The 144,179-nt window shown below is 42.0% G+C and overlaps 8 protein-coding genes across 8 annotated transcripts; 6 read left to right on the plus strand and 2 right to left on the minus strand.

Annotated features, from left to right (window-relative positions):
- Window positions 1-21,613: 21,613 nt before the first annotated feature.
- Window positions 21,614-76,766, minus strand: tbc1d32 (TBC1 domain family, member 32; the record flags this gene model as incomplete). Its single annotated transcript, XM_080831792.1, has 34 exons — window positions 76,651-76,766; window positions 76,012-76,201; window positions 75,413-75,574; window positions 74,838-75,015; window positions 73,884-73,955; window positions 73,125-73,250; window positions 72,154-72,232; window positions 71,770-71,873; window positions 71,464-71,525; window positions 70,843-71,032; window positions 70,326-70,385; window positions 67,318-67,420; window positions 65,206-65,343; window positions 64,124-64,213; window positions 63,247-63,389; window positions 61,901-62,028; window positions 61,163-61,364; window positions 58,736-58,815; window positions 58,504-58,642; window positions 57,255-57,342; window positions 55,933-56,051; window positions 54,214-54,333; window positions 53,285-53,373; window positions 47,889-48,011; window positions 46,941-47,049; window positions 44,499-44,592; window positions 43,755-43,880; window positions 41,749-41,832; window positions 39,027-39,099; window positions 37,249-37,367; window positions 36,677-36,834; window positions 34,358-34,498; window positions 30,621-30,809; window positions 21,614-21,733 (listed from the first exon to the last, which is right to left on the minus strand). The coding sequence occupies exons 2-34, from the start codon at window positions 76,164-76,166 to the stop codon at window positions 21,614-21,616; spliced, it is 3,963 nt and encodes a 1,320-aa protein (XP_080687918.1). The 5' UTR covers window positions 76,167-76,201; window positions 76,651-76,766.
- A 736-nt stretch (window positions 76,767-77,502) lies between these two features.
- hsdl1 (hydroxysteroid dehydrogenase like 1) lies at window positions 77,503-80,081 on the plus strand (the record flags this gene model as incomplete). Its single annotated transcript, XM_080832332.1, has 4 exons — window positions 77,503-77,722; window positions 77,832-78,277; window positions 78,837-79,064; window positions 79,274-80,081. The coding sequence occupies 4 exons, from the start codon at window positions 77,503-77,505 to the stop codon at window positions 79,343-79,345; spliced, it is 966 nt and encodes a 321-aa protein (XP_080688458.1). The 3' UTR covers window positions 79,346-80,081.
- Window positions 80,082-80,261: 180 nt separating this feature from the next.
- On the plus strand, window positions 80,262-82,225 carry gja11 (gap junction protein, alpha 11; the record flags this gene model as incomplete). The annotated part of the gene is given in 3 exon segments (XM_080831770.1): window positions 80,262-80,276; window positions 80,278-80,404; window positions 81,306-82,225. Coding segments are annotated over 3 exon segments (1,062 nt in total).
- A 1,325-nt stretch (window positions 82,226-83,550) lies between these two features.
- gja13.1 (gap junction protein alpha 13.1) lies at window positions 83,551-84,399 on the plus strand (the record flags this gene model as incomplete). Its single annotated transcript, XM_080859084.1, has 1 exon — window positions 83,551-84,399. One exon carries the CDS (start codon window positions 83,551-83,553, stop codon window positions 84,397-84,399), a length of 849 nt encoding a protein of 282 aa, XP_080715210.1.
- A 2,187-nt stretch (window positions 84,400-86,586) lies between these two features.
- Window positions 86,587-87,324, plus strand: LOC308360303 (gap junction Cx32.2 protein-like; the record flags this gene model as incomplete). Its single annotated transcript, XM_080832128.1, has 1 exon — window positions 86,587-87,324. The coding sequence occupies one exon, from the start codon at window positions 86,587-86,589 to the stop codon at window positions 87,322-87,324; it is 738 nt and encodes a 245-aa protein (XP_080688254.1).
- Window positions 87,325-96,345: 9,021 nt separating this feature from the next.
- LOC308381508 (gap junction Cx32.2 protein-like) lies at window positions 96,346-97,719 on the plus strand (the record flags this gene model as incomplete). Its single annotated transcript, XM_080859095.1, has 2 exons — window positions 96,346-96,415; window positions 96,885-97,719. The coding sequence occupies exon 2, from the start codon at window positions 96,901-96,903 to the stop codon at window positions 97,717-97,719; it is 819 nt and encodes a 272-aa protein (XP_080715221.1). The 5' UTR covers window positions 96,346-96,415; window positions 96,885-96,900.
- A 2,885-nt stretch (window positions 97,720-100,604) lies between these two features.
- Window positions 100,605-101,386, minus strand: LOC308381517 (uncharacterized protein; the record flags this gene model as incomplete). The annotated part of the gene is made up of 3 exons (XM_080859109.1): window positions 100,605-100,750; window positions 100,899-100,976; window positions 101,329-101,386. 3 exons carry the CDS (start codon window positions 101,384-101,386, stop codon window positions 100,605-100,607), a joined length of 282 nt encoding a protein of 93 aa, XP_080715235.1.
- A 31,935-nt stretch (window positions 101,387-133,321) lies between these two features.
- On the plus strand, window positions 133,322-134,026 carry LOC308381527 (gap junction Cx32.2 protein-like; the record flags this gene model as incomplete). The annotated part of the gene is made up of 1 exon (XM_080859119.1): window positions 133,322-134,026. One exon carries the CDS (start codon window positions 133,322-133,324, stop codon window positions 134,024-134,026), a length of 705 nt encoding a protein of 234 aa, XP_080715245.1.
- Window positions 134,027-144,179: the final 10,153 nt, after the last annotated feature.

Consider the following 144,179-nt stretch of genomic DNA (forward strand, 5'->3'; position numbering starts at 1 on the left):
CCTTGTGTGTCAAAATTTGGAATAAAGATGGACAATATGATCCCTTCACCACAGCAGATCATCCAGAGATGATTAAAAATGACAAAAGTCTGTGAGGCTTCCCGGATCTCTGCATTATCGTAAACCAGGTTGGGGACTAGGCTCTACTATTGCCTCAGACAACCTAATCATGTCTATAATTGTAGGCATGCTCTTCATTTCTGTTCAAGGATTTACGAATCTTACTCTTCAAAATAATGTGACTGTAATGTTAAACAGTGCTTTTCAGATCACAGATACACCAGTCAGTCAGTACGAAAAGCAGTGGCTGCCAAATCCAAGTATCATTGCCTTTTATGTACCCTGAGGCAATAAAGAGGATTTTAGATTATGGTGATATATTAAACTGGAACATATTACAGTACTAAATGTACTCACTTACTAAAGGGAAAACGTTTCCACTTCACTTTTTTTGTTTTTATTCAGTTGCAAAACACCATTAGCGATGATTGCTTCAAGGCACTCTGTAAAAAAACAGTGTCTGTACCTTGAGAGCAAGTCTGAGGTGACAGTGGCAAGGAGTCCCTCCCTCCCCTTAGCAAAAACAAGTCCTGCCATACAACTCAATCTCAGTTTTAGTCACTTCAAAAAGAAAAGGGATCATAAGAGCCCCCAAGTGAAATTAATTTAAAATTGCCATAGAAACATAGAATATGATCATCATCTTTACCTCAGAGGGTATTGAGGGTATGAAAGTCCAAAACTACAGCCTGGCTTCTTTTCACTGTAGCTTTGTTGGGCTACTACAGCCGTCACTAAATGATAGAGACAACACACACACACACTCTTCCTCTCTCTCTCTCTCTTTTGATAGCCATGGCACAGCAATGCTTTAAGGAAAAGCATCCCAACTCAGTGGACTCGACATCAATCATGCATCAGGAATACAATAAATGACTCATATAGTTTTCTATTGTTTTATGGGGTCTAACTTTATTGGCGCAAACACATTTATCGCATACAAATTACTGACTCATTGCTTTTAAAGACAAAACCACACAATATGAAGTAAGCCCTTATGTTAGATACTAGGCATGTCTGTCATACAAGTGAGAAAAGCTTCAGTTATAATGGGTCTGCTTTGCTCTCCCCATCTGTAATTACACAACATTGTGTGAATGCAAGTTTTTCAAATCAGATGGAAGTGGCAAGTGTCTAATCAAGAGAGTGTATCTGCTCTGATGTTCACTGAAGCCTCTCAATAGAAGAGGAAGAGTATATCTAGCTCTCTTTGATTTTAATTTTTAAAGAAAATGACAAAAGGGGGTTAAGCTTGATAAATGGTTGTACGATTCTCTTGACATGATGACCATGTGCTTGAGCGTAATTGAGGACAAATGGAATCCACTAATTGCCCATGGCTTCCTGTATATCAGCTGGCAAAGCAAAACTCTAACAAGGCCAAGGTCTTGTGTTCGACACCTAAGGGAAACACAGTGAAATAAATGTTCATCTGCAATACAAAAGCATCCGCTAAATGAAATATGTAAACACAGGACGGTTCAATAATATCTGTGAATGTAGGCATGTAGAGACTTTCAACATGGACGCCCTCCGCATGGACTTCTTTCATTGTTGCTGTCTTTTCTTTATGTACAGTGCTCTCCCCAAATATTGGCACCCCTAGTGAATATGAGCTAAACAGGCTATAAAAAAATATGTCTTTGCTGTTAATCCTCTTGGTTTTTCACTCAAAATATTCACAAAAATCTTACCTTTTTATTGAAGTAAAATTATTGAAAGAAAAAAAACTGTTGACATTTAAATAAACATTTTTCCCCAAAACATGTGTGCCACAATTATTGGCACCCCTAGAAAAATCTTTAATTAAAATCTAACTGAAGTATATTTCCAGTCATATTTTACATTTTTAAGTTCACCTGTTTGATAAGGAACTCTTACCTCAACCATGACTTCCAGTTCCACTGGCGTACAAATATGAGGTCACACAGGCCAAATACCATTAGTCATTCATCACTATGGGAAAGACCCAAATAACACAGTGACGATGTGCGACGAAAAGTTGTTGAGCTGCACAAATCAAGAAATGAACACAAGAAAATCTATAAACAGTTGAAAATACCCATTTCCACCATCATGGAAATAATTAAGAAGTTTAAAGCCACAGGAGATGTAAAGAATCAGCCTGGAAGAGGACGTGTCTGTACATTGACCCCACGCACCGTGAGGGGGATGGTTCTACTGGCAAAATAATCTCCAAGGATCACAGCTGGAGAATTGTAGAGGTTAGTTGAGTCTTTGAGTTGAGTCAGAAAGTCTCCAAAACTACCATCAGACGCCACCTACATCACCACAAGTTGTTTTGTACTGCATGTAGGAATGGTCTCAGATCCGTGCCACGGTTCACTAACCTCATCACGCATTATAGGAGAATACTCATAGCTATTATCTTGGCAAATGGAGGCTGCACAAAACATTACATTAAGGGGTGCCAATGTGGCACACATGTTTTGGGGAAAAATATTTATTTAATGTCAATGTTTTTTTTTCTTTTAATAATTTTACTTCAATGAAAAGGTAAGCTTTTTGTGTATATTTCAAGTGAAAGACTGAGAGGTTAAACAGCAGAGACATATTTTTGTATAGCCTGTTTAGCTCATATTCACTAGGGGTGCCAATATTTGTGGAGGGCATTGTATGTTGTTGAGTATGGTGCATGGAAACACTCCACTGAGGAGCATAATGAAGGCATTTATAATATATTACCTCACATTCATTATAAATACTGACACCTGCACAGTAGAGTCATCACTTCTCATGCCCTTAATGATTCATGATGAGTCCTACATAATATTATTGAAGCTGTGAATGTGCTTTGCATTATAGGAATTGTAAATATCGCTGCAGGGGGTTATTAGCATCATAGATAATAATAGCAGGCATAATTCCTCATGATGATCTGGAGACAAAGGTGTGATATGCATTATGTATATAGCCCCGGAGACAGTCATTACGACTTGGTATGGTTTTGTTCCTGGGAAAGTAGTAGTAAAGATTTTCTTGGAACCAAGACATATATATATATATATATATATATATATATATATAGTGTCCACTGCTGTTCCTGGAAATAGATTCCTCCTTGGAGCGTTGTGTGTGTGTGTGTGTGTGTGTGTGTACTGTACCGTTGATTTAGAGGCTGGTCACTCAGTCCGCCGAAGCTGAGGGCATCTCGTTAATTAGAGCTGAATAATCAGCTGAGCTGTGGTCAGCTCTGTAAGCACTTCCCCAAACAGCACACTGCCACACAAATGCAGCTAATTGACATGTTTTATTCAGTTGTATGATACGGAGCCAACTGAACTGATTCATGTGAATAACAAAACCTAATTTAACCAAAACATTATGTGTACAAAATGGTTGGGATGTAGATGGATTTTATGTGACCTAACAGTGTCAATATATGGCCAGTAGGTAGCTTCCTTTAGGGGAGTGTGTGTACATTCTACTGCTGATACCAAATGATAGGTATTATGCATCAAAATAACAGCCATAAACAAACAAAATATCAAACAAACACTAATGTATACCCACTAAATGTATTCGTTTAATGTTCCCAGACCTGAATAAAAATAAGCAACTTAAGAAATAAGGTGGATAAAGTCCACATTCCGGATACTGAGAAACACTTTGTTCTGGCTTCAAAATAACATTATTGTCACAAAAGTGACAAAGTCTTACAATTTTTTGTAAACAACATTAAGCCTGTAATAAGAATGCATCACAGATCACTCACCTTTTTAAGTTTCCCTTCCTGGCAGCCTGATATTCATAAAGCAGGGTTCCTTAGAGCGTAGTTAAAGTTCCTGTGAATCGTGGGCATCTCCCTCTCTCCAAAGCCTTATCAAGGCTGATTACACCCGGTGGAACTATATTTAAAGGAGAGCTGTGAATTTGCCATGTCTCACTTAATTAAAGTGCAGCCACAGATGTGAATGGCAATTACACCGAACCAAGACATGGATGCTCCAGAGGAGGCAAGTCTACCTTCCATAAATAATCAGCATCTGCTACTGCATTCAGACCCATCCATTTTAGATCAGGCATGGCTATGAATTCCATATCTGAGATGGATTCGATATAAACAGCGTGATAATCGTTATGGAGTAGCATTCTGGTACAGAGATATCTGATCAGGTTAGCGTTCTTGCTTGAGTCATCTTGGAAAATTCCTTGAAAGCTCCAGTTAGTGTTTATGCTTAGTTAAACCTACTGGAGGCTGCATTAAAGTCTACACATGTCAAATCAAATAAGAAAAACCTTAATAAAGGCCAATTCAGGGACCTGAACTGACTTAGATGTCTAGAAATAAATGTAAAAATAAACAGCACATGCGCCCATGCAGTGGACAAATGGGCTCTACTATATTTTGAATGTATATGCAGCCACAAAGCTTCAGAATAAAACCTCTATTTGGCCATTTATGATTTTTTCAATACTTTGGAATACTTAAAGAGAAATGCTATATAGAAACCAGATAACAGACTTCAAGCTCCTTCCCTGCTCCTGTTTAAAGTAACAGCCCCCTCGCTGTCTTAGAGCAGGGTGTGAAAAATGCCTATTTCATTAGATGATCTTTACATGGCAGCATATGCTGGCAGACTTCTATGTTCAACAGCCCATGTCCTTTCCCAGTGATAGAGTGGTAAGGAGAGGTCAAGGCCCTCATTCCTCCCCAGTGCTGATCTCTTAACCCTGACCCGGGGGATGACATGGCCACCGATCACAAAGGCCAGGATGGATGTAATGAGCAGACACCTCCATCTCAGTTTAGGTTATTATATAGCCACAGTCCTTCCATCCTGGCCCTTGTGATCGGTGGCCATGCCCTTTCTTTGCCACTCTCATTATCACACTTATGCATCCCCTCCTTCCACACATACAAACTCACACACACTTAACCGGGCTATGATATGATGAGACAGCATCTATGGCTCCTGTTGGGGGGAGCTAGGGATGGTCATTAGAAGAGCATGAATGTTATCAGCTGGACTGTTTAATGTTCCACTTCTGCTGGGTTTCAGACTGGCCACGGACATCAAGTTTCACCCCCCAGCCCCCTCCCCACCTGCTCCACCCTGTGCGAGGTGCCTACATTTAGAGTGAGTGGTATGTATGTCCATCGGGGCATGTCACTGTCAGCATGCGTGATTAGTATGACTGCTGTTTCATGTTCCTTTTTCTCTTTCCTTGTCTCCATCTCCATCTCTTCCTCTCTTAATCCCCCCTACCAAATTCTCAGCTTTTGTCTGTGCTGCTCACATACCGTTACATACCGTTACCGATTAATTCTGGTACACCGACAGTCCCACAGAAGTTGCCAGCCGAATCCTTAGAGGGGCGTATTGATAAATGAGGAGGGCCAAGTGAGGTTTGTTTGAGCTGTTAACTTCGAGAGTGCTGGATGGCCACTTCGCCAGTGTCATTTGTCACTGATGCAGTGTGTTTGGCACTTTCAAAAGAGAGGGCTTTCACCCTCAGACTGTCTGGTTTAGGGAATAAAAACTGCTGAGTTACTGTTGTTGAGATAAACTAAAAATGCTGAGTCATTGCAATTAAGGGGAGGAGCAAAGAACAAAGCCATGCCATTCAATTATCGTTCGTCAATATTGGTGAATGCCATCACACCTGCTACCGGAAGACAATTATTTAAAAACAACCTGAAATAATCGTCTACAGATACAATTCTATTTTTTTAAATCTTTTTTGAAACAAGGTTATGTTGGAAAAGAGAGTGGTTTAGTGGAGAGAGTAAAACCAGTAGACAGGGAACTGCCAAATGCCAAATGAGTTTAATTACAAAGAGAATTCAGAATCTCAGGCTTGGAGCCAATGCAGGAGTAGAGCCACTGCAGCTTACCTGGGCAGGTCTTTGAGTAGGGCTAACAAAAAAGGTGCAATCAATCTCCACGTCCAAATCAATCACACTACCAAATGCCTTTTTCCTCAGGAAGGGACCAGAGTCAGAGCTCTCTCCTTGTGGGTCCAGGAAGCAGTCACCAGATGGGGCATTCATTCAAGAGAGACATTTCAGTTGTTTAGCTTTATATGGAAAAAAGGGATGTATAGGCAAATTCCTTTCCTTCTCTATATTTTGAGCAGATGTTACAGTCTTACTGTGGCAAGCCCATGCCCCTTCATACAGATCCCCTCTCAGAGAACCCTTATAAAGAAACACTTAAACACAAAACAGAAATATAGATTGTGACAAGATGATGTGAGGTATGGATTCAGTATAGACAGCATGTTAAAAGATTGAAAAATCAGAGTCAAAGCAGCAATTACTCCAACTCCCTTGAGTGTACGCGACACAGACAGGATTATGGACAGACTGATTACAAAAACTCTGTACACCCTCTGTATAGGCAGACTATCCAAATAAAGTGTTACCAACAATTCCCTTGCAAACTTTGACAACAGTTCCATTCTAATATTGAATGAAAGCAGAACAACATTCGCCCATGACCTTTCAAACAGCTCACCGGATCGTTAGCAGTGGCAGTGGCCGTTGTCGAACGGGTCAGCCCATGGCGTGTCTGCATCTCTTGAGCTCTGGCATTCAGACGAACAGTGAGCAGCCGGTGCTCCTGACATTTCCGTTCCCCTTTCTCTTTTCACATACACGCACACGCGCACACACACACACACACACACACACACACACGCACACGCACACACACACACACATACAGAGCAAGTCTCTCCCTCTAGAGATATGGCTTCCACTGGGCCCCATGCAGAGCAGATGGTGTTGTGTTTTTACACATTGGCCAGTCGCTCAAGGTTCAGTGCTGTGATTCGGAGTTATTAAAGGTCAACTGCACCTTTCCTCTTGGTGGGTCTGTGTGGGGAGTGCTTCCGATGGCAAATCATCCAGATAACCAGACACAGACGTTTTTTTGTATGGCAACTTGCCTGTCTTTCAGAGCAGAAGTGCTAGCTGTAATACGTTACAGAAGTAAAAAAAAAATGAGTTCAGGCCATCAAACAAGCGCCATTTTTGGCGATTCATAGGAACAGGACATTCCTCACACAGTGTTTCCCCTAGGTTTACAGCTTGGGGGGGAGGGGGACGGCGGCAGGGGCGCGGCGCGCGTTAAATCGCTGCGTTGTCTATGGTTAGGTCAGAGTGTAGACTACTGCGCCGCTAAAGCATCTACATACAAGTGCCTACTAGCTCACTGATCTCTTTTTGAGATCAGTGCTACTAGCTGGCTAGCCTGCTAACTAGCTCGCTAGTCCTGTCAGCACTATTTCCACACGCTACACCACGCCCGCTAGCAATGTATTAATTTCCATAAACGAACTAACAGTTTATGGAAATTAAACGGTGGTCACTTAAACATATTTATCACAGTGTGAGACAGAAAAAAAAAAGGTTTTACATTTACGTTACGTTCTAATATGTGACCGTTAGCACACCATTCATTCAACTCCATTGGTAGCTAACGTTACCACTTATTAGCCAGCTGTGCTGTAATCTGCTGTTGCTCTGATTTTGGGAGTTGGTCTACCTGTTGCTTTGATCGCTAACTTGCTACTGTAACTCAATCCCTGGAATGCTTTGAGTAGTAAAACACGAACAATGTCCTATGTTTCCATCGTGCACTTTATTCGCAAATGTTATTTTCTTGCTTTCGTTCAAATGATCGGAACTTCTTGCTTTGTTAGGGCTGAATCTCGTAGCCTAGACTTGAGGGGATAACCCCACCCCCCGGATTGCTCCACAGCCAGGGCTCCTGTTTATTGGTTTAACATCGTATTTTCGCATTACACACATTTAGCTGATGTTTTTAAACTCAACCGGACGAACCGGTTCACACACACACACACACTCTTCAGTGAGGAGGAAGAAACAATCACACGCTCTGATGATTTACCACTGCAGCTAGGGGCTTTGAGCACCCAGTCCACACACACGCACGCACACCCACACACACACAACCAGTCGTTGTCTCCAGCAACTGACCTTTTCTTATCGGCGCGTGAAGAGTGGTGTATCTTTGGAGGACTGGAGTTGTACACTCCTGGACACTCCAGCTCAGGTGTTCAGGCTCAGTTCTACTGTTGCAGTCCTCCATAGGGTAGCCTCTTCATCAGATCAACTGTTGCAGTCCTCAATAGGGCAGCCTTCATCTGTTTGGAGAACACCAGCTCTGGCCGTGTGCAACTACAAAACAATTACTAAATGCAACCTCTGCAATGAAACAGTAAACTTGGTAAAAACCCGTGTACTGAAGTGCAGCTGCCTTCTGAACACCCTTTTCAGAACGCCAATTTAGACTGTCAGGGCCTTTTACCTACATTTGCGACGGCAGCGTAAAGGCATTTTTATACTTCTACGATTCTCTCCGATTTGGTCGTAGAGGGACACTTTGGCACGCCTTGGCACGCCTTGGTAACACCTTCACCCAGGTGTTGCCGCCCATCCGACCCGTCGGAGAGCTGGTCGGAGACAAACGCTTTTTTCTAACTTTTCTTAAAGAGACGGAGAGAGTCGGAGACCCCCTTGGCTGTGATTGGCCAGTTTACGACATAATTTCCAAACAACATCATTTCCGGATTCGCACATGTCAGGACCTCACATTTCCTGTTTTCTGTCAAAATGTTTTAGTACGACTTTGGTAAACTACAAAGCTGCACAACATGCAGCATTAGGCTACCGTATTTTATATAAACCCTCGAAAAGTACATTTCTCCCGACCACTGTTGGTCTCTTGGCTGGTGGCTCGGTGTTGAAAGTGCCTTCTCCAACCAGCTGACATCTAACGTAATTTGCTACGGAGTAATGCTGGCAGCATAATTACTTTGCATCTATTAAATAGGAAATGTATTTCATGTATGTGTAGAACCTATTTAGAATGACTGACTTTACATAAAATGGCAGTGAAAGACATTTGAGTCAAACATTACTTTTGCCTCAATGAGGGTGGCGTGTGAGAGCATAATCGGCACGACAACGTTGTACTTATTAGCAGCGAGGCTAGCTACATTAGTAGTACACTTTTGAGAGTTATTGTGAATACGCTAACGCTTGATTTAGCGGAAAATCTAGAAAACGTACGTACCACCTGTCTCCTGTTCTGTTGTTGTTGTAGTTGTCGCTCAAATCGCTACAAGCACGTCCTCTGCTTATAACTCAAACTAGTCCAGCTCCACCATCAACCATTGTCTGTTAGTTGCCATCATTCGCTGTTGTGAGAATTCCCGGGAGGAGGAATTTATACAATAAACGACTACCACACACACAACGATTTCTCTAAGATCGTCTTCTTGAAAATTGGGCATTAAAGGTGTCCAGGCAGAGGATAATAAGTGAGTGTGCTCCTGTATATGTTTTTCATCATATTCATGGTTGAAAAGGCAGTCTCACAACTGTATGTTGAGGTATCAGAATCAGAATAATGTTTATTGGCATGTATGTGTATGCATTCTCTTGTTGTGTTTCTGATATAACTATAACACTGCATGTGGATTGGTATGAAGACTGCAGTGGGTTTAATTTTCTGCCCCTTACTTCATAGTTCTACGGGTATTTCTGTTTGAAGTGTGCATGCTTTGTTTTATAGTGACGTTTCACGCTAACACTTTTGACAAGGGCAACCGTCTCGTTGCAGATTAAACACATCGGTTTTGTCCTGCTCACAAGCAGCACAAATGCATAGCCTACTTGTCAGTCCACTCTGTCTTAAATTCAAGCGTTTTGGAATCAACTTTTCGTGTGTGAGAGCCTGGCAGAGGATCATTAGTAAGTGTGCTAATGTATGTGTTTTTCAACATATTCATGGTTGAAATCGCAGTCCCACAACTGTATGTTGAGGTATGCATGTTCTTGCTGTGTGTCTGATATAACTATAACACTGCATGATGTATGATGTATGATGAATACCGTGGGTTTATTTTTCTGGCCCTGTCCTCAGAGTTTGGGGGGTAATTTTGTTCGAAGTGTGCATGCTTTGTTTCATAGTGACACATTCACGTTACCACTTTTTGACAAGGGCAACCGTCTCGTGGCCAATGAGTGCATTGTCATAGCGTTGTAGTTATTCAAAGGTTACCCAGCGATCATTGCAGTATGAATGTGACAAAAATACCAAAGAAAATAAGAACGTATTCATTTTATTGGATCGTTTTATAATAGTTTCTGTATTGTATGTAAGATAAGCATATCGTTTTGTTATAAATCGTAATGTTTCTCACAAAAAAATGACCACCACGATGGAGATACATTTGCCTACTCAAGTGAATATATAGCATTAGACATGCTAGTGTTGACTGAGCTACATGTCTCCAAGGCCCATGTGACGGCACCTGCCCGACAGGTCCTGAAGCAGCATCCGTGTCATGTCAATGACAGTTGGGAGGAAAAACAATCAATGACTTCCAATAAAGAGGTTATGTGGTAGCTACGGGCTCGACAAACAGTCGTTACCCCACCCAGCGGTCCGGCGTTGAATAGGTTGAATAGGCTTTAGGACGCATAGCCGTCGGAGTAGTATACAAGGCCGACCAGTACGTTCAATTTTTTCTGAATCAACCGCCTGCCCCCGCCCGCCCATTTTTTTTTCGAGGACGGAGAGGGATGCAGAAGTATAAATTAGGCTTAAGCCCTGTCTACATTAACCAAGGTAAATACCATTAACCATCTTTGAAGAGTTCGTCCAACAAACTCTGGTTTCTGAACAGGTGGGGGGTGTAAAGGGGGGGGGGGGGGGGGTATCCCTCTGTTCAAAGTATGAATGGTCTGGTAGCCCGCTGTGAACTTAAATGGACAAATTACAGCATTATTATATGCCTATATTAAATGATATATCAAATATAAACATTTAAATGTAGCCTGTAAGACTCGTTGTTTGAGGGCTGTTTCGAGGTTTCTCTTATCTTTCTCACTCTCTACTTCGGTTACGTCATTATTAGGGGCTGGGACTGGGCAGTGATTAAGACGGGCATATATACAGATACCTGGGGTCCTTAGCCAGGTAGCTCTTCCATGCTGTTAGCTCCATCCCTATGTTCCATTTTCCCTACCTACCGTACCTACCGTACCTATACTTATACGCAGTACACAGTACACACTCACTAGGTACGCAGATTCTCAGCAGGTGAGTGCTGTTCCAAATCTAATACTCCGTGATGCACTTACCGGAAATAACGATCGCGACAAGCCCCACGTTCGTCTTTTTCGAGCTGAGCGGCTCTGCCTCTTCCGCTACGTTGACAAGATGGCGGCCGTTGAGAATGGACAGTGTACCCTGCTTCCACACTCAGCGTTTTGACCGTTATGAGTACAGATACGGGTCCTTTGGGTATACTTCTTTTCGACGCGGAAATGGGAAATCGGAAAACGGAACACCCTACATACTCACACTAAGGATGGTAGGTACGGTAGGTAGGGAAAATGGAACAGAGCGCGGGTGTTTGTGTGAGGCAGCGTTGTCATTACCGGATGGTAGTCCTCTACCGGATGGTAGTCACGCACATCGCGCATGCTCAAACATAAACGGTAAACAGCAGAAGGCTCAACATCAACATATAAGGCTTGTTTTAACGCATAATGTGGGCTTATTTAACGTTATATTGAATAATGTTGTAAACCGTTTATAGCATAAGGCTCAACGTCAACATATGGGGGCTGTCTTAACGCATAATGTGGGAATATTTAATGTAATATTTAATGATGTTGTAAACGGTTTACAGCATAAAGCTCAATGTCAACATATTGGGGTTGTCCTCAAGCATTATGTGGGTACATTTAATGTAATATTTAATTATGCAGTCAACAGTGACATATGCGCGATGTGCGGGACTACCATCGGGTAGCGATTGATCGGGTAGTGCCATGCGCGCCTACCATCCAGTAGAGGACTACCATCCGGTAGTGACAAGCGTTGTGGGTGCCATGTCTCATTGTAAGTTTGGGAGCCAACGCAGATGTGGCCGTGAATTGTGGTCCCAAGGGACGATCTGATCAGCCGTGAGCTAGTCAGACAGCACGAATATTGCACAGGTATGTTGAACCACGCAGATGGTTAAGTTTGCACATTAACACTTTTGTGTCCTTGCGGCACTGTATGTTTTAACTAAAGGGATAGATGCAATGTATCATGTTTATTTATTACATCATAACGGAAGTTGTGCAATATATTGTATGTTTATTTATTAAAGCATAACAGGATGAGTGCAAAGGTTTATTATGGAAGGCGAAACTTTTACTGTGTTTGTTTGTTTTAAGATCGACGCAGCTTCACGGTTTGCTAACTGCTGTTCTTTTGAGATTGTTTGCGCGTGTGTGAGAGTTTGCTACTCTGAGTGACTTGGTTTGATTTTCCCTCTAGCCTGGGGACTGTTTATATGTCCTGGTGAACGTGTGGTGAGTCCAAGGTTAGAGGGGGTTGTTCTTCTTTAGTTTTGTCCCTTGTCTTCCCCATAGTCAGCCCTGGTACTGGTCAAACCATCACACCACATAGGCCCAGGGAAGCCGGTCTCCAGCGTTGCAATGCTGTGTGGTCCTTAACTTATCTGAGTGGTTCATCAGAACTTAAGTTTGTAGTGGGTTGCCCAAAGGGTTGTGTGCACCTATTTACGTGTGGTATGAGAACCAAGCTTCCACTAGCTTTCCCTCCTCTCAGTGGCTTGACTGATGGCGGCTGTTACTAGTCCCTTATGTATTCATTGACCACACTGTACAGCCTCTTTCATTGAAATTAAATAGAGAATATACTTTTCTATTTTTCTAAAACGTACCAGTGTCTGTACACTAATTGGGGCAGAGTTCCCCTTGCTCTGACACTTTCACAACAGTTAGTTCAAGGGGTGGCGTAGTCAGCTGTACTGTAGGGGGCGCTACATAAACAAATAACATTTCTGTTGTATTTTCACCTGTATCCCCACCAAAAATCGTATTTTTTTTCATTTAGCAGCTGTTATGTCATGCTAAAACACCTGTTTCTTTACACATGGAACAGACCTGCTTTTAAGAGGCAAAGAATTGTCACGCAAATTAGAGACGTGTTTTCGTCAGGCTGTTTTTGTAAATATCACGGAATACACAATGAGGCGCACTTTACAAATCTCCCATGTTTTTGCAGTGAACCCCCACTTTCTACCCATTTATGCATATGTATAAGACAGGAAGCGCAACTTGCCTCTATCCGCTTCAGCAGCGGGGAATCTGCGATTTTGCAAAAAGCCAGAGAACACCAGACGTCTCTGTTACTGTTTCTCTGCCGGCTCTGTCAGGTAGGTTTCAACACTCATGTCACATCATTCCCATGGTATAAGCCTATAGTAGGCCTACGTTTAACAAAATATACATTTTAGACAATTCTATTGATTTAAAAATAGTGAAGCATCAGTCATAGGCAAGAATAGAAGTAGTTCTACAATTAAATCACCATCATTATCCTTTATGCATATGTGTCGTGAAGTGCCAACACTATGTACTTCCACCTCCCCCTATCCTTTGCTAGTAGATCTATCTCTTCTATGGACTTCCCTAATTATTTTTCTTCTTTCAATATAGTCCTTCTCTATGTTTCCTAAGGCTAACCCCTTTGTCTCTTGCCACTGTCGTGAGTCCTCCTTGCTGATATTGCAGTGATGCTATTCGGATGTTTCCTTAAGACAACTACAATTAAATATTTACCTCAATACCTCAGCTACTTATGGGGGAAGGGAGAAGGGTGCAGGCTTCAGTACCCAGCCCCACCCAGACAATTGACTGTTACAGCTGATGACTGTGGTCAGGCCCATTCCTGAAAACCACCATTTAACACCTGTATTTGGACATTTGGGGAGTCTGTATAATAAAGTTCTGTGGGTATCTGAATACCTCCAGCAAACAGTAGGTTTGGCAGAGGCTTTGTGTGGATATTCCCAGAAACACCACTATTTATGCGGTGAAAAGAGTCTGACTGTGTGCGTATGTATTTACAGAGTGTGTGTTTTAACGTGTACTTTTATCTTTGGGTGCATTTGAGTGAGAGTGTGAAACTTAATTGAGGTGTGTACGTACATGTGTTTCAGTGAACGTGTGTCCTCATGTCGGTGTATGTTTGAGTGTGTGTGTGTATGGATATGCACTAGTGTGGGTGTATTTGTGTGAATGCGCCTCTGTATGGTATGCTGTCATGTCAGTGTGATTGACAGGTGGAGAGCTGCTGTGACACGTGTTGCCCTTCAGTGCTGTTATACAGACAGAGCTGAGTCTGCTGCCTACCCTCAAAGCTTAACTAATGAGGATCAAACCATGACAACACTGACCTCTATTCACTCACCTTTACTCTTTTCCTTCTCTCTCTCTCTCTCTCTCTCTCTCTCTCTCTCTCTCTCTCTCTCTCTTTTCAGCCTGTTTCTTTCCACTGGATAAATATAAACCCATGATGAGCAACTTGACATTTGTGTGCTTTGGGAATGGGCAAGATGAGAAAAACTGATTATTTTGTATTTGCTTTGCAGAGATGAAACCCAGTGATGCTTATCTGACTGTTTTGTATTCCATTATGACAATGTCTAGCCACTGCACTGATTCTAAACACCAAGTAGTAACCAGTCTTTATTCAAACATATATAAACATATAAATTGTATTTCAGCTATGCATGGCTAAAACACTCCATTCCTTAACAACAGAACACTGTTTTCTGTGTTTAAAAACAGTTGTTAAGAAAAACCACCTCATATGGAAGAGAAAAAGTGAGGTGTGCATGTTAGTGTTACCCCATTACAAGTGTAAATAGAGTTCATTAGAGTTAATAACACTCCCTAACATCTGCGGAAAAAAAATCACACCTATAGTCCACACCTGTTAATGCTTCACTTAACAGGATACAAACAAACACATACCAAGTTTGGTGTCAATATATCAAACCTTTGCTGAGTCATGATCTTTCTACCTCAACTCAATTTGGTTGACATGACAAGTTGCCATGTCGGCCTGTCTCAGTGTTTCCTCATTGATTTCCTATGAAAAAAAGGATGAAAAAGTGAGAAAAACAAAACAACGACTGGAGGGATTGTATATATTTTTTACACAAGCACTGCAAGGGATGAGGATGGATATGTCAGAATTGGAGCGGTCAAAAGCACTAGGAGCAGAAGATGTGCCATAAAATGTGTGGAAAAAATAACTCAAGTAAAAGAGAACTTCAGCAGAACAGTAGTGGGATTACGTCATGCTAACACAATCAGACTAAAAAGCACATATTACAGAACTACATGATATTTTTTTCATTTGTATACAAGGCCTCACTCAGAATTTACCTTTCCCATTTGGTCCTGCCCAAAACGTGCCAAGCGCACCGAAGATGGTTGGTTGTTCTCTGAGTCAATCTGCCCAACACCAGCACCAGAAAGTCAAAACATGACCAGCAAATTAGGCTGTGCCAAAAACACCATCAGGCATTAAAAATGACTGTAGCACCTATACTTGCTTTACTGTAACAGACTTCAGCTGCTACTTCAATGCTGTCACTGACTTCTCTAAAATGCCAGTAAATATTACACACGCACAATTAAAGTCTATTTGTTAATTAAATTTTTTTCTTGTAATATGCTGACTCATGTTGCTCTGCATGTTTGAAGAGAAAAAGAGAGCGCGCTTAGCCTTGATGTTCCACCTCTGTCCCCTCCCGACATTACAGCGGCCCTTACTGTCCACTCCTGCTGCTGCAAACGGAGCCCCTGGAGAGTCTGTGTGGAGAAGCCAGCTCTCTCCAGCTCTGCCCTTCTTTCTTCCTGCAAATCAGCAAGTCCTACAGTCCAGGCAAAGGCAGGGGGGATTAGGCTCGTGCATTTTAATTGAGCTGAAATCCATTTGAAATTAAAAGAGAGATGCAGCAAAGAACAGGAGGATGAGCCTTCCAATTTGCCCCCATCTTTACTCTCCTCCGCCCATTTTCAATTCTATTACTTGGTACAGTTCAGGATCGATACAGAGAGCTGCTATTGCAACTCGAAGACAGAGAAGAGGCCTCTGGCAGGATAGTTGCTCAATGGGACATTGTGTCAATCAAAAGCCCTCCCCTTGCCACTGTAGATCTTTCAAATAATTGGTTTTGAGGAAGTTTACGGCAACGATGCTGCAATTATTTTTGAGAGTGGGCACACCAGGAAATGCTTGAAGCATCTGAAAATGAGAGGTAATTCTGCCATAGGGGTGTCACAGATCCTTTGTAACTGGGTGGCGAAAGAAAGAGGATGTATTTGACAGCAGCATTCAAGTGGAGCGAGGCCAGGGAGAGGTGGAATCTGATTAGTGTTTAATTATATCAATTATGATGAATTAGCCACCTCAAATTACTTCCCATAATTTAAGCGCCATTATTCAGATGAACTGTAAAATTGATCATCTCTATAAAAAGGTTACCATTGTCACCTTCGGAGCAGTCTTCAAACATGCAATTTATCGCAGATAATGAGTTTTCTCTGTTCCCAACAACGCTAATGTAAACAGCTCATTAGGTACGGTATTAATAGGTCAATTGATTTCATCATATTGATGCATTAGGTTATGCTAAGAAGGAGCGGAAGAAAGAGAACCACTCAGTCAAACAAGAAAAGAAAACCCACCAACATTCCTAAAATCCAAACAAGAAAACAACAGTGTCCCCGTAAACATAAATTCATTGAACATTTAGCGATGCCTGAGATGAGAAGCCAGTGTTATGCATCTACTAGGGGTTCATTATGACATCAACTGCACGCTGGCAGGTGGTCAAATAGTGTTTTGGTCAAACATTTCTTCATCTTCTGACGCTTTTTTCACAAAATTTTAGTTGACGATATCATATTGTTAGACTTCACCTATCCACATGAAACTTAGTATGGTCGTAGCCCCACATTGTTAATAGAAGAATAGAAGGTTTGTGTCCCTGAGCGCTCGGTCGCTTTGTGCTAGTGCACCCTGAAGTGGGGTTGGCTCAAAGCACTTTTGGGGCAATAGCTTTATTTATGAAAATTTGATGGCAAGCTTTCCTTTAGGAGGTCATTACCCTAGCTCATTCCAACTCATTTATTGAGCGGTGCCATCTACTGAATAATGTTTGAGGCAATAATCTAGAATTTAAAGGTTCAAAATTCATACAATTTGACTCCCTTCATCATTACCACACTCTTTGGATGCACACCAATTTTTGTGGAATTTCATCCCTAGGGAGTGCTGCAACTGGCACATTTAACATCTCAAGAACTGCTAAAAGGCACCCAGTGCAACTTTCGAGGCAAAAATAAACATTCAATTTCTAGTCTTTTTTACACGTAGTAAGTTTCAATAACTCCATACCATTACATATCGACATTCAAGGGGCAAAGATGAGACGTCGTTGTGTGGTGAGAACTGATAGAAAATCGTAAACAACAACAATCTTTATTTATTGGTGCCACCAATAAATAAAGCAGGATTCCTGTCCTCCTACTCCAGAGGATATATTATAGGCTAATATTAGCTAAAAGTAGGTTACATTATTAACATTATAAGCATTATACTTTCAAATTCAGTTTTTTTTCTATGCACATGTGCACAATGATGACCATGTGTCTACTGCAAATAACCTAATAGACTATTTAAAAAAAATCAACCATGAAAAATGGAAAACCAATGTAGAACTGATTGTGGCAGTAATATATAATAATGTTGCATGCCCTGTCTGGGGTTACCCCGAGCATTCCTATGGTCATCTCAACCCGAGTTCTAGTTCTGTGGTGGGACACATTGAACCGCTGCTGGGGCCCTGACCCTGGCCCAGGGTCAGGATAAGGATATTTGTGCCAAGCTTTACTTACTATGCGCAAATCTGAAGCTCAGGGTACACTCGCAATACATTTGTTAGTCATGCACAGAGCCAGGCCACTTGGCTTCAACATTTGTGATCAAGTCTGCTGCATCACATATGATCTTGATAGTGTAAAGAATGAGCGATATTAGTTGCAGTATATTGTGATGTATAGTCTTTGTAAGGCAGTTATCAATGTACCTGCACATTAATGCTATGGAAAGACCTCCTATTCACATCATCCTTTATTAGCTGAAGGAGCTGTGTGCCGTCGATGCAGCCTTTCACATTAGGAAACCCTGTGAACAAATGACTGATCTCAGTGTTAGGTCATAGCAGAATGGCCTGAACAGAATATAATTTAAAGTAAAAAAATCATTAACTTCAACTGAATGATTTCTACATCAGTCACCTGCAATCCTGTGGAGTTCCTCTTTGATGGTCCTTACAGGGAACATTAAGAAAAAGTGTGAAAAAAAACCTGAGAGCACATCCACAGTTTGAAATATTGATGTAAGAGATGTTACGCCGGATAATGTTGAGATAAATAATGGTCTATTAGGTAAAGTGATAACTCTGATTAGCTATATCTAAACCTGCTATCTGGAATACCCTCCTGATGACTAGTGTGTCCATGTGTGTGTGTGAGAGAGAGAGACAGAGAGAATATGAGCCTTACAAATGAGAAAGACAAAGTGTAAAACATAAATATAGGGCCCAATATTACAGATATCTTTCACAGAGAGAAAAAGGTACCTTGTGCTTATGCTTTTATTATGCTATATAATCCAAATGGCAGTGGACATATATAAAGCAATCTTAATGGCCTTTACACAGCAGGTAGGACAGAAGTCCCTAACGTCAAAGCAAAATGTAGCTAGCTTACTTTAAATTCTTTCTTCAAAATCGACAAACCAGACTCCACATCTTTCCAGCCACTTGCGAGTCCATATATGCCAGCTGTGTTTCAGTGCAATGGCAAGTTACTTCTCTTCTTGGATACACGTTAGCACACTGAAGACTAAACTGACACAGCACTTTTTGGTTTTTGAGATGCTGTATGTGCTGGTGTGCCTGCATACAAAAATAAACTAAGGCCGTGTTTGTATATACAGTACATCAGCGCTGGCTGGCGGTTGAACCAGAGTATGGAATAAAGTTGTGAACCTAAGAAAGCTAGGGGGGGTCCAGGCCGGGGCATGCAAAAAAAACAGCCCTTAAATCAGGGGTCTCAAACTCCCGGCCCGCAGGCCAAATCCGGCCCACCAAGCGATTTAATTCGGCCCGCCGGCTTTTCAGAACGTTGCAAAAAGTTACATTGCTTTGAATGGGCCACCCCAACATTCACCACTGCCATTGGCAATGGGTTTTGGGCTTCTAATTCAATCTTTCATATCATTCCGCAATTAGTCCAGTCACTTAAAGGCACACTATGCAACAATTATGCTTCAGGATTAGGGTTAGGATAAGCAGTTTAACCTTAAAATAACATCTTAAAAAAAATTGGGGCGCTACAATGACTTTTAATATGGAGAATTGCGTCCGTGCCAATGGCATAGCAGGGTCGATAGGCATATAACTGCCTTCTGTAGTTTTGCCTGCCGATGCCCGCCGACCTGACTTTGATTATCTTCTGCCGATCTAGTAAGTAGCTTATTTGCCGTCTTGCTTAGTCTTGTGTTGCACATGATTGATGTTTGACTGTGGAAGGACAGTCGTTGAGTAATTAGTTTGTCATAATGTCAAATTCAGCACATTTCAAGAGATTTTGTTAGTTTTAGCTGCTAGCATACCTTTAGCGAATAGCTATTAATCCTTAATGCACCTTTAACATAACGGAAACTTAGTTGAAGTCAGCAAGTAATGGGTTGCTATGCAACACCTTAACATTTTTCTATTTCTATGCTGTGAAGAACAATTTTTTCTTAGCGGAAGTCACGAAATGGCAACAAAATTGTTAAAAAGAGGCATTTTGGGGGAAAGTCTTTTATCGTTTTGACAAGGAAGCAAATAATAATCAATATAATGTATAGTCGGAGGTCATTTGGAAAAATAAATCTAGCTGTGGGTCACAGGCAAAAGTTTCAGTTCGTATTCTGTGGCTCTGGACGAGAGCACTGACATAAATGATTATAAACAGCTCGCAATTTGTTTTCCGCTGTGTTAACAACCAGTTTGAAATGACAGAGGAAAAACGTTGTGTAAAAACAATGCAAGCCCGTACTACAGCTAAGGATGTATTGTAGCAACTGTGTGTCATGGAAGTTGCTCTGAAAAATAACAGCAGACGTTGCACTTATGATCAGCATCTCAGTAAACTATTCATTTTAGATCACTATAGATGGATATATTTATTAAAAATACATTTATTTTATAAAATAAAACAATTCTGATTTTTGCTTAAACTTTATTCAGTTTTTTGCTTTGTTTTGTTTGTTTCCAGCCTTGTTACCAACTATACAAAAGTGGTGCAGTACAGCATTTGCTTTGAAATGTATGAAGGAAAAATAAAGATGTAGTTGTGGGGATGAAGACATTATCCCACTATTACTGCTGTATATGTAAGTCATGGGCTATCAATGAGACAAAGTGATGCATAAATGCAACTTTAACAAACACTATAACTATATGCAACTATAACAAACTGCCTTAAATGGTGCCTTTTTTGGGGGCGTCCCTGTTGTTCTCCCTTCTGTCTGTGCATTACCACAGTGGGAGGGCTGCCCGGAAAGCAAACCAAACTTAGTGACATGTTCTGTCTGTTGATTTCAGTAGGCCTTTAATCACAGCGTGGCACCTCCACACATCAAAAATTGCTGCTACTGCTGTGCTGCAGCTATTATCAATATCCTGTTGATTAGCAGACATTACTTAGCTGACTGACCTACTGGTTTGAAGAATTTCATCAATTTTTCTGAGGTTCAAATCGCAGTAACACTAGTTCCTGTGATATGCACAAAACTCCACACTGTTCAGACATCACTACATGAGCACAGTGATTGTCTTCTCTCTTTTTTTAAATCAGATTTAAAATTCATTCAAAATAAACAAACAAGCGATTTTCAAATAATTTCAATTTCAAATAAAACAATGGACGAACATATATTAAGTATTACACAAAATGTATTTACAGATTTTGATAGCGACAAAGGAGGTGCCGGATCCCATCAAATAGGTGCTGCTTCCAGATCCGGTTCCTGCATAAAAGGCTTAATGAATGTTTGCGTGGGTTGCTGTTGTGAAGGTACCATGAAGCAATAACCATTAATCAAGGCAGTGAACAATGTAGTCTTCAATCAGCAGAATTGTATTTGCAAAAAGCCACAGCATAGTGCTATCAATTGTTATATGCACAACACGGACAGCTAACGACTACAAATAAACTATAGAGGCAATAAATACAGTGGGATCTTTTTACGATAGTGTTCTATTACCAAAACATGCCTTCACTAAGCATACTACCAAGTGTTAAAACACACCTACACGTGTATGCAAATAGTCTCAATCAAACACACTCATACCACTTAAAGTAAATGATATACACACACAAAATCAGATGCAATGGTAAGTGGCTCGCCTGTTGTGACATGGAAGTTCTGTCTGGTAGTTCTAGTGGACTGGACTGTTCAGTATCAAAAGGCTCTGAGTGGTTTTGAAACAAGAGGTTCCAAATTAGGATGTTCAAAGTGTGTTCAGTACACAGACATTTCTGGAGACTCTGAAAGGTTCTGCATCCAGAGTTGATAAGACGCTCGTCTCAAAAGGGTTCCAGAAGATTTTCCAATCATCCATTAGCATGCAGGATACTCTTCATGTCCGTGAGGACCATGGCTCTGTAGCGGCGCTCCAGTCCCTCCATGAACTCCAGGTAGTTACTCACCTTGAAGCCTGAAATGGGCTCCTCCTAGTGGACAGGCAGGAACAACAGGTTACACACACCCTCTGAGCAGGACACACCCACACCCAGACCCAGACCCAGACCCACACCCACACTCACACTCACACTCACACTCACACTCACACTCACACTCACACTCACACTCACACTCACACACACACACACACACACACACACACACAAATATGTAATACATTTCTTGTAGGGGTATGCAAAAAAATCGATTCACATTCGTATCGCGATTCAAGTGCTTCCGATTCAGAATCGATTCATAGAATTCCAAAAATCGATTCATATTGGAATTATTATTATTTTTTTTTTAATTAACGTTGTTTTTGGCTTTGCAAACTGTGTAGTAGGCTAACGTTACGGTTTGAGTGATGGTGAGCGCGATACGGCGAAAAGGTTGATAAAAAGCTTCTAAATAGAAAGTTTACCTTTAAAAGTTGTGATGTGCAAAAGAAGCGAGCTTCACTGTTGTCTGAAAATGTCAACAGGCAGCTGGCTGAAAGCACAGAAGTAGTAGGCTTACCTTTTATTGGTAACCTAACTTGAAAAAAAGAAAATATTAAGCCATGGTTTAACTGCACTATAGGCTGAGTCTGAAATGTGCACTTTATAATTTTATTTTGTACCGCCCTGTTTGGCAATGTTGTTTTTCAAAAAAATAAAACATTGCATAAAGCAAGCCAATTCACTTTTCCATGAAAAGAGCATTAAAATAAAATATTAAAATATATTAATTAATTTGCGATATATCACGATTCATTTTGAGTTAACTATGACAAATGCAATTAATCACGATCGTTTGACAGCACTAACATTTACATACTGTGAATCAATTTTTTTCAGTCGAGAATCGTTTTTGAATCGAAAATCAATTTTGAATCGAATCATGAGCCTAAAAATCGGTATCGAATCGAATCGTGCCATTTTCTGAATCGTGCACCCCTAATTTCTTGTACTTAATCATAACTGGCTTCTCCAGTATTTTGTACAACAGCAAGTCATTTTTCCTTTAAAATGTCCTATCGGGGGGGGGGGGGGGGGGGAATATCTGCTTGTGTTATTCCCCCCTTTTCCCCATTTATCCAGTACCATATAGACAACATGGGTTGCCAGATCAAAATACGAACACTGCATGCGACTGCAATCAAAGTAAGCAAACAAACTGGACCAACAGAAATAATATTTGATTCTACCTGACAAAAAAGCCTTAGCATCCTAACATAGTAAAATGCGGGTCAATACCGGAGATGCATTTGAAAGATGGAGAGCCCAGAGGCCGAGTTGGCTTATTGTCTCCTGAACAGGTAAGCATTGAGCTTCAGCTAATGTTAGCTAACCATATCACGGCTTCTAGTAGGGATGGGCAAGTCTCACCAATTCTAAGCATTTCTCATGTCTAGCGTACGACACTGAATCTCAGGGATCTCACTAGATCTCACATATTTTCATGTCCGACTATAGTCAACAAACCATTATATTCAATATTCAGCATCAATGAACAATTTATCTTGAACCCAACCAGACCTTTTTACAAAATCCAAATGTAACAATATGCATGCACTTGTTGTCTTTTGTTTGTATGTGTGGACGGTGGGGATGGTTCAGGGATGTTCACGGATTTCAATCATGTTAACTGGATGCAGGACCTGTACTCTCTCTGTTGCTCTTCCTCTAGATCCTCTGCCTATTGTCAGTGGCGCAAAAAGTGGGTATGCGCTGTATGCGGCGCATAGAGGCGCCGCACCATGGGAGCGCCAAAGCGATGGTAAAAAAAAAAAAAACATGTTTGGGGTATTTTCTATATGTAGCTGCTGTTGTGCGTTTCTAAATCATTTCTGCATTTCCTTAATTTTATAACATTTAAGAGGACTAAACAGGCTAGAGTAGGCGCCTTATCTCTTAAGATTCCATAATAGAATTTTGACATAGAAGAGGGAGCGTGAGGCCGTGACCGCTAAACACACAAGCAGTTCGAACTAAGCTACGAGTAGTGAGTTGGTTGGATGGAAGATGGATAAAGCAAAAAAACTGTTGGGAGCTTTGGGAACAGAAAAAGAAAGAGGGAAAAGGAGAAGACATGTCAGGGGATGCGACAGCAATTAAATAAGTGGATGGTGAAAGGCAACAGGTAGGTTTTAAGGCAGTGGTGGTCCGTCAGGGCCTTCAAGGCCTTCTCTGCTGGCCTAAACATCATCAGAAAATAAATGTAATAAATACATTTAATTTTAATATTTTCTTTTCATAAATATGTATTCAATTATTCCTCATAGTCCATTATCTTCATTTCATAGCTTCCAGCGTTGTTAATTTATGTTAGAGCTTTCATCCAATCATATTTCAGCTATCATGTGTTTCCACGCTCCGAGAAACCTTCCCCGAGAACAGAATTCTTCCCTGAGGCCTTCAGAATTCACATTGAAGGCCCGTGTACATCTGATTGGTTTTCACAACTGACTGTTTCAGTTCATTTAAGTTGAATGAACTGAAACAGACAGTTGTGACAACCAATCAGATTTCGAGTTGGCGACACTGGGCCTTCTAGAAGGCCCGGAATATTTCTTTCCTCGCGTTGAACGTGACACGTAAACGTCCTTTGATTGGATACTGAGGCAGACCGGTGCAGCGCTTCAGTGATTAGCTGGCTAATGCGAAAACGGAAAACGCCGTACATCGGTTTCAATGTTTATTATGCTAGTTGTTTCAATTGGTAAGACTAAATATAATTACATTAACCAACTCAAATAAACTAGTTTACACCAACTTGATAATTCCAGTTTTTGATACAATTACAACGCCATTTTCAAGACGGAACTTTCAAGAAAAACTGGATATCGTGAGGATGGGAAGTTAAATGAAACTGCTTTGCAGGTGGGACAATGCGATGTTTAGTGGACAAACTTGTTTAAGCTCTCATAGGCTACTTTCGGTAGACTCAATAAAACTTTGTAGACTAATCCCTGAAAATCGCCTTTTATTTTTAAGTTGTGACAGTAATATCCAAGCGATCATATAACTGAGAGTTTACTACTCTCAATGTATTGTTAATACGGGTGTATTGATTTTAAATGCTCCGGAAATATTAATAAAGTCTGTTGTACTCGACTATGTTAAGGTGATGCAATGCTCACTTATACTGCCTTTCTGTATAAATATAATGGTTCGAGAGCCATGGCGTCATAATGATAGTATTAGGAGGTGGATTCACTCAGTTTAACATCGTAGGACATCGCTGAAGGCCCAGTCGTGAAATGCACGGACCGCCACTGTTTTAAGGTGACTTTACGTTGAAGTGTATGGTGAAAGGCAACAGGTAGGTTTTAAGGTGACTTTGTGCTTGGAGGCTTGCAAATAATGTTAACAGACTAGCTAGCAGGCTAGCTAGCGTTTGCTAACATAGAAATGTAGCAGCCAAATGAGGGTTTATGGCTAGCTTAAGCTTCATCAGTTAGGCTGATGATATATTTAGATTTTGGTTAAACCCCTACTGTACCAATCCCATGTATGACACATCTCAATTTTATTAAGACAAAAATAACAACTGGTAAATATAAGGTGGCAGACGGGCTCTGGTCGCATTCACAGTAACTAACAAGAAGCTGGAAACGTAACTCTGTTTACCATGGTTACCATTAGCTGTTCATGTTAGCTGTGCTGTCAAACATACAGGCTATCTATTGGCATGATGCAATACTAGATGAATGGGCAAGTGCAAAGGCACGGCGTGTTATTATTTAGTAGCAACTAAAGAGCACTCTAGAATATTTTGGTAGCAGCATTGTTACACATCATCACCTTTAAAGATCTTTATTTGCAGGCTTACTCTTGCGTTTTAAGGCATTATGTTGCAATGGTTATCATTATAATGTTAATGTTTGCAACTGTTCATTATTTACTAATATATATTTGTGTGTGTGTGTGTGTACAGTATATACTGTATGCACCATAGCGTACCATTACCATTATGGTAGGCATGCAGTGACCTGATATACTTTAAAATAACCCTTTATTATTTAAAGCCCATACATGATGATGTCTGGCACACTTATTTATTTATTTATTTAAGAAAAGAAACGTGTGGGGGGGGGGGGGGGGGGGGCGCAAAATTGTTGCTGCATACCCCCCTGACACTGGGCAGTTGCACCCCTGCCTATTGTACCACTAGGACCTGCACTCTCTTCCCCTCCTCCTCTCTCTAGCTCATCCACTCCCTCTGCCCCTCATATCAGTGGCACCTGACCAGCCCTCACTGGCTTCATTTGACACTGGTGAGGACATTTTATAACTGAGATCTGCATCAGGCTGCAACAAGAAAGAACAGTAGGCTACTACAAAATGTGGAATTATTTATACGTTATCTGTTAAATTTAGCAATATGTTATCATTATCTGGGCCTAGAAAGACTTAACTCCAACTCCAGTGTGTAGCCTATTTTCGGAGCAGTGGGCTAGTTTTCTGGATAACATACATAGCCAGCCATGCATCAAGCCAACACAGACAGAGTATAAAAAATTCATATGAGCTGTTTTATCATTTGCAAACAATACAAACACTGTAAAAGTATACTGATCTACGTATGGTGTAGGACTCGTCTTCGCTTGCAATTATTGAAGTTTAATGTGGAGCTTGTCTTGCGCTCCTTTGTGTAGGTTCAGTGTCCTCAACCTGGCAACCAGTGTGAGCTTTGAGTCTGGGGAGGAGGTAGACAATGCTCTCCAATATTTTTTATTTGCAATGCAGTACCAATTGTGAATGCTTCTTGTCTGGACTTCAGATAGCTATTTAGATTTTAGCTGAATTACTGACATGGTATGTGCTCTCTTCAAGAAAACCTAATAAATCAACTTTTATTCTGCAGATTCCGCAAGTCAGTACTGGATCAATGAGGACTGTTGCATTCATTGAGAATTTTTTGTTTTTAAATGAGTAGAAGGGGATATTAAGGTTTAAGGAAGTATATTACAATATAAAAATATTTAAATAAAAAATCATAGACAAAAGGCCTTGAATGCCACACAACATAAATACCAGTTATGAAAACAACAGGTAACACATCCGTCAATCATTTACTATTGTGAATAAATAGCTTATATCAGCTTTCCCTCCTTCAGTGGGTGTTTTGACTGTTTGTCAGTCTGTCTAAGGCAATCACTTTGGGGTTAAAGGACACATCTGGAAACAACCTGTTGTGGAGGTGGGCGGTGGTGAAAAACTGCATTACCAAGGTTATGCCTGCGAGGTTCCCTACTCAGACCCGTCTTTCCAAGGCAACCCAGCACCATGAATCATCATCCATACTTTGAGATCTGCCAAATCAGTCTTCAAAAAGTCTTGTTTCATCATTTACACACACATTTCAGCCAGTTCTCTAAGACCACTTCCTGTCATTAACATGCATCAGGCCTTGGAAGGCTTACCATTTATGTTACAAGTTGAAGAAAAGAAGTCAAGGCTTGAAGAAAAAAACAACATATTAAAAAAAAAAAGTTGTTTTGCAACTAATGAGGCAACTGATATAGCATACAGGGCCTTTAATTGGCTGAAACCAACCAGTAAACAGGATTCCGTTGTGAGCGTGTCGATGGAAAACATAAGGTCACCATGCACCTTGGCAGCGTTTCAAGCATTTCTCATCTAACATCCGCAGCAGCATCAAGACAATCAGGCTGTGCCGTTTGCCTCTCAGAGCAGTCAGGCTCCTGTTGCATATACTTGAGTGGCTCTCTCACTCTCTCTCACACACACACACACACACACACACACACACACACACACACACACACACACACACACACACACACACACACACACACACACACACACACACACACACACACACACACACCCACTCTATCGCTCTCTCTTTCTCTCCCCCTCCCTCCCTCTGTCTATTCTTTAAGCCAATGTAGAGAGGATGCAAACAATATGAAACCGAGCTGGCACAGAGAGCACTGTCAAGTAGAGGATAGCTGTTGCTTGTGAACGTAAGAGGGCTAGTAATAGTAAAGTAGTAGAGTGTGACATCTATGGTGTATCTTGGGTTACTGTTATTATGGGCAGTCTTACATAACAGTGGGCTGTCCACTGAATAGGCTTACAGTGCCCTCCACAATTATTAGGATACATGGTATCATGGACTCCATCAAAAACCAGCAGATATTAAATTAAAACCTAAAAGCCCCCTCCAGTAAACTTAAAATGGGCTCAAAAATGGTTCACCGACCGCAGAATAAAGGTTTTGCCATGGCCTTTATAGTCCCTCGACCTAAACCCCATAAAAAATATGTGGGATGAGCTGAAGCCGAGTCTACAAACATTGACCTCAGAATCTAAAGGATCTGAAGACATACTGTACTGTATGTAGGAATGGTCTCAGATGTGTTCACCAACCACCAATCACGCATTATAGGAGAAGACTCAGAGCAGTTATCTTGGCAAAGGGAGGCTGCACAAAACATTAAATTAAGGGGTGCCAATAATTGTGGCACACATGTTTTGGGGGAAAATATGTATTTAATGTCAACAATTTTTTTTTCTTTCAATAATCTTACTTCAATGAAAAGGTAATATTTTTGTGAACATGTTTGAGTGAAAGACCAAGAGGATAAACAGCAAAGACATATTTTAGCCTGTTTTGCTCATATTCACTAAGGGTGCCAATAATTGTGGAGGGCACTGTAGATGCCATTCCAAGATCCTCAGACTGAGAAACCCTGGATAAAGTATACATAATTGAGAGAAAAACGAATGTGATGTAACAGAGGAAGAAGGAGAAGAAGAAGAAGAAGAACCTTTTTTTGAAGCTGCAGATGGAATTTCAACACTTACATAAAGGGAAAACATTTTCACATTAATAAGCAAAGGTAGAGACTATTAGGCAGAGGTTTAGCAAAAACAATCCCTGATGAAAAAACCCACTAAAGACACAGACAAGGCGAAGGGAGGGGGCTTGCTTTGAAAGGCTTTTTAAATGTGATGCCTTTGTACAGGCCTTTGAATGTGCAAAGTTGGCCGCAAAACCTACGGTAGGTAAGTATTGTGCGGTGACAAGCAATTACGTCTGAGTTGTATGGACCAAAGACAGGGGCTGCGATTCAACTTGTTTTATTTCATGTCTGGCAGAACGGGGACAAAAGGGACTCGCATAATGTCTTTTCTTTCTTCAGAGCCGCCTCAGAAACGGCGATAACATGCATTTTCCATTTCAGTCTTTAATTTAGATGAAATATAGATAAGAGTTTTAATCTTGGATGTGCTAAAAGAACAACAACATAATGCTTTCAGACAACCTGCCCACAACAATGAAAACTTCATGGTTATCAGTGGCACTGCCTGAAAGCGCATGCCTCAAACTTTCAGAGCTGAGGCAAGAACAGGGAAGTGATAATGGTAGAACACTCTGTAGAACGCACACAGACACCAGGCTTGCTGTGTTGCCCCCGCAGGGCAGTCAAATAGTCTTTGTTTGTGTGTTTGTTTTTACTCTTTCTCTATAACAATATCATATACTATCACCGATCCACATGGAACCTGGCATGATTGTAGCCCCACATGGCTGGCATGGAATATATGGTTTGTGGCCCAAGGTGGGTGTATCCCTCTGTGCTAGCGCCCCCTCGTATTATGCACCGCTATGCTTTAGATATTTATAGACCTTGAGCATGGGGTCATCTGTACCCTACTGTGGGCCTGACACAGACACACACACACCCACACCCACACCCACACACACACCCACACACACACACACACACACACACACACACACACACACACACACACACACTAACACAGATCTAATATCTGGAAGTCTCACAACAGTACATAAATGGGTATTGCGTTGGGTTGTTTTTATTTGTCCTCTGTGTGTGTAAACTGTGTCTGTGGGACATCCAGCGAGGCAGAATACCAGCAGGCCCCAGCACTGAATGTGCAGGTATGAATGATTTATGTGAGTGCATTAGTGGGTGTTTGCACAGTAAAGTATGCACATTTTCTGTGTGACCTCATCTTGGGGAACAACTGAAGTTCTTTATCATGAGTGGATGCATCCAAATGTTAGCCTGACGATGTCATACTCATAATTCTAGTCAGAATATGAGTCTGATACTGAACAATTGGGCTGTGATTATGGGGCGTGTTTCAACGAACCAGGGGGAAAAAATGCCTCTTCGCTCAATTGGATACCTAGAACCAATCAGAGCAACGTAGTATGACCATCTGATACATTAAAACTTTAACCTGATCCTGTAGGAGGGACGGTAAAAACATCTCTTCGATAGACAAAAGCCTTGATCGCGTTTCTCTGTTCCTCTTTTAAAATGAATACGCTGTCAATATCTGTTGAGATATGCCTGCTCACGTTACTAATTAGCAACAAGACTATAGCAAGCTACCATGTATTTTAATGTATTTTTGGTTTACGCGTTAGCAATGACCTAACAATAATGGTCTAGAGCGCTTCAGTTAAGACATACAATCCTCGGCAACATTCGTGTTGCACATATACAACTAACCGAGTCAATGTAGGCATAAAAGAGTCGTGTAGATAGCATAATTTACATAAAATATATCCCACTTACAAGCCGGATACGCCGCCATCTTTTGGAGGATTTCGAATTTACCGCTTGATAATCTGTCCATCATCCTATAAAGCCCGCCCTGACAATTTGATTGGTCCGGCTTTATCTGTCCGATGAAACTCTCTCCCAACTAGCTCAGAGCCAGACCAAATCTCCCTGACCAAAATGTTTGTGGGCGGGGTTTGGGCTGGTATCCAGGCTATCCAAATGTATGACCATGTGTGCAAATTTAGGAACGAGTGTGTTTGTGTTTATGCATGTGTGTGTGTGTGTGTGTGTGTGTGTGTGTTTGTCTATGTGCTTACCTTTAGAAAGACCTGTAGGTCCTGTGTCTGTGCGTGGAGCAGGATGTCTGGCTGCAGGTGTTTGAGGACGGCAATACACATGTACACCTGGTAGTCTGGCCCCAGTACGACACAGGTGCACACGTAGTGACAGATCTCAGGCCAGTCCAGGTAGTTCCAAAAACACTGACCCAACCACTGCACACACATCTGAAACACAGAGAGTGAGTGAGCATGTGAGAGACATAGAAAGTGAGAAAAAACCTTCCTTAGTCTGACCTATGCATTTTTTTAAATAAATTCAGCATTAGATGACAGAGAGAAATCCCTAAAGCTTCCTCGAATGCCCCAGTGCATTAGCATGTGATTGGTCACCTCAATCAGCCCACGGCTCAGTTAACACAAGAGCACCTCATCACACGGAGCAGCCTTATTATCAGCAGTGGCCTTCAGGAGCACGGACGCACCGTGAATCTAAACAGGGTTGCTGCCTAAATACCAATTCTCCATGGGTTCTGTCATATACCCTACAAGGATGACCAGATCTAGATCCAATAAAGCACTCACAAAAGGGTTATAAAATGAAATGGTCCTGGTGAAAGAAGGGGGATAGAACATCACAAGAAATCCTAATAAAATCTGATAATGAGGATAGATCCACCGGTGATCTTCTCTCTCAACGTCTGAATTACAACCCTGGCCATCCATCAGTGTGCATCCATTGCTCCTGAGTCAGATGAATGTAAACCTGCTTTTCAGACACCTTCCTTTGATTAGAACCATCCTTTCCTGTCACACTCCTTTTAACTGATATAGGACACATTTCTCTGAAAGCCAATGAAGGCCAATTGAATGCTATGAAGGTCACCACATGAATGGAAGCCCACAACCATTGGTGAAGAGGATTTAAAGTAAGCAACCTGAGAGTGAAGTCATAAACTTTTCAGAGATTCAGCTTCAGAAAATGGCTAAATGTCACAGGTCTCTGAATGCTTATACAGTTTCAAACTGGATTTAGACCCCAATCACAGGCAAGTCTGATAGCACACCCCCACCAAGGCCAAACCAAAGGTGAAAAGCAAGACAGATAATAATAATAATAATAATAATAATAATAATAATAATAAGACTGAACGCTAATACTACTACTATTATTTGTGGTTATCAAGCCAAGTCAAGTCACATTTATTTACATAGCCCATTTAGTTGTACCAGAGTGCTTTACTCTCAATGTGGATCAATTAACATCAAAACTAAACAAGAATAAAAGAACAGAATAAGATATTAAAGAGACTTAAATATATAAAATATACCAACAAAAAAAGATCATAAACAAGCTAAATCTAAAAGTAATTTAAATAATGATATACTTTTTAAGTCTATATACTAATCCAATAAATGTACAACATTGAAAGTTCACTCATTTGCTGTAAATAAATGGAGTTAGATGAATGTCTATATATAGCAGTAGAAACAAGTTCTGACATATCAGTGTTTCTGATATTCAAACTAAAAAAGAACATTCAATGCAGAACATATTTTATGGCGAGATTCACTCATGAAAAGGATGGGCTTTAAAATTCTAAAAGCCATATCATTACAAGGACTGCTTACACACCCATAATTACATTGATGTGCTTGAAGGGAGAATAATAAGCCAATTTATAAATTAATTTGTTAAACATGTGCCTGAAGTAAAAAATACATTAAATTATTTTCTAGCTTACACAGCTCAGAGCTTCAGGGTCTTTGAAACACAGATACATTTTAACAATTCATACCTAAAACTGAAAGGACTAAAATTTATGATGCAATATTCGTGATATACAGTATTTTATACATCACCCGTGGACTCAGATCTAAATCTTACTGACATTAACAGTAGTAGCAGTAGTTTGGCTCTATTACATATTTAATTTACTGCTGATGTACCTGTGATTTAGGAACAACTTGTGAACAATCTTCCCCTGTGAATCTAAGTACCTCATAAAATGTACATTGTGGATCTGGGTTTCTTCTCACCTGGAGAGGAAAACCCCTTTAGGCTGTTTTGAAGTTTTGAAAGAAAACAAACAGCAACATATTAATATGTGCTGTTAATGTGCGCTGTGCTGGAGATTGTATTAATTTCACATGCCCCTCTTTATTGCAATACTGCCTTGTGCAAGTAAAAAAAATAACAATAGTGTAAAAAAAAAAAAAAAACATTCAAATGAAATATAAAACAATAACAATATATGTGAATTGATAAATACATTTATGAATAAATACAAGTTTACTTATTGGTAAAGAGAGGGAAAGGAAAGGAAACCTTATTTGAACATCAGGACCATGGACAGTACCAGAAAAGAGGGCCTGCTTCAACCATAATGAGTACCATGGACAGTTCCCACACAAAGGAGCAGAGACACTTAGGGCCTGATTTACTAACATGCGACCGCTGCTTAATCTGCGCTCGCACATTAACGCACGGTGTTTTTGCGCATTTTACTTGGTTTTATCAAACCAGATCGCGCTGGGCAATCTGTGTTTACTCCGCCCTATATAGGGCCTGATTTACTAACACTGCGACCGCTGCTTAAACTGCTGTCGCACATTAACGCACTGTGTTTTTGCGCATTTTCCGTGGTATTTATTTAGGAAGAGAAAATGAAGGTTCAGCGAGGTGGAGATAGATATATATTGGTTCACGTTCGCTCAATCACTGAACCTGATTCAATGTGTGCGCTGCTATATTGTTGTTCTGCCCGCCATCACCTACAGCGAGATGTTTAAAAGAACACGATTATAAAGAATATGCTATTGGTGGCATTAATGCATAAACTGTCTATTATAACAATATAGATGTGTACATGGCGAGATTAATAATTTCTACAAGGGACAAGGGTTCACTACAATATATATGGACGTGGGTGCAATCAATGGTTCCGATTACGTTCGGAAAGTTTGCGATTTCAAAGTCCACAATTACGTTCAGAGCCGAACTCGCGGCATTGTATGGGTAGCTAGCGATAGTCATGGCTCTGTGTGTGTGTGGGTGTGTGTGTGTGCGCAAGTTCAATGCCTCTCTCTCTCTCTCCTGCGGGCAACGAGAGTGAAGTGTCTTTCTCCCGTGTCTGCGGGGCAACGTGAGTTATAAGTCAATGTTAATGTTGACGGTGGAAAGGGGAATTCACTTTTCCACAAACTGGTTGAAATTATCCGGAGGCCAATATTTGCAAATTAGTTTTAACAACAGATGGAATGGAATGTGATCGCTGGGTGGAGGGTTGGATGTCTCTCTGATCTGGTCCAGTAATTGAAGTATTGCGTGGCTGGTTAACCTGTACCGTCTAATAATTTGTGGTTCGCTTAACTGAAAATGTGTTATACGAGTTGAAAAAAATATTTCTGTGCGCTGTCATGCGCTGTTTAGTTGATATTTTAAGACAGAGAGGTTATGATTAACAATCCTTGAAGAGTTACCATCAGGAGAGCGAATGTGATTGTTATCTGGTGGATTGTAATCATGATCCATGGATCATACCACAGCAAGTAAGACTACAGGAATGATATTTGGAACAGAAGCTTCACTGGGGTATAAGGTAAACAAACAAACACACACACACACACACACACACACACACACACACACATACACAGGTTGTGTACCTGTGAGGAAGTTGACACACACACACACACACACACACACACACACACACACACACACACACACGCAGACGCACACACACACACACAGACACACACAGGTTGTGTACCTGTGAGGGGGTGAAACCAGACATGCGGAATGCGGAGCTGACCAGCGGCACCTCAGCCTTCAGCAGTAGCTCCACATAGTGTGCTGTGCACCAGTACACAGCAGGGATGCCTGACTGAGCCAGCTCTACCGGGAGGTGCACCTGAAATACACGCACCATTACACACACATAAACACACACACACACACACACACACACACACACAAAAACACGTCAGCATTAACTTTTCATGTCAGAACAGAAATGCATATTCCGATGTTCTGATGGGGGAAAAAACCTGCAGGAGATCCTACGGATTATTTGCTTGCATATGCTAAAGCCCCAACTGACTGTGAAATACATTTGCCTACATACTCTAGCCAACTAAAGCACTCTTTTGCATTTCAACAGAATGCCTTACCCCTTTTTTTCCACCTCCCTAAAATGCTTCATCTACGCATCTGAAATAACTAAGAGGCAGAGCATTTGAACTCACGAAAGGGCAGAAAGAAACAGTGCGTGAAAAGGAATGAGCTGGCATCATCAAGAGCTACTCTGATAAGACTCTACTGCGTGTGCTTATTCGACAGCAAATATAAAGAAAAAAAAATGCTTCTCTGGCCAATGCTATCCTGTACTGTGTGTGTGTGTGTGTGTGTGGGGGGGGTGTATGAGACGAGATGAAAAAGACCAACACAAAAACACACACCCACACAAAAACTCGCCCACTTATGTTTATACTCTCATCGTCATCAAAGAGGGATTTTTGGAGCTACATATTCAAATGGCGTAACAGACTGAGAGGCACTTAAGGCTCCCAAACCAGGCAAACCCATATGCTCACACCACACACACACACACACACACACACACACACACACTCCTACATAGTTTGTCATTGCAATGTGAAAGTTGTTGACAAAGTGGACCATGGTAAATTCACAGGGGATTACTTACAGTGCATGAAGGGGAACGTACTCTCTTCAACCACATCACCAATACCACATTACCACTCTCCCATCCTCTCTTTCTCTCTCTCTCTTTCTCTCTCTTTCCCTCCCTCCCTATTTCATCCTCTCACTTTTGCCGTTATCCATTTGAATCTGCATTCTTATAAGCTTTCTTTCTTTTTTTTTCAACCTTGTTCTGTCCTTTTCTCTTCATCCTTCTCTGCCTTTTGTCTGATGTGAATGACACAACATTTCTGTCAGCTCTGCATCACACAGTGATTTGTATTCACCGAGACAGACTCATACTTGTGGCACGGCCCGGTTCCCTTCAACAAATCCACATTCCACCCGGCAAAAAATGGCTGCACATTCACAGCACTGCTAACAGAATTTTAAAAAGAGGACAAAAAGAGAGACTGACAGAGAGAGGGGGGGGGGGGGGGGGGGGGGCGGGGTGGACAGATAACCATTTCCAAACATTGTGGGAACAAAGATAATGACTATGGGACAAGTAATCTCATCATATTTAACATTTCTATCAAGCAAACATGCAACGTTGGGAGTTTTACTGTTCAGCCGGGCAAATGGAGATTTGACTGATAGCCCAAGACAAATGTGAGAACAATCCAAATAGGAGAGAGCGAGAGAGCGAAAGAGATGAAGAGAGAGATTTCACGAATGAGCAGAACAACACATTAAGTCCAGAAGCATAGCCGAGCTGTCAGTAAAAATCCAATCAGGTGGGGAGGAGTAAGGGGTTGGGGTGAGGGGTGGGTGTGTGTGTGTCTGTGTATGTGAAGTGAGCTGCTCTGGCAAAAGTGTCTCACTCTCTCTCTTCCTTACTTCTCTCATTGCTCTGAGTAGAATGCGGCAGAGTTGGAGGCGAGTGAGACACAAAGAGGCAGAAGAGCAGTGGAAGGCCGATGGAGAGAGAGAGAGCGAGAAAGAGAGAGAGAGAGAAAGGAAGGAGAGACAGTGAAAGCAAGGCAAACAAGGGAAATGACAGAGGGAAAGAGAATGCTCCACCCTTATTGTGTGGTCCTGTATATTAAATCACAGGTTTTGTCTGAAGGACAGTCACAACAATGTAAGCCCATATGAAATTGCAAAGAAAGTGACAATCACTGAAGTATAGCTCTGAAAGTGTAGAGCATTATATGTGTAGGTATGTGTGTGCGTGACTGCATTTGTGTTAGTGTGTGCTTGTGTGTGTGCATTAGTGTGTGAGTTTGTGTGGATGCGAGTTTGTGTGTGTGTGTGTGTATGTGTGTGTGTGTGTGTGTGTGTGTTAGGAGGTGAATGTACGTGTGTGAGTATATGTGCACACACGTGTGTGTGAGTTGCATGCATGTTCATCGTTAGCATGTTAGCTTGTGGGGCGGACACATACGGAGGCGTGCAGTCTCCGGGGCCAGAGAAAGGCGGACACGAGCAGGCGGGAGAGGCGCAGCAGGAGGGCCAGCGCCCGGGAGCCGTCACCCGCCGTCATCAGGAACACGCTCGAGCAGAGCCAGTCGTGAGGTGGCAGAGAGCTCGCCTGCAGAGAGTCTGAGCACACTTCAGTCAAGGAGACATACTGATAGGGAGAGACACAGAGACTGTTTGTTTGTGTGTCTTTGTGTGTGTGTGTGTGTGTGTGTGTGTGAGAAAGATATAGAGACAGACAGAGAGAATAACAGAAAGACAGAGAGACTGACTGAAAGAGAATTATAGAAAAAAGATAGTTGTTTCTTGAGGGGAAATCTGTATACACCGTTCAGATTCACAAAATCCTTGCAATGAACTCCCATGTTACCTGCCGATAAGAGCTTGCTTTGGCTCAGAGTGGGCCTATCTCTGGCAGAGATAGAAGTGTTCACCACCACACACTGAGAGCTACACTAGTGGAAGTCCCTGAGCGCTTGGTACAGTGAGGGTAAAGTGTTGGGAGCCGGCGGGGGGTTTGGTTTGAGTCAAGGATACATAGAGTTTCAGAGTCGGTTTTCACACGCTGCTGGGACAAGAAGTCCTTACAGCGGCGTAGAAGGAGGTCGATATCCACCTCTGCGTCATCCTTCAGGAGCTTCAGAAACGTTCCATACCTGGAAACGAGAAAAAAAACTAAATAAAGAACACTCCCTGGACTATTCATAAGCCAACCAGCGGACCAACAAATAAACAAAACAAACAAAAAAAACATACAAATCAGTCTCTGGACTACCCCTGCAGTGGGTGATTTGGTCTCCTGCTTAAAACTTGCGTTAAGGTGAAGACAAACAAAGGACTGCAAACTTAAACGAGGCGACGACTGCTTAACAGCATCTTAAGTGAGACCCTCCTATGGTTTATCTGCTCTTCTCAGGCGTGACGTTTATCAGCAGTAAGCTGGCTGGCTGGCTAGCTGGTGAGGATGGGTGCAGGTTAATCAGAGCTGTTGTGATCAGGAATGTGCCTGGCGTTGTCGCACCGAAGCGTGCCTGGCCTTGATAAGCTGTCCTTTCCTGGGTGCGCTCGTGGGCACAGTCTAATTGGGTTCACAGTGGGGGCTTAGCCATTGTCTTTGGTGTGCTGAACAGCAAGAGGCAGTAGAGGATTATGAAGTGCCTTTCTGATGTGTTGGTTAATTTGGTGTTATCGTAGAGAGGCTGCTGAGATGTCACGTTAGGAGGACGATGACACAGAGGTTCTGTCAGAGGAAGAACAGTGTTCTGTTTGGCTAATGGGAAGTTCCTGTACTCGCAAGGTTCTATATACTTTAAGTTTTATCTTGTTATTTTATAGAAATGGACACAGAGACCTTTCTACTCAACATCTTTGTTAGTGAATAAAGCCTCCAAACTTTGAAATTGTTCAAGTGTTAATTGATTCCTAGGATCTTACAGACTACTGAAGACTGAAGCATGTGGCATACTGTAAAGAACCAACTTTCACTTTTGCAAAGTTAAATGTTTGCTTGTTTCTCAGCTGCCTATGTGGACTCATTTAAGGACATCTCATGGCACAGGGGTAGATCTCATTGACCGCAAACAAGATCAATCCGTATCTACGGTGCATGGTGTGAGAAGAACATGGTTGTAGAAACATGGTTTTGTAAAGTAATGTTCAGCAGGATGCGGTTACACTTCAGTCAAGCAATAACGCTCTAAGAGAGAACTAGAGGGCTGTTGACAACATCATATGAGAACCAGATGCCACTGAAGCCAACCGGGTGCTGCCCACCAGACGGACATTTTGTTGCTGCCAGTGTGATTGCTGCCTTACAGCCAATACCCAGCTCTCACAAAAACAATATTGCAGGTACATCTTTCTCTTCTATTATAAAATCCCTTTAAACAAGACTACACAAGGAATTGAAGTGTCATGCTGGAGGCAGGCAATTAAACTCTTCCCACACCACAACACTCCCTCCAAAACGATCCTACAGATAATCCCTTTCTGTAAGAGAGGACACAGAATTGAAATGTCTGTCTTTCTTGAGGCAGGAGAAGCTTGTTTTTGAGTGGAACAGACTTTAGTAGCAGTAGCAGCAGCAGGATAAAACTGAGCGTCTGTGAGTCTCATCAAGTGTCTCTGATCGTCTCGGAGTGCCTGTGACCATCTGATTGTCTGAGAGTCTGTGAGGGTCTCTCAGCGTCTGTGTCTCTGAGTGTCTGTTAGTGTGTGTGCGAGTGTCTGTGAGCGTCACTGTGTGGCTGGTCTGAGAGTCTGAGCGTCTGTGAGAGTGTCTGAGCGTCTGTGAGCAAATAGAAAGGATGCTGCACCTGAGGGCTGTTCTCATCCCCAGCTCTTCCACAGGAGACAGGTCACAGCTCACGTCACCACTGCCCTCCAGCCCTGCAGGAAAGCCAGGAGCAGAGGAGGACAACAAGGAGGACAGGGAGAGGTGGAGAAATGGAGGGTGTGAAACAGAGGAAGGAGAGGTCCAGTAGTGTTAATGTTAACCAGAGACTTTTTCCACAAACTCCCTGCCAGTCTGCATGGCTGCCATTGGTGGTCAGTGTGATCCTGCAGCTGCTGCTGAAACTCCTGTGAAGCTTCCAGGCTCCCAGTGCTGCCTGCTGAACTGGAGCTCGTAATGGAGACCAGACGGCCATCTGTGCCCATCAGGCTGCCATCGCCCGCCTTAATGGAGAAAACGTCCTTGATCGACTAAGGCGGAGGGTGTGTGTGTGTGTGTGTGTGTGTGTGTGTGTGTGTGTGTGTGTGTGTGTGTGTGTGTGTGTGTGTGTGTGACGGTTATCACACAGCCAATTCTGACTACATTAATATTGGGATAATGTCATGACGGCAATTATAATGTAATTTAGACAAATGGGCTCTCATTCTCACACCACCCTTCTCTCTGTTTACCTCCCTGTATCTCACAATCTCATTCTCTTGACAGGTAAGAGAGTGTGTGTGTGTGTGTGTGTGTGTGTGTGTGTGTGTGGAAGCAGAGGGTTAGACGTGATAAATGGCCAGGTAAGGAACGGGAATCACTTTGAACCTGGGGTTAATGCCCATCAGCAGAAAGAGAGAAAGGAGAGAGAGACAGAGTGATGGAGAGCGAAATAGAGAGAACAAGAGAGAGTAAAGGTTTGAATTTAAGTGAGTGTGGGGGGGGGGGGGGGGAGAGGGAGCTAGAGAGCTAAAAAGTCAGAGACAATCAGAGAAATGGAGAGAATGTGGAGAGTGAGAGACGTTTAACCCTTATTTATAAGACCTTGGTCTAAGTTTCTTAAATAATTACACTAATAAAACACATTCAAAGTTAGGAAGCTAAATTAACAAGGCTTACACCATCACATTAACGATAACGAAAGTCTTCAAACCCCTACCATTTCTGCCCATTACACTTCAAAAATAATCCCACGGCACCCTCCCGACACTTGAAAAAGACATAACATCCTTTACCAAGATATAATATGCTTATCAAATCTTATTGTGACCCTATCCCCTTAAAAAACCTCTACAGGATATACTGAGCCCACCCCAAAGATTTTGTTTTTCCAAATGGCTGACTTAGTTGACTTAGTTATTATACTGTATTAAACAGACCTCACACTTAATTTTCCACCAAATTCTCAGGGGCACCTAAAACAATGGAGCAAGACATTTTCCCCTGGTTCCCAAAACCAGACAGAGAGACCAGACCAGAGAGTTGAAGAGAGAGAGGGTGGTGGAGAGGGAGAGGTGGAGAGAGACAGAGAGAGAGAGAGAGGTGTAGAGAGAGAGGTGGAGAGTACAATAGCTCTGGCCCTGACGCCTTCTTAAATATGTCCAGGAGAGAATCACACACCTTCAGGGGGAGACACATTAGGAGAGATGGGTATGGCTATATGACTCACAAACCCAAACCAACATTTAAAAGAAAACTAATGTGTGTGTGTGAGTGTGTATGTGTGTGTGTGTGTGTGTGTGTGTGTGTGTGTCTGTGCCTATGAATCATACATTATTGATCAAGGTATCAGGAGAGCCCAAACCCCCCTGGAGCACAGAGTCTCCCTGCTGGCTAGCCTGTCCATCACTCTCCACAGCTGCTTAGCTTGCCCTGGACATGGCAACACAGGCCTTTTTTTTGTCCGTGGGGGCATGTAGAGAGAAAAAACACGCAGGCCTTGAGATGAATAACTTCATTTGAACAACATGTAAACAGTTGGAGTTCAGTTTGGTGTGTGCTAGGGCCGGTTTTTCACACACACTGTGGTGTTGTGGTGTGAGTTGTAGTGCACATGTGCACATTAACATGTGTGTGTGAATGTGTATGTGTGTGTGTGTGTGTTTGTACATAGATGTGTTTCAGGGTGTGTACGGTTAGATAAAAGAGCACAAAAGACAGGAGAATTCAATGAAGCCCAAGGGGAAGATCAATGGAATCTAGAAATGAAGCCCAAAAAATTGAAGTGTTTACCGATTCCCACTTGTATAAAAACATAAACAGTCAATAGTGCCAAACAGTGTCTGGTTTGGGCTTCCTGGAAGTTTAACAGACACAACGGCAAGCTTTCCATGTCGCAAGAGAGAATCGGTGCTGTGGTGATCGAACAACTTTCGAGGATGGAATTAACTCAAAAACTATCCTGATATGTGTTGGGTACATATTTGAGGACAGCATGGAGACAGCACATCCCAAGTTTATGTCTGAACCAACCTGCAGCTGGATATGAAGAAATAAGTCTTGAGTGAAGTTTACTTTATGATTACTCAACACAAATCCTGAGTGTCCTGTACAACTTTTGACGGTGATTTAAATAAGGTAGGCCCACTGAACACTTAAGGTAGGTTAGCAAATAGGGAATGAATGGAGCAAACGAAGACTCAGTTCCGTGCCGGACGAAAACAGTATAGTCTTAACCTTAAGTTACCCTTAAGATGACTTTGCCGCAGCCACAGCTTCTGAACGGAGAGCTACATCTCAACTTAAATGTCAGCCATCCAAAGTATCATCAGGATTGTTAGTGACAGGGGAATGAGTGCGGTAAGTGAAGTTGAGGTCATACTGACCGCTCGGCTCCGCAGCGGGGAAGAAGCATTCAGCAGGCGAGGAGGAGAGATGCAGCACAGCTTTCTCCAGCAGGTCACACAGAACTGAGGATGAAACCACAAGGGGAAGAGGTTATGTGAAGGTCTCTTTCTTTCTCTCAGTAACCACACACACACACAGAGGGAGAGAGAAAGAGAGAAAGAGAGAGAGAGAGAGAGAGAGAGAGAGAGAGAGAGAGAGAGAGAGAGAGAGACACACACACACATAAACCTCAGCCATCAGCAGATTAAGGGTAATCAGCCATACTATTCACATAAAGAAAAGAGCGACTTAGCTTAAAGAGTGAGCCCCTGATTTAAAAAGGCACTATTTTAATCAACTAACCTCTTTGATGCATTTACAAAATAACATCTGGAAAAAATGAAATAGAATATGGAAATCTCAATCGCTTATGCCTGAGCAACATAAAGCCCTTTGACAAGCCATATAGTTAACTGATGGGCTTGGATTAATTAAATGGATCATTGACGGAGGGATGGGTATGCGAACACCTCATGGCTTCCCCACTGTAAATGAATAGCAGCTAATTATCTATGGTTGTACAAAAAAAAAAAAGAGAAGAAGAGGTCTTTAACAGAGATACCTTCAGTCACACAAGGAGACAGGCAAAGACTTGTGATTTCTTTGAATGTCATTTCAATATGTGATCATATTTCCTTGCTGGTGAAAAGCTGGTGTCACAGCAGAGACGAGGCTCTTTATGCATGAATATTATCACTGTGAAAGCCAGGTGAGTTCTCATTAGGTTGTAAAACGTTGACTTTATAAAATGTTCTTATCCCCACATCTTTGAAAGAGCTGTGCGGACAACTACATTTTTGGTTAACCTTTTAAAATCTCCCAAGAGATCAAAAACTAGTGTCAACATTAAGACATGCTGGGTAAAGACGTCTCTTTCAAATAATTCTCAGCTTGGTGTCAATTTCAGTGATGAATAGCTGGCATCTGAGCTAAGATAAAACAGCTAAAATGTATTATTTTCAGTATGTGAAGGGCACATTGTAAATGTATTCCTTTCAGTATGTGTAGGGCACATTGTAAATGTCAGTGATGAAAAGCTGGTGCCGATGCTGAGCTCTAGCGGGTGAAAATCTGCCCTCTTCCCCTGGTGTGAACAGGCTGCCTGTGGGCACACAGAGAGACCCCTGCCTCCTCTATTGTTGGAGGGAAGCGTCACACCCTGTGTGGGGCCTGTCATTTCATCTGCTGAGAAATGGATCAGACCATTTGTTCCCGGGGAGTTCAGACACAGAATGTACATTAGCCATGAATCTGACACACACTTAATGGGCTTTGAAATGTCACAGAAGCGACACAAAAATGTGTTGTCATCCAAGTTTGTAGGAACGTACAGTAGGCACATACATCTATCTATGTCTCATTTCCCCAGTCTCTGTAATTAATTCAACTGTTGACATTAAAACCGAAATGTGAATGATAGCAGAGCTATACTTCATACACGCAGGTGGTCCTATTAGTTCCCGCTTCCACTTAGCTTCACACACACAGACGCGTGCAAGCACACACACACAGACACACCCACACCCACACAATGTTATTCCATTACAAAGTGACATGTTTCTAATGAACTGGAATAACAGCACATACATATCTCCCACTAACATTCCACACTCACTGTTTGAGTCTAAATTAAGGAGTCTAAATCACAACTAATTATACTGAAATATATATAAAAAAAACTCAACAATAAATATACTTCAGTGAGGGTAGAGAGAAAGTTCAGTGAGTTATTTTCTGCAACGGAGACAGACAAAGCCCTACCGATTCCAGTAATGACACAGTGACAGACACAGACACATAGCATTACCGTTTCCAGTGATGACGCAGTGACAGACACACAGACATAGCATTACCGTTTCCAGTGATGACGCAGTGACAGACACAGAGACATAGCCTTACCGTTTCCAGTGATGACGCAGTGACAGACACAAAGACATAGCCTTACCGTTTCCAGTGATGACGCTGGCCTTGGTTGTCATTACTTTGCAGTAGAGTCTCCTGCAGCTGTCCATCCAGCTGACATCAAGCTGGGCATCCTTCGAGGAGGCCAGGAAGGCACTAAGCTCAGATTCTGCACGTGTACACACACACACACACACACACACACACACACACACACACACACACACACACACACACACACACACACACACACACACACACACACACACACACACACACACACACACTCACATTTATTACAGACATTATGTTTTACTAGATTAAATGCCGTGCAGCGGGGCAAGATCCCAGACATAAATATGGTCTTAGTGTAAATAAATGACTGGGATGTGGGTTCCCTGGTGTACACAGACAAAGCAAATGAATAAGTAAATAACGCTGACTTAACCAAGTCCTTTCTGAGCAGTTCCATATGGAGCATTCCTCACAAAGGATGCCTCAAGCAAGACAAAATCCAGGACTTTTGCCAACTTGTAAATACAATCATTTGAAAGCATAGCCCAAGGGATACACTAAGATTAAAAGGTCTAAACAATCCTTGCCTCTCAACATTCATTTATGGACTACAGTATGAGATTCAGTACACCGACAAAATGTTCATTTGAATGACATATCATAGTTATTTGAGGACTAGGCTATCACAGATACTCCCAGATATCAATCAAACCAAGGAATATTATTCAAAATTTCAGACATCAGTTTGATTTTCACTTTGTTCCTTCCTTACCCTGCCTGCCTCTGGAGGTCTTTGGTCCGTCGAGGATGTAATGCCTGGGCACGGGGTAGTAGCAGAACATGGGCCAAGGATACGGATCATTCCCCTGCAACAACAAGGGCAATGAGTCACCTGAATGTGGTTAGAAAAACATCTAAATGCCAATAAATGTCATAGATGGATAGAGATGGACAGAAATTCCCCCCAAAACAGACTAGACATTAGCAATTTAAATCATTGCCCTCAGCATATCTCTGTTTTAAGGGTTGCAGCCTGGCCAAAGCTTTCCGTGAATAATACTGTATATATCATCTACATTTCACTGGCAGCAAGTACAGAATATGTTGCCAGGATAAGTCTGGGATGAATGTTGAGGGTGAAGACTCATATAGAAACATACACACACACCACACACACACACACACACACACACACACACACACACACACGTCATTGTCGAATCAGGTAACAGTCATTCAGTCAGCCTAAGCCGTGCTTCAAATGGCCGCGCCCCTTCTGGCCGATTTGGGGCAAAATGAAATTCGCCCCAGACCTCTCTCATTGATTCCCATGTTACATTTTTTTTTTTTTCACAAAACAGAGCTCTCAATGCATTCTCTATGGCTTCCGGGAGGGCTCGCCCCTCCATGTCGTGTCATAAGTAATGGACGTAAAAGCGTATAAGTATGTCATACAGCTTTGACCAAGGCATATTCTGTCGACATGAATGCTAGTGCTCATTGCAACAACTCAATTCTCGGTTGGCGTACTTATGACGAAAAATTGGCAACAATACAATTAGGTCCTCATAGACCAAAATATGCCAATTAAAATGTTATCTACAAAGAAGTCCTACACCGGAGTATTTTCAAAGAATTGGTACCAAAGAAAATCGTGGCTAGCAGGCTGTGAAGTGGATAGCGCAGTCTTTTGCTATCCCAGACTTCTTTTCCACCGCAAAGGCACCATGCCAGACAGCACTGCATGGACAACTACAGGAGTTAAGGACATGCATCATCGAAAAGGTAAAGAAACATGAGCAGGCGATGTAACACATGGACAGCCGTCTGAAGTTCTATGGTTTTGGGAGGGTGAACATTGCCACTCAACTGGATGAGGGATACAGGCTGTCTTTGAGATTGTTCACTCCATGCCTCCACCTCACTTTTTCTTTTGAAGGCTCCTGCCACTTTCTTCCATAGAGTTCCACCTGTAATTTATGTAGCTAGAGGGGAAATCTTTCTATTGTGTGCGGCCATCTACTGGACCCAAAGGTATAGTTGTATGAGTTAATTAGCTCACATCAAATAGATAGATTGTCTTGCTTTATGTACCTACTGAATGGGTCGCCTAAATCATTATCCAAAAAATTGCCCCCCCTGAGAATTTTTGCAGGAGCCGCCACTGCCAAGAGGCAACACACACACACACACACACACACACACACACACACACACACACACACACACACACACACACACACACTAATATGAATAACCAAAGCTTGAGCATGACACCAGAACAGCTAACCCTATACCAATTTCTCTGTTTACAATGATTGCAGGGTACCATAAGTATTTGCATTACAAAAAAAATTCAAAATAAACACCACTAACAAAAACAACACAATAATCAGGATTAAGAGTGAAGAACTCCATAAACAATTATGCACGTCAGTCATTAGTTCACAGTTCTCCACTTCGTCAACTCTCATCTTGTCTATGTGATGACCTGGAAAATGCACTGTGCACTGATACAGGCGCTTGATGAAGATGTAAGGGGACAGAGGATATGACAGGGGGACCTGAGCTGTGAGCTGACTCCTTCCCCCAGTAGACAGCATGAGATGTGAAAGGAACCTTTTCTCTTTAGTGTGGGTTGGCCCCTCTGCCACAGACACAATGTCTAATCAGACACTGTGTTAAGAGGCAGGAGAGCGTGTCTACTGATCTGTGATCAGTGGTGTGTCACAGAGCTGCCTGGGCTCTCCAGAGGACAGGCTGGGAATACCACAGATGCACAAAGGTACAGTATACACACACACAGGCAATCTCCTTCTGTTTTTTTATCCCCCTTTCTCTGTCTTTATCTCTCTCTCTCTCTCTTTCAAACACACACACACAGACACACACACACAGACAAGCACATACACACACTCACAAACGCACACAAACACACACACTCACAAAACAATCACACAAGAAAATTTGCACAATAACATGTGCACTGAAGCAAAAAGCCCACACAAGCAGGCTCTTCCAGGTAAACAGAGACACTACGTGATGTACACATAGAGAAGTGAGTAAGCTAATGCAGACATTAACCTGAGTGAGTGACCACAAACACAAGTGCGCACGCACACACACGCACACACACACACGCACACACACGCACAGACACACACACACACACACACAAACACCCCCCCCCCCCCCCCCCCCCACACACACACACCTTCAGAAGGGCCCGGGGTGGTAATCTCCGTTCTGAAGGACCCCCGATCACACTCATCCTCACCAGGGCGTGGTTCCGCTCCACAGACAGCCCGTCGATGATGAACTCCCTGAATGAAGACACAAGACACAGGACAAGGCCTCAGACAGAGCTCAGACCTCACCCACACACAGACGAGTGGCTGCAGTACAGGGAGTCAAACATAGTAATAGCAAGGCGTAACCACTGCTGTCCATGTTTAGAGATTATCTAAATAACACCTGATTAAAGTTCTAAAACCTATGCTCAAATGGAAACGCTCTCTCACACACACACACACACACACACACACACACACACAGACATTGAGTTACCCCCGACTCTAAACTGAATCCCATCCATCCCCTCACTGACAGGCTGTCTAAATAACATCACTAGTCGGCACTTCAATACACCTGAAGATTAATTTCTTGTCACGGCAGACACTGTAGCTGATAATCAGAGATGCAATGCTTTTAACTCTCCTTCTCTCACTCTCCCTCTTTCACCCTGTACCTATAACATCTCACTGCCAAAGAGACACTCTAAAATGATGACATGCAAACGAGACAGCGGGGGGGGGGAGAAGGAAAGAAGTCACATGAGGAGAGGAAGAAGATGGAGAGGTGAAAACAGACACATGCGGAGCCAGACAGAGAGAGAAGGCAACAGAAAAACAATGACTGAGACAGGAAACACAGCAGACAGACAGTCAGACAAAGAGACAGACAGACAAGCAGAGAGACAGTATAGAACAGCCATGAGGGAACAAAAGAAGGTAGTGAGACAGAGGAATAGGATTAAGTACTTAAGTAGGGAAGGTGTGCGTGTGTTAGAAAGAGAGAGGGTGAGGGAGATGCCGGGGACAGGGAGACGGAGAGTGAGAGAGAGAGAGAGAGAAAGAGTGTGTGCGTGTGTGCTGTGACTCACCCCTCCCCAGTAGTGGGGTCTGTCACGTTGTCCCTCTGGCTCTGCAGCAGCATGTCACTCAGCCGGTACTGAGCCTCCAGCAGCAGCAGTGTGTCCAGGCTACAACACATCACACTTAGCAGCCTAGCAGAACACACACACACACACACACACACACACACACACACACACACACACACACACACACACACACACACACGGGAGAAGAGAAGACAGCCTCAGGCAAGAGCATCCAGTGCCAATTGCTTTTGGGTCCAGTCAATATTGGGACCACTACTTTCCAGTCAAAAGGTAGCATTCACCTGTCCATGTGCATAGCTGAACAGGCTTTTCTCTGAGTAGGAGAAGTAAATATAAGTATCTACTGAGGCTTTTTTCAGACCATGACATTTGAATCTATCACCACAGCACAGATGTTAACAAAAACAGGAAAGCTCTGAATCACAATGTGAAATTTAATCACTGATTTTTGAGTGGACAGATGGTTGACTTGATCAATTGCTTTTCCATTTCTTTACCAGGCTCACGTTGTTCATTTATGCACACAAAACCACTTTTGCAGTCAGAACAAGGAAACCATCTGGTGCAACTTTGACATTTAATTATCTGTTTGCAGACACAGTTGAATTCTTAGTTTTGTTAGACAATGCTTTCAGAACTTGAACTAGATGAATAATGAGAAATGATTGTCATGATTTCATTATCTTTCTTTTTGGTCTGTGCCATCAGTATCACTGATGTCAAATGTTAATTTTATACTACATCCACTTTTCTTTCAGTATATACTTTTTCCTTGGAGGAAGACACCTTTCAACCAAGAGAATTAGGATTATTATTTCCAAATTAAAGTAATTTGTAACTAATCCTTGAGCATTCAGGTACCAGAGGCCTACTAACTAACCTGCCTGCCTCAGACACTCAGAAGGCACTACAAACTGACAGCTGTGACATGCCAAGAGCTCCAAACTGCTGTCAACCATCTCCTACTTGATTAAAACGGCTGAATGATGGGGACGCGTTTCAGGACTCGATGCAGCGCCAGGGCATCATAATGGTACTTACTGCAGCCAGGCAGTTTCAACTTAACACAATGAACACATGGCAGTGGCAGACAGCCTCAAGGTGGAGCTGCGCACTGAGGACTAAAATTACTGCAGACTGATCCATTTTGACAGGACACAGAAGCTCTGGAGGTGGCTATGTGCTCAGCACTAAGCTGTTTTTAGTGTGGAGTACCGAAGAGCGCAGAGAGGCCACCACGGTGGAGCTGCACCGTGACGACCACTACAGTTACATTTGAAACGGATCATTACAAGACGCAAGAACAGCCACGGGCACAGAGCAGGCGTGTAGAGGGGCCGAGGTGATCTGCTACAATAGCTATAGAAACAGTGACTTCCAGACCTCACTCTTTAATGGGTCAGAAGAACAGACTTCACCACTGTGTGACAGCAAGGATTTGTTTGTCTAGTGGACGAGAGAGAGAGAGAGCGCATGCAAGAGAGAGAAAGAGAGAGAGAGAGAGGGAGAGAGCGCGTGCGTGCGGGAGAGAGAGACATAGAGTGAGAAAAAAGATGTATGCAATTCACAAGAGGATGCTCTTGCCAGACCTGTACTGTACACAAGCGATGCAGAGCTAATCCACTTTAACTGTGGCCCGCAGTTCTTGCCTGTGACCGAGGTAATTTGAAAACGCCGACAACCAGTGAGACAGCACCACTTTCATTTCCACAAGAGGAGGCCACAGGCACACACTTCACACACAAACACTGTAAACACAGCCAATGCTGAGGCGAGAGAGAGGCAAAGAAATATCAAGGCAGCCCAAGATGGATGAGGTGAAGAGCTGTGATGTTTAAATAACAACAACAATTTCAGGGAATGATGAGACAGGCGTTGTTCAATCATTGGTACTACTGTCTTCCCGATACATGTATGTGTGTGTGTGTGTGTGTGAATGTGTGTGTATGTGTGTGTGTGTGTGTGTGTGTGTGTGTGTGTGTGTGTGTGTGTGTGTGTGTGTGTGTGTGTGTGTGTGTGAGGAAAATGCGTAGCTGTCCCAGTAGGTTACTAAACAATAAGAGTGCTTGCTAAATGACATGGATTACTATTCGAACTCCTTTCTTTGATGATGCATCTGATTGATCAGGCCTGCAGTGAAAACATTTCCCCAGCGTGTTACTGCCTTTTACCACCACCTTACAGTCAATGAAGTATCAACTGTACAGAATAAGAAGGTGGCACAGCATAGTGTTAATGATGACAACACCAGGCATCTCAAGTCAGTGAACAATTCTGACGGAGGTAGCAGGCTTGGTAGGTGGCAGGTGTGTGAGGGGTGGGTTGTTTGGTGATGACCATAAATTACCGGTATGCATGAGTGTTTTTTTTGTGCATGGAGCCCTTTTTTCACAACAAGACTTTCTAATGGATCCATTTAGCATACTGTGGTGGCGTGAGTCTCTCCCAGAGGGGCTCTTTTATCTGCCTACTGCTGCTGCTGCTGCCACACACACACACACACACACACACAACAGCAGACTTCAAACATGCATTCACCACCAGTAACCATTTCTGTCATCATCCCCACGCATGCACCCCCACCAACACACACACACACACACACACACACACACACACACACACATGAAAAACATAACAGAAACACCACACTAGCGCACCCATACAAACCAGCCCTGCTCTACACAAAAAACGACAACACATACCCTACCCCCAGCAAACACATGCCATACCATCAGACAGAGACAAACACACTCCACACCAGGCCTGGCTTCAGTCAGCACCTCCAGCACCTTCTTTCTCATCTCTCACCTCCTGTGTCTGTCTGTGTGTCTGATGGAGTTGACCTCTGTTTGGCCCAGCGCTGAAGGAGTGACTGGAAGCACAAACTCTACCCATCTGTCTCAACAAGCAGGATGTACAAACACTGACAATATCTGACAGAACATACAGTTGTATGCTAACCTGCAGCACACGGTGCACCATTTTATTTCATCACCAACCCAGGCTAGGCCTAGAATGTGTGTGTGTATGTGTATGTGTGTGTGTGTGAGTGTGTGAGTGTGTGAGTGAGTGTGTGAGTGAGAGAGTGTGTGTGTGTCTCTCCACCCAGGGTACAGGCTCGCTGTTGTTGCTGACGCTCCCTGGTTTGACAGGCACCTGCTGTCAGCGGAACGACACGTGTGAGCAATGAACGGCTTTCGACTCACGACCTTTACAAAGCCGGCTTCTCCTACTCCATCATCCTCATCCTCAGGGACACCCCCCCACCCCACTCCGACCTCCACAGTCCCCTCTCTTATCATCCACGGCTGAGCATGCTCACTGCGCTTCATTGTTATGCGGTTGCATCAGGAGAGAGAGCGTGATGAGGAGGAGAGGGGGGGGGGATAACAATGAACAGGTGCAACGAGAACAACAGAGGAATGCTAAAACATTACTCTACTTAGAGTGCCTGTAAGTGTCTGTGTCAGTCTCTCTCTGTCTCTCTCTCTCTCTAATTACATTATTGATAGAGATGCACTGTTTACAGAGAGAGAGAGAGAAAAGAGAGAGAGAAGTGAATGAGAATGGTAGGAGACAGATTGAAGATTAATCAATGTGTTATTCTTTAAGCACTGTTTCCTCATACATACAATGATTATGAGAAAGAGAGACAGAGAGAGAGAAAAGAGAAGATTGAGAAGAAGTTGAGAGCCAGTGTGAGTTCTGTCCAATCACAAGGGCAGTCATAGCACTGGGTGGAAAGTCACACAAACACACACTCACACTTATACACCCATGAGCTGCATGGGGATTGACTGTGCTGTAAAACCATTAAAAAGTGTTAACAGTCAGTGTCAGTGAGTCACACGTATAAGTGTGTGTGTGTGTGTGTGTGTGTGTGTATGTGTTTTAAATAATGCAAAGACATGTATAGCAGCAGACAGAAAGGGGACAAGCCTAAGTTCTGTGCCTTCATTACAAATAGCTACACTACTCACTGTCTTCCCAGAACATGATGCATCACAACACATCAGTGTGTTTATTCAACCCGCTGATGAACAAATGACAGTTCCTTCCCAGCTGAGCTGTAAAGAGGGGCAACGCTAACAAGAGACCGGAGAGCAAGCTGTAAAAAGCAGGGACACGAGAGGGTCATAAAACCCCCTTTGTTGTAAACCCCCCACCAAACCATCATGATTGAGTTAAGGATCTCAAGCGCACCTTACAACCTCTGCAAATCACTGCGATTTTGTAGTGCATTCTTCTTTCCATTCTTACACCTCGTGACCAGCAGCCAGCATCTCACTCTTATTTCCCCTTCATCCCTGCTCCTCCAGCACCCGACCACCCACCTCCCCCACCCCATCATCAACCTCACCGGGGATAAATGAACCAAGCAGCAGGCGGATGAACCCATATAAAAGACAGACTGCCTGGTCTTGCCTGTTTACATGGCTGTTAGTGCGGAGTTGCTACATTACACCTGCAATAATAAAGAGGGGGGATGCTGATGCAGTGCTCATTAATAATGATTAGCTCTGAGGCTAGCAGTGACCACAGTACCAGAGCAGGCCTATGTAAGTAGACAGCAGCGAGAGCTAAGGAGTGGAGTTAAATCCCATACCTTTAAATACTATAAATGAGAAAAAAAGACTGCCCTGGGACTGAGTACATTAGGAATGGGGATATGGTGTTGGTGGTGGTGTGTGTGTGTGTGTGTGTGTGTGTGTGTGTGTGTTACAGTATCTGGGGTCCCATTTTTACATCCCCTCTGTCTGAGGGCCACACATTTTTACAGGTGGAGGAATTATTGCATGAAGGAGGTCGATTTCAAGAGAAAGGGAAAGAGACAAAGAGATACAAAAAAAACAGAGGCAAGAAAGAAGGGAGTGGTTAAGAGAGAAAAAAAGAAAGGAAGAGACAGAAAATGAATCAGTTCGCTATTGATCTGTGGATGAGGAAGAGGATAAGGAGGAGAAAGGGGGCTAATGAGACGGTAAATCAGAGAGAAAGAGAGAGAGCATTCTTCATGCACTTCATAACACAAGGGGGATTGAGAGAGAAAGAGAGATAAACAGAGAGATTCCCTCCTCCTCCTCCTCCCTCTATCGTATGAGAAAAGCGAAAGGGACGGGAGGCACCGTGCTGAGAGTGTGATGGAATAAAGATACACAGAAACACATAAAGGAAAGCGAGGTCAGTGACAGTGTTTGAGAGAGAGAGGGGGTTGGAAGATTGAAGATGCGATGAAGACAAACACATAAATGTAGGCGAGATCATTGACAGGGTCTTTATTTTATGTGTGACAAGACAGTGAGAGAGAGGGAACAGCAGACTGATAGCAAGAAAGAAAAAGAAAAAAAAAAGAAAGATAGAAAGACTGATCCTACCTCAGGCCAAATGTGTGTGACTGCTCATAGCTGAAAAGCGAGTGAATCTTGGCCTCCGAGTTAACAGCAATGAGCCTGTCAATCAAATCCTAGAGGAGGGGGATATGAGTGGCATACAGAAACAGAGGGAGAGAGAAAGCGAGAGCACAGGACAAGAATATCAACACATGACTTAGGCTTAATAAAACCCTGCAGACTTCATAGTTGACGGAGGACGTCATGACTCAAATGCTTTGTACATATAATCAAAGGGAATAATTTAAGTCTAGCTTAACACTGTGCTGTCCATATCACTTTCCACATGAACTGTGATCCCACTATAGATCTCATCATTGAGTGAGAGCACAGAAAATCCCTTTACATATGTATGCAGTGAGTCAAGGCAAAGCTGACACTGCAACACAAAACACACAAAGTCCTTGCTAACAACACAGGTCATGTACACTCACTTGACTCCCATTCACTGGATGGAGTTTGCCCCCTACAGGTCAGCTACCTGAACTACAACGTCCAACGATGAAATGTGTTCAGTAGTTCTATTTGAGGTAGCAGTCCTTCTTTCTGCTAGAGTGTTGATAAATAGCAACAAAGCCCCAAAAAGTGCCAGGGGTAAAGATAAGGCATAATTATGTGAGTGTGTGTGTGCACTGTCTGTGTACAGTATATAGGAAAGAAAAGAGAGAGAAACGAGATGGGGGAAAGAAGAGAGAGACAGAGAGAGAGAGGGAGAGAGAGAGGGAGAGAAAGAGAGAGAGAGAGAGAGACTCAGCTGGACTTTGCATGACTCATAGGAAACAGCTGGGGGCAGTAGAGAAGTTTGTGAGTGTACATCTGTGTGTGTGTGTGTGTGTGTGTGCTTGTCTGTTGAGTGTATGTGTGGGTTTTTTGTGTACATGTGTGTGTGTGTGGAGGGGGGGGGGGGGACTCACGATGATAGAAGTGGGCATCTCCCTGAGGTTGTAGCTGCTCTTGTTGGGCAACGCTTGGCCTCCCAGCAGCTCCCATGTGGCGTGTGGGGAGGAGAGCAGGTTCACCAGAGTCAGGAACGACTGCAGGGAACACACAACACACAGCAGGGGAGGGAGAGAGAGAGGGAGACAGGGAGAGGGAGAGAGATAGAGATATAGAAAGAGGGAGAGAGAGGGAGAAAGAGAGAGAGGAGTTGAGAGAGGAGTTGAAGAGAATGATTAAGGGCGGGAGGTGGGAGGGGGAGGAGGACTGTGAGATTTGCGCAAAATTAAAACGAAAAGTTCAAAACTAGTTCAACTCCTAGTCACTTTTATTTACATGGCCCTGAGCAACAGGAGAGAGTGCTGTGTGAGACGGTGGGTTTAGTACCCCAGCAAAGACACCCGCCTGCAGTAATCCACAGGCAGACCCTCTGTGATCAGTCCATCTCAAAAGGCACTCTGTCTTTTTAGAGCGCAGTAATACACATGAAAACACCCCTTTGGCGCTTGGGATGATTGCAGTGAAGCTTCTGTTTGGCAGTAAAATAGAGGAGACAGATTTTGACGATTTATCTCTGTTGAGCTTCTTCTAAAAATAAAAAAAATGGAAAAAGAAAAGGATCAAACTTACTTGAACAGAAAGTGAGTGCACAACTCAGAGTCTGGGCCTAGGAAAATAAATGTATGTATTCCTCTGAGAAGAAATTTATATTTGAAACCGCATCAGAGAATAATCTGCAAAACACTACGACGAACTTGGAGCGAACCTACAAACAGATATCACTATCTGACTGAGTGACAGGAGGCATTTCTGAAGTGATCTAAAGTTGTCTGAGCATGAACAACAGGAACACACTGGAACAGGAAGTTCCCTACAGAAATGTACCCAAATGTCTGAGCATAGATGAGGGAAAAAAAGATGTCCCCAACAACTCTGAACCTCTCAGTAAATCTGCCATCTGTGCTTCATACGGTATAAAGCAACATGAAAGGGTATGGATATCCATTTTTGTCTCCTCTGTGTCTGTCTCGATACGACACACACACACACACACACACACACACACACACACACACACACACACACACACACACACACACACACACACACACACACACACACACACACACACACACACACACACACACACACACACACACACACACACACACACACACACAGAGACTTGTTTTAGTACAGGAGGCGTCAATCAGGGCGCTTCCTCCTGACAAGCGTCTGATGGGGCTCCGCGCGTGGCTGCCGCAGCGGCTCGACAGGTTGGCTGAGACGCCTCACTCCTGACACTACAGCCCCGCTGGGCACAGAGCAAAAGAGCAGGTCTACAGCACAGCAGTAAAGAGAGGGAGCAGTGTGGTGCTGCAGTGTACATGACCACCTCACAGTTTGATATATATATTTGTTATATGTGTATAAATTCCTGTGGCTCAACTGGAACACCAACATCACGCAAGGAACCCCCCTTCTGTACAGTCCGTCGCTTTGGATAAAAGTGTACAAAATGTAAATGTGCATTTATTATCTTTCACTTATTAAAAAAATCTTTCATCTTTTTCTTGATAGGGTCTTTAGAGGGGTGATTTATGGACAGGGCACTATGAGCAACCAACGGATCTGATCCAAAGATAAGCTTGGCGCCCTGCGTGTGTTGCAAGGATCTGCAAGTGTTGTGGCTGTACCTTCAAGCAGCTCCTGTCAATGGGGTCCATGGGGGTGGATTTAGGGTGAACCACCCGGACATCCTCTCGGCCACACTCTAACGTGGACCACAGCTCAACCACGATGGCCTGGACAAAGCCTACGGAGACACAAAAGCAAACAAAAACAAACAAACAAATGAACACACCATAGTTAGTGTAATGATAGGTCCCACATATGGAATCAGATCAATGCCATAAATATTTTGTATCTGTAATATAGATTTTGTATCTGTAATATAGATTTTGTATCTGTGAAACCATCTACATTTTCAAAACCTATTTACAGATACAGATTTCAAATACGAAATGTATTTACACTTTCAAAAACTAACAGATACCAAATCAATATTACAGTTACAAAATATTTATGGCATTGATCTGATTCCATACCCACACATTGAACATAGGTCACAAATTCACGTCTAGTCAATATTTTGTTTACCTCTACTGCTGTGTGCAGGAATGAAACAGTGGAGGAGAACCACAGAGAGAGAGAGAGAGAGAGAGAGACAGACTGATAGGAGGGGGCAGGGAGAGAGGGGTTGCATAGGACTTTCAAATAGACGACAAAACCAATTCACTTCATCAAGCTGAACTTGGCCAGACTCCACTCTGCACCACTACAACACATCTCAAGTTAGGCCACCCACCACGTGCAGGCCAAATTAATTTGGGAAAGTACAGTCATTGAACAAATCCGTATAGGGTGCAGAGCAGGTGTTTCTGCACCGAGCAACAAATTAAACCACGTTCCTGCAATGCCATTATCAACTCACCAGCCTGTCCACTGTGTGTGTGAGTGAGTGTGATTGTGTGTGATTGTGTGTGTGTGTGTGTGTGTGTGTGTGTGTGTGTGTGTGAGTATGTTTGTGTGTGTGTGTGTACGTGTGTGTGTGTACGTGTGTGTGTACGTGTGTGTACGTGTCCACTGATTTGATGATGGAGATGATTTACTTGATGAGATTTCATCATTCTGGTGATTCTTTGGTCTGACCATGTGGGAGTAATGTGGATGTGAACTAAACCTTCCCACTGACACAGGCAATACTGGGAATCAAAACAGGTGGAACGATGAGCTAATGGTCAAAGGGTCACCAACATCACTCTGACCCACCTCTGACCCAGGAAGGCTCATTTATGGGTTTATGGGTTTATGGGTTTCCTGTCTTCCTGTCTACCTATCTGTTTGTCCACCTATCTGTCTGTCTGACTGAGTGTATGCATGAGTGTATTTATATTTATTTGCATGGCAGTCTTGAGCACTGTATTTTTTATTTGATCCATGTGAATCACTTTCTTACCGGAGCTGTGGAGGGCAACCATCCCGGGGGCTGTGGCCGCCACCTGAGTCACCATCACGCCATAGCCAAACTTCTCACATCGGCTCACCTGCATGTAACAGATCGCACAAGCAATTGGGACTTCAACAACAAGAACAACAACAACAAAAAATTGGGATGTCAACAACAAGAACAACAACAAACAACTGGGATGTCAACAACGAGAACAAGAAATGAACAAGAAATGTTAGATATCATCACTGGCGGCCTGATGTGTGTGTGTGGCGAAAGCAGAGCTGTGTCACCAAGGGTCGAGGTTGAGTTCTCCTCCCAGTGAACCATGTAGACACAAAAGCCTTTTGATGGTTAAAGTTTCCTGTTAATAACCGTATTAGACATAAACAAAATCTCTCCAGAATGAAATATATCATGTGAACGTATGTACAGTAGGTGAAAGGTGGGGGACGGGGCACGTTGCAGATACGAACAGCTTTGGCACTGAAGAGATAATATGAGTTATATTCAGTGAGTTCTTTGGAGACGTAAATTAGGTGGGTGATCTATACCCCTTTGGGAGAGGAGCTGCAGCTGGGCCCCCCCTCCCCCTTCACTGACAGGAGATTAAAAGCACGATTAGCCAGCGTGGGAAGAGAGAGTGACGATCGACATCCGTATGCGTCATCCGGAGAGCTTACTTAACAGGTGAAAGCCAGAGCGCCACTTAGAAGAGAGACAGATGAAACATGCTGTATGTGTAAGAGAGGTGCTTTTAGGATGACAGTGATACTAAAGCAAACTGTTGAGGATGCGTCGTGACACATCACTTTGAGCCGCGGAGCTAAATGGACCAGGGAATTGTAAGAGCTGAAGAGACTGAAGGGCTCTACTGCTGCAGAAATCTCCCAAAAAGCCAAGCTAGCATGCCGTACTTAGCCCCAAAGTCTATTATGTTGTATTCTAATCTATTCTATTAAAGTGCAATTCATAAATGTATTGTAGCAGAAACTACATAACCAATCGATAGTTCCAAATGCCAATCCTGATGTCTGTCCTATCCAGCAGTATTTTTTGAGTTTAAACAAGAATGAACGAGTTACAGTGAATGTTCTCTTCCCTCATCACGGGATTGAGAAAAAAAGAATGAATGGACACTTTCACTTCCCTTTCTCTTTTGTCAGGTCAGCTTAAGGGCAGGGGGTGGCCTTGGGGGGGGGGGGGGGGGAGAACAGTAGGAGGATGCTAGGGGTGGAGTTGGGTGGTGGTAAGGCACCTGAAGTTTCTTGGTGAAGCGTGAGAACATGTAGGTGACGCACTCATTGATGGCGCCCGTCTGCTGGAGCAGCAGCAGGCCCTGCGGCGTGGCGGCGAAGTTCAGCAGGTTGTCCAGCAGCGTCTCCTCCCACGCCAGCCTGCAGCACGCCATCATCATCAACAACTCAACAATCCATGTAAACAGAAGGGGGAGAGGCAGAGGGAGAGGGAGAGAAAGAGAGATGACTCACATGTTTGGGGGTTCCTGAGAGGAGGCTGTGTTGGGGGATCCAGGCACAGGGGTGGGGACTCGCTCCGACTGTGCACTCATCTACAACGCAAACATAAACACACACACACACTTACACAACAAAAAAATGAACTTTCTCTCTCCCAGCCAAGCGCCTACCCACCAACACCCTCCGTCCAGACCCCCAACTCTTCCCACCGCCTCTTCCAGCACAGTAATGAGAAGACGCATCAGGCAAGCGGGAGCTTCTCCCTACTCTCCGCATGAAGACGCCACAACGAGACACAAACAAAATTAACCACCTGCCTGGAGAGAAAAAACACAGTGAAGACAAAAGATCCAAAGAAGCCGTTCACTGTGCTTTCATCCCTCTCTTCCTCCTCCCCTCCATCAAATACAGAAGGTTTCATTGCAGACAGAGTAAGAGACTGAATCTCGCTATTGCTTTTCGCTGTGGGTTTGCCCGAATCCCTGTAGCCGCCACGACTGCTTTTCGCTGACGGCTTAGATAAGACCTTGAGATTTCGGACGAAACGTCAACATTTTCACAATTTTTGTTTGTTGTTGTTTGGGTTCTTGGAAGGCGAGGGATTCATTATTCTCAGAGGAGGGCTGTGAGGGCTCTGGGCCTTTTCCATGAGTTGAGAAGGTTTTTAAGGGCCGATGAGCACTTATTAAGACCTGGAGAATGGATCTGGCTACATGCAAGGCCAATGGCCTGACTGATTTGGACTGAATTTGGCAACTGATAATTAGCATGGTTGTCTCCTGATGGCTTGCGTGAGCTGAGAAGACGATATAGGGACTTTAAGATGTCAAGGTTTCCAGACTTTAACCACGTGTGCTTATTGGTTCAAACAGATACAACATGCAGAACACTCTGAAGTTACCATGACAGCAGAGGAGGGGGGGAGGCGCCACAAACAAACAAAAAAGTGCTGATTCACCCGGATTCACTTCTTGCAGCATTCGTGTCACACCGCAGACAAGTCCCGAGCAAAACCCTGCCCCACGACTCACTGTGAAAACATTCCTGCTGACACACACACACACACTCCCTTCTCAGTTTAATGTTTCACACTGTCAATCTGGTGTGGTACGGAGTTAGGGAGGTCAGGTACATACACTCACTAACGAGGAGAGGGGAGGACCGAAACTTCTGATCTAAAGGCAAGGCGGACGTGTTCTTCCCACAGATAGCGACATGCTGTCTAAGCAAAATAAGTGATAAAACTATGTAATACCTTATCCACAGAGGAGCCCCTCCCTTGGGAGGCCCACGCCCATGTCTCTGTGGATGAACTTGAGACTGCTGCTCTTATGCAATGCTTAACGCTGTGGATCACAGTTCACAGACTCTCCTGTGCTCTCAAAGGATGAGACTGGGATATGACTGAGCGCTTTTGCTGTGATGCATTCTGTTAATGGCTGACATCTCTGTTAGGTAAAATAAGTGCTGTAAAAAAGATAACATTCTGAAAGGCCATTCCCAACCCAAAGCAACTCAATATAATAATCTCTTATTGAGCCGTTTAAAAGATAACAGTTAGTCCTGGAATGAAAGAGGCATAACAGTATGAATGTGATGCCTTTAGAGTATCTTGACTAGTAACTTTTATCACCAAGGGAATATTGCATTAAATTGTGAAATATGTCTAAATGTGCAAATAAAATATTTCACAACTATAAAGAGGAAACCATTGAAAGAGGATGTCTCCCCTTAAAAACCTAAATGTTACGTTGTAAGACGGAAAAACGAGGACAAATCATTAATAGAGTGAATGACACAATCTCGGGAAGAAAAAGATTCCATCTGTTGAATAATACATCAGTCTGACAGCCTTTGTTAGATTACCAGGATTTAGGAACATTTGTCGATTCTGTTACGGTTATTTATCAATAACTAAGTATAAAACTAATTCCTGGAATATTGCAGTTGTCTCAAAAAACTGATTTCATGAGCTTTCTTTTCCTGCAGTAAAATAGATTTACTTTGCTACTGTTTGTAGTTGTCTTTTGATCAGAAGTCATTGTGAATCACAAGAAAGAGAACTAAATGTTCTGGAGACATATCAAAGATACATTAAGGCAATTTTTTGGAGTTTTGGTCTGAAACTAGCAGACTAAAAGGCATACAAAAACCTTGCAAACGCCACCAAGACCTCAGCTGGCACTGATAAAAGCTAACTAACATGCTAATTGGTGTCTTTGGGAGATTTTGGGGAATTGGCGTCTAGTGAGAAAGAGAGGTGTGTTCATCTTTCTTTCACGTGACAATATACCAAAATAATAAATGTGAAGATGATACCAAACGTAGTTGCCTATAAAGGCACACATTTAAAGTGGCAAATTGTTGCTTGGTCTTGCCTTTACATAAAAAAACTTGATAAAATAAATCTCTGGCAATCTCTAGGCCCGGTGCGGTTACCTTCCTCCAGATGGCAGCGATGCTCTCGTGAAGCCTGTAAGGCCTGAGCGCCTGCAGGCCCTCGCAGGTGTTGTACATCTGCCGGCACACGAAGATGAAGGCCCCACACACGGCCATGTGGGAATCGAGGCCGGCCAGCGCAGGCAGGTCTCTGGCCAGCAGCCTCTGGGTGAACGGCACAATGACATGGGCTGCAGAGATGCTGGGGGATGGAGGGGGAGAGAGGGAGACAGAGCAGTTATGAGTTAGTGATGAACACACTACCATGAATACACAGATCAGGCTGGTGATCAGATCAGTTTCACAGGTCAGTGGACAGTTTGCACTGTACTTAATGACTAAAGTTAGAGCATGAAAATAATTTAAGAGCTCTGTAGTATACTTAATCATTATTCATTTACCCTATTCATGAAATACTATAATACACAATCATGTCTTTACTTCTGCTATGGCAAGTGAGTATGCTGGATTAGTTTGATTCAGTGCATTTAGAGTTAGGTAATTCTATCTGTAGGGCCCCCATATCATCAGGGAAAGTTTCTTGTAGAAAATAAACACAATTTTAGGGAGTCTGACATTGCAAATTGTGGCTCCGGTTCACTCACCACTTGTTCAAATCACCGGTCACCTCATCACAGTTATCACGGTCTAATTATCATCAACACTATCTTGCATCGTACACACACGGAAGCCAATGAAGACTCTTAATACCCCACAGACCGACAGAGATGCACCTACCTCTCCCCATCAGCGGAGAGCAGGTTCTTGTCATAGAGGAAGAGAGATAGCCCCCTCTCTGTGGTGGCAATGCGGGCCAGCGTGTCGGCCACGTGCGTCAGTGTGCTCTCCAGTGACTTCAGTTTGGCCTGGGGCGGGGGTGGGGGGTTAGATTGGAAAAAGGATGAAGGTGAAATTGAGCAGCTAAGATGCGATGCACATCGAACAGCAGTAAAAGGGACGCATTTAGACAACTGAAATAGGTGAACATGGATCGCTGTGGGGTTATTTTGTTTGTTTATTTGTTTATTTGATTGTTTATTTGTTTATGTATCAAAACAGGAGGGGTAGGACTAGGCCTCACTTTTGAGAGTGCATTTGTTGTGAACGACTGGTGATTTTTGGACTGCTAAAATAGGTTACTGAGAAGTTTATAAGGCATCTGTATAGATAATTCAAAATATAAATCAACCGATCAGTCAGGTGATGGATCTATCAATCAATCACTCACATTGAGTTGATACATTTTCGACCCTTAACACTGCAGCCTTAAAATAGGTTAATTTAAACAAATCTCAGTGTTTTTTTATTTGCGAAAGTTTAGACAGATATGTTTTCTACTAAAGACACAAAGGGCAAGTCTGAGCTACTATGACTCATTGACTTAAATAGCCAATTACATAGTTGGCAACGGCATCACTGACATTTCACCTCACATGAACCTTCTGTTTATTTCTACTGTTACCATAGCAAAAGCCAACCTGCAAAATTTGGGGCATGTGCAAGTCAACCCAAAGAATAAAGTATTTTTTGGAGAAAAGGTTGGTTGGAGAAAGGTTGGAGAAAAACATGCTGTATTCAATGACTTCAATAGTCTGTTCGACCATCCTATGTGGAGTTACAGATCTCTGCCCATTCATTAAGGTAGAGGCCTGATCTTTTTGGCCCAAAATATGTGCCCAGAGGCCTTGCCAAGATGGCTGCAAGGATATGAGGATTTTGGTGACAATGACAAGAAATAAGGTCTATCTAAAACATTTGCATGACTTAAACCCTGACCTCAGCCACTGGTGTGACATAGGTTGGGCAGAAACTGTAAAATCCTTTCATGAGATAAATATACTCTGTGCCCTATTTTATTGATTTTTTTCTTACCACATGTCAAATATATCAGCACTGTTTTACACCTCCTAAAATTGTATAATGGCTATGGTTTTACAGTATGCCAGATTACATGGAATTGACTGGGAAGGGAGTGGCTTGAGTCCCTTCTTTGTGTTGCCCTCTGCATTGAATGTTGGCGTGAGGGTAGGCGGGATGTGGTGCGGTGTGGTGTGGACAGGTAGAGGGCAGGTGATGCGTCACACCTGTCTCCCCTTCAGCAGGGTGATGATGGGGACCAAGAGGACCTCCAGCACGGGTGGCTGGTAGAGGCAGTCCACCGCACACTCCACACGCTCACACAGTGTTCGCAGAACCTCCATCACCAGAGCCGTTGGTGAGAGAGAGTCTGCCAGAGGAGGCAAATTCACAGAGACACACACGCATGCAGGGAGAGATGTGGAGATGAATCAAAGATAGCAGAAGCCAATCACACATAGAAAGTACACACACAGAGAATCACCCAAACAAATTCAACTTCATACATAAACGCCAAAGTGACAAGTCATACTTTCTGGGAGTTTCTGTTGTTCTAAGGTGAAGACTTAGGCCCCCGTAAACTGATAGTGTACCCCATAAATATGTCATATGCCAGTGTCAAAGCCTTGCCTTAGGTTGAAATCCTAACTAAAGGTTAGGGAGTGCAACCGATCTTTTCTGAAACAGAATGGCCATGCTTCTTCTTCTTAAAACTGAGGGCATAAGAAAGTCCTTACACTGGACATTTGCTGTTTCCAGCACATCATTCATGACTCAACGAAACGGAATGAAATAATCTGCCTTAAATCAGCTGGAGATCTAAAAAACATCGTATCAGTGACTGTACCGGATAACACAGACCAGGCCTTGAGGGTGAGGATATCTGCTATGACACTTCCAGAGAAGGAACCACCATAAACTGACAAAAGATTACCTATTACTCATTGGCCTTTTCACCAGAACTAATTAGTATTTTTAATGGTCATGACGGGTGGTAACTCCCGGGGGGTCAAGGGGTGGGGGCCACTTTTTTATAGGCAAGGTCCTTTAGGTGAACCAGGGTTGGTGTGTGTGTGTGTAGGGGTTGACACCCAAAAGACACACCTGTGAGAGTGGCATCATCAAAGGCCCATTTAGGGTGTTGGTACATTATTTTGATGAATGTCACCACCAGGTCAGTCAGCGTAACAGGATCTGAAACAAGAAGATTGTGATCCTGCAGTCAACTATCTGTGCTCCACACACAGGTCACAGTCATTAACATGTCTTCTTATTGGTACCATGGCGCTACAACGCCACAGTATTTAACATCTTCAATGGTTTTTAAAATATGAAATAAATACAATGGATTCAATATTAATGTTCACTTCAATGGAGGAAGAGGGAAATAACTTCTTACAGAACAATACTTCCTTAAAATCACTAATATCACTATAATGATGACTGACCCAGCTAATGATCAATCTGAAACTTGCTGCTTTGGTCAGATGGTTGTTAAGATTATGCTTGTAACATTTTCAGCTTCATCAAAACTGCAATTGGAAAGTTCTGACCAACCCATCTTGACAACCAAAGGAAATGAATGTCATATTAAGCTAAATGGTCCTTGTATCAGTAACTGATCACTAACACTGTTACCAGTCCATGTAATTAATATAGAAAAACAGCATTCACTGAAACTGGTTCGAGCTGATTCGATTTGATTGTGGATGGGCCAGGTCGAAAGTGGGCATGTGAACTGTAGGGGATACTACAGGGCAATGGGGCCTTTTAGAGCAAGATGTTTGTCCCTGTCCCTGGTATTCACTTATGCTATGCCCTATGCCATTGTGAGTATAGAGGAGGGTGGATCTGAGACACCAGACATTACTGTTGAACCTTCAGAAGGTACCATGGGCCTAATTCAAAGAAACACTGAAGAAGGAAGGTGCCCACTCTACAACCCCAGTGCAGAGCTCACAAAGGTCCCTTTGTTGTCGTTGTTGTTGTATTGTAAGTAACGGTAGGATGGTTGTAGTGCACCCTGTACTGTAATATAACTTGGACTGGGTTGTTAAGAGTAGGCGTGCTTGCATGTGACAGTAAAAGGGTCTGGCCACTGTTGGAGGTCTCCAATCAATAGCACAAGGAATTTCATATTTGCTCCTGTGTATAATTAAACTTATGGCCTAATTCTCGCTCCTTACCTTTTCGGTTCTTGACACGGATGGGGAAGAGATTTCTACCGTGGGTGTACATGAGGAGCCGACCGAGCACACACAGCGAATGCACAAAGTACACATACTCCAGCTCCCTTCCTGTGTAGAGCATCCTCTGAACAGGGCCTGGGGAGACACAATACACACAAATACCTGGTTGAAACATAAGAGGCCGATCATTAACTGGACACCTCTACGGCTTTGTTCAAGCAACTCCAGAGAAATGCTGGGAAATACTGATTTGGAAGGAGAGAGAGAGAGGGCCTGATCGGAATTAGTTTAATTCATGTAGTGTGGGGCCAGTGCCTGTATCCAGCAGCTTCCCACAATCTAGGCAAACAGAGAAGTTATCAGTAATTCTTTCAAGCTCAGCAACAAGGAGGGCATCCATCAAAGTGGTTAGGACAAAATCAGGGTAGCTGTTGCTTAGATACCAGGATGGTGAGTACATCATGGCACACCTCGAAGAACCCCCTCACTTAAGGAAGTAATATAAAAGTAGTATAACATTAAGAAGAAGGGCAGATGAGCCACAGAGCCAGGAAGTAAGAAACAAAATGATCTTACACTGATAGCGACCTACAAAATTACACATGAAAAAACAACATGATGTTGCTTTTAAGTTAGGAGACTTTCTAGTTGCCCCATTGTTGGTGTAAGCCAACACTTTGTTCAGTCAATGCTTAAATTGTTGAAATCACAAAGGAAGATTTGAGGAATCAATGTATATTAATCCCTTCTATCGTAATTAAAGGAGAACTAAATCAAAACGAGACACTAATAAAAGCAGCTTTGCTCACATGAAGTAATTCTAGTTAATGAAGTAGAAGCAAGTACAAGTAATTGATATCTCCGCTAAAATGAGACACTTATAATTCTACTTCATGGTCATTTTGAAAATGCTTCTTTTGGGGGAAAAATAGAGTCGTCTGATTCACCAAAGCCTAGCCTTGGCTAAACAAGTGAGACAAAGAGTACAGACACAAAGATAAGATCTTCCTGGCCTGCACCCATTTGATTAATTATTATTTTCAGCAGAGATAGAGCCAGGAAAGGCCTTGATACAACCTGACACACCAAGCCTGAGTACACTCATAATCTTGTCCTTGAATAACTTGACACAAGTATAGATTATTGCTACCTGCTTGCTTACATAACATGACAGTGTCAGCTCCACAAACACACATGCACACGCACAGGCGCACTCCACTAGTTTTCGTATCTTGTTTTTCAATTCAAGAGTGGTGTACTTCTTTTCCTTCTCCCGTCTCTCTCTCTCTCTCTTTCAACTCCCCTTTTCCCACTCTACAATCTGATTTCATTTGAATAAAACCACGCGTCTCCTCTCTCTTTTTATCGTCCACAGATAGGACGACCTCCGGGCCGAAGCGAGAGGAGACTGGAGGGAGGCCATGGGGGGGTGGGGGGGTAGACAGCGGGGGACTGATAAATACACAAGATGGCCACAGCAGGGGAGCTTAGCTCCACTTATTCAGCACTTTTTCCTCCCACAGTTACTCTGGGCTAGGTGACAGAGAGGGATGCCTGTGTATTGTGTATTGTGTATGTGTGTCTGTGTGTGTCTGTGTCTGTGTAGTTCTGTCACTGCTGCACAGCAGGTGAGAAAACACTTGCGCTACAGCAAGAACCAGGGAACTCTGGGATTCAGATGATGCAGGCCGCTTTGGAGAAAGCTTTTAATCACAGACTGCAGCACAGGCTTAGGGGAATAATATCCCATTTGCTCCATAAACACTGCAATTCAAAGGACATCTTCAGGCTGCATGTTTCTGCCAACAGACACTCTCAGCAAAACTCAGGCAGGGTTACGCGCTGTACAGCCTTCATTAAACTCTGCTGAACTCAACACTGAGTGCACCTCTTTCATCTTGTGATTTCTAGATCAGCATTACTCATCTGGCTCCTGAAACCAAACTTGTAAACACTGCAATTGTTTGTGTGATTGTTTTTCAAAAATTACTGTCATTTCATTAATGTCATGATTTGAACGGGTGAGGTGGGTGAGGAGAAGCTAAAGACTCGACTACATTTTGGGCTCTGAGTGATGGAATACTGGTTTAGCTGTGGGACGAGTCGTACTGATCTGCTGATGCTCCATGGCATAGGTGAGGTCCGTGGTCTCGTCCCCAGCTGGGTCGGAACTCTCAGAGTAGTGAATGCACTGCTGCACGGCGGCCACGATCTAAGGACAGAGAGGGAGAGGGACAAAAAGAGACAAAGAGACAGAGTGAATGTGAGACCTCTAATTTTGTATGTTGTGAAGAGCCCTGTGAAAGTGCAAAGAACATTTGGCTTTTATGTACACAATAATACAGGAGATAGATTATAGAATGATAGCATCTTGGCCCTGCTGTGTTGTGGTTGTAACCATGAGGCCAAAGGTCGAGGTATGTTTGGGTTTGTTTTGGGCTCATCTTCTTGGTCATCCTCTAATACAGCACAGATCATTTTATAAAAAACTATTTGTCATGTGGTAGTTGCCGGGTTACAGGACAAAACAATTATGTACGGTGGAAAGATACGGTCAGAGTTCAATAACCCTCAAACACTACACCTCTTTGAATGACATCAGGTTTCAGGGTTAACAACTTAAGACTCAAATTCTTCAGTGGAATAAAAAGGGGTTGTCCTTACAGTATAGAGTGCAGGGCTAAAGGTGAATCATATAGTTGTCTAGCCAACAAACAACCTGGACCTTTGATGGTTACTGGCCGACGCCCAAGAACAGTGTGTACCCGCTATAGCAGAGAGAATCTCATCTCTCTCAGGATCATCATACTGTGCTATGGGTGTGCCCGCAACATGCCCACACAACCACCTGAACCCTCGGACCAGTGCGCTGACTAATTTGCAGTGACATGTATTTACAATACAAACTGTATATCAATTCAGCTCACATTGTGCAGAACTCAATACATACTGTATATCAATTCAGCTAACATTGTGTAGAACTCAATACATACAGTGCCCTCCACCAATATTGGCACCCCTAGTGAATATGAGCTAAACAGGCTATAAAAAAAATATGTCTTTGCTGTTTATCCTTTCAGTCTTTCACTCGAAATATACACAAAAATCTTACCTTTTCATTGAAGTAAAATTGTTAAAAGAAAAAAAAAACATTGACATTAAATAAATATTTTCCCCCAAAACATGTGTGCCACAATTATTGGCACCCCTAAATGTAATTTTTTGTGCAGCCTCCATTTGCCAAGATAATAGCTCTGAGTCTTCTCCTATAATGCGTGATGAGGTTAGTGAACACATGGCACGGTATCTGAGACCATTACTATATGCAGTATCTCTTCAGATCCTTCAGAATCTGAGGTCAACGTTTGTAGACTTGGCTACAGCTCATCCCAGAGATTTTCTATGGGGTTTAGGTCAGGGGACTGTGATGGCCATAGCAAAACCTTTATTCTGTGGTAGGTGAACCATTTTTGTGTTGATTTTGAGGTGTGCCTAGGATCATTGTCCTGCTGGAAGGTCCAACCACGGCCCATTTTAAGGCTTACTGGAGGGGGCTGTTAGGTTTTCATTTAATATCTGCTGGTATTTGATGGAGTCCATGATACCATGTATCCTAACAAGATGTCCAGGGCCTTTGGAAGAAAAACAGCCCCACAACATCAAAGATCCGCCACCATACTTCACGTTGGGTATGGGGTGCTTTTCTATATGGCTATCTTTCTGTCTACGCCAAACCCACCTTTGATGTTTGTTGTCAAAAAGCTTTATTTTGGTCTCATCTGACCATATAACTTGGTCCCATTGAAAGTCTGACTTACATTTGGCAAACTGTAGGGGCTTTAGTTTGTTGTTGACTTGTGGTGATGTAGGTGGCGTCTGATGGTAGTTTTGGAGACTTTCTGACCCCAAGACTCAACTAACCTCTACAATTCTCCAGCTGTGATCCTTGGAGCTTATTTTGCCAGTAGAACCATCCCCCTCACAGTGCGTGGGGTCAATGTACAGACACGTCCTCTTCCAGGCTGATTCTTAACAACTCCTGTCGCTTTAAACTTCTTAATTATTTCCATGATAGTGGAAATGGGTATTTTCAACTGTTTAGAGTTGTCTTGTGTTTTCTTGATTTGTGCAGCTCAACAACTTTTCGTCGCACATCGTCACTGTGTTATTTGGGTCTTTCCCATAGTGATGAATGACTAATGGAATTTGGCCTGTGTCACCTCTTATTTGTACGCCAGTGGAACTGGAAGTCATGTTTGACCTCATAAGAGTTCCTTATCAAACAGGTGAACTTAAAAATGTAAAATATGACTGGAAATATACTTCAGCTAGATTTTAATTAAAGATTTTTCTAGGGGTCCCAATAATTGTGGCACACATGTTTTGGGGAAAAATATTTATTTAATGTCAACAGTTTTTTTTTCTTCCAATAATTTTACTTCAATGAAAAGGTAAGATTTTTGTGAATATTTTGAGTGAAAAACCAAGAGGATTAACAGCAAAGACATATTTTTTTATAGCCTGTTTAGCTCATATTCACTAGGGGTGCCAATATTTGTGGAGGGCACTGTACTGTATATCAATTCAGCTTACATTGTGTAGAACTCAATGCTTAATACCAACTTAAAGTTACACGATTTAATATCTAATGTCTTCATACGTGGATTAGACAGATGGAGATCATAAACTGGTAAAAAGATGTGAATTTTAACCTCCACCCATTTGACTAATATACACAGTCACTAAGAATAATAATAATAATTTTAAACGCACTTTTCATTAAATTGAATTTCAGAGTGCCTAAGAAGTGTTAAGTTTCTATCAATAGCTTAAGGTGTGCACAATAATTGTAATGTAACCTGCCACCGGCTACAATACTTCATTAACCACAATATAAATAATAAGAAACATCAGAGAAAAGCGCTGGGCTAAAATTAGCAGTGATGATAAAACATTCCCTGTGAAGCTGTTTGACTAAATACGGAAATAAACACTTGACAGCAATATCCCTGAGGCAATCATGCCCGTCATATGATCACATCCTCACTTTGCTGATGCATGTCACAGCAGCCCCCCCAACACCACCACCACCACCACTGCTCTGTCTAATTACTCACCACTGACTTGTACTTCCTCTCCAGGAGCCGAAGGACCACCGTTCGGCTGTAGTAGCCATGCTGAAAGATAAGGGGAGGGAGAGGGGGTAAGAGAGGACTTGGCTTAATTCCCTTGAGCTCATTCACTCGGAGTTCATGCCTGCTCTATAAACACGTTCCTCTACATTCACTTCCATGTAACATGTAGAGATTGGTTGTTGAGTGGAGTTGTTGTATAAAATTAGGTGATAGGATGGCAGAAAATGTAAACAACACTTTGCAACTATTTGCCATTTCTTGAGGTATCCTTTTATAGGCAGCTAGCTTTGGTCTCATCTTCAAATTAATTTTGATGGTATATGGTCATGTGAAGCCATAGCCATCGAGGATAGTATCTCTATCGCCAAAAGACACCAGTCAGCATGTTGGCAGGCTTTTAGCAGTTCCAACAGGGCTGTTGGGGGTATTTGTTTGGTTTCTGCGTATCTAGGGAGTTGACTTGCTAGACCAAAACATCAAACTGACGCACAAAACTCACCATCCACTTCTTGAACCATGTGGCCTTGGTGTCAAGCAGGGCGAGGAGGTGGAGGGGCTCCAGGGCTCTCTCGTAGCCGTGGGGGCCATGGCCAGGCTCTGAGCCGTGGGGGCCCAGGTGGGGGCCCAGGCCAGGCTCTGAGCACAGAGACAGCAGAGACATCGTGCTCTCAATAATCTCCTCCATATACCTGCACAGGACAGGTACCAAAACACATTCATCCTATTAGTCCAGCATGATATGGAAGATTAGTTTTATTTTAGGCAAGAAAAAAAAGACATGCCAAACACACCTCTGTGTTATTAAGATTTAAGGAGATTAGCTGAAATGATACAAGACCTATTCAGTTTCCCTCCAAATGTTTTGATGGACAACGAAAACTGAAGGGGTCATGTATCACAGCATGCCTGATTCTTACAGAAAATGCCCTTAAATGGTATGAACAGCTAACTTGCATGGTGCAGATCTGGCAGCCATGCTAAACAAGTGCCACATTCTCTCTGCTGCTTTCAGCAGTTTGGGTCAGTGCTAGACTGAATTCAAATTGTGAAGTTAGAGTTAGGGCCGTCTCAGTGAGGTGGTTCTAACTCTTTTAGGAAGGGTGTAGGACAGGGCTCTCACTTCTCTGGGTGGCGTATCCAGAATGAGGTAACTTCCTTTTGAAATTCGTTCATTAAGCGCATCTGTAATGACAGAAAATAAGATAGTTGACATAGGGGCTTGCTTTTTCACACTGCATTACATACAGGAATATGCACATCACAAAATTGCACGGCTTGGAACAGGAAATTTATATATGTTAACTTATTTATCAATTTGTGTGCTTTCTTTTTTTTGGGCTCTCAAAAACCACACACATATCAGCTAGTGCCGTGAGTTAGCATGGCTGGGGCATGCTTGAGTGGAACCCAGACTCTGAGACGCTACCTGTTTGAGAAGGCGTGCCACATCCTGCCGGTTGGCATCCATGGCCTCCAAGGCCACAGGAAAGCTCACTTTGTGGTAGAGAAAGTCATTCTCCAAACTTTTAGCTACTCGTTTTAAAAGGCAAAGCAGAGAGAAAAAAACGTTCAAGGTCATAACAGCCATTAAATGAAATGATCTTTATTCAGCACAGAGCCTCTGATGGATCTAGAAAAAGAAAAATCAAAAGAGCTTATGGACTAGGAAGCAAAAACGAGACGGGGATTATGCCTGAAATTATATTTGTTTTTTAAATGTTCACATCTCATTGAAATTCTCCAGACCCTGAGCTGTTGTCAAGAGGCATGCAGGAAAACAGGCCCCTCAGGTTTTAAGTGAGTTGATTACCTAGGCTGGTGTAAATTTCCCTGGTGACGTTGAGCGGGGAGGAGGAGAATGTTTTGGCGAAGAATCGCAAGACCTTATCCTGTGAAGGACACAGGAAAGAACACTCAGGAGACAACACTCAGAACAGGGTGGCGACAAATAAACACACACACACACAGACTGGCACACACTCTCTCACACACACTTCTATTGAAAAATGTATCAAAATGTATAATATCAAAACAAGCATTCAGACTGTTTTAACTGTACTAGCCTTGAATAATACTGACTGATATAACAGGGGTTTACAAATGTCTGTGTGGGAGTATGCACACATACACATACCTCAAGCAACTACTGTGAACACAAACTATTTCACACATTTGCAAATATGCAAGAAACCGACTGGAAATTAATTTCTTGTTCTGTTATACATTTCCCACAACAAGGTTACCAAACCATTTTCTTGGGATAATGATGAATGTTTTTTTTTTTTCAATTTCCACCGGTAACTGTGAACAGTAAACAGATTTCATAAGGCTTCAAAACTGCTATGCTAAAGTCCTAAAATGCTGGGAATGTTGCAAGTGTGAAACGGTTAACAAAGAAATAATTATGTGAGGCATGTATGTGTGTGTGTGTGTGTGTGTGTGTGTATGCAAGCGTGCATGAGAGTGAGAGTGTACGCACAAGTGTGCATGTGTGTTTAAAGGCCTTACAAGGTCAGGAGGTGGTAGGGGAGTGCGTGTTGAACGTGTGTGGGAGGTGGCAATCAGGATCAGCTGTGTATGTGTGTGCGTGTGTGTTTGTGTGTTATAAAGGGGGTCATTTGGAAGGTTAGAGTAGATTGCCATTTACAACTAGACTGAAACGCTGCGGCTGTGTGTGGCTGTCTATGGCTGTGTGTCAGACATCAAGTCATCGTGGTCAGTGAGAGTGGTCTGTGTGTGTGTGTGTGTGTGTGTGTGTGTGTGTGTGTGTGTGTGTCATACACTCAGGTCGGGGTCAGGGTCAGCAAGGGCTGCAGACAGGTTCCTGCGTAGGCCACTCCAGCTCTCACAGCTCAGCACGTCAGAGGGGGGAGCACAGCACAGACACTGCAGGGCCTCCCAGCGCACCTGCAAACACCCATAATCACACACACACACACACACACACACACTGAATTTACCAGACAATCTCCAATCCAGCGGTTTATATCAAAAATAGATCTATTACCACCCAGTTAGCATTAGACACATAAAATAAATCTTAGCCAAAATAATCCAAAGGTAAAAGACGTCTTCCTTATAGCAGAGATGAGGTAAGAGGAAGAGAGGAGCAGAGAGCAACAGAAGCTTCCAAACAAAATAACTCTTATCATTTATAGGGCTATTCACAATGACCCAAAACAGGCAACAGGTTAGCTAAGGACAGATGTCCAAGGGGACACGTACACAATCCCAAACATTATCTCACTGCAATACCAACTTCACTTCCTTGTCAGGTTAATCTCACAATAGAACATTACATGACATTAATAAAGCCTTATTTTCACATCAGTACACAGACAAACTCACAAGCCTACGCATTATGCTTTATATTGCAGTCAAAACCATTAACAGAAACATGCAAACAAACGCATATGCTTAAGATAAGAGCACACAAAGTCTAGTGCCCCAAACAGAATACCAGCATAGAGCTTTCGCTCAGAGAAAAAAAAAAAAAATAACAGAACACAGAGAAAGTGATGATGGCACAGGGCGGCATACCTCCTTTGGCCTACTCGGATCCAGCTTGTCAGCAATCACCTGCAGCTGCTCGTGCTTTATGAAGGCGTAGCTCTGTGGGGGGAAGGAAGCATGTGTCAAGTCAGCAGTTCATCTACAACAACTAGGCTACGACCAGGTGAGCAAAACATTTCCATCAGAAGAAAAGAGCCGCCTCTGCAATGCAACACAGAGACGACAGATTCTGAACCTTTAGGTCAGCATATTATCTATACATCCTGTTTAATGTCCTTAAGCAACTGAGCTGCCCATTTAAGTTTTATGTTTCAATTGGTATGAGTTTTTGCCTGATGACCATGCTTTGAATTTTCTGCCTGAGATGTGAGGCCCCGTCTTTATCCCATGTTAGCAAACACTAACACCGTTCAGAAACAGTGCCTCTTGAACACCATGACTTTTTATATGAAGGGTACTGAGGCTGTATTGGAGGAATTGTGCATTAGTTTGGCTTGTTGTAAACAATCTATCTTTCTCTGCACTGAGGACCTCTATTTCGCTTGTTTATGTTTTATACATTTTAATCACGTTTTTCAGTACAGTATTTTATATCGCATATATTTAGTATTTTATCAAGGTTTCTTTTTAAAGAGTATTTTCAATTCAGCCATTACTAGGCCTTTTTAGGTTTATGTAGAATAATCTCTGTGATAATGCTGCATCAGGAAAGCTTTAAACAAGAAAAACATTGCTAACCTGAAAGCAGTAATTCGCAAGTATAGTCAGTGACTTATGAGTTATGAGACATTGCGATATATGAATGCAGATATCACAACCTTTATATGTGCATCAGGTGAGCTTCAGCCTCACTGCCTAAAAGGCCAATGTATACGCGCCTTTGATTAACATCTAGAAGCTAATAGCAAATACATGTATATTTCAGTGATATTTCCAGTTTTGCTGTGAGAGAAGCTGTGCACAGGGCAGCGACAGACACACCTGGTTGAAGGAAGAGTCGCTGTCGGAGCAGTTGTCTGTGTAATGGCTGCTGGACTGCTCGCGCTGGCTCTTCCTGTGCATCTCCTCTTTCTTCAGCTGGTCCTCCTCAAACTTGTTGATGAGCGACTCCACCACCACCATCATGGTGTTCTTCAGGGTCTGCATCATCTCTTTGTATCTACAGCAAAACACCAAGAATAAGGCCATGATGCACAATGCAGAAAATATATACTGTATATTCATATGCCATAATACGTTTACAATAAGTATTCTCTTGTCTAAAATGTGTTAGAAACATCAATAAATATATCATGAATATGTATGGGCACAATATGTACTTCATACACAACCATAAACTTAATATTTGTTTTATGCACTTTTGTCAGGGTATGTCTACCTCTTTGTCTCAAAACACATTCATAACTTTGTAAAAGCCTGTTTCGAAATAATAATAACTTGCAACACTATTCAGATACAATTTTAAAGCAAATTAAAGCCAGACAGTATCCAATTACAGTATCCCCATAGCCTTTGAACTCTTGAGCTCTTGTGAATGACTGAATGAGATCCCATACTCCACAGACTCTCTGGTCTTCCTCGTCACAGCGTGCACTAACGTGTCCTGGCCCGTGCCGATGGCATGCCCATCTCCCCTGGCACAGTTCTCGGTCTCCTCATCAATCACAGCGCCCAGGCTGCTGTCCACATACTGACGCAGGTACTTCACAAACTCGTAGCTGGATCGCAGACAGAGAAGAAATTAAATCAATGCTTCCCGAGCCAAGCAAATAAACCCTCAGATGATAGGGACAAATTAAAAAGAGCCAAATGAGAGTGTCAGACATTCAAGACACTTCAATTTTTAAAGGCAAACAGCAGCCAACAACACCATGATTAAAAACCTCAATAAATGTATTAGCCCTTGTATAAATGAATGAAAGTTTTGCATGAACTAATTAAAAGATTGTGAATGATTTGGCATTTTTTAAATACAGGATCCAAGTTATACTTTACTGGCGTTAAAGAAAATAATGAATGTACTACACAGCACAGTTGGTTTCATGGTCTTCTTCCCCCTCATGCATGTATGCTTTAATGGGTGCTCTGGCTTAAACTGTCAGGCTATCTCTCACATTTGTAAAAGTTGAATGCTTTCACTGCCAGTGTCTCTCACTTGTGAAAGTTCTTGTCAGTCTCCTCCAGGTGCAACAGGATCTCCTCAGCGCACTCGACAGACGGGGCTCCAGAGATGCGGTCCTTGGTGGTCTTCAACAGCTGCCTGAGGAGAGACTGCAGCTCCGCCTCATCCTCCACCGAGAACTGAGACATTGCCTCTGCCTGATGCTAAGGAGTCAATAGGCTTTCTGCATAAAATGAATGCAAAAAGAAAGAAAGGAAAAGAGATTAACAATGTGAAACCATTTGGACATAGAATAGGGGGACTGTGGGTTGCAGGTTGCTGTAGATGCTATGATGGTGAGACCACAAGATTGTAAGATGGGTAGACAAGGTTCTTCCAAGACGTTTCTAGACGTACAACACAATTTCTATTTGCAGATGGTCTAACCTCATAAGCATCACTAATGTATCAGACAGTCAACCATATTGGTCAGGACATTAAGCAAGTTTATATCTAGGATCTAACTGACTTATCAGTTTGTATTATCTGACCATGTAATTGCATGTTTACATTATAGAGAAGTCTGCAGAGGACTACAGATCAGACACAGAAAGTTTCCCTATGTCACTCCTATGTTTGTGCTGCTACAAACGAAGGAAGGATAACGTTAGCATTTTACCATTAGCCACCTACCAAACATTTGCTTTCTCGATGCATCTAGTAAGTACGATTCTCGACTCAACTAATCTGGCAAGCAAATATCAGGATCCAGATTGCAACTACTATAATTAACCTGCAACTAACCGATAGGGTACGTTATTTAGCTCTAAATATGTGCAGCTATCCTAGCCACTTAGCTAGTTATTTTCTCCCAGTTTATTTTCTCCCTGTCTAACTTGTAACACGAACTATAACGGACAGCCAAGATAGGACGTTCCGAGCAACAAGGTCAGATGTTGATGCTGTGTTGAATGTCAGCGAGCAACGACTACTTCAAAGGCGAGAAGACCTGGACACTAGTAGGTACCATTAGCTTGCTTCAGGTACCACTGGCTTGTATCAACTGCAGTCTCTATGGAAACAGCATGGCACGTTGCACTATGGGAAACTCCAAACTGTCCAACTTAGATGCTAAAAGTTGAATTAAGAAAGCCATTCAAAGCGAAGAAGGGCATTACAGTGACGTAATACGGTAAACTAACAATGATTCTGCAATGAACTGTGTGGGATAATAGTTATTACAACTGTTTGATATGGCGCTATTACTGTCTGCGACTTTAAGTAGATGTCATCTAAAGGTCACGTGGTTCGTTGTACCCAGATCTCTTCCGGCATCGATGTGTAAGCCTCTCTGGACTGTAGCTACTGTTTGTCATCTAATATTTCTTACATTATAACAATTGTTTTAATTCGATATTGAAATACGTATATGTTGAGTGTTCGGTTGATGAGCTTATAGGACTTAACATAGTCTTAACATCGTAGAAACTCTGGTGTTTACATTTCCTAGCTTGCCACTTAGTTAAACCTAAACTCGTGACGAGTATGGCTGCGGTGGACAGCTTTGACCTTTTGTACAGAGAAATTGCGCGGTCCTGCAATTGTTATGTAGAGGCGCTAGCTCTGGTCGGTGCATTGTATACAGCCAGGAAAGCAGCCATTGTAGCTCGGGACTGTTATGGGCTGCTTAGGCTTCATTTCATACCTCGACTTTTCAATAACAGAGACCTTGTGCGGTCATATGGAGAATGGGCTGTCATTTATGGTGAGAGATTATTGTTTTTCAAACTGACTTGATGACATGTGTTTCATGTTGGGTGTATAGCATGTATCTATATGAATCTGTTTTTCTTTTATTGTTTTTTGACATATAGGATCATCAGAGACTGTGGCAATAGCATATGCCGAGGAGCTGGCCAGGCATGGCATCAACATCATTCTGATCAGCCCTGACATCAGAACTCTTTCCAGCACAGCCAAGGGCCTCTCTGAGGTTTATGGTGTGGAGGCCATCTTGGTTGAGGCAGATTTCTGCCACGGTCAGTCGGTCTGTAAACCCATCCAGGACGCCATTAGGGACAAGGAGGTAGGCTTTGTGGTGAACAGCCTAGACACCTCTCTGGACCTCAGTCAGAGCTTCACTGACCTGTCAGAGGGGAGGCTATGGGACCTGCTGAACAGGAGCATCACGGCAGCCAGCCTGGTGACACGCCTGACCCTGCCTGGGATGGTGAAAAGGAGGAGAGGGGCGGTGGTGAACATCTCTTCGGGGGCCTGCATCCGACCAATCCCAGACAAGACCACTCTCGCAGCATCCACGGTCAGTTTCAGAAGCAGATTAAAGTCACAGAAAATAGCCATTGCTCTAAATCGTATTAATCTAATGTAACAAACTGTCCAAACAACAGCTTCTCCAAATTATTTGATGAAACATCTTATGTTGAGTGTGTATCATGTCTCATGAGTTATTGTTGCATTTTTGTTTGACCAAGTGCACCAACGCAGTATTCAGAGGCAGATTCAGAGGCAGATAAGTCACAGATAACGGCCATTTGCTTTCCTTTCACCTCGTGCACATTTGAGTGGCACCCTTTGCAGAGTCATTATTCCAAACATTCTATTCACGCCACAGAATGTATACAGAGCGTGAATTCCCATAGAAGCAAGGGCAATACCCTTCTAAACTTCCAAAAAGCAATCTAGGTTCAAATTAGCTTGAAGAGTTTGAACGCAAAAGGTGCAAACTATTTATTTTTTTACTTTTCAAGGGACAGGCAAGGACAGCCAAGCACAAACCCTTGTTTGCTGTTGAAGTCTAGACACAAACCCCTGTAGATTGCCTCTGCTTCTCATTACTGTGTTGTACCCCCTTCTGACAGGCTTACTTGGACCAATTCAGCCGTGCACTACATTATGAGTATGGCCACCGGGGCATCTTTGTCCAGAGCTTGGTCCCTTGGCGCGTGGCCTTGCAGGGGCCCGATGAGGGGGGTCAGGTGGTGACAAGCAGCTGGCTAGTTCCTTCAGCTCAGGTCTACGCCCGGCATGCGGTGTCTACCCTGGGCATCACTCACCGAACCACAGGCTACTGGCCACACTCAGTCCAGGTACAGTGCATTTGTTAAAAGGCACCACAGACACATACCTTGACCACTTAGACATGTAACAAATGGGTTGGGTTTATGCTTTTTGGAAAGGAATCTTATTCTGCTTCTTTTATTTTTTTCTCTCTCCCCCTCTCTCTCTTCCTCCCTCTTTTCCTCTCTCTCTTTCCCCCTCTCTCTTCCTCCCTCTCCTCCCTTACACTTTCCTGCAGCTTGGACTGGCCCATTGGATGCCTGAGTGGATGTGGATGTTGGGGTCCCATATGCTGGCTACTGCAGCCTGACACAGACATTTCCACCCATCCTCGGATGACCTTGCATGATTCTCCTTATTGTGCTGCACTGAACCATTAGGTTTAAACCTCCCTCAAGTTTATGAACACATTTGAGAGCTGAGTCAAATGGATTCTGGTGAAGAAATATCTCCATAAAGGAGAAGCTAAAACGTTCATTTTCTTCATCATGGATCTTTTCATAGAGGTTGTTGTGACGCGTTATATCTATTTTTAAACCCACTATGATTTATGTCTTAAGGATGTGTTAGTATTCAGTGTTCATTTACAGCTGTACTACAACAATTATTTTCTCTCATGCTAAAAATATACACAAAATACCTTTGGCATCAGAGACCATTCCTTGGAGGTGACGTGTTTATTTCCCTGTAGATGTGGTTTGTGGGAATTGATTAAACGATTTAAGGAAGAGTGTTTCACTCTTTAGATGACTAAATCGTTTCAAAGAATGATCAAGTAGATTTTCTTTGGATTGACTGTGGTTTCTTTGAGAAACTGTATTATTGAAGTTGGTTTGACTTGAATCATCTACATAGATTCAGTTGTGTTATAAACAACTATTTTTGGAGACAGACTTGGGTTGACTTCACATGAATAGAAATAGCAGTGCCATACAAATTAATAACAATTTTATATTTATAGCGGAATGGTGTAATAATGTGATACCAGTAATAATTTCATAGAGAGGCTCTGATTTGTAGATTGCTAAATGCAAAAGATCCCTAGCAGACTGGTGGGAAGGTAACTCTATCTTTACTGTGCTTCTGTCATGAGTATTTGAAGAACTTCAATAAAAAAGTTTGATGCCTCACATGTGTTGTGGATGTGAATTGTTTTGTTATGTTCCATTGAGAGTGCAATTTGTGATAAAGCGATGAAAATTTACAAATATGGCTCCAAGCATGGTATGGGAGTTGTAGTTTTATATTTTGTTTTGGCTGGAGCCACTGCAAGAAAAGTTGGAGTCACTTTATTCCCTGCATCCTCGAGGTCCTGCTGCCACACTGAGATCGCCTGTGCCAAGACCTGGCACTCACATTTCTCTCTTAGGTAAGTGTAACTCCAAATATTGCAAACCAGTGCATAACAGTGTTTATAATAATGACAATTTTTACACATTTACAGCTGTAAATAGTTGTATGAACAACTGTGTTTGAGTGTTTTGGTAGCACAGCAGCAGGTAACTATTTTAGGCTCTGAAATATATATATATATATATTTATATAGAATATGTATGTTACTCAAGCCATATGTTCATTAATGTTTTTAAACAGATTGTTGAATATGCAGCCAAGTAGATCAATAACTCATTAAATGTCCATTTCTCAAGCTTAAACCAAAGTGGATCAAGTGAGAGCTTGTTTTCGCATAAAAGTAGCAAAATTAGCACCCCTTCCCTTTTGGATTAAAGTCATCTACATACCCTACAACACAATCAACTGGACTGCCAAGAGGGAGATGTACTGGATACTTAAGAATCGACATGTATTACTATGCATCCTAATTAAAAAATGGCCACACTTTTTGCTTTTTAAACTGAGTTTTACTTTCAAATATACTTTTAATTCAAATGGTTTGTAAAATATTTCAAATCCCTTGGCAGTTTCTGTGAAGTTGGAGATAATGTTAACCGTATAAAGAAATGTTTGGGTTTCATCAAGACTAAAGCCTTGATTTACACAGGAACTAGCTGTTCTTAAAACGAGATAGAGTTGTGGATCCTGGTTTCATCAATCAGCAGAAATGTGTTGGTGCAACAGACTGATACTGTCATCAGTCGACAGAGCTCAAGTACAGAACCCTCTAAGTAAAGTAAACATGAGATTGTAGGTCATTGTGTTCCCAGTTGCAGTCCCTTATTTGTTGAAATCACAACATTTTCTTTCTGTGTCTGAAGATATGCCTCCCTCTCCCCTTCTTCTTTCCCTCTCTCCCCTCAAAACCCCTCCAGGTTCCTCCACATTTAAAACAGCTAAACTGGATATGGGTGAGTGGGACTTCCTTGGCCGGCTGCTAGATAAAGTGCAGTCCCATTCCACGGTGATTGGGAAAATCTGGCTGACTGTCCTTTTCGTCTTCCGCATACTGGTCCTGGGAGCCGGAGCAGAGAAGGTCTGGGGCGATGAGCAGTCGGACTTTGTCTGCAACACCGAGCAGCCGGGCTGCGAGAATGTGTGCTATGACGATGCCTTCCCCATCTCGCATGTGCGCTTCTGGGTGCTGCAGATCCTGTCCGTCTCCACGCCCACGCTGGTCTACCTCGGCCATGTGCTGCACGTGGTCCACGTTGAGAAAAAGGTCCGCGCCCAGATGAGCAAGCAGATCCCAGATCAGCAGATGAACATGTTCCTCCTGAAGAGCTACAAGGTGCCCAAGTACAGCAAGGACAATGGAAAGGTGAGCATCCGCGGACGCCTCCTGAGGAGCTACATCATCAGCCTTTTTATCAAGATTCTGCTGGAGGTGGCCTTCATCCTGGGCCAATACTACCTTTACGGCTTCACCCTCGATGCACGCTACGTTTGCAGCAAGTCCCCCTGCCCGCATCAGGTGGACTGCTTCCTGTCAAGGCCCACAGAGAAGTCCGTCTTCATCTGGTTCATGCTGGTGGTGGCCTGCGTCTCACTGTTTCTCAACGTGGTCGAGATGGGCTACCTGACCGTCAAGAAGGTCAAGGAGTGTTTGAACCGGCGGCAGGACTACACGGTCACGGCTATCACTCCAGTTTTGGAGCACCAGGATTTCAAGGCCAAGGACCAGGTGATCGAGAACTGGCTGAACAGGGAGGGGGAGCCACAGAAGAAGGAGCAGGTGACCAAGAGTGTGGCGTCTGAGGACAACAGCGCCAACATGGAGGAGGTACACATCTGATCCAGCCTGCAACTAGGGCAGCCTCTGCAAACACAGGGATCTCCCATGCACCCTGGCCAGTTTAAACATTGGCTGAGAGGGGTCGAGTGTCTGGCTTGAGTGTGTCCAGGGGTAATGTCTCAGTGGCTTACAGTGGATTGTCAACATAGCCTTTTTGGTTTTCTAGCAGCTAGGATTGCATAAAAGCAGACATAACAGTTTTTTCTTTGTTAGATTTGTGTGGGGAATCTTGTGTGTTTCAAATAAAACTCATGTATTTGATTGATTATAAACCTTGAGTGTGTGATTTCACTAGAAACCTTCATTGGCTGTGCAAGTGTTATTTTAAGGACTCTTTGTCCGTTACAGAGTCTGTTAAAGCACCCTGAATAGTGACAAGGCTTACGAAGGTAGTTAGGCCATGAGTGAACCTCTGTACAGCACAGAGCACATTATTACTAATCCAAAGGTGCTGAAGTGAGTGACAGTTTGCTTAATCAATGCCTGCGGTCCAAAACTCATAAATGACATTCATTTTTCTGTTATCCTGCTGAGATAAAGAGTATAGATAAATACCAGTGGTTTGGCTTTATGAAAAAAAGAAAACATACGTGCCCCTCTGTCAATCATTTATAGTCAACTGAATGACTGGTGAACAACTACGTTCAAAATCCAGCCTCTCTTTTACTGATCAGACGTTGCGGTTAGCCATATCCAGGGGTATTTCGCAATATACACAGGGGCCAAAAACTCAAGGTTCAACCCCAGCAGGTCATTAGTTGGGTTGGAAGTTGTTCAGGAGGCAAGAGTTGGTTTCAGCTCAAGGTAAGATACCAAAAATGTTACTTGTCTTATTCACTGGTAATTGAAGCTTGTTGATTTCTACAATTAAAGGAAATCATATTACTATTGACCACTGACAATGTGAAAAGAATCTACATGAAGAAAATTAAAGTTTAGTGATTATTGTTCTTTTTTTACTGTCTTGTTCTGTCTTGTCTCTCATTATCCCATAATAGTGGAGCCATGGGTTAACATTTTCAGCAAATATATGATATTTACAAAAGCAACTGTCAAAATCGATTCTGATCTTCAGGTTAAATACCTGTAAGGGATTTGTTAAAAGCTTTTATTGATACTGAGGGTTTTTTTCTCATAAAAATGGAGATCTCTAATTCTTATTTTTTTGTGTATTGTAGAATTATTTCTGTCTTCTTTTAAGGTTAGATATATTAACATTCAAAAAGTGTGTACTTTGGTACTGCTCTATAAGCAGCACTTGATACCACACCAACGTCTTTCTATTTTGTTTGTTTTTACATAGGAGAAACTGAACATCACAGAAAATGGGTGGAGATCTAGGATTTCTTTCAAAGCTGCTGGAACAAGTCAATTCCCACTCCACAGTCGTCGGGAAAGTATGGATGACCGTCCTCTTTTTGTTCCGGATCATGGTTCTAGGAGCCGGGGCAGAGAGTGTGTGGGGGGATGAACATTCTAACTTGGTGTGCAACACGCAACAACCTGGTTGCGAGAACGTGTGCTATGACTGGCAGTTCCCCATCTCCCACATCCGTTTCTGGGTGCTGCAGATCCTCTTTGTGTCCACCCCGACCCTAATGTACCTTGGCCACGCCATGCACATCATCTCCAAGGAGAACAAGCTGAGGGAGCGGATCGTGAAGCATGAGGAGAACGTGAAGGCACCCAAATACACAAATGACAAAGGGAAAGTGAAGATCAAGGGACAGCTGCTGGGCAGCTACCTCACGCAGCTCTTTTTCAAGATCCTCCTGGAGATCGGCTTCATCGTGGGCCAGTACTACCTATACGGCTTCGTCATGATGCCCATGTTCTCCTGCTCCAAGGATCCCTGCCCGTTCACGGTGGCCTGCTACATGTCCCGGCCGACTGAGAAGACCATCTTCATCATCTTCATGCTGGCTGTGGCCTGCTTGTCCCTGCTGCTCAACGTGGTGGAGCTCTTCTACCTGCTCTGCTCCAAGGTAAGGTGTCGCCGTGGCGGCCGTAACCAAGGCCTCCGCAGCACCACACCCCCACCCAGCTGGACCCCCCATGCGGATGTGGACACCGTGGCACAGAACAACATTAACACGCACTTTACTGACGGCCAGAGCCTGGGAGGGAGCCTGGATGGGGCCAGGGAGGAGAAGAGGCTGATGGAGCGTCACTGAAGTTTATGTGAATGTGTGTGTATGTGTTATGTACGTATGAGTTTATCACCACAAGATGTCTTGAATTTTGTATCTATTCTTCTTTGAGAAGAGACTTTATTTTGTATCTTAGTCCCTATGATATCACTGAGATGTAAGACGATTGTTGGTATTAGTGTTAATAAAGCCTTGTATTTTTGATTATATGCTGCCTGTTGTAAATCAGTTTTAAGTTATTAAACATGTGTAAGTAACATTTTTGCACAGTATTTGTATTTAACTCACAAGATCATGTCTGGAACATAAAATTTAGATCTGTGTCAATTTGGAACTATTATGCTAGTTGTTGTTACGATGTAGAACTTGTATAAACATTCAAAATGAAACCTTATGGTGATCTGTGTAAGTTTGAAAGTATAATGTGATACTGTTTTCAATAAATAAAACATCCAATATGAGTTCTGTTGTGAAGCCTTTTTAAATGAACATATGGAGATCAATCCACCTGAACATGGTCTAATAAATCTTTCAAACTTTCAAATAAATCAGTATAGTAGATATCTAAAAATACCACGTTAATTAGAAGACAAAATAATGTTCAAAAACGTTTTTGTACGTTGATGTTTGTAATAATCAAAATCTCAGATACAATAAAAATGGTGATATGCAAAGAAGCACAACAAAGAAATATGTTTCATTGCAGGATATTGTTTTCAAACATGGCATGCATTAAAATACATAGCATTGCATGTAATAGCTAAAACACATAAAGCATTATGGAGTGTTGGTTTAAAACTAGTTAACTGCCTGCCTAAACATGCAAAAACCTTGCAAATACTACCAACAGCACTGATGACACTGATAAAAGCTTGCTGGCATGCAATATTCTTGGTAATATTGTGCTGTGAAGACCTCTTTAAGTGTTCCTACCCAAACAACAGAACTACATATTGCATAATTCACATGACCATATTCCATCAAATATAATTAAAACATTATGCCAAATGTAGTTGTTAATACAATACAAATCTCAAAAAGTAGCAAATGGTTGCTTTAATAACTAATATTATAAAAACATATGCCTATATACAATAAAGAAATCCACTGTGATAAAAATGGGTTCTCTGAGAGGTATGTTCTAAAGGCCAGACCATTTTTAATGCGTTCACTAGAACCTAATTTATTCTGACTGATGTAGAATTAAAATCTCTGATTTAAGGCAAAATTCTTGCTTATCTCAGCGCTGTCAGTCATTGACTAGTGTAGGTACACATACTCTTGACACAGACCCTTTTCCTCGTGTTTCTGATTTATCATTTGTAGATGTCAACGTGACAGACTGCCTGTGCGCAGGACTTGTGCAACTTCTTAGGTAAAGTTCAAGGTAGACAACAGATACGGACATTTGATCATTCGGGCATCTGACTGCAGTGTCAGATTTTTGATGGAAGCAAGCAGATCATAAGGTAAGGCATTACATTTTTCTTCATTTCCTTCATGCCGTCTTTGCTTTTCTTACACCATATAGCTCTTATGTCTAGGATACTTAAAATATGTGTCATTATAGTTGAATTGTTGAATCGATGTATTCAATTTACCTGTGTAGCAAGGAACAGACAGTGTGGGAAAATGAAGATGACCGAGAGTCTGGTATAAAAAACACTTATACATTTTTTCTTGGGGTTTCATGTTTTTGCTGTTGAAGGTTTTAGAAAAGTGTTATGTGTACCTTTAATTAAGATGACACGCACAGATAAGTAGTTTCAATATACATGGTAAAATGTACTGTACGTGTTGGTCTTGAGTTAATAAATGCTAACAAACATACAAATAATGATAGTTGTATGGTATGTTCTAATAAAATGTTTTTTCAGATGTTTCTCTTAGAGCAGAAAACTTGTTTTAGCATATCTGTTCAATTTCAAACCCGTGTAACCCATGTAAATAGTTGTCATTATTTCACCTGACTATTCCAAAGACTACTGTATGTTAGGATGTGCAGCAATAGGATAGTATTAGGGCATTTAATTAGCATTTTAATGAGATGAAGACAGAACCATCTAAGCAAACCTTATCTTCCTCCATACATCTTTATCACAGCACAATATTTCTCTGTGAGCTATTGCCTGTGATTTCTTCCCTAGTTTCTCTAAATATACATTTTGTTTTGTTTCCCTTCAAACAGGAAAGCCTAGTATATCAGACAAAATGGGAGAATGGGGATTCCTGTCAAGTTTACTGGAAAAGGTGCAATCCCACTCCACCGTCATTGGGAAGGTGTGGATGACCGTTCTGTTCGTCTTCAGGATCATGGTGCTGGGGGCTGGCGCAGAGAAAGTCTGGGGTGACGAGCAGTCCAAGATGGTTTGCAACACAAAACAGCCTGGTTGCAAAAATGTGTGCTATGATCAAGCCTTCCCTATCTCCCACATTCGACTCTGGGTGATGCAGATAATCTTTGTGTCCACCCCAACCTTGATATACCTGGGTCACGTCATACACATGGTGCACAAGGAGGATAAACTCAGGGAGAAGTTACAGAAGGAAGCCGGGAGGCAAGGGTTAAAGATGCCAAAATATACGGATGACAAAGGCAAAGTTCACATCAGAGGCAGCCTCTTGGGCAGCTACATGACCAGCCTGGTGTTTAAGATTATTATAGAGGTTGCATTCATCGTGGGCCAGTATTACGTCTACGGCTTTGTGTTCGTGCCCCGAATAGAGTGCGAAGGGGACCCTTGCCCCTTCAAGGTGGAGTGCTTCATGTCACGGCCCACAGAGAAGACCATCTTCATCATCTTCATGCTGGCGGTGTCCTGTGTGTCTCTGCTGCTGACGGTGGTGGAGATCTTCTACCTGCTGTGCAGAAATTGCAAGAAGAAGCCCAACTACAGTGGAGCACAGCAGATGATCGCTATGTCAGGTTACAGTGCAGGGAAAATGTAACATTGCACTCGACTTCAGTGGTCACACAAGAGAATGCAGGCAACGCCGACACAGTAACATTCATCACATATAGTGTATTGAATGAGACAGCGATTTACATGTATTTGTTTACTCAACTGGGTATCCAAAAAAGGATTAATGTGGATAAGAAGAGAATGGATAGAATGAACAATTTAAAGATTAATGTATTTATTTGCTGTTTTTTACCTCATGGGATGTCTTGTTTCACATTTTTGGTCTGTCGACAGGTTTCGAGTAATAATAATGGTCCTTGTGCATCACATGTCTGTTTTTCATTGAGGAAACACATGGTTTTGTAGCTGGTGGCATCAAGATTATTTTGTTTATGTTGATAATATGATGAGACTATTTAGAGAGGCAAGACTACTGTATTTATAAATTAAATTGTATGTGAAACAAAGAAGAAAGTCTTTGTTCCTTATGAAGGTCTGAAAGAAAAGTCACATATGAAGTCAAATATTGATTTGCCTAGCAATTTAGCCAACATTCTGCTGATATTCAAATAGAAATATTATCTTTCACACATTAGAATACCTTTTTTCAGTTTGTGTGCACCTTGTTGTCATGATCACTACTAAACAGTAATCATTAATTGTAAATAAAATGTAACATTTCAAACAATTACTCAAATATTCAGACATTTAACAATGTTAATCGAAAATTGTGATGCAAATACATTGTTTTGTGTTGTTATATTTATAATATTTTGTTTTGTCATTTGATATTTCTTAAATAAAACAGCCCATTAGTTAGCAACTTTCTTCTTTCTGTGTCACTCTTATCAGATTATACAATGGTCACATCTACATTCCCATAGCTGTTCATACATTAGCATCTCACGCCATCAGTGTGTAGTGCCCACAAGTGGTGACACAATGGCAGCCATGGTTACCCAGTATATCCACCATAGATTGGCTGTCTGGTGGGAAGGTGACCACCCCCCCACTTCTGTACTGGCCAGATCCAAAACGACTTAGCTTAAGTGATTTCCAGGAGCTATAAGATGATCTCACTGCAGTCAAGGAGTTCAGTGTTATCATACTCATTATCTTATCATCCATGTGATGTTCTTTTAGAGTTTGAGTGTGTGCCTCATTTACTGCAGAAACTGTATCCTCATAAAAATGGTGGCTTGAGACTTTGATGGCATTTCAAACTTAAATTTTATACATTCCAAATGTTTTTGTTTAAAACTAGCGAGCTAGTTCACAGATTTTTCGTCAGCGTATCATATCAAATACTTAGACTTCACCGATCCACATGTAACTTAGCATGATTGTAGCCCCATAGTCTGACACAGAATATATGGTTTGTGGCCCTAGGTGGGTGTGTCATAGCGTCCCCTGAAGTGGGGTAGGCTAAAAGCACTTTTTGGGCAATAGCTTTGGATTTTGGAAGGTGCATCACCCTAACTCATTACGATTCATTTGTGGATTGGTTCTACCTAGTGAATAATGTTCAAAGCTAAAACCTAGCACCTCACTAGCTAACATCTTGTGATGTAAATGTTCAGACTTCACACAATTTCAAGCTCTGCATCAGTACCACATTCCTTGGACGCAAAACTAATTTGTGAAATCCATTCTCTTTCTCTCACTTCGTGCGGCAGTCTTATATTATACACCAATACGCGGTACGGTACGTGTAGTTTGTTTCTGTGGCTCTCTTAGACTTTTCCTTTCATTGGCCAGTCTCAAGTATTATTTTTCTATAAAACTTGCCTAGCCAGCATTCCAGAGCTTATTCATTGCTGTTGATGAGATGTATGTGGTTTATGAACAAAGTGAAAAAAGTGTGATTAACTTTACTGAAGGAAATTCCCGTTATGAAAGTTTAGGCAGCCTTTGCTATTGTGGACAGAATTCCTTCTATAACTTCTTGTGTCACAGAATGTACTGTGCTAAATCCCTATTGTGCACATCTGTTGTTTGCCATTAATGTGTGGCGAACATCACACTGTCAAAGCTTTTACTTTGTCAATTCACGTCAGTGGCGAATCTGACATAATTTAAAATGCTTTCCTCAGCAAATTGATATCTGCGAGAACTTTATATGAATTAATAACACAGCATGACAGCCCTACTTTAAAAAGTGTACCTTCACCATGTTGTTAAATCTTTTAAATAATAAAGAAATATGTTCATCACAAGAGTACTTCTCTGTGGAGTTTCTGACACTCAGTAATGTGCACTTGGGCGACAGTGGTACAGGAGGTAGAGAAGTTGTTTAGTAATCAGAAGGTTGCTAGTTCGATTCCATAATGTCGAAGCATCCTTGAGCAAGACACTGAACCCCTAATTTCTCCTGATGTGCAGTGTGTCATCAGTGTAGATGTGTATGTATATACATAATTTTAAGTCGCTTTGGATAAAAGCGTCTGCTAAATGTAAATGTAAAAATGTTTTGTTTTCATGGCAGTTCTTCTTCCCTGCTGAAGCCCAACAGGACCCCGGCGAATCTCAGGCTAACTAGCTGAACGTGCATGTCGTGCCTGTTTCACTTCATGCAGGCCCTTTGCAATGTTTGGGGAGATAACTCGGGCCGTTCCCATCGGATAGTTGCACTGTCAACACAGCGTTAACAGATTTTATTATTTCTGTGTGGATGTGGTGAAAGATAAAGTCTTTGATACATGATGTAGTGTTTTCACTGTGGTGTGACAATCAGGAAACATGTCTTATCTGATGTTTGGCCAGGCTTGAGCCAACATCATCCCAACTCCTTGGGTAAGGACGTGTTCTCATGCAGCAACGTCACGTCACCACCAGACAAATAAGCCAAGGGGTCACTGTGTGGTCTTGTACGGGCAATCCTGAAGTATGAGTAAATTCCCATCTTAGATGTCATCATGTCAGGAAAGACTCAGTGGTTACAGAAATGAATTACTCATTAACATTTGTCGAGAGGTGAAACAATGAAGGTGTGAAAGAATGATGATACAACTGAACCTTTACCTTGCCATACAATTCTGTTGGATTTCAGACATTTTTCACTCAATTTAATAGCTTCAAATAGGTAGAGGAATTTCCTTAAAGGTACAGTGTGTAGTTTTGTAGTGGCATCTATAAGTAGAAGTGGAATATAGTATTCATTTTGATGTTTTCATCAGTGTATACTGACCTGTAAATATGAATCATTGCGTTTTCATTAGCTTAGAGTCCACCATGTTGTACTGCCATGTTTCAGTAACCCAAAATGGACAAACCAAAACACTGGCTTGTGATAGGGCTTTTTGTGTTTTTATAGCAATTGATGGCCACCCAAAGTACTCGCAATTCAGCAACCTTAACACTACATGCCACTAAAAACTACAAACTCAAACTCCTAAAGGCACCCAGTGCAACTTTATATAAACATTCAATGAAAAATAAACATTCAATTTCTAGTCTTTTTTACACGTAGTAAGTTTCAATAACTCCATACCATTACATATCGACATTCAAGGAGCAAAGATGAGATGTCGTTGTGTGGTGAGAACTGATAGAAAATCGTAAACAACAACAATCGCCGGTGGGGAGAGGCCATTTTTCCATTGACTGGAATCCTGCTTTATTTATTGTAGGTTACAAAAAATAAAGAAAATGGCGGCGATTGTTGTTGTTATCGATTTTCTATCAGTTCTCACCACACAACGACGTCTTTTCTTTGCTCCTTGAATGTCGATATGTAATCGTATGGAGTTATTGAAACTTACTACGTGTAAAAAAGACTAGAAATTGAATGTTTATTTTTAAGCCTCGAAAGTTGCACTGGGTGCCTTTAAAGAACATCACATGGATGATTGGATAATGAGTATAATAACACTGAACTCATTGACCGTAGTGAGATCATCTTATAGCTCCTGGAAACCGCTTAAGCTAAGTGGTTTTGGATCTGGCCAGTATAGAAGTGTTGGGGCGGTGGTCACCTTCCCACCAGACAGCCAATGTATGGTGGTGGGTATACTGGGTAACCATGGCTGCCATTGTGTCACCGCTTGTGGGTGCTGGGCGTGAGATACTAATGTATGAACAGCTATGGGAATGTAGATGTAAACAGGGTGCGATTTGTTCGGGGGGTTGGGGGGGATTTACCCACCCTCTGTTTTTTACAAAAAAAAAAATTAAATAATGTATCAAATCAAATCATTAGTTTGTATTAAATGTTCAACTGTTAAAAATGTAACCTAATAGGGCCTATAATTAACTTGAAATAATAAGTCCTACTTAATGCTTGTTTTTTCATGATTAAAAAAAAAGTCATGTTTTTTTTTCATTACAAATCGCACTCTGGATGTAACCATTGCTGAGGTATAGTATATGTTCCTGCTATGTCTATGGTTAAAGGCACTAACTATAAATTATCAAAATATAACATGAACATGAACATGAAATTGATTAAATTAAGTAACTGATGTGTTAAACCCATAGAAGTCTCTGGGAGTAATGAGGACTGGAAACAGAGAACACTGTCAGCATGAACCGCCTTGTTCTGTGATGTGTTTGTTTGTTATGTGCCATTGTGAACCCTGGACTAATGAACAGTGGTCGATCTGTGGGACAGCAACTTCTCTGTTTTGTCAAGTTGAACACAGAGCTGATCATGTTCCATTCAAGCACTCATAAATTGTGCATACATGGAGAAGCCAGAGCTCCTATTGGACATCTACTCTTACACTTAAGATTGCAACCGTTCAATTCTACATATGACTTGCCAAACCACCTTCAGGGAACACAGTGTGTATTATTAAACTAACGAATTAGTTGTTTGTAGGGTAAATGGATACTTGATAAAGTGGACGTCATGAGTCACATGAGTGAATGTCCGCTTTTCTGACCCGCAACAGAAATCATTAAGCAAGCACATTATAACTTAGAGCGAGGAGTGCCTTCTGTTTTTCAAAGAGGAACTGAAAGAAACAGACTAAAAAATAACACAATAGGCCTATACTCTGCACTTGCAAGAAAGCATTATTTATTTTCCCAATGCTTTGATCATCCAATTAGAGAAGCTTGATTAGCATCTGAAGCTATAGCTATAGATGTCAGTCAATTCATTTCAACCACCTCATGGCGACTCTGTATATCATAAAGCAAACCTTAAACCTTGATGTTTATTGAATGCGACTGGTCATATTACATCTCATTCACATGCAGAGCTCTGGGCTGCTAATAGTAGGAGCTGCTGATAGATTCACCTGCACAAACAGCTTTAACGCTGATGCCATCTACTGGCCAGGAAATGGAAGTTGGGTACGGACTTTCCCATTTATCATAGATGTTGTTTTCAATGACCAATCAATTGTGGGACAATAATCAATTGTTATTTTTATGATGCTCTTTACGTAAATTAAAGAGGAATATCAACAGACATGCAATACTGTAGACATTAGATATTTTCTCTGGCGATTAAAAGTATGACATTTCAAGTTGCTACGCATCAATATCATTGATTGTCACACAAAATAATAGCCAAACAGAAGCATGTAGCAAGCCTATGTGAAGCGCACATTTTAAGGGTTCTCTTTGAATGTGCGTGGTTACATTGAGGCCAATGTATGTGTAATCCATGTGATTACAGTGCCAAATTAGAAAGGGAAGTTAGAGGAGGGAAATTGTCTCTGGGAAACAGAACTAACAATAACCATGGTTGATGAGCCAAACAGAGGAGTGGATGAAAGAGATTGTAGCTCTGAGGTCGCCGTTGCTATGCAGTGTAGCTCGGAGGAACCAGTCACTCCTTTTTTCAGTTTGCAGAGTTTGTCGATTCTTTTTCTCAATGTCAGGGTCGACACAAAGATTATCTGCATCACCCAGAGGCGATTTTGGGGAAGGCGTTTTTGCTCCTCGGCCTTTGCATGTCACAGATCATCTTGGACTGCTCATCGCCCCACACTTTCTCTGCGCCAACCCTGAGCACCATGATCCTGAAGTCGAAACAGGATGCTCATTAAAACCTTTCGGATGATGGTGGAGTGGGACTGTTCCTTGTTCAATAACTTGCAGATAAATCCCCAGTCTCCCATTTCATCTGATTTTCAACAACGTTTTGCATGCAAACAGATAAAAAAATGTTTTCCGTATTAACAGACTATGTGTGACGATGTGATCGTCACTAAAGATGAGTATGTGCTCTGATTGCCATGCCATCGAGCCTGGCTCTTTGGCGTTGCGGTCAGGGTGCATGTATGGCCCTCTGTAGACCCGGGTTTCGAGTACGGGTGGGGTGACCACCCTCCCCCTTTGCTACAAATGGTGTCAGAAGTGGGATGGCTCGCTGTGAGGTCATCGGAGGCGTGCCCGTAAAACTGGGTGAGGGACCCCCAGGAAAGTTGACCCCTGTGTGACGGACCCCATAAATCGGTGAAGCACTTGTGTGTGGGGCGCTCTGGATGGGAGAAGTACAGTTGGTTGATGCACGAGGAATGCCTGTGTGCGTGAGGCGAAAGGGTGCGCTTCCCGAAAGTTAGGGCTGTGTGACGATGTCACTACAGATGAGTAGGCCTATGTGCTCTGACTACAGTGCCATCGAGCCTGGCTCTTTGGCGTTGTGGTCAGGGTGCATGTTTGCACTTTGTAGACCCCGGTTCGAGTCCGGGTGGGGTGACCACGCTCTCCCTTCGCAACACTATGGAATTAGGCTGTGAAAAGATTGAAGCAGAAGTACTGCTTAACTTCATTAAACAGGTCTGACGTACTTACAGTAATCTTTGCTGAAGAGCTAAAACAATATTACAGAAATTGAGCACCCTACAGTCTATATAAATAACTGAATTCCATACAATTCATTTTATCTTGTTCAACTCACAAAAAAAGTCTAGATAACCTGGACAGTAAAAGTGCACTCGCTAAGACACATTAACATCATTTAACATCTTATTTGAAAAAACAACTCTATCAAAAAGCAGCTTACCTTAAAAGAAATTGTACTGGCCCAAATACCTCTTATCACAAATGGCCTGCAAAAGCAATGAGGATGGTCAAACCTCCCCTGGGTGACTCTCATTTAATCAAATGAAGGATTCTTAGAGCACTGGATGCATCATTAAATCCATTGCACTGTGTGTCATCCCCTAGATGTTGCAACACTGGAACTTTACTCCACCTGCACGTACTTCATCAACTTGCCGAGGGGACACAGAGGATTTGCGAAAAAATCATTACATATCATTACCAATACAGAGAGATTTATTTGATTTGGATGTGTAATTTATAATAATAAATGATACGGTGGAGCTAAAACTCATAGTTTTAATTAAGAGCTATTTACATTTCCTCATTCAGCAGATACTTACATCCAGAGATCATTACAGTTTGGCACAGACATAGACTCTTTGTATGTTCCCAGGGTATCAAACTTTGGGCGTTTTCAGCCCTTTGCTCAATCAGTTCGACTTGAAGCAGTTTGCACCTAGTGATGAACCAGATAAATATCAGAAACAAAGACCCACATGAAGCAAATCATACCTGTGACACCTGGCTCTTGCCCACCTCACGCATATGGTAATTAACTATTGGTTGGTTGAATATAAAACTAGACGTAACGCAAAGCGTTACAAAATATGACCGCCAAACTGTTCAGTAGGTTTTGGCAGAGAATGAGTCATGGTTGTCAGTGTGTTTGTGTGTTTTTATGTGTTTTGTGTGTGTACATTGGTTTGTGTTTAATTTTATGTATTAAAGGAATTATTTGTGATAGATTTTGATGATTTGGTTATGTAATGTTTTGTGTACTACTTTTTTGTGGATTGTTTTGGTATATTTTTCTTTTGCAATGTAGTTTGTTAAAACAGGTCACATAAAGAGGTGTGGAAACAAAGTTAAGTTTCCAACCACCAACAGGTGGCGCTATAGGTGATATCAGTCAGGCATATGTACGCGTTCGGGCCGGATCCAGCGTCAACCCTAAGACATCTTCTCTGGATCAAGCAATGTACGCAAGACTTATAAGAGACTTTGTGTTTTGTGGTAAGCACTGGCAAGTTGGCAAAGTTTGAGGGTCTGCCACGCCCACACCTTCCAACTAATGAGAAAATCTTCTATAACTTTTAGTCGCCCATGGCTGAAAAGTAACCTGACCACATTTCAAGGCGTTACCATTAAATTTGTCGGAGGAGTTCGATCAGATGCGAGGTGTGCAAACGCCGTCAAAACGCATCTTCCACTCAAAATGGCCGACTTCCTGTGGACCTGCCACCATGGCGTCAAGAGACTTTTTGGTGCGTCCAAGCATGATGAAGACGTGTACCGAATTCTGTGAAACTACGCCAAAATAGCCCCAATGCGCAGGTTTTTTTGCAATGTTCTAGGGGGCGCTACAGAGCCATTTTGCTCCATCCATGGACAAAAACTCTACCGAAGATGGACGGTTACAGGCTTGATGTCCCTGGCAAATTTGGTAATTTTTTCGAGCACTTTGACATACATGCGATTGAGTTATAAGAGACTTTGTGTTTTGTGGCAAGCATTAACAAGTTGGCAAAGTTTGAGGGTCTGCCACGCCCACACCTTCCGACTAATGAGAAAATCTTACAAAACTTTTAGTCGCCCATGGCTGAAGAGTAGCCTGACCACATTTCAAGGCGTTACCATTAAATCTGTCACTGTCGCACAGCGGTCATAATAACATTTCGAGCATTAAATCACCCATGCACAATCATTTCCAAAACCAACCCACTAGGTCTGAAACCATTTTAAAGAGTATGTTTAAGTGTGATGATTAATTTAAGACTAGTTTTATTACTTTATAACTTTATAATGATAACTCAAGTGTTTGACACACTGTTTGGCAAACCAGGAAATCTTTTACGTTATGCCAGCTCCAAGAAGTAAAATAGCAAGCTCAAGAGAGAAAAACTTCAAAAAAGACTTGAGAAATTGAGTAATCAGAAAAAGGGAAATGTGAACAAAAGCCAATGGTTAAAATCAGACGTGTGTGGGGGATGTCGAAAGGCGTCCTCAGAACTGACTGAATCACTTGCTCATATGACCATGTCTCAATTGTTATAAGATTCGGACATTTCTGTCTTGGTGTCCATTTCCAGATACAGTGCTTATAGTGAAGTGTCTGAGCTTACTTTTAAGTCAACCAGGTAGGACTTACTTTCTTTTGAACACTTTTTCACAAATTATTATCATATATTAGGCTATGGTCACGTCACTGTTTATTCGGTTTTAACTATTAGGGGTTAGCCATATCTTATTGTTCATGATTATGCTTTTATAATAAGACTTTTATGGCTTTTATTTGCTTTTCTGACACAGTGAATAGCTTGGGATGTTAGTGAAAATGATAGGTGTGTTTCTGTCTCCTTCATATCCCAATATAATATCTGAGAATTTATTAAAACACAGCTGCCTACAAAACATAAAACAGTAAAAACCAACAAAATGTTAGTAATATTTACTACGATTAACCTTTTACTAATTTACTACGATTAACAAAAACCTTTTGAGATTTGCAAGGCTATATTAAGAGATCCATGCTGACATACGTGTTTTACTAGTCAGAGGCTACAGCTATAAGAAAATGTAAATGCTGGTTGTTCAACTCTTTGCTAGGCCTTGACCAGACAACATGGGAGACTTTGGGTTCCTCTCCAAGTTGCTGGACAAAGTGCAGACTCACTCCACAGTGGTAGGGAAGGTCTGGATGAGCGTCCTCTTCCTTTTCCGTATCATGGTCCTGGGGGCCGGAGTGGAGAGCGTGTGGGGTGATGAGCAGTCCAACATGATATGCGACTCCACACGGGTCGGCTGTGACAACGTCTGCTACGACTGGAAGTTCCCCATCTCGCACGTGCGCTTCTGGGTGCTGCAGATCATCTTCGTGTCGACGCCGACACTGCTCTACCTTGGCCACGCCGTGCACGTCATCCACAGGGAGAAGAAGCTGCATGAGCAGATTAGGAAGCCCGTGGAGGGCGTGGTGTCCAAGGGGCCCAAGTACACCGACGACCGGGGCCGGGTGCAGATCAAAGGCGTCCTCCTGCGCAGCTACATGGCCCAGCTCTTCTTTAAGATCCTCCTGGAGGTGGCGTTCATCGTGGGTCAGTACTACCTGTACGGCTTCGTCATGGACCATAAGTTCGAGTGTGAGCGCTACCCCTGCGTCCGCAAGGTGGAGTGCTTCATGTCAAGGCCCACGGAGAAAACCATCTTCATCCTTTTCCAGCTAGTGGTGGCCTGCGTGTCCCTGTTCCTCACCATCCTGGAGGGATTCTACCTCCTCTGCAAGCATCTGAAGAGGAAAGATCGCCACGTACACCAGCCTGCCAAGCCCTTGGCCATGCACTCCAACAGCATCCCACTGACCTGGCAGCTACGTGCAGACATGACAGACGCCATAAACCAGAACAAAGCCAATATGTCCTACGAGGGGGAAAAGCACCTTTGATTGATCTCAAAAGGTGAATTGGACAGGTTTTTTTTTTAAGTTGTAAAGAAATGGTATTTCATATTTAAAGATGTAATCTCTCTAAAGGGAAGTGTAACTTAAACTGAAACTTACCTAAAATGTTACATACTGAAACTTACTTAAACTGATTCATGTTTGTTACTTGATGCACTTTATGAGGTCAACATCAGCACTTAAGACATTAGTTTCTGTGCTTCTAACATGTTTTCATTGGTTTCATTTGGATTTGTATATCATTTAATACAGATAGGAGACTCTCATGGTTCAGGCTCTGGGCTCTGTTAAGCGCCGAGAGGCAATTGTATTGTTATGGCGCTATACAAATAAAATTGAATTGAATGGCAGAGATCTTGTCACATTACAGTAAAAGGGACTTTTTGAGATAAAGACAATCAAGTACTTGTTCTACTACTTTTATTGTCTTGTTTGCAACCATTCAGCAATAGGAGCTAACGTTCCAATGTCATTCTAATCAATGAACCACAAGGTGGCAGCACAACACAGAGAGGTGAAATCCACGCAGGGCACAGAGCTCTGTACTTCTCAGTTTCCTCTCCTATGTGTTCATACTTCAGCACTGACATCTATCCCTTACAACAATCCCTACCGACTTTTCACCCCATCTAAATGTCACGTGGGATGAGGTTTAGTTATGGGAAACATCACAGAAAACACATGTACATACAAATACAGACAGACAGACAGACAGACAGAAAGAGGAACAGGGAGAGAGAGAGGGGAATAGAGAGGGAGGGAGGGAGGGAGAGTAGCCAAAACTAATGAGCTTCACCCAGTATAGCCTTCAGCAGATATGTCCGTGCACACGCACACACACACGTGCGCCAACTTCCACTCAATAAAGAAACATGGCTCATTGTAAATATAGCATTACACTCTAAAACATGACATGTGTCCCCAAATACCGGACATCATCAACTACACAGTTGGAAGAAAACTAACAGCTCCATTTGAATAAATATTGGTGAGTAGACATTTCTCTCAGAGCCAATATTTTGTTGGTCTTGTACTTTTTTTTCGTTCAGATTACCACTGAATCATTGCTTCAAATGGGCTCACAGGATTTTCATTACCCAATGGCTACAGGATTATGGTTTGTCCGGACACGGAATATACGGTTTGTGTCCCTAGGTTTGCTCGTCCCTTTGTGCCAGGAGCCTCTGGAGAGGGGTAGTCTCAAAGCACTTTTTGAGCAATAGCTCGATAACAGTGTCACCAAAAATTGCATTGATTTTTATGGCAAGTTGGCCTCTACGAGGCGCATGACATAGCTCATTACAACTCATTTGTAGAGTAGCGCGACCTAGTGACTATGTTTAATGCAAAAATGTAATGCTTCACTAGCCATATATACTATAAATTGTAAAGGCAATGACTATGCTCACAGCTCATCTCATGTATATAGCCAGACATGTATATATCAGTTCACCCTGAAGCTTATATGGTTGGCCATTGTTGGCCAGTGCTGTCTCATAAGCTGTGTGATTGGTCCTCTGTACTACTACTGTAAATACACTTTGCCATGTTTTGTGTCCTACTCAGTTCACAGCACAGTCTTCAGATTGAGCATCTTCATGGTTGTCCTAGCATATTTGTCAGGGTTGCTGAATAGCTCCAGTGTCATTCACTCACTTTGCATCAGAAAACGAGTCAAACAAAACAAACATCACAACTCACAGTTGGAATAAAGTCCCCACCAAACCCCAACTGTTACTGGTAGTCCATTGAATAATGTCGAGTAGGAACGAGAAGCAGGATGTCCTTTTGCTTTTAAGACGTTTATAATGCAACAACATAGGGATATGCTGGAATAACTGATACAGACTAGGAGAAACAGTAGGAAGTTCTAACTTTGACATAACAACAACACTGACAGTGCACAGATACGCTACAGACAACACTGACAGTGCACAGATACGCTACAGACAACACTGACAGTGCACAGATAGGCTACAGACAAACAAAGGTACTGTACAGTCCATTACATTACTGTGTTTTTTCCCCACATAAGCGGTTAAAGGACAGACAAACACATTATGTGTTATTTCAAATAAAACATAGCCTAGGAGCCTTCATTTTTACAGTATTTGTTTGCAATGCTTCTAAATTGGTAGAGTGTAGACCTGGTTAGGTAAATCCATAGGATACTTTGTGCCAATGGAAACTATGGAGTGGTCATTAGCAGAAGTGAAAGACCAGTCTCTTCCACAATCAAGTTGCAGGGAAGAACATGTGCTGGTGGAGACATGACTAGACAGGAGTCATGTTGAAAAACCTTGAGTCTCACATATAAAACAGGACCTGACCGGTATGGTCCTGGTCCAAGATTACAGAGAGGAAGAGCCAAAGGGAGAACAACAAGTCAATTTGAGTCAAATGTACAGTTCCTGTCATATATCTCTGTCACGCTGGTAGTGGTAGTTAACAGCCGTGGCCATGTAAAAAAAAAAATGCCCATTCCTACTATAGCCATGATAAATTAGTTTAAACGGTTAAGGCATGCTAGGCCATCTCCCATGTCTCAACCCCAAACCAACTTAAAACTGCATTGAACTTAACATTAAACAGACGTTTGCCCAATGAAATCGAGCTCCCAAGTAGCCTAATGGCAGTTTTTCTGAATTAAGAAGGTCATAAATTCAGGAAATGTGTCAGAAAAACCATTATGCTTCTGTACAAATGTGCCTTTTTGTTGAATATGCATTTTCCAAAGGGTAAGCAAATCACAAATAAACACATCACAGTGATCAGTGATTAAGAAAACAATAGTTTAATGTTTAAGTAACATATCTCTGCAATGGAGGATTGATTGAAACACTCTAAACCTTCAGGTTAGACAAATGTGCTCAGTAGAGCACAAAGATGGAGGCCATCGGCACCAGCAGGAGCAGGAGGTTCTTCCCAATGGTCCCAGCGCCGTTACACAGATCATCCTTGCAGCATTTTACATTCAGATGTTGTGCACCCTTGACAAATGCTTCAGTGCCACATGCTTATAAATACACCAAGTGACTTGTCAATTTCTGGAATAAAAGGATGCTCTGCCAAAAAAAGATTTTTGAGAACTCAGTGATGTCAGAGAATCAAAAATATAGATTTAATATTTGGGTGTAGTGCCGCAGACTCACTATATTTCATACAGCAATCAAACCGTTGAGGGCAAGTCAATGGATTATCAGAGCATTGTTCCCCAGCACAGTTGTAACACTTGAGGAATTCTAAGAGAATAAAACTAAAGAATAATAGTATCAATGTAGAAAACAGGAAAGCGATGGAAAGACCTACCTAAAGTCAATAGATAAATAAATCAAGAATCACACTTCCACTACTAGCATAACTTCAATATGACAATAACAATAACAATAATTATAATAAAAACAACTCTTTATTTAATCACCATACCCCATGATATGATATGTGCTAAAATATCTTTCCTTCCCAAACTGTGCTGTATGCTGTATTTGGTCATAAGTCCAAAGATCCAGTTTATGACACACATTCATATTTACTGGAGCTGAGAAACCCTTTTCAAATGAAGTCATATGGAGGTACATTACAGGTGTGTGTTACCTGCAGAGGATAGCATGCTGGCCAGGACAAGTGCGATGAGTGCAATCTTCAGAGACATGTCGACACGGATCACCAAAGACAGTGAAGCGTTAGATGTGTTGTACCTGGTTATATAGCCCATGTGCTATAAGGAGGAGGAGATCTTGATACCATGAGTGAAAAACGAACAAAAAAAAAACAGGAAACCGGGGAACAGGAAACCTTAGCAAAAACAGAAGTTCAAAAAAACAGCTCAGTTCTCATTAGGCTATTTGAGACTCTTTTTCATGGATGCAACATGTCTCTTCCAGTTAAAATTTGGTTTGGTTTGAGACATCGGGGGATTTATTTGAGAAGCCTAATAGAAGTAGCCTTGTGTGTTACTTAAAAAGTCCCAATCTTCCTGTTGTTTCCTCTGGGACAGCAAAGAGTTGTGGTTTGGTGCACAGGTGGAGGGTGAACAGAACACAAGATGTGTTCATCAGTTTTTTTGTTCATTTGTTATTTTATGTGAAGTAAACTAACCAACACAGACTCATTGTGTGCTTTTAACGTGAATTTGTTATTCCATGTAAAGTAAGCTATTTGGATGAAAACAAGAAACATGACTTCAGTGAGTTTGGCCACAACATAGTTTTTTTCAATTTAGCATTGAAAGTCAGTAGTTGCAAATGAGTCCACATTAAGTGTATCTTCAATACAAATTAGTATTTAGTATAGACACACATTACACATTACTGTCCAGTTTTAGTGCTGTTGTGCTACGGTTGTCCAGTTTTACTGCTGTTGTGATAAGGGTGTCCAGTTCTAGTGCTGTTGTGATAAGGGTGTCCAGTTTTGATGAAGTGGGTGCAGCTAGAGATGGAAACTTTCAGCGTTTACGAGGGTTTCATGTTGAATGCCTCTTTAAACGCTGCACATCGTGGTGAGTGGTCTATGTTTAACCCTTTGTTGCCAGCACCTAAAATGACCGATTTAGGGTGCTTTCAATTAAAGCAGTGGTGTAAGAACAGTTTGTAACATATATTAATGTGTGATACATCATTTTAAAGCTAAAAGTATGGAGTACAACACAGCACACAGTTTTTTCATTTTTAAAATATATTTGTTTATTAAAAATAGCATTTATGCAAATGTTGTATTAATTATGCGCATAAATTATGTACAATTTCTCATCTGAAGAGCAAAGTATACATTTTTATTAAAAAATTTCAACATCAAATCAAAGCATAATCAATCAGCCATATCACTCTAAAATTTCAGCTTGATCTGAGCAAAACCTCAAATGTTACAGCCCAATATCTGGCGTCCTCCACATTATGTACATTTCAAAATTCCAGTATAATTCTGTGTGATCAAATATGGGAGATTGCGTTACCCCACACATAGATTTGAACCAGGGTCTACAGGGTGCCAACATGCACTCTGACTGCCATACCAATGAGCCAGGCTCCATAGTGTGGCAGTCAGAGCACTATACTCATCTGTAGTGCAGCACTCCGTCACACTGCCCTCCACTTCGGGAAGTGCACCCTTGCGCTTCATGTACATAGGCATTCCTCGCGCATCCACCAAGAGTACTTCTACCATCAAGAGTGCCCCCCCCCCCCCACCCCCATACACACACAGACATGTGCTTTACCCATCTACGGGGCCCCTAACACAGGTGTCAACCTACCTGGGGGTCCCTCATACAGTTTTACGGCCACGCCTCAGATGACCTCATGGGAAGCCATCCCACATCTGACATAATTTGTAGCAAACAGAGAGCATAGTCAACTCACCTGGCCTGGCTACAGGGTGCCAAACATTCACCCTCAAAGCCCTTATGGCCATGTTACATGTAGTAGACCCCAGTGCTTAGGATGGAAATGATAAGCTCAGAGAAGTCAGAACTTTCCTTGACCATTTCAAAGAGCGCTGCAAAGCTCTGCATCAGCCCTTTCAAAATGTGTCCATTGAAAGAGAAAGCCCAGATCTGGAATTTGTCAATATATTAAAAGGTCCAACTATCCTGGCTTGTAGGCCTCTTGGCCCTTTCCCTCTTGGTCTCACACCTCTCCCTCTCGCTGGTCTTGGGTTGGCTGGCGGATTTTCAGGAACACCATCATCGCTTCTCTCCTCGTGGCTAATATTCCATTACCTAAGCTGAAAATCAAGTCAGATCAGAAAAAGGAACAGTTAATTTTTCTATTCTTCATTTACACACACACACACACACATATATATATACAAGTTATTATTAATTATTGTACAGGGCTGAAATAACAAACACACAAAACCTTGAGGTCTCAAATCAACAACGAAATATTGACAGAACTACACTAAAACCATAAGTAAGTCACATTTTTTTCATGAATTAGGTAAGAAAAACATATTGAAAGGAAAATAAATACTGCTTTATCTTTTCTCCCAAGGGTTAGTCCCTGCTTGCTTATGCCTTTCAAATGCTAAAATGTAAACCCAGTAACATGTTGTTTGCTATTAGTACAAGGTGCGTTTGCGTCAGCGGTACTTTGCGGTAAACGAAACATGTGAATGTTCGCCCTCACAAATGTCTTATAAATCTAGCCAAATTGATAGCCGAACACAATACTAAATACAAAGGTTTGATAAAGTTAATTATTTACTCCGAGAAACAAATGAGGAAAGCTAGCATGCATTTCAGTGACTACTTGTTTGGTGTGTGTATGATGAAACGTACCTTGTGATAGAAACGCAGTCGGAGTACTTTTCTCCGGCGGTTTCTCCTTCCAATCCTCGGTAAAAGTTCAAACTTTTTCTCCACTAGAAATCCATCCAGGACCACTGTGTACATTAGTTTCTTGGCCACTCATCATTCATTAGAAATGCTGCTTCTTCTTGTGCTGAAAATTGCTGTTTCTCTCTGAGGTGTCGCATACTCGCGGACGCCATGTTTGTTTTTTCTAACCTCATTCACGTCACCACTGTTGCCAACTTTTCTGTGAGGAAAGTAGCTGTAACGGTGCAAACCCATGCCACCGTTGTGAGCGACGCGATATCTAAACCCAATGCATTTCAATGGGAGCCAATCCATTGTGACATAAATTAGCGATCTGAGCGACGCGTCCGTTTAAAATTCGAACATGTTGAAACTTATGCAAATGAGGAGCGATATTTCCCGGCAGCAGCCAATGAGATTGTTTGGTGTCGTCTTTGACAGTTGGACTGTATGCTATTTCCACACGCTACACCACGCCCACTCAAAGCGATGGAAGTCGCTCACAACGGTGGCATGGGTTTGTACCGTAAGCTCTCTGAAAAGTCGCCAGAAGTCGCTAGATGACGTAATCAACTAATTTGCATAATATGTAAATAAGCTGCGGATGCGCACAATATGCAATTCTGACGGGGTAACACTAATATTTTTCCCGCGAATACAAAGTTCTAATATGTTGCTGTTATTTCGTCAGACTGCGCTATGTGAGTGGAGAGGAGACCATGACAGCCCTCGCTGTTCTCAGCTCTCGTGAGATCAGTTGTAACATGAACTGCAGAACAGGATATGTGAGATGCTTTTTCAGTGCTTTGTCAACACAAAAATCCACCAAATGACAAAAAAAAAGTCGCTAGATTTGTCGCTAGTCGCTTTTTGCTAAAAAAAGTCGCCAAGGGGGTCTGAAAAGTCGCCAGATATAGAGACAAAGTCGCTAAGTTGGCAACACTGCACGTCACTTGCGTAGCTTGATTTGACGAGCTCTGTGGGACTAGCCAATCAATAAAATGGATTTTAAAAGCATGCAATATGATTGGATGGGTCTTGAGGTTTTGTAAAAAAATGTTTTTTTGCAAAAATATGTTATTTTCCGTTGTCATGGCACCAAAACGTCATCGTTCGAATAAGAACGATATTAACACGGGGCGGCACCGCCTCACATCGCGTGCAACATGGTGAGTGGTCTATGTACCAAACCAAAATCCCCCTGAAAGGTTTGTGCCAGATATATAGAAATGTGACTTTCAATCTCTTCTTGTCTCTTCTTTTGTTTTTATGCCCATACTTTACCACTCTCTTCTCTTTCATCTATTTCTCCCCTTCTATCTCTTTATATCATTCACTCACTCTTCTATCTGTTTATGTCACCAAGCAGTAGCCTACATACACTAGGCCAGGGGTTTTCAACTGGTTTGGTCCCAAGGACCACTATTCTGACTAGAAAGTAATCCGCGGCCCACTGATGTGCCTGCGCCAGTGTGCGTGCGTGTGTGTGTGTGTGTGCGTGCGTGCGTGTGTGTGTGCCCGTGTGTCCATGCGTGTTTGTGTGAGGGGAGACCTGTCAGTGTGATATCTGGCCATGGTGAAGTCCACACAGCCTGTTTATTTGTGGTTAAATGGTAGACAGCAACAGTCTCATATCATTCTCTGGTTCAAGCCTTGCCCTGTACTTATTCTTAAAGTACGCCAGTGTAGAAAAAACGCTCTCACACAGGTAGTTGGAAAGGGCAAAAGACACCTCATTAGTGTGCTTGCCCGAAGGGAAGCACAGTATTGTTATCGTCAAGTTTTCTTTATTTATTTATTCCGTACGTTTTTCTTGCAGCTAACTACTCCTCGCCCGATTGAGCTAGAGACGCCATTCAAACACCAAAACGTCCGGCCCGATCCGGTGCAAGCTGCTATGACTTTTCGTGGCGGTACAACTTGCCAGTCCTTTTTTATTCCTCTTTTTCATCCCCTTTTCCTCTCATTGACTAACATGGTGGAAGGTTGAGCCATTGTGACGTCACACACTCTGAGATAGGAGAAGCTCTCTTAAATGCCATAACAATCATGCTAATCGAAAACCACCATCAAGGTTTATACCTCTTAAATGCCATAAAAATCATGTAAATCGAAAACCACCATTACGCTTTATATCATGATACAGTAGTAGGTATAACTAGCGAGTTGTTTACGTTCACAAACCTCAGACAGTTAAAAAGGCCCGACAACAGTCACCAAAGAAAACCTAGATATACTATTGATACTATCGTGAATAGAGTGATGATAGCTAGCGAGCTATTTAGCCTTCACCCAGGCTCAGGTTTATTTTGCTAGGTATCTCCGATATCGACGCAGAGACACAGTGTGAAAAAGGATGGAAAACTTAACGAGGAAAAGTGGTTCGGGAACTACGTATGCAGTAGTTGGCTGTACCAACTCAAGAAAACACCTGAACGAGTGGTTAGATAGAGAGTGCAAAATATTAAAACGAATGTAGTGGCAACAGTTTCAGGTACAGTTTATACACCCGCTCTAACAGTGTTAACCAGTATGTGAGTAACGTGGGTTTTATTAAGGCATAGCGTGTGTAATGTGTAGCTATTTCATTCCGTTTGTTAACCTTTCCGGCTGTCTGTATACCAGCAGCAGAGCGGAGCATTTCACTCCCCTCCCATCTCGGAATGAAATAGCTACACAATACACACGCTATGCTTTAATAAAACTCACGTTTTACGAGACACCAACAGAGGCACAATCGACAAGTCTTACCAATGAAGATCTTTGACGTTCGGTCTGAAACTACAACCAGCCATCCAGGTTAATCCAAGTTATTGTGGAGAACGACAGTTGCATCAATCATTTCATTAAAACTTCACACTTATTACATTGGACATATCCACCAGCCTAATTAGAATCTGCATTGTCTACTGAGCAGAAATATCTCCATACAGTAGATTTCCCTTCGTTTAGTATCATTTTAAACTTTCCAGATGACTGTATTGCTCGTCAAGTGATACGTGTCCAGAAACAAGGCCCTTTGTCTGGATAGCCATAGCTAGCATAACTGCCATTGAAATCCAATGGTAATGCTACCTAGCTAGGTATGCTAATTGTCGGTATCCATCGTTAACTCGTTAATCGTTAACCATCATGTCACTGGCTTTAGTTTAAGAATGGCATGTTAGTAGTACATTTAGTAGTACATATAATATCAGCACACTTGATTCATTACTGCTGATGTGTTACTTATATATGTTACTTATTAGCAGCTAGCTACCTAGCTAGCCACTATGAGTTCCAATGTGTTTTCAGTTAGTGTTAGCGGCAAGCTAAGCTAGCTGCTGTAATAGTTGAGTTGAGCTTCAGTTAAGACGCTGCGTACCGTACTTCATCATCACATTCGATTATTTATTACAAACAAATTCGAATTCAGCTGTAGGCATGAGATCTGTATCTTGGAGACTAATTGCATCCACAATTTAAGTACTGCAAGCTAGACTACTACAGTTGACACAACACAGGAGGTCCCTGGGCCTGAGAAGGGAAGGTAAGGTAAGGAGTTTAATGTGGCTATAATATGGAATTTTAAATGTGCCTAAAACTAGACTAAATTGTAATGAGTTTTCGAAAACTAGACTGAAACTAAGAAGGATAACTATGACTAAAACTTATATGCATTTTTGTCTTTAGACTGAATCTAAAAATAGCTGCCAAAATGAACACTGAGATAGGGGACCCCTTAATCTGCAATTCATGGTTGCTAGCTCTAATCAGATGTACTACCTAGGCTTATAAGAGAAGACAAACTTTTTATGCCAACGAACACCAATAACTAGAACTAATTTGACAGACTATAAACCAATGTGATACACGTGCTCTCTATCTATACAGTAAAAGTGTTGCTTACGTTTGATACTAGACCTACAGTCTAACTCTAACTGCATTAAGTCTAACATAGGCCTATCTTACAATAAACTTTAAGTAAAGCTGGCTATGTAACCGCATTCATTCCAATATTGTTGCACAGATGTTTCCTTTTACCAAGATAACAATTTCAACAATTCACTTAGCTCAGTAAGTCAGTATAACGAAACTCTGGAACTATTAGGCTATGACCAAATGTAACACCCTTTCACAATAAACAAGCAAACAAACAAACAAACAAAAACAGAACAACAAAGATACCCTCATATGTCTAAACGTCAGTGGAGCCAAAATATAATGGTTGAGCTTGGTTGCTTGCTAAAATATATTGGAAGAAGGCCCCACTACACTGATTGAGTAGATGTAAATACATGTTAATTCATTGGCACTTGTTCTCTCTGTCACAGAGCAAGCACACTCTCGCAGTTCGTTCACGAAACGCATTCTAGTTTATTACAGTGCATGAAATGCCCTGTATTGTTATTCCTAGGCTTCTTCTTCTTCTTCTTCTTCTTCTTGTTACCTTTTTCTGCGATTAATTCAGCCCGAACCACTTAACGTAGAAACTTCATTCAAACTTTGTCGCGTAGGTCTTGTAAACGACACTTATGCTATGTATTTTTCACTTTTCTAAACTTTATACTTTTTAAGATGTTAAAGAAAAACGAATATAAATTTCTCCCATTGACTTACATTGGGCCATTATGACATCATAATAGGGTCTTTAAACTGGCTTGCACCTGTGGTTTACTCTGCCGTGCTAAGGCAAAAGACCGTAACTTCAAGTTTGGTCAAAAATGAGTTTTTGACGTATTTGTAAAATATCAGCAGTAATTAAACAAATGTACTGATATTAAATGTACTACTAACATGCCATTATCAAATTAAAGCCAGTGACATCAGTATTTTGGTTGATTTCACGATGTATAGGCTACCGACAGTTAGCATACCAAGCTAGGTAGCATTACCATTAGAATTGCATGGCAGATATGCTAAGCTATCGGGCTATTCCCCCACCCAGTGCCTGTGGCTAGTCCGAAAAAGGTGCATCTAAATCGGGTAACTTCGCTTGGCGAGCGGGGGCATGTGGAGGGGGAAAATGGGCCTCAATCTCTATCGTTCTCTCTCTCTCTCTCTCTCTCTCTCTCTCTCTCTCTCTCTCTCTCTCTCTCTCTCTCTCTCACACACACACACACACACACACACACACACACACACACACACACCCCAATGGACTGACATAGATGTTTTATGTGTTTCATGTGACAATTCAAGTTCATTGTTTTATGTGCTTAATGTGATAATTCAATGGTGTGTGTGTGTGTGTGTGTGTGTGTGTGTGATAATCATTGTATTGGTAATTGTGATAAATGAAATAGTATTACTACTGATTAATTAATAGGGTCATTATTCCATTGTTATCATACCACTGAGCTTTAACATAGAAGTTACTGCCTTCTGCCTTAGTATGCTTCACTGACACCTGTGCCAAATCCAAAGAACCTCTTCTCTCTCTGTCCCTCTCAATTTAACTGTAACTAGGAACATTAAGACACCATCCATTCTCTATTTTTTTTTCTCTCCATCTCTCCATCTTTCTCTCTGTCAACTTTCTCTCACACTCAATCTCTCTTCTTCACTCCATTTTTATCTCCTTTTTTCAATATTTTCACTCTCTCTTTATCTCTTCATCCAGAGCCACTCTTGTTCACTCTTCTTTCCTTCTTCCACTCTTCTTTCCTTTCTTATTTTCTTCTTCCATTTTTCTTTCCTTCTTCCACTCTTCTTGCCTTTCTTTTTTCCTTCATCCACTCTTCTTTCCTTCTTCCACTTTTCTTTCCTTTCTTCACTCTTCTTTCCTTCTTACACTCTTCTTTCCTTTCTTCTTTCCTTCTTTCACTCTTCTTTCTTTCCTTATTTCCTTCTTCCACTCTTCTTTCCTTCCTTCACTCTTCTTTCCTTTCTTCTTTCATTATTTCACTCTTCTTTCTTTTCTTCTTTCCTTCTTCCACTCTTCTTTCCTTTCTTCACTCTTCTTTCTTTTCTTCTTTCCTTCTTTCACTCTTCTTTCCCTCTTCCACTCTTCTCTCCTTTCTACACTCTTCTTTCCTTTTGTCTTTCCTTCTTCCACTCTTCTTGCCTTTCTTTTTTCCTTCATCCACTCTTCTTTCCTTCTTCCACTTTTCTTTCCTTTCTTCACTCTTCTTTCCTTCTTACACTCTTCTTTCCTTTCTTCTTTCCTTCTTTCACTCTTCTTTCTTTTCTTCTTCCTTTCTTAACCTTTGCATTTCATGCACTGGTATTTCCTTCAGGAAATGCATTTTCTAGTTTATTTATTTATTCCGTACGTTTTTCTTGCAGCTACACTGTAAAATATTTCACCGTAATTTTACAGTAAATTACTGGTTCCTAATTGCATTCATTTCACGGTAATTTTACAGTAATTTATTGTAAATATTTCACAGTAATGTACTGTACATGTTTTACAGTAATGAACTGTAAAAATTTCACAGTAAAATGCAATGCAACTACAGCAGTATATTGTAATTTCACAGTTTAATGCCATTGGATTACTGTGATTTGGCAGTATGTAGCTGTGGAATTACATCGTCTTGCTGTATATAATTTACAGTATTTTTACTGTAAAACTTAAGTTATGCAACTAGTACATTATACTGTACATTTACAATTTAGGTACTGCACATTTGACTTGTTAACTGATTTTACCACACAAATGTGCTTTGGATTTGCTAAATTAAAAGTCAAAGCAAGAACAAAGACAATACTAATTTTAACTTTTTAAATTCATTACTCAATACCCAAATACATACAAATTCATGAAGGTTTAAAACACGTCATATTTATTATTCAATACCTAAATACATTACAATAAAAAAGGTTTAAAAACACGCAAAAAATCAATACCCAATTACATAACAATTACTGAAGGTTTGAAACACGTCAAATTCATTACTCAATACCCTAACCCTAGAACTCAAAACCCAAATACAAATAGCAAAAGTTAAAAACACGTCAAATTCATTAATCAATATCCTAATACACAATGAAAAAAGTTTAAAACACATCAAATTACACACAACACTCCAGAACGTAGACTCTCCTAAATAACTGTCTGTCTTCAAACCATATCAAATATAAACAAAACTTCGGAACATATACAATATAAACAAAAATGAAATGCAATTACAAAAAAAAAATGCAAAAACAATTAAAAATGTACAATGACCACTCGAAGTCGACAAGCTTTCTCTGGAGTGTGCTGACATTTGCATTTATCCCTCCACGCCTCTTCTTCGAGCCTTGCTCTGGGTTGATGCCCAAGAAGCACCTGTAAACATTAAGCAAAGACAACTTTCAGTTTTACAGATTTAATATGGCATTGTTTATCCAAGGCACATGCACCAAATAAGTTAGTATTGAAAGCCAAGCAAGATTGATATAAGCAACGCAAATCAGGAGGCTAAAATTAGCTCCTTTGAAATGACATAGCCTAGTTGCTGCATCTGGAGGCTAACGTTTACTTTAACTTTCACGCTAATTTGTGTATTCTCAGTCGAATAACACACTCTATACCTGGACACGTGGAGAATATTAATTGAGAACGCATCATTTGAGCTTTCCAAAACAACTATACATTACTTGTCTGTGAGGAAAATCTTGGCGGGGAAAATGGCTTTAAAATTACTTAGCTGGAGGCTAACGTTAGCTTACTATAACTGTCACGCTTATTTGTGTATTCTCAGTCGAATTACACACTCTATACCTGGACATGTGGACAGCATTAAATGAGAACACATCATTTGAGCTTTCCAAAACAACTACACATCCAAAACAACTATACATTACTTGTCTGTGAGGAAAATCTTTACGGGGACAAATTGTTTAAAATGACCTAGCTGGTTGCTGCAGCTGGAGGCTAACGTTAGCTTCCTTAAACTTTCACGCTAATTTGAGTATTCTCCGTCAAATAACTAACACACTATGACTAAAATTGACATGTGGAGACCATTAACGTTGAATGGAAACCCACAATTAGAATTTTACAAAGATATCAAAGCAAAGCTTCACGGAGAAAACAGCTTTTGGAATTTCTTAAAAAGTGGTTCTTTAAGTGACCTGACCTTGATCCAAAAGATCGTTAATTTACTAACCCAGACAACGAACGTTATTAAAACGTTATTATTATAGAGTTGTGACAAGCGCTCTGTCAACCTTACCTTTATCTTCTATCTAGCTCATGTGCTGTATCCACCTTCGCGCTCTTCTATGTGCTGCCTGCGTCTGTAGTCACCGTGGATCCAACTGTCTCTTCTTGAGCCCACAATACAGCGTAGTTCAAGTGCAATTCAAATTTACAGTAATGTATTGGGTTATCTCAAAGGATGATTTGAATAGAGTATTTTACTGTAAAATAACCCTATACAATGCTGTGAAATCCCGGTATCGTTTTTTTCACAGTAACTTACTGTGTCTACATTGATTTCACAGTAAAGTCTACATTACAACATGACATTGTGATTATTACAGGTAAAGCCTGTAAAGTAACATTACGATGATTTATTGTGAAATATATCAGTAAAATATTGTAAAACTCTGGTAACATTTTACAGTGTAACTACTCCTCGCCCGATTGAGCTAGAGACGCCATTCAAACACCAAAACGTCCGGCCCGATCCGGTGCAAGCTGCTATGACTTTTCGTGGCGGTACCCCTTGCCACTCCTTTTTTATTCCATTTTTTCATCCCCTTTTTCTCTCATTGACTAACATGGGGAAGGTTGAGACATTGTGACGTCACCCGCTCTATCAGTCGTTCTCCATTCAACTGTAGGAATATTAAGAGACACCTTCCAGGGCTCTACAGTCAGTGCGAGTATTTCACTCGCATAAATAGGTACGTGCAAACTTGAAAAATAATTTACAAGCACAGTGTGCGAGTGACAGACAGTTGTCAATACGGCGCCAAAAAGTGAAGCATTCCATTGATTTCACATGGAAACAACTGACGGGACCAACAGCAGCAGCAGCATAATCATCATCTGGATTTACTGACATTTTCGGTATATATAAACACATAATATCAATTGGTAACTGGTGTGTTGTATCCTGTTTATGTCTGATACTTTATAAACATTTATGTTTTACGTTAACTTATTACACTAGGCAGCAGTATTGTGAAGTAGAGCTAGAAATGGCTTTGCTAGCTCCCATATTGTAGCTCACACCAGCAACTGCTCAATTTAGGACAGAAAGGAGTTTGGTAAATTAGCTTGTAACTGTCAATGATAACTAGTTATTAGAATATATTAGCCAACGTTAAGTTGACTTCAAAGGGGCAGTCGAGTGTTTAGGTTGTGTCAGCTAGCTTGGAAAGCTAGCTAATAATTTTTGATTGAAGCTTCACGTTAGCCTCTGTAAACGTTTAGCTAGCTAACGTTAGCTAACTATGAGGTAGCATATCCCAAGTAACTTGTTGTGACCGATAGCGTGAGTTAACATTAACCCGTGTCCTGGGAGTAATGATTCATGAGAGACCTTGAATCATTAGGTTAACTGAAAAACGTTTGAGGATGTACACACAGCGTAGCTGTTGTAGTGTGCTCAGTTTTCGAAAACTAGACTGAAACTAAGAAGGATAACTATGACTAAATGTGACTAAAACTAATATGCACTGAATCTAAAATAGCTGCTGAATCTAAAATAGCTGCCAAAATGAACACTGAGATGTATTCATTTTGGCAGCTATTTTAGATTCAGTCTTAAGACAAAAATGCATATTAGTTTTAGTCACATTTAGTCATAGTTATCCTTCTTAGTTTCAGAAGAGGTTTTTCATGGTTGCTAGCTCTAATCAGATGTACTATAGGCTTATAAGAGAATGACTAACTTTTTATGCCAACGAACACCAATAACTAGAACTAATTTGACAGACTATAAACCAATGTGATACACGTGCTCTCTAGCTATACAGTAAAAGTGTTGCTTACGTTTGATACTAGACCTACAGTCTAACTCTAACTGCATTAAGTCTAACATATAGGCCTATCTTACAATAAACTTTAAGTAAAGCTGGCTATGTAACCGCATTCATTCCAATATTGTTGCAGAGATGTTTCCTTTTACCAAGATAACAATTTCAACAATTCACTTAGCTCAGTAAGTCAGTATAACGAGACTCTGGAACTATTAGGCTATGACCAAATGTAACACACTAGACCCTTTCACAATAAACAAGCAAACAAACAAACAAAAACAGAACAACAAAGATACCCTCATATGTCTAAACGTCAGTGGAGCCAAAATATAATGGTTGAGCTTGGTTGCTTGCTAAAATATATTGGAAGAAGGCCCCACTACACTGATTGAGTAGATGTAAATACATGTTAATTCATTGGCACTTGTTCTCTCTGTCACAGAGCAAGCACACTCTCGCAGTTCGTTCACGAAACGCATTCTAGTTGCTTTTGCAGCTAGCTTTGGAAAATCTATCTGGCAACTTATCCAGAACTTAAGTCATATGAACATCACGCAATATCTGTTGCATGTACTCAATAGGTTTGGCATTCAAGAAAACGTGATGCATCTCCATGTGCCGCAATAGATTTGACGGCTTCATTAGACAGTAATGTTGAACACTCGAAACACAGTGGTACCTCCTTTTCAGCTCTGTCTGTCGTCACTGTAAATCCGTATTTGATGTATTCCTCATAGTATTTTCTTTTTTGACTTTGTTTCCCTGTATCCTGTGAAGGTGTAGCTTTGTTGGAAGCCTGTCCTTGTCCCTCTTTCGTGGCAACCTGTCCCTCTGGCATGGCAGTCTGTCACTCTGTCACTCACCTCACTAAAAAACGATCCATTGGTGCTTTTGACCAGCTAACTCGACGTTGGAATGAAATGTTAGCTTAGGACAGTAGATAACTTCAGTCGTTTACCAAAAGTATTACGTTGTCAACTAAACTTTAAAAGTACCCGTAGGCTATGGTTTACTGCTGATGCTTGTCAACTTCAACTTCATAATATGCGTATGCTGTGAAATATCAAAGCAAATGTATAGATATATTTTTAATCAATGGTGAACTGATCAACATATGCTCATGTTTCGGACCCCCTGCAATGTCGTTCGCGAACCACCGGTTGAAAACCCCTGCCCTAGTGTACGTACTGCTTGGTGACATAGTGCCCTAGTGTATGTACTGCTTGGTGACATAGTGCCCTAGTGTATGTACTGCTTGGTGTCATAGTGCCCTAGTGTATGTACTGCTTGGTGAAATAGTGCCCAACTGCTTGGTGACATAGTGCCCTAGTGTATGTACTGCTTGGTGACATAGTGCCCTAGTGTATGTACTGCTTGGTGTCATAGTGCCCTACTGTTTGGTGTCATAGTGCCCTAGTGTATGTACTGCTTGGTGAAATAGTGCCCAACTGCTTGGTGACATAGTGCCCTAGTGTATGTACTGCTTGGTGACATAGTGCCCTAGTGTATGTACTGCTTGGTGACATAGTGCCCTAGCGTATGTACTGCTTGGTGGCATAGTGCCCAACTGCTTGGTGAAATAGTGCCCAACTGCTTGGTGACATAGTGCCTTAGTGTATGCAGGGTTTTTCCTGCATAGAGAAAATGTGGGCGCGCGCCTAAGCCGTTTTCCCGAACGCCTATGAAAAATCCCGAGCGCCTAAAGGCAAAAAAAAAGAGTCTGCCATAAAAAAAAAAAAAACTCTCATTCAGCTTAATGGTGTTTTAAGCGCTCACGTTGAATTCAAGCAGCAGCAGCAGATCCCGCCTCCTACAACCCCCTCAGCCAATCATTGAACAGAGGCGTCTCCAAGTTTGCCAGACGTTAGACACTTTAATTTGATTTTTTTTGTATGAAGCAGAGCGAGCAGTTGCCTACATTATCCTAAAAAAACAATACTTTGATAGTAGGCTTTAAGTTTTATTAAAGCAGTGTGTGCGTGAACGTATATATCCTATGTGTGATGGTAAGAATAATATTAATGCCATATATACAATAACTGATTTATGAGAGCTATCCAAAGACTGGTGGCTGCCGATTTAGCAGTCAACCTACCTTACTCTGTACGTTTAGATGCTTTACAGGTAGCTTTAAGCCATTAGATGCCTGAGAAATATTTAGTATCTATAAATAGCAGCTCACCTTTATCTTTTTAACCAGATTTGTAAACAGGTCGCGATCAACAGGCTCAATAGGTACCTTGGTTAAAAATCGAATTACGGTAGAGTCATGCTAGCATTGCGCTAAATAATTAGGCAGCTAACATTTAATAAGTGGTGTTTACATAAAGTCACTTATTGTATATGGCATAAATATTATTCTAAAACACCTTCACTAGTTGTTTTAAGCAGATTTGTGAGCAATTCATCACGTATGCGATGCACGTCAGCGAATATGTTCTGAATAGTATGTTTCAAGTAGGCTACAGCCGAACTCTCGTTCTGTTTTGATCAATATCCAGTTGCTAAGTCTGTGAGGTGCGCGAATGGACAGAGCCAATCCCAATCACTTAATTACTCAACCTGCGGATGCATCCTGACTTCATCAGTCGGCGGTTTCAATATTCATGGCTTTCAATTTATTAAAATATCTGCTATGTTGTGAACTTACACAGATGTAGGCTATTACTTGATTTGTCTACGCGTTTGAACGAGTACCAGTAGAACGCGGGGCCTCGGGAAGACAGACAACAGCATTGGTTTATCAATGAAAGCTCAACTCGTTTGTGTTGCATCTCGAATATAATAATATTAATATTATTATTGATAAACCGGTGCGGTTGAAAACTGTCGTTCCACTGCGAGGGCCAGCCCAACGTGCACGAGTACACCTGTACAAATGCACACTACATTTCCACTCAAAATACTGTCAAAAGTTTGATTATTGATTTCCAACGCAGCCTCCATTGGTGAAAATAATGGTATGTAGGTTTGTATAATAAACATGAATAGTAATAATAGATAAACTTGACTTTCATAATTCGTGTGTTCCATTTCTGACCACTGGTTAGTTCTAGATTCTATTGATATAGATTTCAGCAGTTTGCATATACGAGGTAAACCTTGATAATCTTTGAACCATACATGATAGCACCATGGGGCTTGGACTATTGTCAATATATTAGCCTATCTATTTTAATTTTAAGTGGAAGCAAAATGATAACCTCAAGCATAGCCTCCATTATTTATGAAATGTAAAAAAAAAAAAAAACATTGATTTCTGCTGATAGGTAACACAGACTGTGCGCGCGTAGCGCGCAATTTTTTTTATTGGGAGCACCGAAGAGCCATTTTGACCCAGGAAAAACCCTGTGTATGTACTGCTTGGTGTCATAGTGTCCTAGTGTATGTACTGCTTGGTGACATAGTGCCCAACTGCTTGGTGTCAAAGTGCCCTAGTGTATGTACTGCTTGGTGACATAGTGCCACTAGTGTATGTACTGCTTGGTGACATAATGCCACTAGTGTATGTACTGCTTGGTGACATAGTGCCCTAGTGTATGTACTGCTTGGTGACATAGTGCCACAAGCGTATGTAATGCTTGGTGACATCGTTGGTCATCTGGTCTGTCTTCACTCTAGGCTTCTGCTGTAGTCTCTCCACCTGACCTACTTGCAGAAACCCTTGGCCTACACCTTACCACGACCACCACACAGTCATTCAATCATTCTACCCCATAACCTGTGATAGCTTTACCTGCAATGGAAATAATTGCCACCATCGACAGAGTTTTCTGTTCTATTACTCTACATACACTTGTAATAGCAACTTACGAGCACACTGTATACACACACACACACACGCACACACACGCGCGCACACGCGCACACACACACACACACACACACACACACACTCTCTATACCAACTAAGCTGTTCTACTCACACACACACACACACACACACACACACACACACACACACACTCTCTACCATCTTAGCTGTTCCACACAGACACACACAAACACAAACACACACACACACACACACTCTGTACCCACTAAGCTGTTCAATATACAATACTTGAACGCTCTTATGCTCTGTACTGCCCTGTACTTCAGTGAGTTGTGCTACAAGATAGTTTGGACCTTGGGATTCAATTTATCAAAGCACATTCAAGAGTGGGCTATTACGTAAATATATACTTCAGATGAATTAATTTAACCACATAAGAAGCGTTGCATTAGGCCTACAAAAAAAAAATCTAAATTAAGTAAAGAGGTGGAAACTTTCAGCGGTGAGGGTTTCATGTTGAATGCCTCTTTAACCGCCGCATATCGTGGTAAGTGGTCTATGTTTAACCGCCTCACATCGCGTGCAACATGGTGAGTGGTCTATGTACCAAACCAAAATCCCCCTGAAAGGTTTGTTCCAGATGCATAGAAACCAGACATCATGTGACATTTAGTCTCTTCTTATCTCGTCTTTTGTTTTATGCCCATACTTTACCACTCTCTTCTCTTTCATCTATTGCTCCCCTTCTGTTTCTTTATCTCATTCACTCACTCTTTTATCTCTTTATCTCAGTCACTCACTCGTTCAGGTTTAGGCTCTTTACATCTGATGCATTAGGTATATTTTGATCATTGTAGTGTATTCAGTTGATATTATTTACACTTGTACTTCTCAGTTTTTGTTTTACCTTGCATTCAGTTTGTCTTTGGTGACATAGTGCCCTAGTGTATGTACTGCTTGGTGACATGGAGCCCTAGCGTATGTACTGCTTGGTGCCATAGTGCCCTAGTGTATGTACTGCTTGGTGACATGGAGCCCTAGTGTATGTACTGCTTGGTGACATGGAGCCCTAGTGTATGTACTGCTTGGTGACATAGTGCCCTAGTGTATGTACTGCTTGGTGACATGGAGCCCTAGTGTAGGTACTGCTTGGTGACATGGAGCCCTAGTGTATGTACTGCTTGGTGACATGGAGCCCTAGTGTATGTACTGCTTGGTGACATGGAGCCCTAGTGTATGTACTGCTTGGTGACATGGAGCCCTAGTGTATGTACTGCTTGGTGACATGGAGCCCTAGTGTATGTACTGCTTGGTGACATGGAGCCCTAGTGTATGTACTGCTTGGTGACATGGAGCCCTAGTGTATGTACTGCTTGGTGACATAGTGCCCTAGTGTATGTACTGCTTGGTGACATGGAGCCCTAGTGTATGTACTGCTAGGTGACATGGAGCCCTAGTGTATGTACTGCTTGGTGACATGGAGCCCTAGTGTATGTACTGCTTGGTGACATGGAGCCCTAGTGTATGTACTGCTTGGTGACATGGAGCCCTAGTGTATGTACTGCTTGGTGACATAGTGCCCTAGTGTATGTACTGCTTGGTGACATGGAGCCCTAGTGTATGTACTGCTTGGTGACATGGAGCCCTAGTGTATTTACTGCTTGGTGACATAGTGCCCTACTGCTTGGTGACATATGTTATGTGCACAGCTCACATGCATGAAACATACTTTTAAAACGATACCGGTGCCTAAACGGTGCCTGAACCGATACTTTTTTTTTTTTAAAGCAAGAAAACATCGATTGACGACATTTAAGAAAGGCTTTTGTATTGCCAAGGCAATGTTTTTTCTTCAAATTGAACAATATATTAACTTTTAAAAGTAAACTATAAATATAAATACATACAAAACACACACACTCTGTACACACTACAGCTTCAAACTTCTTTTGCAAAAATATGAGCATAATTGCCTTTTGAGTCAAAAATGTATTATTTTGTTTGCATTTATTTAATGAAATTTCACCATTTTCTGATTTGTTTATACCTATCTTTTCTACCTTGCTTAAAGTTAAACTTGTTACCTGAACACACTGAGTACAAGAAAATGTGTACTGCCCCTTTAAGATACTAGGAAAAGTTCTGCTTATTTGTCAGTCTGTCTGATCTGCTGTTGACTCTCACCGTTGATTCTCTCCCCTCGTTACACACGCAGTTGTTTTGTTGCATTTGCTGCACATAGTGATGTTTGAATCTTTTTGTGCTAAATATAGCAACACTTTTGCCCGTTTACCTTTCGATTTTTCTCTGTTAAAAGGTTGATGGCTAGTTCTGTTTGTGCTTGCTCTGTGAAATGCTGCCTGCTCTTCAATTGTTCCTATACAACCGGTACCTACCCGGACCGAAATGTCACGCATATTTTGGTGCTTCCTTTCGGTGCCTGAGCCGACTGTCATAAGCATAGACATGTATAGGTAGACGCCGCCTCCACTGCTTCTCGGCGAAACGCGTCGCCGCCATTTTGGGAAAGGAGCTCTCTGCCGTCAGAGGAGTGTCTCAAACAAACGCAAGTTGCCAGGAGCTGCGGTTTATCTGGATAAAAATCACGATAGCCTTTTACATTTCGCAACCAATTTCATGGAGTATTCAAGGGTTTATGCTCTACGTGAAGTGTGTGAAAAAGATTTGCCTCTACGTTACTTTGAATCTCGCTAGTTTAATCGCCAGTCATACATGTGCATGGGTCTGATAAACGCTCACTTTTCTTGCAAAGCTTGTGCATTTTGAAAATACTGAGAAGATCTATAAACTATCGAAATAGTGCTTCTTTAGTTACTACGTATTGACCATCATTAAGAGAAAGAGCATACATCAAATAGTGAGAAACTGGCAGTCAGTGTTTTTCATAGTTTAATAGTTCCTTTTCAAGTATGTGCATTAAGAAACCTTGAACAGTGCAATTGGCAATACACAGTTATTTCACAATTATATATTGTGTCAATTGCACTGCATAGATCTGAAAATGTTAAGAGCATGATTGTATATTATGTCAAATTGTACAAATGTACAAATATATATATATATATATATATATATATATATATATATATATATATTATAATATGAATATATACTTATACTTAAAATATATTATATTGTATCATTAAGAGAAAGAGCATACATCAAATAGTGAGAAACTGGCAGTCAGTGTGTTTTTCATAGTTTATTAGTTCCTTTTCAAGTATGTGCATTAAGAAACCTTGAACAGTGCAATTGGCAATACACAGTTATTTCACAAATCAACATTACAAAAAAAAGCTATATACTTCTATAGCAGTAAAAATATACACATCTCAATATATACATAGCCTACACATCTCAATAGTTGAACTGTAATATAAATAACATAGCATATATATAATACAATATAATATAATGACTCAGTATAATGTGCAATGGAATAACATATATATGATATATATAGTATGTGATACAATATAATATATTTTAAGTATATATTCATATTATAATATATATATATATATATATATATATATATTTATATATATTTGTACATTTGTACAATTTGACATAATATACAATCATGCTCTTAAAGGGATAGTTCGGTTTTTAAGACATGAATATGTATGGCTTTCCTCGTCAGCAGTGTCATGCAATCATGCATCACTTACCCCCGACAGCGTCCTGTGAGCAGAGTTCTCGTCCAGTTTTGGTCAAACCGAAAGTAGTCCGGCAGGTTTGCTAGACCCAGCAAAATAAAAAGTTTCTCTTCCCAAAACATTATGTGTTCAAAAGAGTGATATATTTGCATCCCAAAAATATTGTAGTGGAAAAAGTCACACCTCGTTATCACTTGGCCCTATTTTCAATACGCTGGATACTGCAGAGTCTACGGCAGATACTACTAGAGAGTCTACCTGTTTGATTCGCGAAAGTTGATTCGCGAAAGTTTGATTCACCAAAGTTGCCTGAGAGAAACGTCCATCACAAAAAAACGATGCTTAATGTCAATTTTATCAAATGTTGTCTCAGTTTTCATCGTTTTCCTGTGATGGACGTTTCTCTCAGGCAACTTTGGTGAATCAAACTTTCGCGAATCAACTTTCGCGAAATACAACATTTTACGTAACTTTTGTTGATTTAACTGCATGATTCGTTGCGGTTATTTATTTCAATTGGCTCAGGCACCGAAAGGAAGCACCGAAATCTGCGTGACATTTCGGTCCGGGTAGGTACCGGTTGTATGGAACCGGTGCCATACTGGTTCCGGTTCTCGGTACCCAACCCTACCTATTTCCCTTTTCCAATTCACCTATTTACCTATTCACCCATTCACCAATTCACCAATTCACCTATTGTAAGAATATTCAAGAGTAGCAAGTTTTAGTGTGCATAGGAAGTGCAGAGGCAGTTGAGACCTAGAAACATACACCAGGTGCATAGGAAGTGCAGAGGCGGTTGTGACCTTTCTAGAAATTGGAGTTTCCAAACCAAAAACTGTCAAGCAGACAGTTCTTGTCAATAACTGTCTTAACGTTAGACACGTGACACGGGCGGACCAGGTGGCAAGGATGGAGACGGCATAGCAACCAAAAGAGGACCAATCCGGAGCAAGTGGGAAACCACTTTCTATATGTCACTCACACAACCGTATAAAGAGGGCCGCCTAACCGCTCTCTGGTCAGAACGCGCCTTCTCCGACTTTACTATTGTATCGTTGTACTTGGTATCTCTCAGTAAACTTTTTTGCTTTTACCTTTTACTCGACCGTGTGAGTCTCTGCTTTACTCCTGACCAACACTGGAGATCATTTTCCTACACTATTCACCTATACACTCAAACGCTCACCATTCATCAAGCTCACCAGTCACACAACCTTTTTGCCCCTCAGCAATTCCTGGGCCTTGAAAAGCAGTCTAAGGGGGACAGGGGAGGAGACAGGAGAGGAGAAAAATGTGTTAATCAGGCAAGCACAATCACCGCACAACCTATCCCCACAATTGCAGAGTGGGACCACGCCTTAGTCCATGCAAAAGTTCCCTTTCATTGTGATGTGTAAAACCACTGTGGAACAGTTTAGCCAGGCCATTCTCCAATAGATACTGGGCCTTGCCCACCAGAATTTTCTCTTTCTAGGTCCGTAGCTTTGTATCCCGATCCTCAATCTGAATGTCTTTTTCTGCTTTCTTGATGTTAAGCTCATAGTCAGTCAACGTCCATGAGAGAGCTCTGCTTAGCTCCTGTGCAGTCTGCTGGAGATGCTGCCACTGTTTGTGCAGCTGATCGTGAAGTTCCTTTACCTCCTTAACCCTTCAGGGACAGAGGCCTGTTTGACTTTTTTAGGAAGTCTAACATGCCTTGATGTTTTTGTATATTTTCCCTAGCTTTAAGTATTGATGCACAAATGGCTTATATGATTATGTTATAGAGGACATCAGCAATAACAACATTAGAGTAAAAGGAAGGTTGTAAAATAAAATTGTATCTAAATCAAATGTAAAATCACCCTTACAAATACCTTTATTCAGAGGTGCTCAGAATTTGTACAAAAATATATATTAAAAAATATATTTAATAGCAGAGTGACCTGTTTCTTTCCTAAATGTGTGTCCCTACAAATGCATATTGATGAGTTACCTGGGGCACCTCAGGACAAAGACAATGGCCATTGCATAATGGCTCTGGAATATCTTTGTGGCTCACTACCCCCAAAGGTTTTCATGCCACACCATGGTCCAATAGAGATCACTGAATCACCATTACTTATCATATAAATAGCTGTCATTTGCTAATGGGTGGGTCCTTAGGAGCAGGAATAGGGATGGGAACCGAAACCCGGTTCTTGTTTAGAACCGGTTCCTAATGAGCCGAATCTTTGGAATCGTTAGCCAAATTCATAACCGGGTCTGTTAACGGACCTCTGTGCCGTTTGCGCATGCGCGAACTCTCCCTTTAAAAAATCAGACCGCAGCAGAAATGGCAACTAGACAGAAGCGATCTAAAGTGTGGCTTTATTTCACTCGAACAAATGCAAACATGGTCACTTGTAACGTCTGTACAACATGTATTTCGTCAAAAGGAGGAGGCACATCTACTATGAATAAGCACTTGAGCACACAACATGGTATTAAATTACAAGCTTGTCATGTTTTTGATGCCTGCAGCAGCTCAACTAACGACGGCGCTTCATCCCTAACTTACCAAGGTAAACTCCTCAAAATGTTTTATCATAACGGTGTTACTCGTGTGTTATCAGCAAACGTTTGCGTTGTCGTGTTAACCATAACTAAACTTAGCATTTAATTGCTTAACAGAATGGGCGATGTTGGACATTGTCATATAACTTAGGCTAGCTTAGCTGTAGAATCTTCTATTTTCAGCTGTTGGCTTGAGGCAGAGGCAGTGCTTGCCTCCCCTCTGTTGGTTCTAGAAAGTTTGCTGATAACACACGAGTAACACCGTCATGATAAAACATTTTGAGGAGTTTACCTTAAGTCAGGGATGAAGCGCAAAAGACTCCGTTAATAATGGCGTTGTCTAGCAACGCGTGCAGCTCCCTAGATATGGATACGTTTCTCTTTCAATTCAGTGGCAGCAATAGTTAAGTTTTAAATATACTGAATGCCTAGTTTGCGAATCATCTTTGTTCAAATACGTATGTGAGGCATTGTGTGCATGATACAAGTAAGTATGTTTCAGTACGAAACAACAAGAAACCCGTCAGTCTATTTCGAGTGTTTACAACGCAAAAGGAACACTGTGTAGTGATCCACTTAAGATTAACAAAGCATTTACTGAATACTATAGTGCCTTATATCAATCAGAAAGTTGTGGCGGGGGAGATGAGATGGATGTCTTTCTTAAAGATATCGAACTCCCATCTATCTCGGCGCATGAAAAAGTTCTGCTGGACAACTCGATCTCTGAGAACGAAATACAGCAGGCTATTAAATTATTGTCTACTGGGAAGAGTTGTGGCGAGGATGGCTTTAGCAGTGAATATTTTATATGTTTCCAAGGAGTTTTAACACCCATTCTGGAAATGTTATTTTCGGATATTGTTTCAAAGCAATCCATGCCGTGTTCAATGCGCCAGGCATCTATATCTCTCATCCCTAAACCAGGGAAAGACCACCTGCATATGGGAAATTATAGACCCTTGAGTATCTTAAATACTGACTATAAAATATTTGGTAAAGTCCTGGCACTGAGAATTGAAAAGGTCATCCCCTCCTTGATCCACGTTGACCAAACCGGGTAAAAGGTCGCTACGCAGCCAACAATATGCGAAGGTTATTCCAGGTCATGCACTCTGCGGATACCTCACAACAACCAGCGATTGCTGTGTCATTAGACGCAATGAAGGCCTACGACTATTTGGGATGGGAATATCTATTTTATGTATTGCCTAAATATGGATTTGGTCCAATGATTATGAACTGGATAAGAGCATTATATTTTAAACCAACTGCCACAGTCAAAACGAATGGTATTAAGTCCAAACCTTTTGAGCTCCATCGGTCAACTCGCCAGGGATGCACTGTGAGCCCCCTTATTTTTATTCTGGCACTGGAACCATTAGCGTGTGCCATACGCGCCCAAAAAGACATATGTGGCATAACTATTTGCCACCACGAGTTTAAAACCAATCTTTTTGCGGATGACATCCTATTAACACTAACTAATCCACATCAATCAATTCCACAAGTATTAAAAACCATAGATAATTTTGGTAAATTGTCTGGATATAAAGTAAACTATTCTAAAAGTGAAGCTATTCCTCTTAACAATTATACATTTCAATCACACCTTGGCTCCGCCCCCTTTAGCTGGAAACCAGGAGGAATGAAATACTTGGGAATCAGGATACAAGCCCCTATTGATAAAGTGGTTGAACTAAATACCTCAGCGATACTTAAGTCTATGAGAGATGACACCAAGAGATGGACTGTGTTACCTTTATCTCTCTGGGCCAGAGCGGAAATTATTAAAATGAATCTTTTACCAAGACTGACTTTTATAATCTCGTCCATCCCACTCAAGTTCCCCACTAACTGGTTTAAGGAGGTTAATAAAATATTGCATGGATTCCTATGGAATTACAAAAAGCCCAGGATTAGCCAGAAAAAGCTGAGTGAACCACGGTTTAGGGGTGGAATAGCGTTACCTGACATCTACCAGTACTATATTACATTTAATTCACGTTATCCTTTGCAGTGGGCCTATAATACAGAGAGAAAAACTGGAAGCTGGGACTGGTTGGAAGAAAAGATAATCTCAGAACATAATAAAGAGATGACACTAGATAAACTATGGTATAACCCAAAGACTCGAATGAATAACCCAATAGTCAAGTTTTCATGCGAAATTGTGAGAGTATTACAAAAATGCTTATCATTTACTGGTTATTCACTACCATCTTGCCCACTGTGGCGAAACTGTTTGTTTGAAGCTGGTGGTGCAACACTTAAAGATAAACAGTGGCAACAGCATGGTTTAAAACAGGTGGGACAAATAATACGGAATGGAAAAATAGTAACTTTTAATTATTTGAAAGCAGAATTTGGGTTGACAGATGTACATTTTCTAACTTATAATAGACTTTATTCCATAGCAAAAGCATTATTGTCAAAGGGTATACAACTGGGAACACACAATGATCTGGAGAACAAATTAATTTTAGCCATAAAAGGAAAGGGCACTGTGTCTTTCATATACAAGCTACTGTCCTCAGTGAAACCATGTGTAAATATACCTATAAAAAGTAAATGGGAACGTGACCTGGGAATGCCCATCTCCGAGTCACAATGGAATGCAGCACTTAGAAAGAGCACCACAAGTTCAAAATGTGTTAGATACAAATTGATCCAGCTAAAAATAATCCATAGAGCCTACATGACTCCAGAAACAGCGAATAAAATAGACCCTTCTGTGTCAAATAAGTGCTGGCATGGTTGTGGCTCGGTGGGGACACTGGCACATATGTTGTGGAATTGTCCTGCTGTTCAGCAATTTTGGCAGGACATTGTTAATATCTTGAACTTAATGTTTAATATATGGATTACCCCTTGCCCAATTGTGTGCCTGCTTGGAAATGGGATAGAAGGATTACAAGCAAGGAAAACACAACATGTACTGTCTCTAGCATTCCTAGTGGCAAAACGGACTATTCTCTTGAATTGGAAAGAACGCAAGAACAACTGCTTTAACATGGACCACTGGAATAATGAGTTTATGGACATACTTGCCATGGAGCAGGCTGCCCTAATTCTGGACCCAACGGAGAGGCCTGGTGACACTCAGGGCCCTTTGGACTTTGTGAGGACTGAAATGATATAAAACCCCAAATAAGAACACTGCAGCACCCCCCCCCCCTCCTTTTGTTTTTGTGTCTATGAAAGTATGTGTCTGTGTATAAAAGTAAAACATTTAAATAAAAAAAAAAAAAAAAAAAAGTATGTTTCAGTACGTTATTGTGTTTGTAGTGGGTTCTACATTGCTATTAGAAGCGTTAAGCATAATAGTTCGCGATTAGCCAAACAACCAAGCAACCTACAAAAAAATATACAGTCCTTTACTCAATAACAAGGGCTTCATGTCAGATCAGAAAATTCAACGATTTTGTTAGTGCCATTTTATTGCCAGATTTAGTTTATCTCAAGAGTGCAATGAGGGAGGGGTTTAGATTGGACTAACTTAAACTAAACCTGGATGTATTGTAATATTCCAACAATTATGAGACATTTCCTGAGGTATATCTGCTCTGGAAAAGAAAGATCAGTAGGTAGCAGAGGAAGGGTTGTATAGGGGTTGTTTGCTATTTCACTCATACACTCATCTGATACAGTATAGATGAGTGTATGAGTGAATGAGTGAAATAGCAATCAACAGTGCTCTGCAATGTCAATGTATAGCTTTAGAGTTGACACTCTCACCACATATGCATTTAAATATTGTTGTTTTATATTTAGTGGCAAGAATGTCTGTTTTTTTTAATAAAAGTTTTTGGTTATTTATGTAAACATTCTGTTTATGGTGTGTGCAGCATTCTAGATATTTATATAAAAGAACATTAATGTAAAAAAAATCCGTTTGTGCTCTTTTTTCACCCCTTACCCAATAAGAATTGATAAGAGAATCGATAAGGAATCGAATCGATAAGCAGGAATCGATAAGGAACCGGAATCGTTAAAATCTTAAAGGTTCTCATCCCTAAGCAGGAACCTCACTGACAGACTGAAATGTGCATCAGCTCAGCTATATTCTCCTATTCGCCACCGACCCTGCGAAGATTGAGGCAGTTAAGGAGTGGCAGTGCCCAGGTCACCTGGCTGAATTGAGGTCCTTTCTTGGCTTTCTATCGGCGGTTCGTCGAAGGCTTCTCCAAGATCTCAGCCCCGCTACACCATCTTGTGGGGAAGCTCAGTGGACCACGGAGGAAGGGGAAGACCCCTCCAGTTCCCCTAACAACAGCATGGGATGAGGCCTGTGAAAGGGCATTTGAGTCATAGAAGGAGAGACTTACCTCTGCCCCAGTTTGGGCCTATGCCGACTTCAAGAAACCCTTCATTCTGGAAACCGACGCTAGCCATGGAGGCCTTGGGGCTATTCTCTCACAAGAGCATGACGGGAAAGTACGCCCTATCGCCTTTGCCAGCCAAGGACTGAAACCCACCGAGAGGAATATGGAGAATTATAGCTCCATGAAGCTCGAACTTCTCGCCTTAAAATGGGCAGTGACTGAGAAGTACAGGGAATACCTGCTAGGGAATCACTTCACTATCTTGACAGATAACCATCCTCTCAGCCATCTGCAGACTGCCAAGCTGGGAGCAATTGAGCAGCGGTGGGCTGCTCAACTGGCATCCTTCAACTTCACTATCAAGTACCGCCCGGGGAAGAGCAACCAGAACGCGGATGCATTGTCCCGTCAGTACCTGGACCGGTTTGCATTTGGGACAGAAGTCCCATTGCCGGGAGCTCTAGCCGATATGGGCCAGCCGCCCGTTGACGAGGGTTATTGTGGAGAAGTGGTGGTGCTGCCCAGTGGCGGCGCCAGGGGGGGGCTAGGGGGTGCTAGAGCACCCCCTAGATTGGCCATAGCACCCCCATAGCACCCCCAAGAAAATAATGGTTTATTTAGGCCTATTATTGTTATTTAATTTCATTCTGAGTTCTTAATAAAATGTATTGTGTGATAATAATATTTTAATCACAAAAGAAAATAACAGAAAATAACAGATTGAAATAAACAGATTGTTCACGTAGCACGACACAGACACGTTGCGCATGAACGTGATTGTTCAATGAGTAGGCTAAGTAACAGTAATCCTCGCGATCGGTCAATTCTAAGTAAAGCGTTCACAAAATCACGAAAATAGATCGGTATTTGATCCGCAAATTTCCTCGAGTTGAATAATATGTTCAAGAGGAAGAAAAAATGCAAGAGGGATTGCAATTGGATTCTGATTCTGATGTAGAAGAAGAGGAACGTCCTGGTCCAAGTTAACCCTTCACCTCTACTGAGGGCGCTGCTAGCCATGCTGCTAGCAGCACCCTGGGTGACTTAAGCATGAACGCCCAGGATGGTCCGAAAAGACCAATATTACAAAAATGTTGTGGAAAGCTTGCGCTACACTGCTTGTCAGGGGATCTCACAGCGAGGCCACATTGAAGATGAGGATTCAGCAAACAGGGGTAATGTCCGCGAGTTGCTGTCTGTAATTGGAAAATTTGAAAAAACCGTTCAGAAAAAGTTAGATAACAACCCGTCAAATGCAAAGTATGTGCACCATGACGTGCAGAATGAGATCATCAATGTAATGGCAGAAATGATTAGGAAACAATTAAGGGATGTTTTAAGCATAGTTTTGTGTGCACTTTTTGATACACTTTTTGATCTCTTATTATTGTGGTTTTGAGTGCCTACTGTTTGGTCTCATTCATGTTTTTATTGATTGTGACTTAAAATACACTTTTTGAAAGCATTTCTGACTCTTTGCCTGTTTAAGTTAATACTATCTGATATTCTAATCTGCCGTCTTTAGTTAGAAGTGTATTGAACTTGGTATGTTTAGTTTAATTTGTCACACATGGTAGTGGTGACCTGTTAGTCATCTGGCGCAAACTTTAATCCACACACTGAAGTAAGTGAAGTATTTGGGATAACGTTATCTATAACATGCTGCATCCATTTTGACCGTCGGAGATGAACGCGGCTTTGTGCGCGTCCGTCAGAAGTAGCCTAATGATAATAGTAATAATACGATCGATTTGAATGACGCTTTTTATGTACCCCAAAGACGCGTTAGAGATCAAACGTGTAAACATATGTGACGATATGGTGGGGAGGTGTTGTAGTAGAGAAAAATGAGACTCATATGCTATCACCCTAATTTCATAGCACCCTCAGTAAAACGCCGAGCACCCCCATAGCACCACCAGAAAAAAATCTCTGGCGCCGCCTCGGCGCTGCCTGGCCGTATGCCTCAAGACCTGCGCCTATTGCAAGAGGCTGACCCAGTCATCGGGCCGGTGCGCAAATATCATCAAGCCGGCATACTGCCCCGAGCTGAAGAGCGGGCGTCATTGTCCAGCCCTTGCAGGGCACTGCTGCGGCAATGGAGCCGTCTGGTTGCTCAGGAGGGGGTATTGTACCGCCTTGTCCATGCCCCAGGTGGAGGCCCAGACACTTTCCAGCTGCTCCTTCCCCAGTGCTTGCAGGAAGAAGTCCTCTGTAGTGTCCATGACCACCAGGGGTACCAGGGCACTGAGAGGACCCTCCAGCTGTTACGGGATCGAGGTTTCTGGCCGCACATGACCAAATATGCTGAGCAGTGGTGCCAACAGTGTCAAAGGTGCATACTGGGGAAGGCTGTCCAGCCAAAGGTGCGTACGTATTGGGGAACGTTGCAGGCGACCCAGCCAAATGATATTCTAGCGATTGACTTCACCTTGTTGGAAACTGCAAGTGGTCGGGAGAATGATTTGGTCTTGACTGACATCTTTACAAAATACTCTAAAGCATTCCCCACCAAAGACCAAAGAGCCCCCACAGTGGCCAAAGTCTTGGTCCAGCAGTGGTTCCATCGCTTTGGGCCCCCCGGCCGTATCCATTCAGACCAGGGGCGGAACTTTGAAAGCATGCTGATTCAACAACTCTGCCAGATGTATGGCGTACAGAAGAGTAGAACCACACTTTACCACCCACAAGGTAATGGACAGTGTGAAAGATTTAACTGTACCTTGCATGACCTGTTGCGCACCCTGCCGCCAGCTGAGAAACAGCACTGGCCCGCCACTTGCCACAGCTGACCCTCTGGGACTGGAACAGTGTACACTGTGGCCCCTAGAGATGGGGAAGGGCCGATCCGGCAGGTCCACCGACCGAGCTGAGGGCTGTTCCAGAAGGGTTGCAGTCAGAGGCAGAAGCGGCTACTCCTTCTACAAACCACACTTGCCGGCCCGTCGACTCCCAATTCTGGGAAGATGGAAGGCAAGAAGATGTGGTCATTATGCAACCAGACCGGACTCAGGAGGTCCTGGATTTCCCCCAACCCCTTGCTCCCGTTGAGGTGGACACCATGTCTGGAGAGGAGGCTGAAACCCTGCGGCCCTCAGCCAGGTCGAAGAGGGGTCACTTGCAGGACTGGAGAATGTGAATTGCCATCGTCGGGTCACCGATTCATTTGGAGGGGGTGGATTGTAGCCTGTGCCCCAGGTTAAGACTAGGTTCCCCTAGGTTCTCTCTCTGTCTCTCTCTCTCTCTCTCCCTTCTGTTCGCTCTCTTCCCAGTGCAAGCACGTCATTAATTGGGGGGTGGAGTGGGTATCTAGTTGGCCACCTACATGACGGAGGTAGGCGTATATATATAGGCACCTGGGGTCCTTACACCGGTCTGTTGTTACTCTGTTGCTGGCACTCGGGTGAGGAGGCCAGGACGTGGGTGCGCTCTTGAAGTGCGGAGTGTGTGTGTGTGGGGAAGCAGACGCTGATTGAACCTTGCTGTACCTGGGATTGCGTGATCATTTGCGTTTCAATGCACCCACTGGGTATTGTGGCTTGTGTGGTGTACCCACTACCAACATAATGTACTTGCAACAGGAGCGGCAGACATTGATCAACTGCAACCAGCATTGCTAGGGTTGTTGTTCTCTATACATATATGATTGTTATGTTGTTTATAGCCTTTGTTACATTTTTCCTCTAGCCTGTTGATTGTAGTTAGGATTGTAGTGAGAGTGCATTAATTGTACGTCGCAGGCTAGAGTGGTTTCTTTATTTTCTTTATTCCTTTGTTTTGTCCCCCCCCCCCCCCCCCCCCCCTCCCTCTCGTATAGCCAGCCTCGGTGGTGGTGGAGCCAGGGAAGCTTATAGGACCCTATTGAGAAGGCAATCTCCCTAGTTCCCCCTTTTTCACTCGAGGAGTAGCCTAGACATTGGAATTTGCGGTGAAGTGAATTCTCAAGTCCTCATATCAAGTTTATCAGAGTGGCATTTATTTGCAGTGTGTCTTTTGACAGTGAGCACGTGTGATATTGGGACCCTTACCCTTCCATGGGTGTCTCTTATTGGCTCCTCTGGCTCCTGTGCCGCTAGCCTGGCGATTCCCTCCCCTTTATTAATTTGTTTAGTTATCTGATCCTGCTGACCAACCAAACCAACCATTTTGACGTATTAATAAAGATTGTATTTTTATACTTTTGAAAGAACCTGTGTCTGTACAGATCATTGATACAGAGTTCCCCTTGCTCTTGGCATTAGCACAGACAAAAAGTAGTTCAAGGGGTGGCGTAGTCACTGTACCCTAGGGGGGCGCTACATAATATAAGAAAAGAAAAAAGTGCAAGTGTGTAAAACAAGACATGGAATTGAAAGACTGAACAGTTCTTCCTGAGGCACATGGTATGTCACTATTTCTTCCAAGAAATTAGATGACAGGAAGTATTTTAGCATCATCTAGAGGAGGCCTGTGCAAAACAACAACAGACACTAGACAGAGAGACAAGGAAGACACTAGAGACACTGCACAGGAAGGCTGTTTAACACAGGAGCACATCTTCTCGTCTCAATGTGAAGGTGATGTTCCCTAAAAAAAAATGCTAATGATGATTTAGAATGCTAGCATGTGATCATTTAATGGATAGTTGGGCAATAATGTCAAATATATGTTGCCAAGAAGTCCTGGAGGTGCAAGCAATATTTGTGTTTTTGCTGTTGGTGGCTTCATCAGTATGGAGTGTGCAATTCCAATGGACAGCTCCCTCTATAGCTATCACTTTATGAAACAGTCCACTATCACTTCATGAAACCAACAGAAAAGTCCTTGTTTAGCAGCTGGCCAGTAATAGGCTTGGCATGGCTGGCATTTGGAGCAATTCCACCTCATTCCTTAGTTAACTAGCCTGTTAGGTTTAATTTGTGAGTTCTGGGAGGGGTCATCTGCTCACAGTGCCTATTGTAAATGTTTTGGTCAGTTAAGTATTGTTTATAGCAGCTATATAAAGTCTAACTCTGCTTGTGGCATGTAACAGTTCACATTTGAGCCAGGAGATCGCCACCAAGAAGCTTTAAACATGGGGAGCCGCTCATACTTCTCAAAGTTGCTGGATAAGGTGGAGGGCCACTCCACTGTTATCGGGAAAGTCTGGATAACCTCCCTGTTCATCTTCAGGGTGCTGGCACTGGCGGCTGGAGCCTCACTGGTGTGGGGGGATGAACATGCCCTTTTCGTCTGCAACACACAGCAGCCTGGGTGCCTGAACGCATGCTATGATGCTGCCTTTCCCATCTCACTCGTCAGGTTCTGGATCATGCAGGTTCTCTTCGTCTCTGCGCCAACCCTGGTGCATGTGATGTTTGGCGTGTATTCTATCCATCAAGACAAGCAAGAGAGAGAGGACAACCAGCCACAAAAGGAAATGCTTGAATCACCAGGTCAGACAGAAAAGATGGCGAGTATGACACTGAAAGCCCCCCTGCTGCATCATTACCTTATCCGTATATGCTTCAAGATCATGCTGGAGCTCGCCTTTGTTGTTTGCCAGTACATTCTAATTGGTTTTGTGATGGAGCCTGAAATCAAATGTCCCTGTCCCATTTCGGTGGACTGTTTTGTGCCCCGTTCCACTGAGAAGACCATCTTCAGCATCTTCATGGTAACACTGGCGTGTGTGTCTTTGCTTTTGAGTGTGGCAGAGGTGACTTACTCGGCCTGTACCAGAAAAGAGCGCAAACATTTGAACCGTCAACCCAGCAGCACTTCAGCACCAGACAGTTAAACCTACTGCACATCCACTCCTGAAACAAATCGTCAAGGGTGCAGGGAGGGAGAGTTCAGCTAAAATGATAAATGTACACACTGTATGTGGATTTTCATCCTTTTTTCTTTTTTTCTATTGCGACATTAAACTAGATATATTTTAATGCAAAGGGTATCTCCAAGGAGGTGATATCAGAAATTGTATTTCATTCCAAGCCAGATAAACTGTTAATGTGAAGTTAATGTGCTCTTTGTTGCAGGGTAGAGTTTAATGACAATGCTTTGGGAGATTGGGCATTGTGTTTTATCTTTAGTTAAAAGAGCCACCTTATGCTGTTTAAGCAACTACATGTATACCCTACAGTGAAGTCAGTGTTACAGAAATGGTCAGAAATGAATGTGAACAGCGCCTCTAAATCAGAACCATGGGAAAGAAAACACTCTCAGAATTAATCATATCTGTAATTTTTTTTTTTTGCATTTCTTTACCGGCAATGTTTATGTAAATGTATATAATATGAAGATGTATTATGCATTAATTCCTCATTGGCTTCATAGAATGTGTATTTTGGTGTAAGTTGTTGTCTAAATGAATGTTGTAATTCAATGTCCCGGTTTTTGATATCTACATGACTTGCCCCCATTGACCCCAAATGTCCCCGAAATTCCAAAATGCTTCATCATATAATCAGGATATAATATCCACTTTTTCTAACATAAAATAAAGTTTTTTTATTTCTGTTTATAGTGAAGATTTATTTTATATTTTATTTTCAAATGCCACATAAGCATATCATGATTACCAATATGTTACCATCCTTCAAGCTGCTGAACTTACTAGAAATATATATTCATTATATCCGTGCTTGCCTAATAAACATATAGCTGGCCTGAAATGTTCTCTCTTCCAATAAATGTGTGGAAACACTTTCCAAATGTATTTAATCCTGACATTATACTTTGCTGATTAGGCTGGTCACATGTCCATGTCCATGGCCATAACCACAATAACAATGCTGTATTGTGAATAGTTTAAAATGGCAAGATGGTGAAGTTTTCTTACAGACAGTTTTGAATATATATATGTGTGTGTGTGTGTGTGTGTGTGTGTGTGTGTGTGGGTATATATATATATATATATATATATATATATATATATATATATATATATATACATATATACAGTACTGTGCAAAAGTTTTAGGCAGGTGTGAAAAAATGCTATGAACTAAGAATGCTTTGAAAAATGTAAACAATAAATGTTTATTTTTTATCCATTTACATGGTAAGACTGAGCACAGCAACAAGACACAACGTAGTTATACTGCATCAGCAGGGTCTCTCCCAGACAAAGATTTCAAAGCAGACAGGGGTTTCAAAATGTGCAGTTCAAGCTCTTTTGAAGAAGACGTTGAGGATCGTAGACGCAGTGGTCAGCCAAGGAAACTTAATGCAGCTGATGAAAAACCCATCAAGCTTATTTACCTTCGAAATCGGAAGATTTCAAGCAGTGGCATCAGCTCAGAACTGGCAGAAACCAGTGGTACCCAGGTACAGACATTTACTGTCCGGGGAAGTCTGGCCAGAAGTGGTCTTCATGGAAGAGTTGCAGCCAAAAAGCTCTACCCCGACAAGGAAACAAGGCCAAGTGACTGAACTAAGCACGAAAACATAGAAACTGGGGTGCAGAAACATGGCAGAAGGTGCTCTGGACTGATGAGTCAAAATTAGAAATATTTGGCTGTAGAAGAAGACAGTTTGTTCGCCGAAGGGCTGGAGAGAGGTACAATAATGAGAGTCTGCAGGCAACAATGAAGCATGGTAGAGGTTCCTTTCCAGTTTGGGGCTGCATTTCTGCAAGTGGAGTTGGAAATTTGGTCAGGATGAATGGAGTCTTCAATGCTGAGAAATACAGGCAGATACTAATCCATCATGCAATACCATCAGGGAGGCGTATGATTGGCACCAAATGTATTCTGCAGCAGGAACATAACCCCAAACATACAGCCAATGTCATTAACAACTATCTTCAGCTTAAAGAAGAACAGAAAGTCCTGCAAGTGATGGTATGACCCCCACAGAGCCCTGATCTCTACATCATCGAGTCTGTCTGGGTTTACATGAAGAGACAGAAGAATTTTAGGAAGCCTACATCCACAGAAGATCTGTGGTTAGTTCTCCAAGATGTTTGGAACAATTTACCAGCCGAGTTCCTTCAAAAACTGTGCGCAAGTGTATCTGGAAAATTGATGCTATTTTGAAGGCAAAGGGTGGTCACACCAAATTTTGATTTAATTTAGAATTTTCTTCTGTTCCTTCACTGCATTTTGTTAATTTATGAAGAATTGATGAAAATAAACTGTTAACACTTCCATTTTTGAAAGCATTCTTAGTTTACAGCATTTTTTCACACCTGCCTAAAACTTTTGCACAGTACTGTATATGGCAACAATAACTGTACTTATAAATAACTGCATTTACTAATAATTTTGAGACATTTTTCTTTCTAAAGTGAACAGCTGTGGGATCCAAACCTAAGGGCATATTTAATGGAAACGGCTAATTCAATGGCAACACATCCAAATGTATGCTTATATTTTTAATTGAAAGTCGTGAAACTCCGCTATTGTGATTGTCACAATGCAAATTGAGAAAACAGTCCGAAGATCTATGAAGCCACCTACCTTCAAGATCATAGAAGGATGGATATTTCATGACCACTTATTTGTCTGAATATTGAAAAGTGAAAAAGAGTCCCCATCAGGTTGTCATTAGTGTTGAGGTTATACTAAACCACAGGCTGGATGCTTACTAAAATTCCTAGATGAAGTGAGAAAACACTTCACAGCTGATTGGAGTTTATGGATGGCATTCGTCGAAACCAATCACTGGCTTTGCTGGCCGGAGAGTCTGATGAACACTGATTAGCAGACCAAGTGCAGTTAGAAAGTTCCTGTAGAGTTGTATCAAATCAACTTCAGGGCAAATCAGTACTGCCATCTAGTGGACAAATTAGTATGTGTGTAAACGAAACTGAGGTGTGAGAGCTGTCACAAATCCTTCAACTGATGTTTTGGTTTGCCTTTATAATTTTCAGACACCTGCAGTTACAATTTAGACACAATACAAGACCTAAACTGGCTTTAGTATTCAGCAAAAAATTTAATCCTACTACCTAATACACAGTTACAATCAGGAGCGGACTGGGGGAAAAAAGTGGCCGGGGAGTTACTGTCAGACCGGCCCACTTAATACTCGGCGCGTTGCCCACTCAATGCATTGCACGTATCGACCAGTCAGTCGCCTATTTCAAGTCAAGTCAAGTCAAGTGTACTTTATTGTCAAAAATCTATGTAACAGGGTTAGCACAGAAGTTTGAAATTGCGTTTGACCAGTTTCCAATGTGCAGTTTAAAACATTTAAATAAGACATTGACAATAATCTCTCTCTCTCACACACACACACACACACACACACACACACACACACACACACACACACACACACAGCAGAAGTACAATCAGTGGTCACAAAGTGCAACAGTAAAGTGCCAGTGGCATGGTGAAGTGACTATGGAATGTTCATGTGGTTTTCTTCAGTGTGTTGATGATTCTGATGGCTTGTGGAAAGAAGCTGTTACTCAGTCTGCTTGTGCGGGCCCGCAGTTTGCGGTACCGCGGCGCTTCCCTGATGGTAGAAGGGAGAACAGACTGTGTGCTGGATGAGTTGTGTCTTTGATGATGTTCATTGCCCGCTTGGAACAGTGTGAAGTGTACAGAACAAACAGAACACAACAGAAAACAAAATGCTCAATGCCAGCAAAACTAAACATATCTAAGTACCGCAACATGCGACAGGCAAACCGACACACAGGTGACATGTCCCCTGGTTGGTGAAATGTTGCACCTGTGTTTTTGTTTGTGCTGGATGCATGTACGGCCCCGGCAAACAGAACACAACAGAAAACAAAATGCTCAATGCCAGCAAAACTAAACATATCTAAGTACCGCAACATGCAACAGGCAAACCGACACACAGGTGACATGTCCCTGGTTGGTGAAATGTTTCACCTGTGTGTTTGTTTGTGCTGATTCCTGACTGACAGACCTGCAGATTGACTCGTCATTTCCTGTTTGTTAGATGGATCAGGAGGAGCCTCCTGGGCCTGATGACTCCCCTCCTCAGCCCGCCCCGAAACGCCCCTGCAGACCGGCTCAAGAGCAACACCAGCATCGCCCACGCCGCCCTGCTCCCCATCCTGGGCCCTCAACACAGTCATCATCCCCTCGACGACTTCTCCCGCTGGATGTGACAACCACCACTCTGGTCATCGGCAGCTCCATGGTCCGAGATGTCCACATCCCCCCTTTAACAAGCGGCCCCTGGAAGGTCCACTGCCTCCCCGGAGCCAGGCATGTTCCAATCGCTGATGGAAGTGGAACTATCGCTCCTCACCCCCACCACTCCGCATCTACGCACATGGACAGTTGAACCCTCGGCCAATGGCACCCACCGCCACTGCATTGCCGTACATCTACTCTACCGAATACCCTATGCTAGCATTTATATACAATATACATTATTGCCACCACTGAAATGTTTCTTCGTCCCTACATCCCCTACCCCTCTAACAGTATCTCTATTGGCACAGTAATCTGGTCTTGCCTGTATCATGTATTTACCACCAGATGTCTGTATACTTATGTCCAGTGACTAAATGCTGGCTGTGTATAACCCCTGTTGCTTCCTTTCCCCTTCTGCCACACAACCCTTTCCCTTCCCCCTTTCCCCCCGTCCCACCTTCCTGTCTCCACCCGGCCGACCTCAAGCAGATGGGTCCCCCCTTATGTGCCGTGGTTCTGCTTAAGGTTTCTTCCTGCCTAACAGGGAGTTTTTCCTTGCCCCTGTTGCCGTTGTGCATGCACTAAGGGAGTTTAGGCTCTGGGCTCTGTTAAGCGCCTAGAGGCAATTGTATTGTTATGGCGCAATACAAATAAAATTGAATTGAATTGAATTACAGTTCCTGAATGGCTGGTAGGGGTGACCTGATTATCTTTTCTGCTGTCCTCACCACCCTCTGCAGTGCCTTCTTGTCTGCAGCTAGACAACTGCCGTGCCAGACAGAGACGTTGCTGGTCAGGATGCTCTCAATAGCACCTATGAAGAAGATGGTGAGGGCAGAAGTGGGGAGGTCAGCTCTTCTCATCCTTCTCAGGAAGTGGAGTCGTGTCTGCGCCTTCTTGACCAGCGCGGTGGTGTTGGTAGTCCATGAGAGGTCATTCGTGATGTGCACTCCCAGGAACTTTGTGCTTTTCACAGACTCTACTGCACTGCCGTTGATGATGAGTGGGATGTGTGTTGGTTGTTTCTTCCTGAAGTCCACAGTAATTTCTTTTGTTTTGTTGACGTTGAGAAGCAGATTGTTTCTCTCACACCAGTTGATGAGTAGCTGTACCTCCTCTCTGTATGCTGAGTCATCATTGTCTTTGATGAGGCCCACCACTGTTGTGTCATCTGCAAATTTGATGAAGTGATTCGTTTCAAATTTGGCACAGCAGTCGTGGGTCATCAGCGTGAACAGCAGGGGGGATAGCACACATCCTTGCGGCACGTGTTTATGATGGTGGTCGCTGAGGAGTTGTTTCCGACTCTGACTGCCTGCGGTCTGTTTGTAAGAAAGTCCAGCAGCCAGTTGCACAGTGAAGTGCTGATGCCTATTTTACTCAGCTTGTCCACCAGATGTTGGGGGATGACGGTGTTGAACGCAGAGCTGAAGTCAATGAACAGCATCCGCGCGTGACTGTTTTTGTTCTCCAGATGAGCCAGGCAGAGGTGGAGTGCTGTTGCTATGGCGTCATCAGTGGAGCGCTTGGGGCGGTAGGCAAATTGGTATGGAGTAGTGGGGAGGGTGGATGTTAGGTGGGCCTTTACCAGTCTCTCAAAGCACTTCATCAGTGGCGGTGCGTCAATACAGGGCGCTGGGGCGCCGCCCACCCTACAATTTTGAGATGAAAAAAAAAAAAAAACGTCAAAAACCACTTAAATGTAACCAAATAGAATATATTGCCATTCGTTATCACTGAGAGAGAAGCCACGCCTCCCTGTGGGCGCCGGCCAAGTGGAAGTCCATGGGAGCCAAAAAAAGGGGCAGGAACATTTGAGCAAGGACAGCTTCTCATTGGCGGATGACAGTTCGAGCCACCATTTGTTACTGAGGTTAAAAGACTGCATATTTCTGCTTTCACTACATGGCACTGCATGAGATGGTACATATGGGTGTGGTCTGCAATGGGAATAGGGACCAATCCGCACTGCACTATAGTGGGATTACATTGCTATTAGCAGCGATTTGCGATTGGCATAATAAATAGCATAATAGTAGCCATTAGCATGTTCTCTTATAGGTGATCTTATATTGACTGATGTAATAAGGATGAGTTCATACAGCTCATACTGTAAATATAATACGAATGAGACCTATGTTGCTTAGTGTAATGCCCACTATTATATGTGTCTTAATAATATGTGTAATTGTTATAGTGTAACAATCATTCATATTGATGTAATCCAGTGCAGTGCGGATTGGTCCCTATTCCCATTGCAGATCACACCCATATGTACCATCTCATGCAGTGCCATGTAGTGAAAGCAGAAATATGCAGTCTTTTAACCTCAGTAACAAATGGTTTACTCAAAACCTGTTTTTCTTCTCATTGTGGAGTGCTATTTAAACCGCGCCGCCGAACTGCGCCCCCCCTCAAAACAAGTCCGAGCGGACAACAAGACGCGTCAACTCAACTCTGCCACCTTGTGGACACAGGAGGGAATTACAATTGAAAGAATGCGTTTCAGACAGACCGACCGACCGACAGACGGACGGACATACCCTCTTATAGAGATGCCGGACGCATCTAAAAATTTCACCAGCCGCCACTGCACTTCATCATGATTGGAGTGAGTGCTATGGGTCTGTAGTCGTTCAGTGATGATGCCGGTGACTTCTTGGGTAGTGGTACGATGGTGGTAGCTTTGAAACTATGCCTATACAATTAACACTATTTTGGATGATTACAAAGAAATGACATCACATATGTTTTTTTTAATAACATTTGGATCCACCAATTTGACTGGATCGACACATGGAATAAAATCATACTGGCTATTGTAACACTCCGAAGTAGGTATAATTTGCTAGATGAATATGCTTAACTCTGGGCTAGTAATAAATGGTTATATGTATAACTACAGAGCCTTAAGGAATGAATGTCAGCAGAGAAAGACCACACAATAAAGAAACTAAAATCAGAGGGTAGAATAAGTATGACCCAGTGGCGGCTCTGAAAAGTTCTCAGGGGGGAGGGGGGCATATTTTTGATAAAGATTAAGGCGACCCATTCAGTAGTTTCATTAAGCAAGACAATTGTATCAATTTGTTGTTAGCTGATTAACTCATACAGCAATACCCTTTTGTCCACTAGATGACAGCACACAACAGAAATAGTTCCCCTCTACCTACACAGCTAGAGTAGCTAGTTACAGGTGGAAAGCTATGAAAGAAAGTTGCATCCAGCCTTCATAACCTACATATCCCACTTTTTCATTATCCACATGTCTCAAAAGTTGTATGATTTAACATAGCTTAACAGATCACATGCTATGTCAATTAACAACATACAGAAGGGGGCAACATACGTCAAAACCAACGATATTTATTGACTGATCTTGAAAGTATTGGCTTACAAAAGCTAAATAAGTCATCACATAGAATATAACTCAGACTGTTAGTGCAAGAAGCGAACATTCACACTGTAAAACCTATGAAAAGTGACAGTGCTAGCCTATACAGACCGCGTTAGCCACTTCAAAGCCTGCTAGCCACATTTGCCTGACTGTTGCCTGAGTGACAGTTGGCTGATTCGATAATAAAACTAAAAAATAATAAAAAATAAAACTCCTTTTCCCGTAGGCATTGCGTTGCCCTTATGGACAAGCCGCCCCTGGTATGAATGAACAGTACAGAACCTACGATGGGGTTTGAACATCAGTGGTATCAGCAGTGGCGGACCTAGTCATTTGGGGGCCTAAGGTGAAAACATAGCCAGGGGCCCTCTTCATCCGTCCTTTTAATGCAAAAAAAAAAGGGCCACCTCAAAGCAGGGGCGGACTGGGGGGAAAAAGTGGCCCGGGAGTTGTCTGTCAGAGCGGCCCACTTAATATACGGCGCGTTGCCCGCTCAATGTATGCAAAATACCCATACACTTAACATAATTTTGGATGATTACAAAGAAATAACATTATATATGTTTTTTAATAACATTTGGATCCACAAATTTGCCTGGATGGACACATGGAATAAAATGATACTGGCTATTGTAACACTCCAAGGTAGGCATAGTTTGCTAGATGAATATGCTTAACTCTGGGCTAGTATCAGATGGTTAGGCCTATATGTATAACTACAGAGCCTTTAGGAATAAATGTCAGCAGAGAAAGAGTACACAATTTTTTTGATAATGATTAGGGCGACCTACATTAAGCAATATCATTTTTTTTGTAGGCTGATTAACTCATACAGCAATACCTTTTTGTATAGTAGATGGCAGCACACAATCAAAATATTTCCCCTCTACCTACATAGCTACAGTAGCTAGTTATATGGAAGAAAGTTGCATTCAGGAGCCTTCATAAGCAAACATGATTTGGCTCCACATTAAATTATCCCACTTTTTCATTATCCACATGTCTAAAATGTTGTATGATGCAACATAGCTTTACAGGACACATAAAATGTGTCCAGTAACAACGTAAAGAAGGGGGCAACATATAAGTCAAAACCAACTATATTTATTGACTGATCTCGAAAGTATTGGCTTACAAAAGCTAAATAAGTCTTCACAAAGAAAATAACTCAGTGTTAGGGCAAAAAGCGAACATTCACACTGTACAACCTATGAAAAGTGACAGTGGTAGCCTACAAATAAAGAAATACAGACCGCGTTAGCCACTTCACAGCGTGCTAGCCATGATTTTCTTTCGTTCCAATTCTTGGATGTAGGGTTCCACCCTTTGTAGAAACCTGTTGAATCGATACATTTGGTGTAGGAAGTCCTAATTGTTTTGTTGTCAATTTATCTTAATTAGTACGCCGACAGAGAAAAAAAATCTCCTTTTCCTGAAAGCAGTTCGTCGCCACAATCGCCCTTAAAGGCACCCAGTGCAACTTTCGAGGCTTAAAAATAAACATTACATTTCTAGTCTTTTTTACACGTAGTAAGTTTCAATAACTCCATACCATTACATACCGACATTCAAGCAGCAAAGATGAGACGTCGTTGTGTGGTGAGAACTGATAGAAAATCGATAACAACAACAATCGCCGCCATTTTCTTTATATTTTGTAACCTACAATAAATAAAGCAGGCTTCCAGTCAATGGAAAAATGGCTTCTCCCCACCGGCGATTGTTGTTGTTTACGATTTTCTATCAGTTCTCACCACACAACGACGTCTCATCTTTGCTCCTTGAATGTCGATATGTAATGGTATGGAGTTATTGAAACTTACTACATGTAAAAAAGACTAGAAATGTAATGTTTATTTTTCATTGAATGTTTACATAAAGTTGCACTGGGTGCCTTTAAGGTCCGCCGCCACTGGTTTGAATTTTGTTGTAGAAATGAACAGAACAGAACATACGATGGGGTGTAAACATCAGTGGTAATGGTAGTGTTGCATGCTGGGTGTGTGATTATGTGTGTGTGTGTGTGTAGGGGTGTTAAAGGTGTCTACGAGCGAGACACGCAAGTATTAGGCTAGAGTGATTAACATTTAATAACAAATAAACATAGTAAGACTGACGGAGGAGATTAGAAAATAGTAAGAAAATAGTAACCATGAGTGTGAATACAGGTCACTAGGAGTAGTATAAATAGCAGACAGTGATTCCCATTGGTTATCATTAGAGGTATATAATGTATTCGGTGAAGCAAGGAAAACTGTCGCAACCGATGATATCTGCGGGAGGGCCGGTTGGTTATAGACTTGGGTCGGTGCCTGGGTGGGTAATTTATCGTGGACCTTCTGCTGGGTGAGGGCCTAAGGCAGTTGCCTAGTTCGACTTAATGGTAGGTCCGCCACTGGGTATCAGTAATGTTGCATGCTGGGTGAGTGTGT

The sequence above is a fragment of the Sprattus sprattus genome (assembly GCF_963457725.1).
Source record: "Sprattus sprattus genome assembly, chromosome: 2".
NCBI classification, from domain to species: Eukaryota; Metazoa; Chordata; class Actinopteri; order Clupeiformes; family Clupeidae; genus Sprattus; species Sprattus sprattus.